The 144179-nt window shown below is 42.9% G+C and overlaps 1 long non-coding RNA gene across 1 annotated transcript; it reads right to left on the bottom strand.

Annotated features, from left to right (window-relative positions):
- Positions 1-71719: 71719 nt before the first annotated feature.
- On the bottom strand, positions 71720-138749 carry LOC133371130 (uncharacterized). Its single transcript, XR_009759262.1, has 4 exons — positions 138670-138749; positions 73298-73390; positions 72718-72762; positions 71720-71770 (listed from the first exon to the last, which is right to left on the bottom strand). It is a non-coding gene; the product is annotated as an uncharacterized LOC133371130 (long non-coding RNA).
- Positions 138750-144179: the final 5430 nt, after the last annotated feature.

Below are 144179 nucleotides of genomic sequence, written 5' to 3'. Positions count from 1 at the left end.
TTCCCAGTTCTCAGAAAGTTAAACTTTAGCTATACATATTTTTTTCTTTCTATTAAAATAACCAAAAGGTTGAAGATTGCTTTCAGATCCAACCTGCTCTTCAGAGTGTGGGCATGACTCTCAGGAAGTGAGGCAGACATAGATAATAGCATCAAGCCAAGTTCCATTTTTGATCATTCAGGCCAGAGAATATCCCTGATGAAAATGCTTTTAAAAGAGGATGGACCATATCCCAGCAATAGAACACATACCTACATTGCATAGACTGCACTCTCCAGTGCATCTAATTAAAAGGATCTCAGGCAGCAGAGCTACAAAAAAAACCCTGCTTGATGTCCTGGATTGTCACTGCCAGCCAGAACAGACTTTACTAGATAGTCCAATGGCTTGACTTAGTCTGGGACACTAGAACTCGAGCACATCTGATGAAGCTGAAAGTTGGAAGATTCAGGACAGACAAAAGAAAGTACTTCTTTACACAGTGCTTAGTTAAACTACCAACTTGGATGCTTTAAAAGAGGATTAGACAAATTCATGAAGGATAAGTCTATCAGTGGTTACTTGCCATGATGGCTATATTCTGCCTCCATAGTTGGAGACAATATGCTTCCAAATACCAGTTGCTGAAAACTGGAGAGTGCTCTTTGCACTCAGGTCCTGCTTGTGGTCTTCCCATGGACAACTGGTTGGCCACTGTGAGAACATGATGCTGGACTAGATGGGCCATTGGGCTGATCCATAAGGCTCTTCTTATGTTCTTATGTTATGTTATACATATGCCTATGCCTTGTCACATGACCTGCCTGGCCAATTGATGCCCAATAAGTTTTCTGTAGAGAGACCAACATGGATAACTTGCAGTTCCCTTTTTGGCCACAGCTTGGTGCTGGGAAGTATTCTGGATCCCTACTTGTCATCCTCCCAAGATCAGGACCTGCAGGGGCTTGATCCCTGTCCTGAAAGAAGATTGCTTGCACTGAAAGCATTTCTGGATCGGTCTGCTCAAACCTTTAACCTCCCCCCACTACCTCCTGAAGGAGTTATTGCATCTTTTAGAAGGAGATAAATTAGACATAGCCCTTTAAAGCCTACAACTGGCAGCAGAATTTTTCTGTCCACTCCTAACGTCTAAAATCTTCTGCCTTCAGATTTCCAGTCTTTTGGCAATGAGCTCTAGTAGATTAATATGCTGAGTCAACAAGCCGTCTTCCAAATCTGGTTCTTCTGTACTGGGAAGAATGGTGATGTGCGCGTGTGTACATATTGCTGCTTTGTGACAGATCTGGCCAGCTTTCTCCACTAATGAAAGTCATTGTTTTGGATCCAATGGTTTAAAAATTCTTTCACCAAGGACAATCTGTCCCCATTAGATAGACATAACTTGTTTAGCTTGCCTGCCTGCCTGCCAGGCTATTACTTTTCTATTGTTATCTGACTACAGCCATCAACTCTATAGACATTGGAGTGATAAAAATGTGTCCAGCTGACACGCAAGCTGATATCCAGCTGCCTGCAAGCTCCATAAATCTCTCTCTACTCTCTTTTTTATAAGCAAAGCAAGCACTGTTAGCACTCGGATTCTGGGGGTGGTTAGACAATTATTCTCTTTCTGCCAATCCTGAGTGGCATGGCTCAAGGCCCTCTTTGTAGCAGTGAGGCTGGGGTGCTGTCCAGCAGTGCATGGAGAATAGCCACAGGAAGCTTTCCTCTAGCAGGGAGAGAGCTGCCCAGACAAGGAGCCAGGCCATGAGCAGAAAGCAGCATCGCACCAGCTGAGCAGGGAACTGAATTGAACCTGAGCTTCTCCAGTCTAGGACCAGATTCACACCATACATTTATTCCACTATTATTCCTCTTTAAATTATTATTATTATTATTATTATTATTATTATTATTATTATTATTGGGATTCCCCCAAAGAATTCTGGGAAGTATAGTTTGTGAAGGGTGCTGAGAGTTCTTAGGAGACCCCTATATTCCTCTCATAAAGCTACAGTTCTCAGAGTTCTCTGGGTAAAGGTACTGATGTTAAACCACTCTGGAAATAGTGTAATAGTTAAATAAATGCATGGTGTGAATGTGGCCTACATCCAACATTCTGCCCACCACATGACACTGGCACTTCCTATAGACTTGAGGGAGTGTACATGTAAATGAAACGTCTCCCTAGCCTATCACAAACACCCTTATGTTCCAACAGCCATATTCTGCAATGAGACATGATGTTACTACACAAAGAGTTGCACAAGGATAGAGCTGGCAAGTATCTAGAAGGCCATCTGCTTGATGCCAGTAATCCACAGCTAGAACATTCCCCAACAGATGGCTGTCCAGGCTCTACTTGGAAACTTCCAATGTGAGAGAGCACAAGCATTCAGTAATTTGTTCCATTGCTGAATGGATTGAACCATTAGCAGTCAGTGTAACATAAATGCTAGCTTCAGAAAGTGTTTCCTTGCTCGGCCATGTAGCTCACTGGATGACCTTGGACACGTCACCACATCTCAGCCTAACCTGCTTCATAGAATTGCTGTAAAGTTAAAATGGTAGAGGGCTTATACCTCACTCTGTGCTTCTTGGACAAAGGGCAGGATTATATATATATATATATATTCACTAATAGGCAAAAAAACCTTGCAGTTGAAGAACGTACCTATAGCCAACAGATATTTCTATCAAACTTCAAAAAGCAGGGAAATTGGCCAGCTATAGTGAATGCACCAGGGGAGCAGGAGACCTGACCTCCTCTCTGAGATAGTGTATTGCCCTAAAAATTTGTAAAAATACAAACACAATTTTGGTTGGTCTTTCACAGCCCAATCCACTTCCTGTGTAGCTGGGAAGAATTCCTAGCACCAAGACCAAAAGCTGGAGCCAGGATCTACATGTGCCTTGCACACTAGCTCACCAGTCCAATGGTGCAGGGAGCACACTAGGTGAGAGACCATGGAGCACAGGAGCAATACAATCTTCAGATCAGAGGATTCTAGTTTTTCAGCTAGCGGGTGGAGCACAAGAGGGGCAGCTTGGAGGCAGAGACTCAAAAGGCATAAACAGTTCCAACCCTGATTAGAGCAAGGTGCTCACTAGGAGCTATCCTTGGTGCTGGATAGCCCCATGGTCTCCTCTACAAAACCAGGGCAGGGCAAGGCAGAGCAGGGCAGGACACAGCATTCAGATTTTCTTCTCATATGACTTAAATTGCCTGATTACAAATATTTCAAGTTTTTCTACAACACACTTGCCTAAAAGAACAAAGATGGACAATCTTATGCTTGACTGTCCCTAGGAGTGTGATACATTCTTTGTCCCTTTTCCCATCCTTCCCTTTCTTAGTGTTTCATTACATCTTTGCTGAAAGCATGCATCTTCTTTCCAGTGCTGCAAGCTTCACTACATAACTGATTTTTTTCTAAAAAAAAACAAAATATAGATGATTTCTTCCCCAACACTGCTTGGCAATATTTTTATTTTCCGTACATCTGGCTTATCATTTGCTTGGCTTGTTATCATAAACAGCTCTAATTCCCATCTAAATCTTTCCCAGTCCTCAGCTGCATAATTTGCTAAATTCCACAAGCAAGGAGCTTTTAAAATACTCAAGCTGATTAGATTGCTTTTTATTGTTCTTTGATCTCTTCAGTATCCTTTTCATTCCTGATACCATGTCTCCAGCTCCATTCTGCTATATCAGCATAGGGGTGGGGGACCTGTCGCCCTCCAGATGTTGTTGGACTATAGCTTCCATCATCTCTGGATATTGGTTATGCTGTCTAGTATTCACAGGAGTTGAGATCTAATCTAGAACTCCTAAAGATTTATCAGAATAACTACTACTAGAAGCAAAAAGTTCTCAAGTGTGCCCAGATGCAAGTGGGAAATAATGCATGGGAAATTATGGCAAAAAAAGAGCAAAGGAAAGGAGGAGAAGTTAAGAACATAAGAACATAAGAAGAGCCTGCTGGATCAGGCCAGTGGCCCATCTAGTCCAGCATCCTGTTCTCACAGTGGCCAACCAGGTGCCTGGGGGAAGCCCGCAAGCAGGACCCGAGTGCAAGAACACTCTCCCCTCCTGAGGCTTCCGGCAACTGGTTTTCAGAAGCATGCTGCCTCTGACTAGGGTGACAGAGCACAGCCACCATGGCTAGTAGCCATTGATAGCCCTGTCCTCCATGAATTTGTCTAATCTTCTTTTAAAGCCGTCCAAGCTGGTGGCCATTACTGCATCTTGTGGGAGCAAATTCCATAGTTTAACTATGCACTGAACAAAGAAGTACTTCCTTTTTTCTGTCCTGAATCTTCCAACATTCAGCTTCTTTGAATGTCCACGAGTTCTAGTATTATGAGAGAGGGAGAAGAACTTTTCTCTATCCACTTTCTCAATGCCATGCATAATTTTATACACTTCTATCATGTCTCCTCTGACCCGCCTTTTCTCTAAACTAAAAAGCCCCAAATGCTGCAACCTTTCCTCGTAAAGGAGTCGCTCCATCCCCTTGATCATTCTGGTCGCCCTCTTCTGAACCTTTTCCAACTCTATAATATCCTTTTTGAGATGAGGCAACCAGAACTGTACACAGTATTCCAAATGCGGCCGCACCATAGATTTATACAATGGCATTATGATATCGGCTATTTTATTTTCAATACCTTTCCTAATTATCGCTAGCATGGAATTTGCCTTTTTCACAGCTGCCCCTGCTCTATAAGTTGTTATAGAATTCACTTGGATTTAGGGACAAATAAAGCTGCTGTTGTCCATCACTCCGGCAACTGGTCCATTAGGCTCAGGATATCCTGTATTGACTGACTACAACTCTCCAATGCTCAAGCAGGGGCTGTTCCCAGCCCTGCCTGGTGATACCAGGGATTGAATCTGGGACCTTTTGCATGCAAACCACATGCTCTACCCCTAAGCTATGGATTTTCCTTTTTCCTAGATACTGGGGTTCTGCTTTGTGGCAAATGTTTCCTGGAGCAGACTCAATCAATATTAGAATCCATGGGATTTGAGCATGGCCTGCAGAGGTGGGAGAGATAAGGATCCAGTCCACCAGCTGGATCCAGTTCACCAACCCTGCCATAACCAAACCTGAGAAAACCTACAATAACAAGGGGAGTATATTATCAGCAATATTACCATGTGGATAGGCACCTACTCAGTTCAACTTTCCTCCCTGGACAAATTTATGCACTGGGATTCTTAGGCTGCAATACAATGTACACTTGTCTGGAAGAAACCCAACAAGAAACATGAATAGGCTTGCACAGTTAATCTTCAGTTACAGCACTTATCAACGGTTCCCAAACTGGCAAGCTTGCTTTACTTCAGGAATGGAGAACCTTTGGCCCTCCAGATGTTGCTGGGTTACGACTCCCATCAATTTTGGCCATGCTGGGTGGGGCTGATGGAAGCTGGAGTCCAACAACATCTAGAGGGCTGCAGGCTCACCCTCCCTGCTTAACTCCATTACAAATCTAAGAACCTGTGCAAACACTTAAAATAGATGAGTTTAGCTGTCCCTTTATACACCACCTGTTGTACTCACAAAAGGGTAATGAAAGAGCAGAGTACAAAACAGAACCAGGGGATGTTAAATTATTCTGAATTAATATTCATCATGGATCTTGCATATCTGACCAAAAATAGGTTCATAGGGCTTTGCCTTCCAATTACCTAGTGACTTCTTCTTTCAGGGTGGAAAAATAATTAGGGTAGGAAAAAAATAGATGGTAGACATGATCTTTTTTTTTTAAGTTATTTTTAAAAAGAAACTAAATTGCACAGGAGGAGAATGAAAAATTGAGCAAGATTAAAAATATACAAAAGAAAACATGTTAACAGAACCAATTACATCCAATTATTTCATACAGGTAAAAAGGCACCCAGTTGTCCCTAATCAGTTTTTAGAGAGGGTTTTTTCTGATTTTTATTTATTATTTTAAACCCTAAAATGAACATGTTTTCAGCTAAATTATATATTTATTTTAAGTGCATTTTATTATTAGGAAAATGGCTTAGCATTTCAAGCCTGATTCATGCATTACCGACAACACCACAGGAGTTAAGGCAATGTGGACTGGCTCCTTCAACACTCTTGTTACTATGTAAAGGAAGTAGATTGTGGGGTGGATCCACTGATGGAGCTATTTTCCAGACCAATGTCAGTTGCCTCCAGGTGCTCATGCAATTCTGTTGTGTCCTGCCATCTTTCTGGCAATGCCAGCCCAGAACTAGACAGGATCTCAGAGGAAGAGGAGGACTATGCTGCTGGCCTTAATACCTATGGGAGTCAAAAGGAGTCAGAGGACATAGATCACTCTCCCAAGACCACCACACTGTGCGTTAAGCTGCTGAAGGATCCCACAAGTTCAGAGGAACAAGTTGGGGCTTAGCCACTGCTAAAGCAACACATTCTCCTTCAGTGTTCCTGCTGGGCAGCTATCTGATCCTGATCTCTAACTCACTGAACAGCTCTGTGGCCGTTCTAGAAAAGTTTACTTGTGACCTACATAGCAGGAGATGAGAGCCAGTGTGGCGTAGTGGTTAAGGTGTTTGACTACGACCTGGGAGACCAGGGTTCAAATCCCCACATAGCCATGAAGCTCATTGGGTGACCTTGAGCCAGTCACTGCCTCTCAGCCTCATGAAAACCCTATTCATAGGGTTGCCATAAGTCGGAATCGACTTGATGGCAGTACATTTACATAGCAGGAATGGTAGGAAAGGGACAAATGCAGACAACTGCATTAAACAGAGGTATGCATATAGAAATAAAGTTCCTAGGTTCAGACGATAGGAGAGCACCTGTATTAGGAGTTAAAGCCTAATAACAATGGAAGGATTACAAAAGATTATTGGGGTGTGTAGTGATGTGCCCAAAATTTGCAGCTCCTGATCATGAAGAAGAAAACTTGGTGACTCATAATGCTTACTTCCAATTGAAGATAAACATTATGATTCTTGGAATTTTTATCCGGCTCAGATTGTAATCTGAGCCAGAGAAGAACTACTCTGTTTTAGGCAGGAGGCAGGAGCAACAATATAATGAAGTAATTACCGCTGCCAGGGAGAATCAAGTGCAAGACATCCTCACATGAACATACCGGGGCAATACTAATATGCTCAGTGGCCTGCAAAAAATCATGTCAAAGCCTTTGCATCACATTTCCTTCCAGTATCTCAGAGCCGCCAAACTTTTTCAAGGTGAAGCAAAACTCAACAACCCACAACTCCCCAAATATTTTCTGTGATGTGGCATCAACAGATGTTATCATCAGATCCAGGAACTGCTCTGCTAAGCCCATTCCCAACTAAAAACCCATAGGAGTCCTCAAAGAATCCAGTTGCAACTCTACAGCACCCAGGCAACAAAATATGTTCCTGTTACCATTGATAATTTTCTTTTCTTTCAAGCATTTTTAGTTAAACACATACAATTCTGTACTTTAGAAGGAAAAAATATGCACGTAACCAGTGAGGGAGAGTATAGTGTTCTCCTTGTCTTGCTTCTTCACAAATCATTCCTCTAAATTGATAGCCCTCTTGCAATCAAAAATAAAGCATGCTTCCTGATTGAAGATCAAGGTTACAATTCAATCTTACATTCCCATTATACACCCAAGTTCTCTATGATTTATGAGTGGAACAGATAAACCTGATTGGAGTATATCTTGTTATTTTATACCCTGCTGACAACAAGAGACTGCAATGTATATAGCTAATGCTGAGGAATGAATTAAAGTAAATCATAACATGGTGTGTTAAGTCTATATGAATTCATGCTACTGTCCTAAACACTTTTACTAGGGACAAAGGCCCATAGTGGGATTTACCTCTGAATAAATGTGCATAGAATTGCACTGTTCATTCTTAGCATTAGCCTTAGAGTGCCCTCCCCCATTTATCCAAAGCTATGGATAACTTTCTATGGATGAAATCAATAATATATATCCAAAAATGTTTTGATCAATTTATCCAAATGACAAAAAATCATACATTTAATGTCACGTGTAGTTTGGCCCTGACATAACAGGTTACCTAAGGGGCTGCCTTGCCCCATATCCAGCAACTGTGCTGCTCAGATAAGGCACTACTAAGAGCACTGCATGCCTCAGAGGTGTGCTTAGTGCATACTAGAAACTGGGCTTTCAATGCTGTAACTCAGCCTTTCCCAACCAGGTGTGCCTCCAGATGTTGTTGGACCACAACTCCCATCAGCAGGCTGCTGTAACTCCAGTCCTCTGGAATCAGTTCACAGCCAGCGCTGATTCATGAGCATCTAGCCACACACAGGCCAGATAGACAAAATCAGACACAATGGTCAGAAAGTCCCTGCCCGCGACAGCAGAGGGACCATCAGGGCATTCCTGCATGAGTAGGCAAGAGACCTAATTGACGGGAAATGGGAAAGAGGGCTCCAGGAACTTGAGAGAATTAATGCTGATGTTGAAATGAGTACTTTCCTTTCCTGTGGAATAAAATAGGGGAAGGTGCTCGAAACACCCAGAACCTGCTGTCAGAGTAAGGCTGGCCACATTGGAGCAGAGGTGGGGAACCAGATGTTGTTGGACTACAACTCCCATCAGCCCCAGCTAGCATGGCCAATGACTGAGGATGATGGGAGCTGGAAACCAACATCTGAAGGGCCACAGATATCCCACCAGTTTTCAGGCATCTAAATGATGCACAGCAGAGTAACCCCCGTGCAAACATATAAGCTGTGGGTGAGGCTCTAGCCCTAAGAAACCACATTATATCTCTTGCAATATGGGGCAGGGAGTGTTAAACTGCTATGAAGCTACTTCTGCCAATAAATTTTGCTGAATGTCAGTTTGTCCCTTTTCCACACAGAGTGATCAAAGACTGCCATTTCCCTAGTGAGCTTGTGATGAATCTCCTTGCTAGCCATGCACACCCAATAGTTCTCTCCAACTGCCATAAAAAGTCGAAAGGAAATGGAGGCAGAGTCGAAGTAAGGCAGCAAACAAGAACATCTGATTCGTTAATATTCCTTCAAACAATATGAAGTCTGTTTTGTAGCCTATGATTACAGGTAATGATGCTGTATTAGGCAGCAGTGTATGAAATTCAGTATAGAACTACTGGGGACAGGTAATGGAAGCAGAATTCTAAGGCCAGGTAACATGACTGTCCCTTTGAAGGCCAGGTAACATGACTTTTCCTTTGATGCACAGAATTGTACATTCCCATTCCATTTACCACGACATCAGAGCATTTTAATAGCTAGCATTTTCTCTGATGTGGTAACATGCAGTGCTCACATATTAGCTAACTGCCATAGCCACTATATCCTTTGTTTGTCATGTATTTATTAAGAATATTTTTATCCCACCTTTCCAACAGTATATTGCTCAAGGTGGTTTTTTAGGCAAATTGACTGATGAGAGCTGAAGGTTAGGAGATAGTGCTTGATACCTGGAAAGCTCTCAGGTGTTTTGAATGAGAGTTATATCCACTCCAACACTAGACCTAACCAAAGATCTGTGGTTTTCTTTTAAGGTGGGTGTTGCCATCCTGGCACCCATGAGTGCCAGTGTGCCTACCAGTGCCTTGTATGGTGCCTGCAAAAGGTCTCAGTAAATATCCCCTCAAAAATCCACAATGCATGAGATGGGAGAACACACCCACACTAATTTTGTGTTCATGACTCCTTCTCTGTGGCAGCCATTTTGTGTTATGTCACACACCCAACAGCAGCCATTTTGTGACTGGCACCCATGGAACTTTTTCAAAGTTCCAAATGTATCCACTGGTTCAAAAGGTTTGGTGACCTCTGTCTTAAGGAATGTGATAGCTCTGGATAATAGGTGGCCCTTGTGTTTTCAAAAACAAAGAGCCACCATTTATTTTAAGTCACAGAATTCAAGGTGTGTAACCTGATACTTACAGCCCCTACTAGTGACTTACTCCATCTGCTGTCTCCATCTTGAAACTAAGACAAAAAACTGACTGACCATCAAGCTATAACATCTAGGCTATTTTTTCTACGGTTGATTGATTGTTTTCCTTTGCTTCTTACCTCCTATCTTGTTATAATGTCTTGCCTGATGAAAAGTTCTGTACAACTCAAAGGCTTACCACCATTTTGTGACATTTTGGTTGATTCTAATGAAAGCATTGCCCACGTACCATCTTGTCCCCCATGCTATTTAGTATCTATATGAAGCCCTTGGAAGCAGTCATCAGGAGATTTGGGGCGAGGTGTCAGCAGTATGCTGACAATACCCAGCTCTATTTCTCTGTAACATCTGAATCGGGAGAGGCCATGCATGCCCTGGACCAGTGCCTGGACTCAGAGGTGGGCTGAATGAGGGCCAAAAAACTGACACTGAATCCTAGCAAGACAGAGACGCTGTGGGTTGGTGGTTCCCGAATGCAAATAACTGGTCAGTTTTCTGCTTTGGATGGGGTCATATTCCCTCTGAAAGAGTAGCAATGATATATTTATAACTACTCAGGTCAGGTGGCAAAATTTGCTCTAGCTGTGGGAAAAGTAGGAGTTAGACACCAAAAACAGCTTGTGGGGTGAGTGGAACATGCCCCAGTGCTATTATGACTGTAGTATTTATACACTAAGACATGGGGTGGGTCAGGGTATCTTTCACTCGGGAGAGGAAATTTTATTTGAAATGTATTGTTCTTTTCCTGTATGTTGTTGAACTGTGTTTTATTGAAATATGACTTGTATTTTAATATGTATTTTGTATTTTCCTTTTACATGTGTTTAATTGTGGTAGCCTATGGCTCTGAGCAATAAAGCTTCATTTCATTTCATTAATATGTTTTTAAAACTTTTCTTTAAAAAAAAGTTTGTAAAGCTTTTTTTTAAAAAAATGTTTTTAAAGATGTTTTGTTTTAATATACTTTGAAGTCTGTTTTTATATTTTAAAGTGTTTTAGTGATATTGTTTGCTGCCGATGGCTCCTACTGGGAGGAAGGGTGGGATATAAATTAAATAATAAATAAAATAAATAAGTATGGATTTTGAAGTGTATTTTTTTCTTATGGACAAACATGACCACCTTTGCTTTTTTAAAAAAAATGGAATAGTCATCAGAACTAGAGGACAGGGAAGCTTTATGTGTGCTCACACGCGTGCACATAAAAAACAGAATTTTGGAGCAGAAGTCATTTGAAACAAATATAACCAAATCATGTGTCTGGATAGGTCTGTTGGCCACTAGTATGAATGAAATTTGGCACAACATGGCAGTATATCGATCAAAAAGCCACAGTTTCATACTGCAACAAGTACTGCAGTATGAAAGGAACATTAGAAATCATGACAGAAGCGCTACCATTATAATTGGTAAAACTAATGCAGTAAGCCCCATGTCTGAATGCAGCCTAAGTTGAATACAACCCAATGTGTTCAGAGCAAACCCATTGACATTAGGTGACCTACAATAGTCATGTCCATTAATTTAATTTCAGTGGGTCTATTCTGTTTTCTCACCTAACCTCCTCTCCCCGCAAAAGGTGCCATTTCAGCAAATGGCACTCTCAGGATGGGAGGCAAATAGAAACTTTAAAAAATAAAAAAGGAACAGGCTGCCAGATTCAAAGAAGAAACAGTTTTTTTTATCTTGTTCGTGATTTTGATACCAGGGTGATTATCAGGCCAAGCAAAAAGGTAGATAAGAATATCCATGTTCAGCTTTTTAAAATCCAGTCATATCCCATAAATAAATAACAAAACAATGGAAAGTAGGCCCTGTTCCATGTGTAATCCGTGCACATCCTTCTGCGACAAGGGTTCAGGATGCTCAATTTTACCAACTCAAAATGTATATCCTTTTCTTCACCTTTTAATGGAAACAGACACCTCAGTACTCTTCCGAGTGCAATGCAAATGCACATTCTAGTAGTTGTTTCTGCACTGCTCTTGATCCATCAAGGCTCTCCCTTGCTGTATTACGGCACTGATGTTTAAGATGGTTAAAACTGATTTTGCCAGATACTGGAAGCTAAATAAAGTTCACAATGAAATCAGATGGCTTCATCATCATTGAAATACAGTTATATTGTCACAAGTGGGAAGAAAAAAATGTAATGTTCTAATTCAAGCAGAAATCGATTTGTTGTTGTGGCGGGGAAATGACGTAAATAATATAGAAATAAGAAACAGGGCAAGGTCTCAAAATAGTATGAAATGAGTTCTATGAGCCCTATGGGGCTTTCACTTCTATCCCTGCTTACTTGGGAGTACACTAACTGAATTCAATACGACTTACTTCTGAGTAGACATGCAGTGGACTGGGCTGTTAGACAACATACTTCCTAGTTAACCCATGCCATTTGGAAGCCTGCTTTTAAAATAGAACTATATCAATTTCAAAGATAGTATTTGATATGGCATCCGTTTCAGGAGGAGGGGGGAAAGAGAGGTGGAGAAGTCTACTGGTTCCTTGAGTCATCCTAAGCAGCTCTTTGGATGCAAGTGCAAGTACACAATTATTTTTACAGTCAGGGACCAGCATATAAATACACAACATTAAAAACAATAGAACATAATTAAAATTCAAACATCCACCAAAAATAGTTTGGAATCTAATATATAATATTTTGTGCAATGGAATTATTCATTGTTTTGTACCATCTCTATATTCCATAAAGATTTTTGAAAATTCAGGATTCATCTCTGCCGAGAGTTCCTGCTCGTGTTGTGCTGAAAGGAAGGGAAAGGAAGTTATCTTATTATTTTCCTCATGGCTTTTTGAAGGAATGCATTAAGAAAACGGCCCAGTAATGGGTATCTCTCTCTCTCCCCTATGCCTTCATAAACTAGCACATCAAGACTGGTACATTAAATCAATTGTTAGAAATATTTCTAGAGACATTCTCCCCATCACCCCCTTCCCTCCCCCAGTGGTTGCTAGTGCCCTCATTTAATATCACAGGAGCCCTTCTGAGGATAGTTTTACATTTATCCAGAATACAGATTACTCTTGACAATGTGCATTTCCACTGAGACTAATTCCTCCAGTGCAGTTTTCACATAAACAGTTTGGCTCTGACATAGATGTATACTTAGCAACACATCATGCTCCATTTTGCCATAAATACTCTGTCACTCATGCTAAAATTCCACTACTACCACTCTACACACACACATTAAGCAGACCTGCAAAAAGTGGGCTGATATCATTTCCCCCCTCCAGTTAAAGATGGCATGTTTTGAAAGATGACCCATGAACCAGGATTCTAAGCATGATGTTTCTGTTACCACTAAATGGGCATTTATCAAATGCTTATTAAGATGACTGCAGAACAAGGTAGGAAATGATAAATCCCTCATGAAGGATTGTGTTTTGGCTACCACTAACGAAGTTGCATTCATCATTCCTCTCTACTTCTGCCACCTCCCCACTTTCTGTGGAAAAGATGCCTCTGAATGTAGTTTTCTGCTTAGTCATCCTATCTATCAGATGAGATGTTAAAAAAAAAATCAATACACCTGGAGGAAAAATGAGCTCCTTAACATTTACATTTGTTTCCTCTCCTGCCCTTTCTGGCTGCTTCCATCCACATGAGCACCTCTCTCAATAATAGATCCAAAGAATCACTGGTCATTAATTTGCATTAAGGTTGCCTGAAAATTCAGCTGGAAAGCAAAGAAAATAGGTGTGGGGGAGGATGCTTCAAGTTGCCTTGGTTCTGAAGAGATTTGGGGCATTGGCCTGTGCCATTTATATTCAATGAGCAATAGCTTAATTAACTTTTTTTAAAAAAAGCATAACTGACCATAGCAACCTGCTTGGTTGTTTAGTGTAGTAATGGGCAACTGGAAGCTCATGGGGTAGCCTGAGCTCCTCTCTTCCAAGGAACTTTAGCAAGTACAGCCATCCCGAGACATTCTGCTGCCTGAGAAGGACAATCTGGTATCTGCCATTCCATACACACCTGTATACCTGACTGGCACACTGGCAATGGGACACCATCCATCACCACAATGGAGGGAAGCAAGCTAGTTTAGTGGACATTTATTATTTATTTATTGATGTATTTATTATTTGATTTCTATCCCGCCCTTCCTCCCAGCAGGAGTAGATGATGATCGACATGATCTCCATGGAGTAGATCATGTGGTTTCCATCCTCCCACAGAGGAGTATAGCCCAGAGGACGTTCGGGAGGAACACCTGGAGAAACTGCTGCCACTGTCCCCTTAAACTTTAGCTCAGTAGGAGAGCTCCTGCTTTGCATGCAGAAGGTCCCAGGTACAATCTTCAGCATCTCCAGGTAAAGCTAGGAAAGACCACTAGCCTGAAATCCCAGAGAGCTGCTACCAATCAGTATAGACAATACTGAACTAGATGCACTAATGGTCTGACTCGGTATAAGGCAGCCTCCGATGTTTGCTTGTTTTATTTATTTATTTATTACATTTATATCCTGCCCTTTCTCCCAGAAGGAGCCCAGGGAAGCAAACAAAAACATGAAGGACACTCTAAAACATCTCTAAAACATACTTTAAAATATATTAAAACAAAACATCTTTTAAAACATAGTTAAAACAAAACATCTTTACATTTAAAAAAAAAAAGCTTTAAAAACATATTTAAAAGCAATTACAACACAATGCAGACTGGAATAAGGTCTTCAGTAGGCACCAAAAAGATAACAGAGCTGGCACCTGTCTAATATTTCAGGGGAGGAAATTACAAAGAGCAGATGCCAAAACACAAAAGATCCACTTCCTATGTGGTACGGAGTGGACCTCCTGATAAGATGGTGTCTGCAGAAACCCTGATCTGCAGAGTCTAATGATCAACAGGGTATATAAGGGGTAAGATGATCTACAGACCATGCGGGCGTGGGGCACCCACCTGCTCCACCTACCTCTCATTTCTTTCTGTGAATGCCCTGTGTGTTGCGCGTGTAGCTGCCATCAACCAAGATGGCAGCAGAAGCTTCTCTAAGGGGCTGATGCCCCTACTGCCATCTTGATTGATGGCAGGCATGTGTGTGAACACAGTGTAGCACATATGCATGCCATCAACAAAGATGGTGGCAGGGGTATCAGCTCCTTAGAGAAGCCGCCACTGCCATCTTGGTTGATGGCAACTGTGCACACAGCGTGCAGGGCATTCACAGAAAGAAATGAGAGGTAGGTGGAGTGGGCAGGCACTGTGGGCTCACATGGTCTGTAGGGGGGGCAGGGAGCAGGGGGCCTGGGGCAAGCTGGCACCCAAAGGCCCAGTCACGCCTGGCTCTGGCCCTGCATGTTATACATCCTAAATTTTTGATTGACTGTTTACTGGTCAGATGGAAGGTTTGCAAAGTGAAATAAATGACTAACACTCTGTCTCAAACTGCAAAAAAGGAGGAGAGTTCCAGACTGGCACCCAACAAAATATGTTTGCGTTGAAATGAGAACTTCTGGCCAAATTAGTTGCAACTGCAAAGGGATGAAACAAGTCTGGAACTCCTTTTATCCTCTTTATCATTTATTCACCATCATTATTTATTATTATTTATTGTAGTGTTTCAAAGTGTCAGCCACCAATACTGCCCACAATTATCCGAGATAAATAGGTATGGGGGGGCCTTCCAAGTTGATTTTATTTATTGTGGGTTGTACCCTAACCGTGTGAGTGGAGTTCTGCTTGCACAAGGGGACACCTGTTTCTTCTCCTCCTCACCCCACCACAAGTCCCCAAAATCTGATCCAAAGGGCCCCCCAACCCTCCAGAGTGGGTTTTGAGGTTATGCGGGAGGCTGGAGGGGACAGGAGATGGAGAGGAAGTTCTGTCGCATGCATGGAAGTCTGTTGCACCAACAGAGCTGCAGTATTGAATACAGCCCTGAGATTTGCTGTATTCTATTTTTATCTGGTAAGCCACCTTGATAGAGTGTTTGCCTTTAAAGGCAGCCAATTGTTTTTTTTTTTTAAAAATCAGTGACTACTAGCCATGATGACTATGTTCTACTTCCTCTGCTGGCAGCAGTGTGCCTCTGAATGCTAATTGCTGGGAATCACAAATGTGGAGAATACTGTTGCATAGGTCCTGCTTGCAGGCTTCCCATAGGCATCTGAATGGCCACTGTGAGAACAAGAAGCTGGTCTAGATATCCTTTGGCCTGTTCTAGCAGTACTCTTCTTCTGTTTTCTTTTTTAAAAATGATAAACAAAATAAAATTTTGCAGCTTCCAAGGAGACCCAAGATTTAAGCCTGTCTTATATTGGAAACCAAGCACATTTTGGAGCTCCATTTTGCTCAATTTTTTATTTTTAATTAGCTATCACTTTTTAATATCTCAGACATTTTTATGTCATGGATTTTTATGGCACTATTAGATTTATTTTTATATCTATGGCTGCAGATAAAAACATTAAAGGGTTTTACAAAGCGCAGAACAATATTAAGAGCAGATCCAAAATCTTTCTGGCAGAATGCTTTGTAATAAATTCATTTGAAGGTTTTAGAGAGATTAACATGATGAAGGCAAATAATCCCTTTGCCCCAATTACCCATTTAATATAGAAATAAAAGCTACGTACACTGAAACTGCTTGAACCACCAATGGCATCCTGCAAACTGCAATAACTGTCCCACTTGTGATTATTGTTCCATCGAAATGCCTTCCTAAGAAGGAGACACTGACATACATTGTTTTTCAAAAATCTTTCCACTCCTTCCTGTCAGGGCCAGCACAAAAGGGCAGCCAGGTTAGGCCCTGGCCGAGGGCCCCTGTGGCCCAGAGGGGCCCCTGAAGGGCCCTTCCTTAGGGTGTTGGGGGTAGCGCTCCCCTTCTGTGATCCTCAACAGGGTCGACTCCTGACCCTGCTGTATATGACAGTGACAGAGCTCCCAGTCCTCCCTACAGACTGTGTAGGCCCACAGCACTCATTTGCCCCACCTACCTCTCCTCCCTTTCTGTGAATGCCCTGCATGCTGCGTGCGCAGCTGCCATCAACCCAGATGGCAGCAGAGTCTTCTCTAAGGGACTGATGCCCCTACCACCATCTTGATTGATGGCAGGCATGTGCACACACAAACCATAGTGTACATGCATGCCATCAACAAAGATAGCAGCGGGGGTATCAGCCCTTTAGAGAAGCCTCTGCCACCATCTTTGTTGATGGCAGCAACCTGAGCACCCAGCGTGCAGCGCATTCACAGAAAGAGAGACGAAGTAGGTGGAGTAGTCCCGCATGGTCTGTAGGGGATGCTGGGAGCAGGGGGCCTGGGGCAGGCTGGCGCCCAAGGGCTGAGTCACGCCTGGCGCTGACCCTGCTTCCTATAGGATGGTCTTCTAGATGTCCCATTGTCAATATGCATGACCCTTCTTACAGAATATTTGCCTCTGTGAGAATGCAAGTTGGACAAACCTTAGTTGAACAGGAAAAGTTGGCATCATCTGAAAAGAAGAAAAGAGAAAAAAGATAATCTAGCCAAGTTTCCAGGATAGTCATGAATGTGTTGCTAATTCAAACGAACCAGTTAATTCTTTATCTACGAGTTTCTAGTCCCCAAGGGATGCACATTTAATCTTCTCTGTCCTATTTTCTGTGCATGCATGATGATTGGCACTCATGATGGTCTCAGGGAGGTTATACACAACCCCACTTTCAATACTGTTTGCACCTGCAAAAAGTTTGGGGTGGGCATACTGCTTCATCATGTCCCAGAGCTTCCTGATGAAATCTGATAACTTTTTATTCCACAGATGTTCTGAGTGGACCTCCAGATGGCAATAGTGCAGTAATATTGGGGAAATATCACAGAACTAAAACAGAATGATGTGTGGATGGTCCAGTATAAATTCACCATTTGTGCACTATTAATGTGTTAATAACATGGTGCACAATACACACACCCACACAAAACCAAACCAGTCTGTAGGGGCCCATACCCTGAAGAAGAATCAAGAAGACTGGGCCTTCTTAGCTAAGCTAGTCTCATACTATGAGAACATTCACACTCACTGTATTCACAGCCTATGTAGGCCAGTTTGTTCAACTAGCAACAGCAGTTGCAGTAAAATTATCAACAGTACTGGAATAGTTTGCAATCAGAAATAACATTTTTGCCCAGAGGGAAAATGCTGTTATAATAATATAGGTGTTACTTTTAGAAAATGTTTTGGCTAGCCAGCCTGGATTTCAGCTCCTGTCAATCAGTTGTTTAAACAGTCTGGATGGCAAAACTTAACTGAAATTCTCTTATGTTTCATACCAAGTGTCTGGGTTTGAGACTTGCCAAGGTCTTTAAAAAAGTTAGACAGATGGTACTCCTGCTTTGATGGACAACGGCAGAAAGCCAAACTTTTCAGCTGCCAATATAGCAAGGTATTTCTTGAAAAGTTGAAAAGCTGGTGTAGCTGATTTCTTCATATATCTTACTGCTAGGCTCTGTGTGAGGTTTCTAGATATCTTTCCATATGAGTCCATCAACATGAGCTGGAGTTACATTGCACTTCTCTCATCCCTCATGAATAGCTTAATTTTGAGTTGGGGGCTTCTGGCTGTTGGGCTCCAAAAACTAGATTATAATCAATGCCAGGACCCAGATCCCAATTTTCCCACAACAATGTTATAATCCTTTTGGTCCAATCCATGATGATTGGCACTCATGATGGTCTCAGGGAGGTTATACACAACCCCACTTTCAATACTGTTTGCACCTGCAAAAAGTTTGGGGTGGGCATACTGCTTCATCATGTCCCAGAGCTTCCTGATGAAATCTGATAACTTTTTATTCCACAGATGTTCTGAGTGGACCTCCAGATGGCAATAGTGCAGTAATATTGGGGAAATATCACAGAACTAAAACAGAATGATGTGTGGATGGTCCAGTATAAATTCACCATTTGTGCACTATTAATGTGTTAATAACATGGTGCACAATACACACACCCACACAAAACCAAACCAGTCTGTAGGGGCCCATACCCTGAAGAAGAATCAAGAAGACTGGGCCTTCTTAGCTAAGCTAGTCTCATACTATGAGAACATTCACACTCACTGTATTCACAGCCTATGTAGGCCAGTTTGTTCAACTAGCAACAGCAGTTGCAGTAAAATTATCAACAGTACTGGAATAGTTTGCAATCAGAAATAACATTTTTGCCCAGAGGGAAAATGCTGTTATAATAATATAGGTGTTACTTTTAGAAAATGTTTTGGCTAGCCAGCCTGGATTTCAGCTCCTGTCAATCAGTTGTTTAAACAGTCTGGATGGCAAAACTTAACTGAAATTCTCTTATGTTTCATACCAAGTGTCTGGGTTTGAGACTTGCCAAGGTCTTTAAAAAAGTTAGACAGATGGTACTCCTGCTTTGATGGACAACGGCAGAAAGCCAAACTTTTCAGCTGCCAATATAGCAAGGTATTTCTTGAAAAGTTGAAAAGCTGGTGTAGCTGATTTCTTCATATATCTTACTGCTAGGCTCTGTGTGAGGTTTCTAGATATCTTTCCATATGAGTCCATCAACATGAGCTGGAGTTACATTGCACTTCTCTCATCCCTCATGAATAGCTTAATTTTGAGTTGGGGGCTTCTGGCTGTTGGGCTCCAAAAACTAGATTATAATCAATGCCAGGACCCAGATCCCAATTTTCCCACAACAATGTTATAATCCTTTTGGTCCAATCCAGAAAGAGAGATCCATATATGCAAGCACAGTCTGCCATACTCATTTCCAAAGTACGAGTCTAGCATATCGCAATACTCATATGAGCACCGTAATTGAACTGGGTGGATGTGACATTTGATCAGCATAGGGACATCACTGTTACATTGTTTCTTGGTTGGAAGGCCAGTCGTTAGACATCTAAATAAATATATTAAGTTGCTCAGTTAAATCAAAGCTCACTTGTGATCCATCAAACCAAATGTAGCTTGACACAAGTGGTAATTCCAGGCAATGGGGGGGGATGGCAATCAAAGAAGGCAACGTACAGAACATGAGAACCTGACAGGTCACAATAAATGCCTATCGGGCTGCATTTGGGTAGGAGATGGGGTGGGAAAATCCCTGCTTTGTCAGTTGAACTGCAACTCAGGTTGTGGCCTTGAGTTGTCTTCATCATCACCACCACCAGCTAGGACAAGGATGAAGAACCTATGGCCTTCAGGGTTCTATTTACATACAACCTAAATAAGCTACAGCTTGGGGCCTCAGATTATAAGGGACCTGCTGCTCCCTCCAATTTCAAGTTTTACATAATTAGGTAAAAATAAATAGGCTTATATATGTTTTAGTGAGACTGTTAGTTTTTAATTGCATCCTTGCCTATGAACTGGTATGTATGCAAATATAACAGTTTGTTTTTCTATTTTCATTGTCCTTCCTGATAGAATAATGCACATCTTTTGGTAATGCTATGGGGCCACTTAAACTTGCCATAGTTTAGGACTTTTGTCTGTCTTAATCTCACACTGGTGGCCCATCAGAAATTGCTGGACTACAATTCCCATCAGCACCAGTCAACTTGGCCCCAATGATTATGGCAGTGAAAGGTTAATAAATATACAGTATTATGCCATAATCCTGGAACTGGTTAGCTGTGACCCTCCAGAAGCTGTTGGATAACAGTTCCCATCATCCCTGTCCAATGGCCATGGTAGCTGGGGTTGATGGGAGTTGGAGTCCAACGACATCTGGATGGCCACAGGTTCCTGTTTCCAACCTAGGAGCTCACAGCGGCATACAGAAGGGAGGGGGTTAACCCATTTCATTCTCATGCCAACCCTATGAGGTACCTTAGATTGAGATAATTTATCTGGCCCGAGTCCACCTAGTGAGCATTGTGGCTGAGTAGGCAACTTGAACCCAGTCTCTCCAGTCCAGGTCTGGCTGGTCTATATATACACTGCACCACACCTACTCTTGAGACTGGCTGTCAAGCTGGTCTCACACACTGAGTGTCTTCTTGAAAGATAACTTTTGGATAAAGAGAAGAAGCATTTGCCATCTGTATGACTGTGTGATCATCAAAAATACTCACTCGCCTACCATTTCATGGAACTTTATGCTGTACAGGGAGCAACACATCCCAGAAAGACACACGCTTCCTGGGCCACAGCAGGTGGGGAGAAATAAAATTTCACAACTTCTGCAGAGTTTAAAATTGACAAATCATCGTTAAAGTGGAATTTACGGCATAGCTCTGTCTTCCTTCCCCCTCCTTCAAACACTGACTCCCAAATGATTGCTTATTATACACTTAAAACACACACACAAACCAACCAACTACTGGGGCTTAGGTATTTGTGTTGGTAGCAAATAAATAGCACAAAAATCTTGGCAGAATTACCCTTTGACAACAGAGAAATTTTCCATCCCAGCTGGTCATTAGGGCCTTTCCAACTGTCAGCGTCTCCTGCAATCTGCTTTAATAGCTGCATATAATTAGCTTTGTACAAATCACAGGCTTTGGGGGGGGGATATCCAAGCCCAAATATCAAAATCCAGAGAAAGATAACTCAAAGGGACATATGTTTGAGGCATCTTCCTCAGCGCTGTCTTTACTCCTAAAGACTGTAGCTGTGTTGATTTATGTATATTAGCTTTGAATCCTGATACGGAAATCTATTGATTACTTTCCTTACAGGAGTTCCAGAAAGAAACACAGGAGGCTGATACAAAGAAAGCAATATGTCACCCGGGTATACATATCTTTGGGGGATTTAATGCAATAACATTTTTAGAGGCAAATCTGACTCCACTAATCTCAAGGTAGAGCTTTTTTTGGAATGGGGAGCATGACACACTTGTAAAGGGGAATAGATTTGTTTGGGATTCCCAAATTGGGATTTAAAAGTTTCAGTGTTTCATTTGAACTTGATGGGTATCTAGACCAATGTCTGATTTTAATTGCTTCACAACAATGCATTTGTGTATCCATTGCATTAGCTAGAAGAGGGGCAGCCAACAGGGTGTCCTCTAGACATGGTTAGCCTAAAAACATTCACCATCCATGACTATTGGCCAGGCTGGCTGGGATGGTGAGGGCCCAACAACATCTGAAAGGCACATCATTGGCTTCCTGTGAGCTACTTTGTAAATACTTTATTGCCTTTGAAATAAATACTTTTTCTGATGGGATCAGGCCTTTTGAGAAACTTTGCATACTCCTCCTGAATTTCAAAGATTAACAGCACACCTAAACACCAGTTCTGCCAGGATGAGAGTTTGGATTCAGTGGATCTTGGGCTTTCCTGGCTGAGACTGGGCCTATTCAGCTGTAAGTCCCTCACCCTAGCTGAGCCAGCGATATATCAGCATAAGTCCCTCACCCTGGCTTAGCCAGTGGAATTTAAGCTGGAAAGCCACATCTACTCCAGACCTTTATTTCACTTTAAACTGTCATGGCTTGCCCCAAAGAATCCTGGGAAATGTAGTTTGTGAAGGTTGCCAAGAGCTGTTAGGGGACCCTCACAGAGCTCCAATTCCCAGAATTCTCTGGGAAGAGGGGCTGACTGTTAAACCCCTCTGGCCACTGGAGCTCTGTCAGGAGAACAGGAGCCTCCTATAACATTCAGCAACCTTCACAGACTACACTTCCCAGGATTTTTGGGGGGAAGCCATGAGTGTTTAAAGTGGAATAAAAGTCTGGTGTTGATGAAAGTCCTCAAAAAGAAGCATTCTGGGGGCGTGGCAGCATAGAGCAAGGACAGATGTACATTTGCTTCAAACCCTGTTCAGCTTGGTCATGCGACCTAGATTCCAATCCTTAAAACTCACACTCACCAGCCAGTTCAGCCAGCAGTAGCTTCTCCCAGAAGGTCCTGAATGGAGTTTATAATAGGGGTTGCTTAGGCCAGCCTATGTTACACCGGCTTCCTCTAGTTGCTCTGTTAGCACCAGAATTCGATGGGGCTTACTCTGAGATATACAAGGTTAGGACTGTAGGCTTAATTAGGATCTATTAATAAAAAAATTTTTACAAGTGTATAAAGGTTAAAATAAATTCTGGGCTGGGGGGCAACCTATCAAGACCATCACATGGCCCACTTTCTTTTCCAGTGGATTTGGACTAATCCCAGGGAAACAAAATAAACCCTCTTCACATGCATTCCACTAACCCATCCATGTATAGTAGCTACAAAATAGCTCTTCATGCCTTATGTTCCTACAAGAAAGGAGAAGGAGGCTACTAAAGAAGCAAGTTTTAAAATATATAGTTACAATGCATTTAATGAAGTCATCCTGTAAAGCCAAAAGGCCATCATTTCAACATAAAATCTATGCCTACTTAAATCAAGTGAGTTTCAGCAGTCATTGTTAAAGGCTCTCTTTGCAATCCTAGAGTAATGTGAATTCATTTAAAAAGGAGAGAGAACAAATTGACGTTTAATGAAACAGCTCCAATTTGAATGTATTAAAGGAAATAAGAGCAGCTCTGCATTAGTCGTACCAAGGTGAGATTTTTAGCAATTAGCAAAGGTCAATGAGCAACGCAGAGGCTTTTCTAAAGAAACACAAAAATTGATATATTTGTTACTCTTTGATACTTGCTGTTTTACTCATATTAAATATGGGTGGATTCATTCTATATTGCTTCAAGTAGGGATGGGGGTGAAATCTGATTCACTTTGCATTTAAAGCAAATCTATCAAATTCACACTTTCCAAAACAATACAAGAACTGAAATACAACCATCCTTCAAAATTCACACTTTGATGAATTCAGCAATGCAGTTCACCAACCAATGTTTTCAAAAATGCATATATTAGGGGGACACATACATACAAATGAATATATTAGTGAACATAACATATAAGATGCGTAAGAATTTCCATGAGGGTTTTTTTAAAAAATCACAAAAACTCACAGAAATAAGAACTACATTTAAGATTGTAAAAATTAGAAAATGATACATCCAAAATTGACAGAACCTTCCATCCCTATGTACAATAAAGGGGTATCTACCACCACCCCACTTCTCTAAGTAGCAAAAAGTCCAAATGTTCACTTTTTTCATAGTCTTGCCTTGTATTAGTTCCCTGAAGCAACAGCAGGCCTTTGGAAGCTGCCAATACCAGCAATCCTACTTTCAAGCCAGATGCAAAATGCAGAGTAGTACCTCCCCTTCCACTTTCCAACTGCATCTCAAACTTCTCTTTTCCTGGCCCCCTCTGGCACACACTATATAACACTGACCTGAGACCCCCATATGCAGGCAGATTTAGGAAACGTTTCCCAGTATTCACTCTCGTTGGAAAATATATATATAATCCTTGGCCATTAGGAAAGTCGTCTTCTTGATACAAGATGAACAGTTGAACAGCTGCTACAGTATGATGATGGGACAAGCCATTCAGTCCTGTAGAGCAAAACAGATTAGCCTCGACAGATTACTATTCAGTCTGCTAGTTGATGGCAGGCACTAATGGCCAGTAATGTACTCCCTAGTTTCATCGTTCAATAAGCATGAGGAGGCAGATCTGCATGTAGAGCAGAGAGGAATGAACCCTCCTCCTCATCTTGATCTGGAGCTGATTTGGTCATTCTTGAGTTCTCTGAAAGCCTGAAGATACTGAAGCTGGAAGGGCTTCCTATCAGCCAGTCAGCTGGCCAGCCAACCACTCACCCCCTCCCAGCCTTTCCTGTCACTAGTTTATCTCCCCCAATTCTTTTCCCAGGGACAAAAAATCAGGGGAAGAAGAGGAAAGTGATTGAGAAGGCTTGGGATGGTGAAGGACCTATCTTTAAGTTTGCAGTGTTCCTAGCAACATAATATAGGTTTCTGTGCATGCTCAGAAACCTCCATCAGTTCTGGGAAGCCTGAGATCTGTAGTTTTCCATCCCCCCAGGCCAAATGGATGAAGCCAGGAGGAATTAAAACCTAAAGTTGCCAGTGTTCCTGACAAGCATGTACTGAAGTTTTTTTGGTAGCACTGTGACCATGGTACATATTGTATGACAGGTTTAGAGGAGAGCAACAGGGATGATCAGGAGACTAGAAACAAAGCTCTATGAGGAGAGACTGAAAGAACTGGCCTTGTATGGCTTGAGAAGAGAAGACTGAGGGAAGATGTGATAGCACTCTTCAAGTACTTGAAAGGTTGTCACACAAAGGAGGGCCAGGATCTCTTCTTGATTGTCCCAGAGTTCAGGACATGGAATGATGGGCTCAAGTTACAGGAAGTCAGATTTCAAATGAACATCAGGAAAAACTTCCTGACTGTTAAAGTGGTACGACAATGGAACCAATGACCTAGGGAATTGGTGGGCTCTCCAACACTGGAGGCATTCAAGAGGCAGCTGGACAGCCACCTGTTGAGTATGCTTAAATTTGGATTCCTGCATTGATCAGGGAGTTGGACTCGATGGCCATATAGCCCCTTCCAATGCTATGATTCTGTTATTCTAACATCTTGGCAGCAACAACAGAGGTGCTAGGATCTGTGTTATCAAGGAAGAAAAAAGCGAGGTGAGCTTCGAACATCTTGCTCCCTGTCCTTTTCAGCTCCAGCTACTGTGTAAGAGTTTCTCTCTCTGCATGAACTTACCAGCAATTTAGCGCATGGGGCAATGTTAACTGGCTGCCACTGTGCAGAAGTGGGATGTTTGAACCCCACCCAACCTAAGGGTGTGTTTCCAGGACAGGGAGAGATAAAGCTGGGCACACTGCAGGCAGTGATGAGGAAACAACTTGGCAGCAGCAACAACAAAGGTGCTGGCAGCCGGGTTATCAAGGAAAGAAAAAAAGGAGGTAAACTTCAGTCATCTTACTCCCCACCTTGATGGCTGAAGCTATTTATTTATTTATTTATTTATTTATTTATTTATTTAAATTGTATCTCGCTCTTCCTTCCAGCAGGAGCCCAGGGTGGCAAACAAAGCACTAAAACACTTTAAAACATCATAAAAACAGATCTTAAAATACATTAAAACAAAACAGCATTAAAAACATTTTAAAAAACTTTTAAAAAGGGTTAAACACATTATTAAAAACATATTAAACCATTCCGACACAGATGCAGACTGGGATAGGTCTCAAGTTAAAAGGCTTGTTGAAATAGGAAAGTCTTCAAAAGGCGCCGAAAAGATAGCAGAGATGGCGTCTGCCTAATATTCAGAGCTACCCTCTAATACTTTTAACTTTTTTTTCTTTAATACTAAATTGCTGTTGATTTGGTGCATAGTATTAGCTGCTGCACAGAGGCAGGCAAAATGGACTCTATCCACCCTGAGGATGTGTTTCAGGATGGGGAGCATGGAGCTGGTCACGCTACAGACAACGAGCTGCCCAGTGATGTGCCAGCAAAAGTGGGGGCCACCACAAGGGGAGATGTACCAGAGGGAATTAGCCCTTTGGTGTCTTCCCTTCTGGGATTCCCCTGGAGGGCAAGGACTTCCCCCACGGAAAAATGGCAGAAGGGGAAGAAGGCCCCTGTGTGGGAAGCAGGGAAGTCTCCCAGGGTGGGGGAATTGGGAAAAGAAAGCTCCCAGGTGAGAGGGTCTGTCATTTTCTGTAAAGGTGGGACGGGGGAATTAAGCACTAATTTTTGTTTTACAGATAATAGATTATGGGCTCATCCACACTGCAATTTAGTGTGTGTCTGGTGCTATTTGCATCTCCTTGCAATTTGCATGGTTCACACAATGTTACAGGCAAGCAGAAGCTATCACACAGTTTTCCCCTTTAAATCCATATTAATCCAAACCAATTATAATACAAAAAGGAAAGGAAAAACTGTCTCAGCTTTGCTGCACTCCTCCATGTAGGCACTTTGCTTTGATGTTTTTTCATTGGGCAGGCTCTCTTTTAATGCCCCATCGCCTGCTCCCCCTCTCTCTGCCACCTGAAAAAGCTGTCACAGCCGCTGCCTACTTTGCCTTTTCACTCACTCCCCCCCCCATTGGTCTTTCACTCAGGCTGGGACAATGGAGAAGGGGAGGGGGGTTTAGTCAGTTTCATTTTTTCTTGTCGATTTCACCAAGGCATTCTCCTGGCTTCAGCCTTGAACCAGAGGAAGTAAACCTAAATTAGAGGGCGGGGCCACAAGGAAACAGTGGCAAGAGGAATGCCTACTAGTGTGAATGGAAAACAGTAGATTTGAAGCTACCAAGTGTGGACCTTGGAAATCTATCACAATGGTAAAAGCAGCATCTTTAGTACAAAGGTATGCTCCTGTGGGGATAAGCCCTATGTCCTTGTCCATTTTTTCTATTTATACACCCTGCTCCTGATTTTTCCCTCCGTTATTTCTTGTTATGTATTACATAATATTATGTATGTTATATTATGTATGTGTTGTGTATCTAATATGTTTTACAGTTGCATTTGAGATAAGTAGATAATAACTTACATTATGAGATTTTGTATTTTGTTATGTATTTCTTCTTATTATAACTGCTTTATTTTTTGTATGGTATAGATTATCTTTTCTATGCCTACTGAAGACCTTCCTCATTCAACAAGCCTTTTAAGTAGAGACCTTATCCCAGTTTGCATCTGTGTTGGAACTGCTTTTAAAGATGTTTTTAAAGCTTTTTTTTTAAAAAAAACATGATTTTTAAAGATGTTTTGTTTTAATATGTTTTTAAGGATGCTTTGTTGTAATATATTTTAAAGTCTGTTTTTATAATGTTTAGAGTGTTTTTAGTGCTTTTGTTTGCTACCCTGGGCTCTTAGCGGGAGGAAGGGCAGGATATAAATCTAATAAATAAAATAAAATACTAAATAAAATTATGTTAAGTATTGACTCATATTGTTTGCTATGTTCTGTGTTGTAAACCACCATGAAGTCTCTTGACAAAGGGTGGCATGTAACTTTAATAAATTATATACATATAATATTTTTGTACATATAAACATAAATGTATAACAGAAAGGGTTACTTACAATATTTGACCTTGTGTCTACCTGCACCATTATTTCTGATCTTTATCAAATATTTCTTATGTAAGTCAATTTATATGCTTTTGTTTCCACCCAGGAAGTATGTGAAATTAGTGGCTGATGTCTAGTTGGCCCATCATTCACATATGCAACGAACAGGAACCACACATTCATGAAATTGTCTCTCTCAGTTAAGCATCTGATCAAACAACTACATGACGCTAATTTTTCAGCTAATACAATCTGTCAAACCCTGCTGATCAAGCCATTTTACTGTGCAGCCAGATACTGACTTTCAGTTTTTTTCTATCTCCATCCTTGCCGCTATAAACATCATTTGTAAATTTATTACACTTTTATCCTGCCCTTCCTCCCAAAAAAGAACCCAGGACAGCAAACAGCAAAGTAGTAAAACAATCCAAAAATGAAATAAAAACATATTAAAAACCATTAAGAAATTGTTTTAAAAGTTTTTAAAACATTAAGAAGATATAGAGAGAGAGACATGCCCTCACAGCTAATCATTTAAAGGTTGGCAGGAACAGTACCTTTCAGCCATCACATGCCTGGATAAACAGGAATGTTCTTAAATTCCTCTTGAATGTTAATAGTGAGGGAGGGAGGCGCACCTCAACAAGAACATTCCACCAATGGGGAACCACCACCATGAAGGGCCTATCACAGGTCAGCATCAACTGGGCAATATCCAGTTGGCATTAGTTGGCTGTGAATTTGAGAGCTAGTGTGGTAGCATGGTTAGAGTGTTGGGTTAGGACTTGGAAGATCAGGGTTCAAATCCCCACACAGCCGTGAAGCTCACTGGGTGACTTTGGGCCAGTCACTATCTCTCAGCCTAAGCTACCTTACAGGGTTGTGAGAATAAAATGGAGAAGGAGAGCAATGTATGTCACCTTGAGCTTCATAGAGGAAAGGTGGCATATCAATGTAGTTAAATAAAAAATGAAGCATGAAAATGATTATTTCTTTTTGCGAGGTTTATTTTGATTATCTGGAAATATTGAGGTTCCAGAGCAGCCTTTCCCAACCAGTGTGCCTCCAGATGTTGTTGGACCATAACTCCCATCTTTCCTGACCATTGGCAATGCTGGCTGAGGCTGATGGGAGTTGTGGTCCAACAACAACTGGAGGCACACTGGTTGAAAAAGGCTGTTCCAGAGTGAGAACATGGTGAATTGTAAAAGATGGACATTTCACCATGCCCAAATTTTTGTACGACTTTTTTTCCTCCTTCCACTTGCCTACAACATTTGGAAAAGGAAAGGAGCAAAGAAATCTGTGGCAGGAAAGGCTGATAATAGCTGACACTGTTGAACTAATTCAGATCCAAGCTGGAGGGCATTTGGACTTGGCTCAGGATTTGGGCAGCATTTCTGAAGTGGGTGAGATCCATTTCCATTTCTGAAAATTGGGCCCCATCTGCACTCAACATTTAAAACAGTACCACAGTCATTACTTCCCCCAAAGAATCCTGGGAACTGTAGCTTAATGGTGCCAAGAGTTGTTAGGAGACCCTTATTCCCCTGGTGGAGCTATAATTCCCAGAGTTCCTTGGGAAGAGAGAATGATTGTTAAACCATTCTGGGAATTATAGCTCTGTGATGGGAATAGGCAGGTCTCCTAACAACTCTAAGCACACTTAATGAACTACACTTCGTAGGATTCTTCTCGGGGAAGCCATGACTGTGTGAAGTGGTATGATACTACATGAAATGGATAGTGCAGATGGGGCCTAGGTGCTGTCGATCATCTAGAGCCAACAGCTGTGTGCGAAATGTGTGACTTGAAATCCTTCTAATTACTGATGAAAAGATCAGTGGGCAAGGTTCCCTGAAAAACCGGCATATTTTATATGCAAAAGAGATGGAAAGTGCAACCACTGAAAGGGCAAATAAAACAAAAATTAAACATGATTTATTCACATACTTACAAGGTATGAAAGTAACTTTTTAATGCCTTTCTACATATTTGAAAAACAAACTGCATTTTAAGAAACCAGTCCATATCACATAATATTAATCCTTTCAAAGCTTTAAAGCCCATCATATGTGCTTTGAGCCATTAAGTTCTGGTCCTTCCAAACATTAATCAAATAGTGATGGCCATCATTTCCAATGAAGGATTTCTTATCCTCCTTGTTACACTTTGCAGATATTATGTACATTACTATAATGTCTTGTGGGCCAGATTGCTGACAAGGACCAAGCGGTCCGAGCATATAACACCTGTTCTGGCCAGCTTGCACTGGTTGCCAATATGTTTCCGGGCTAGATTCAAAGTGTTGGTATTAACCTATAAAGCCTTATACGGTGCGGGACCACGATACCTTGCGGAACGCCTCTTCCGATATGAACCGGCCCGTGCACTACGTTCTGCTACGAAGGCCCTCCTCCGGGTTCCAACTCACAGGGAGGCCCGGAGGGTGATGACAAGATCTAGGGCCTTCTCAGTGGTGGCCCCCGAACTATGGAACAGTCTCCCTGAGGAAGTACACCTGGCGCCGACTCTGCTCTCCTTCTGGCGCCAGGTCAAAACCTTCCTATTCTCTGAAGCATTTTAAATTACACTGATTTAATTTTAAAAATGTTTATTGTGTTGGATTGTTGCTTGTATTTTAGTATTGTTTTGTTATTTATTGTATTTTTATGCTGTTTTATGTTCACCGCCCAGAGAGCTATTGCTAGTCGGGCGGTATATAAATTTAATAAATAATAAATAAATAATAAAGCATCTGGGCTCCTAGTGGGAGCACCCTGGGCTCCTACTGGGGAAAAGGGCAGGATATAAATCTAATAAATAAATAATCTCCGCAATCTTACTGCAGGTATAGCCCAATGTCTAAAATCTATATTACTTTGTAGTAAACCCACAAGAAGCAAGTTTAGTGATTGATCAAATGTCTCAGCTTTGCAGTGATTGCTACTCAATAGCAGAAACTGTTTATTATACACTGCAAATAGATAGCATCTTTTAATTACTGATTAATCTTTAAACAGTCCTACGAGCCAGTGCTGACCTTACTGAAGGAGAATCATATTATCTCTGCAATTTCTATACTTCTCCCAGTAAGATTACCTTAATGGACCCCTAAAGAGATTGACCAACTTTTCATGCCTATTGACCAGGGCTCCTCTTTTTTTTTTTCAGTTGCATACTGTCTTATGTTTAGCCAACATAAAGGAGTGTTGTGTGATTAAGCCAGGTAATCAGCAGATCTGTAGGAGCCTCACATGATTCCATCAGCCTGGCTTACAGAAGTATTGTGTGGTAAAGCATTGGATGTGTTCTGGGGCAGCAAAGGAAATCAGCATCACACCTGCATTCCAAATTCCATGTGGTATCTGGCATGTGATTTACAATGAGACCATCAGGAATCTAAAATATGCTTTAAGTTTATAACCCTCAGGGTTGTCAAGAGCTGTAGAGTTTCAGAGGCATACTCCATGGCACTCACTCAGATGAGGGCTCACCATTGCCTTATGTGAACAATGAATTAATCCTAAAAAATAAATCCAGGATAACCCTTATCACATTATCATCTGATGCCAGGTCCCACAGCAATCCTGTGTCAGAAGTTGCTAGCTTGGAGCTATCCATGGTCCTGAAACTTGCTCCAACTAAGATTATAGACTAAGGACTTTAAAGCCTCTTTCTTCAGATTCCTCATTTATGCTCCATCCCCTTGTGAAGAACGTCAAATCCTATTTTACAGGGAATAGTCATCTATTTGAAGGGCTGTCAGTGGATATTCCTCTATGTGAAGAAATCCTCAATGTGAAGGGCCATCCTGGTCTAAAGATAAAGACTGTAATACGACTTGGAAGTTGCCCATCAACACCTAATTCCTGGACAGCAAACTGAGCAGGTGCCTGGGTCACCTGGTCACAGGCTTCTCCATTATGGTGAGATGTACTGCAATTTCATTTGAACCATAGCAATTGTTTCTAAATTTGCATTTATAGAAATTTGCATATGCCCTGCTTTGGGCTGCGTATTTGTGCCCACTTTAGCTGGATCCACCATGTGGGGTTCTTGTATTCAATCTTGTACCAGAGGTGCAGGAAGGAACAACCCTGTTGTGGCCACAACAACACCTGAATAACATGGGTACCAAGCCTTAGTCCCCCTCTTGGGAGGTGAGCCAGGACTGAGGAGCCAGAACTGGAGTCTCAAAGCTGAAGGGCCCAGAGAAACACATCAAATCCAGGAAGAGCATTGTTGGTCAGGGAAGATCCCAGCCTGAGCAGGGAGACCTTTATAGCCCTTTCTCCCTAGGAAGGCCCAACAGCCTGGGTTGGGCTGGTTCAGAATCTGTGAATACTTTGCTACAAGGAAAAATGCTCTAAGCTGAAGCTCTGATAGCTGAGCACATGGGGCCACTGCCTACAGAACCAATGGCTCCTGTTTCCAGTTTTGGCACCTCCTACTACCTTTCAACTCTGTCATTTTTTCCCCATTGCTGTTTTTAGCCACTGTCACAGCCAGAGAAGAGGGTTAAGCTGCTGGTTGCTTCCTCCCCCCCCCATCACCATCTGATCCCCAAGCAGAAAGATAAGGATGACTGTCTGGCTTGCTCAGCTGATAGCCACGACTGTGTTGAGCAACATTTCCAAGTTCTTGTTGGAAGATTAGTAGCATCTAATGGCTCTCATTAGTTTATATGGCTACAGTCAGAGGCCATTAAGCTTCTGTTTCCAAATATAAAAGGAGCTCATAAAATGTAGGGGAAGTATTATTTAACATAGCTTTATTTTTCATTACAGAAACACTGCAAACAAATTAATGCATAAAACTTACAGAGGTCACCCAAAAGCTGTATAAAAAACAAAGGGGATGAGAGGCTGTCAAAAGTTAAGCAATTTGAAGTCCCTTTGGCATCAATGAAAGAGTTAAGCAGGTGTTTAAAACATTTCCTGTTAAAATCAGTGGGGTTTATAAAAAGCTTCACTTGGGCTAGATCATGTCCAGACCTATTCATTTGCCATCTTCAGTCTTTTATTTTCCTCCTTGAAAAATGGGGAAGAACTAGCTCAGTGATAGGGCAACAGATCTGCATGAAGAAGGTCTCAGGTTCATTCCTTGGCATTTCCTGGTAGGGCTGGGGAAAGGACTGCCTGTCTGGAACCTTGAAAAACTATTGTTAGTCAATGTAGACAACACTGAGCTAGATGGACCAATGGTCTGGCTCAGTCCAACTTCCATTGTTCATTTATTTATTATTTAATTTGTATCCCACCCTTCCTCCTAGCAGGAGCCCAGGGCGGCAAACAAAAACACTAAAAACATTTTAAAAACATCATAAAAATAGACCTTAAAATACGTTAAAACAAAACAACTTTAAAAACATTTTTTTAAAAGCTTTAAAAACATCTTCAATAAAAGGGTTTAAAAATGTATTGTTTAGGAAAAAGGTTTTTTAAAAAAAAAATATTAAAAAACAATTCCAACACAGATGAAGACTGGGATAGGTCTCAACTTAAAAGGCTGGTTGAAAGAGGAAAGTCTTCAATAGGCGCCGAAAAGATAACAGAGATGACGCCTGCCGAATATTTAAGGGGAGGGAATTCCACAGGGTAGGTGCCGCCACACTAAAGGTCCGTTTCCTATGTTGTGCAGAATGGACGTCCTGATAAGATGGTATCTACAGGAGGTCCTCACCTGAAGAGAGCAGTGATCGACTGGGTATATAAGGGATAAGACAGTCTTTCAGGTATCCTGGTCCAAGATGTATAAGGCTTTGTACACCAAAACTAGAACCTTGAACTTGGCCCGGTAGCAAATGGGAAGCCAGTGCAATTCTTTCAGCAGTGGGGTGACATGTTGGCAATACCCTGCCCCAGTGAGCAGTCTCGCTGCTGCATTTTGCACCAGCTGCAACTTCTGGACCAACCACAAGGGCAGCCCCACACAGAGGGCATTACAGTAATCCAGCCTGGAGGTTACCAGTACATGGACAACAGTGGTCAGGGTATCCTACTCCAGAAACGGCAGCAGCTGTCTTATCAGCTGAAGCTGGTAAAAGGCACTCCTAGCCACTGAGCTCAACTGGGCCTCTAGTGACAAAGATGGATCCAGGAGCACCCCCAGACTATGAATGTGCTCTTTCAGAGGATTACGACCCCATCCAAAGCAGGCAACTGACCAATTATTCAAACTCGGGAACCAGCAACCCACAGTGCCTCCGTCTTGCTAGGATTCAGACTCAGTTTATTGGCCCTCATCCAGGCCACCACTGAGTCCAGGCACCAGTCAAGGGCTTGCACGGCCTCTCCTGATCCAGATGTTATGGAGGAATAGAGCTGGGTATTGTCAACATACTGCTGACACCTCACCCCAAATCTCCTGATGAATGCTCCTAGGGGTTTCATATAGATGTTAAACAGCATGGGGCATAAGATGGTACCCTGCGGCACCCCACAGCACAACTGCCAGGGGGACGAAAGACAGTCACCCAATGCTATTCTCTGACAGCAACCTTGGAGATGTGGAAAGGAGGGTGTCATTTTGTCCTTTGTCTCAGGCAAAAAAATATCTTGGGCCAGCCCTGACCACACATTTCCCGTCCTTGGGCTAAGCAGCTTCTCCTCCTTGTCCTGCCCAAAATCACAATATCAAACATCAGGATTTGGTTCCATCCCTGGCCGAGTACTGTCCACACAAGCTGTTTCTTCACTGTCTCTCCTGCAAGCCAATTTTGCCCCTGTGTGATTTAGGTCACATCCATGCCATACTTTTCAAGCACATGGCTTCTGCCAAAGTATCCTGGGAAGATACGTGGGAAGTTGACCCTTCACAGAGAGGGCCTCCGTGTCTATGTTTTATCGCAGGTATATTCTGCAACAAGCTGCAAAAAGCTGTAACAACCTTTTGTTTGTCCTATGATGCTTCCCCAATGCTACCACATTATTGCTGCCAGAGGAGGATATAGCACAACAAAAGTGTTTTTTTAAGTTACACTGATTTACTTTTTAAAATGTTTATTGTATTGGATTGATGATTGCATTTTAGTATTATTTTGTTATTCATTGTATTTTTATGCTATTTTATGTTCACCGCCCAGAGAGCTATTGCTAGTCGGGCGGTATATAAATTTAATAAATAAAAAAAATAAAATAAAAAATAAGTGGGACAAAAATGAACCAGAACATTGGTAGTATAAGCAGCAGGAAGATACAGAATATGCACTGAGTGGAAAAGAAGTAGTGTGGCCGCTCCAAAACTTTTGCAGGCACAAGCAATATTGAAAGAAGAATAGTGTGTGACTGCCCTGGTAACATCATGAGCGTGAATCATTACAAACGTACAATTAAAATGACATCTGGAAGGGCCCAGAGTTGCAGTTCCCAGGGTTAAGTTATGGTATGGATGTGACATTAAAAAAAAAACACCTAGATCCAAAGAAGTCAGCCTTACATTTGTCATAAAGCAAAGTTGTACCCTTAAAACATCATAGGTGTGTGCTTAAAAAAACCCCATGAAGGTATGAACTTGGCCTTGGGGGGGGGGAAGGCTAAAGCAGCTTTGCAATGACTACGGTCTTCCAAAGGTGTGTGTGGCTAGGTACAAGAAATGTGTTTAAAAAGACAGCTGAAGGTGTTTCTTTTCAAACAAACAAAATCTTCCTTTTTATTTTTTAAATGCACAGGGTTTCAGCAATGTAACCTCTGCTGTGCAAGCTTCAAAGGGAGAAAAATAAAAGGTAACACATCCACCAACACTTTTGGTGCCAGAAAGATTAAAGCTCAGCACTTCAGAGAAATCTCTTACACACAGAAAGCGTAACCTTTAAGTTTAATGCATGCGGCTACCCTGGCAACTGACATCAGGGAAGGAAAACGTTACTTAGCTGCACAGTGTTACAGGCTTGACAATGGAACTAAATTGTGGCACAAATGGATATAATAATTACAACAGGACATGACAATTGATGGCATCAATAGGCAGTTGCCATTATTAGACACAAAGTGGGATGGGATGATGATGATGATGATGATTTTGTTCAGGGTTGGCCTCTGGTGCAGAAGGTGTTCCATACCACCGCTAACTCCACATTGCTTTTCTCCATGAAATAACATTTTTTTCATTTTTGACTCCCAATACATTTAGAGGTAGGGTGGGAAATGGGTTGCCAACCTGGCTCAACCTGTGCACAATATCATCTGAAGGAGGGGTGGCATGGAGATAAAGGTGACAAAAAGAATGGCCAAAATGGGTGTCTATTAGCAAGATTCTGGTGCTGTTGTAGCTATTTTTTTCCAGATACAGGGCCGGCCCTACCATTAGGTTTTTTTCCCCTGGCTCTGAAAAGATAACAGTATATATATCAAGTGAGCTTCCCCAAGGAGGGAGTTCCACAAACAGAGCACCACAGTTGACAAAGGGCAAAAGGTGCACTGCCACACTAAGTATTTTATTTATTTATTCATTTGATTTATATCCCACCCTTTCTCCCAGTAGGAGCCCAGGGAGGCAAACAAAAGCACTAAAACACTTTAAAACATCATAAAAACAGACTTCAAAATATATTAAAACACAGCTATTAAAAACATATTAAAACAAAACATCTTTAAAAACATTTTTTAAGCTTTAAAAACATTATAAAAGGTTTAAAAATATATTAAAGAACAATTCCAACACAGATGCAGACTGGGATAAGGACTCTACTTAAAAGGCTTGTTGAAAGAGGAAGGTCTCCAGTAGGTACCGAAAAGATAACAGAGACGGCGCCTGTCTGATATTTAAGGGGAGGGAATTCCAAAGGGTAGTCGCCACTACACTAAAGTTCTGTTTCCTATGTTGTGAGGAATGAAGCTCCTGATAAGATGGTATCTGCAGGAGACCCACACCTGCAGAGTGCAGTGACTGACGGGGTATATAAGGGATAAGACAGTTTTTCAGACATCCTGGTCCCAAGCTGTATAGGGCTTTATCTATCAAAACTAGAATCTTTAACTTAGCCCAGTAGCTAATAGGCAGCCAGTGCAATTCTTTCAGCAGCGGGGTGACATGTTAGCGATACCTGCCCCAGTGAGCAGTCTCACTGACAAATTTTGCACCAGCTGCAGCTTCCAGACCAACCTCAAAGGTAGCCCCACATAGAGCGCATTACAGTAATCCAGCCTGGAGGTTACCAGTGCATGGACAACAGTGGTCAGGGTATCCCAGTCCAGAAAGGGCCACAGCTGTCTTACCAGCCGAAGCTGGTGAAAGACACTCCTAGCCACAGAGGCCACCTGGGCCTCTGATGACAAAGATGGGGGACGGTACCCTGCGGCACCCCACAGCACAACTTCCAGGGAGCCAAAATACAATCACCCAATGCTATTCTCTGAAAATGACCCTGAAGATAGGATTGGAACCACTGTAAAACAGTGCCTCCAGTACCCATCTCACCAAGTCGGCTCAGAAGGATACCATGTTCAATGGTATCAAAAGCTGCTATGAGATCAAGTAAGAATAACAGCATCGCACTCCCCCTGTCCTTCTGCCGAAAAAGGCCATCCATCAGGGCAACAAAGGTTGATTCAGTCCCATAACCAAGCCTGAATCCAGACTGGAAGGTCAAGATAATCTGTTTCATCCAAGCATACTTGCAACTGCTGTGCCACAACCCTCTCATTCACTTTCCCTAAGAAGAGAGTATTTGCAACTGGGCGGTAATTGTCGCAAACCAGTGGATCGAGGGTGGGCTTCTTCAGGAGCAGCTGAATCATCGCTTCTTTCAGGGTGGCTGGTACCACTCCCTCCCGCAACAATGCACTGACCACATCCTGGATCCACTCAGTCAAACCCCCTCGGCAAGCTTTAATAAGCCAAGAAGGGCAAGGCTCGAGAGGACATGTTGCCAGCCAATCTTGGTCTGCTCTCAGCCAGCCCCCCATCTGCCTCCTTTCTTATTTACAACCAGTGTGTGTGGGGGGGTATGTCCTATCAGCTTCCTCCTCCTTCGTCCCAGTGTTTCCTTTGTAAAATGCAGCAGGGAGGGGAATAAAACTAGAATTGGTTGGTTCTGCCTGTCATTGGCGCTGGCTTCACCAACTGTTCGCCTCATTGCTCTTTGTAGAACTTGGTGGGTTGAGGCTGCATGGGGTTAAAAAAGGTAGCTAGGGAGGAGACCTCTTGGTTGCTAGGCTATACCTGTCCTTTGATCCTTGCCATCTCTCCCCTTCCTGCTAGACTGATATGCAAAGGATGTTGATCCCAGTTCCTTCCCACCTTCCCAGTTTTCTTCTTCTCTCTTGAGAGGGGAGCAGACATCTTTCCTTTGTCTCTCCCTCTCAACCAGCATGAGAGCTGCACTGGGACCAGTGCAGACTGCTCCAACATAGCTAGTTAGCTAGATATAGAACGCTTTCCTATCAAGCATGTACTTCCAGAATAAAGTAGTTCTTTCTTATTTTACAGCTTAAAGTCTCTGTCTGACTAATTTGCAGGGAAGGTAGAATCTTAGCAAAGACACACACACATAAGCTCGCTCAATACTCTCTGCTCTGCTATGCAACTCAATAGAATTCTGAAAGTAAGGCCAAACCTAAAACTGATAAGCATATTAAAATGCAGTTACAAAGGATAAGGTAGGCAGTAACCACGATGGCAGAGCCAGAGCCAATAACAGACCAGGCCAATTAATTCTAGCTTTGTCCCCATCCTCCCCCCTGCTGACTTCTACAAGGGGCAACATTGAGATTAAGGAAGAGGAAGGTGACAGGCAGGGCAAGTAAGGCAGGTGGGGGCTGGCTGAGGGCAGACAGATTGGAGGGGCAGGGCCACATTTAGCCTAAATCCCATTTACTGGTGGGATTCCTTGAAGGCAATGTTCCAAAACAGCCTGGGGGGGGGAGGGGAAGATAATCAGATCAGGACAGTGTATTTGAACTTTTTATCCCAATTTAATTTTCAAAGTCTCCCCATTTCCTGTGAGCTTCACAACTGAGGTCCTAGCCTACTACTCTAATCACTACACCAGGCTGGCTTTTTTTTTTATAATACCAGCCTCTCTTAATATAATAAGCAGTGTTAAATTACAAGTTGCCCAGCAGACTTCTCGAGCCAAGTGGACATTAGGATGTAAATCTGAAAAGAAAAAAATATTTTACCCAGCAACAATGATAGATTCAGTGCCTTCTAGATCCCTTATTGCTTTGAATTACCTCTGGTATGTCCATACCTTAAAAAAAAATGAAGCCCAGAAGTGAAGGCCCAATATCTTCAGAAGTGGCAGTTTTCTTAGTCCCATTTAAACAATGTAAACAATGAAGCAATGTTCAACCTAGGTAATCAAGGAAGGCACTGTAATGAAAAGGCTGCTTCCAAGTGAGGAGGTGTGTCATAACCCTATCCAACCATTTCAGAAAAGGCTGGAGCCGTGTTTGGCACACAATCTCCTTTCCAGAGATCCTCTTTGAGAGGGTGTAAACACATGCAGATCCAGGAGCAGGGAGATGGAACATTAGCATCCAAAATTATCAATATCCCTCAAGGTCACGTTGAATACTTCCCTTTAACTCATTCATTCCTAGAACTCCAGGAAAAGGAACTTGAAAAGCCGATATTTTCAGATACATTCTATGCCTTTCGACAGCAGCTTGTGGGAATGCTATTATTTCAGCAGTCAAGAAAATGAGCTCGCTTTGTCACAGAAAATGAGCTTGCTTTGTAGGGTCCAAAGGGAAATGCAATCTCTAGGGAAAATGTTAGGTGCACTGGGGCACCAGTTCCAATGCAAAAGGGCAGAACTGGAATATCACTCTAAATAACCGATGTTCATGCACCAAGAACTTCTGGATCATCCTCTGATCATGTGAAGCCACTCTCCCCTTTTCCATGGGCTATTTTTGGCATGCCAGAAACCAACCATTCATACCACTGAGTGCCTTTGGAATCAAATCAACAGCTTCGAGTTATTTCGTCTGTATATGTGCGAGTCTGCTTGCACATGCATATATGCACATTTATGTTTTTATTCCCATCCACCCCACTCCCTAAAACACAAAAAACAGAGAAAATTTATCATGCAGATTATATATTCATCATGACAGTACTCTCCACTGCCTCAGTTCCACAATGTCAATTGTCACTCTCAATGCATGAGCTGAAATGATGCCATCTGTGAGAGGAAACTAATGCAGGGAAATGAGTCATAGCCAGCTCTGGTGAAATAGCATATTCAGTCTGGGGCTGCAGAGAAAATTACTCAGGCAGGGCAATCAGAAAGGTGGCACGCTAGCAAATCGGTTCTTAATTTATACACATCCAATGTCTTTTTAACATCAACGAGCATGTCACCTGACAGGCATGCTATGCACATCTGCACTTTTTATGATAGTTTTATGATGCCCACTAAGCACACCTGTGCTTCAATGGGACAAGTTTTTTTGCCTGAGGGTCAAGAGAACAGGAGGGCCAAAAATGCCTTGGCAAAAAAAAAAAAAAGAGGCACAAGTTGTCAGACAGGTTCAGACTGAATGAAAACAATTAGCAGATCATTAATGAAGACTTAACGGTCTTTTGGAAATCTGATCCTTTCAACAAGATTTTGAGCCAGCCTAATCAAAGTGCAGCTTTTATCAACTTAAAGGATCAAGGATCACAGAGAGACAAGAGAATTCTTAAATGCCAATTCCCTTTGTAGAATTTTCCCTTTTGCATACAGCATTCAGTGATGCCATTAGGAAAATGTAGCAGGGGGGAGGGGCAGGGGCATAAAGTAGATTGGGATCTACTGGTAAATTTCTGCGTGATTTGCAGTCAATCACAAAAAATGCTGCCTCCCAGCTGTTTAACAATAGCAACCCAAAAGAGGCTTTGTCCTTTCTAGATTAGGCTGCATATGCACCATACATTTAAAGTACATGGCTTCCCCCAAAGAATACCAGGAACTGTCATTTGATAAGGGTGCTGATAAGGGAGTTGTAATTCTGTAATGGGTAAACTACAGTTCCCAGGATTCTTTGGGGAAAGCCATGTGCTTTAAATATATGGTGTGTAATGCAGCCTTAGATTTATTTCGACTTTAGCAATGGGGCAAAAGCCTCCACTGCATCCAAGGGCAGCAGGTTAGCTTAGGAGGTACAGGGCAGGGGATTTGGGGGTGGGCTGGGACTCTTGACATGCCTTGGCATCTCCTGCCCAAGGCACCCATCTCACTCTACCTAATGGTAGGGCCAGCCCTTCCAAAGATTAAAGCTTGGAAGGGAGCATGGGACTAGGAGTGGATTTGTGTGTGAGAGAGGACTGTGAGCTCAGGTATTAAAAGATAATTCCTAGCCTGCACTGAGAGGCACCCTGTTCCTTAATGCTATGTCCATTTTGCACTTGGCTGATCTTGATGTTCTAGTTGAAAGTTGACAAAAATAAGAAGAGCCCTGCTTGATCAGGCCAAGGGCCCATCTAGTCCAGCACTCTGTTCTCACAGTGGCCAATCAGATGCCCATAAGAAGTATGCAAAGCAGAATTGAGTACAACAGAGTGGAACTGGCACATTTACAAGTGCCAATTAATGTCTGTTGCACAATTGCAAGGAATCAATCCTGCAGTGTGGCAGCGCCTACTATTGGGAACTCCCTACCCATTGGTATTAGGCAGGCACCTTCACTGCGTTGTTTTCAGTACCTGGTTAAAAAAAAGAACGTTTAAGCAAGGCAAGCCTACCCAGCTACGTAATTTTAACATACTTTTTATTTATTTGTTTTAAAACTACTGATTGTATTTGTATTTAGATAAATTTTATATCAACTTGTTTTTAACATTTGATTTTATTGGAATGTTAAATTAATATTTATATCATTTTATGTAAACTGCTTAAAGTTTTTTCTTGATTAAATGACATATACATCTTATTACTTACATAAACAAATAAAACTTGAAAGCCTTGTTATCACCTCATTCACTTGCTAGAGCAAGGAAAACTCCAGAAAAAGGAGTCTCCCTTACATTTCACTACACCACTGCTCCTCAAAACTCTTTTTTCTTTTTTCTTTTACTTCATTTAAAATATATTAAGAGCAGCTTCAAGAACTTTGGTTAGTAGACAGGGTATAAATATTCCAAATACATAAATAAATAATATTGGGTTGGCCAAGGACAAAAGCAAGCTGCACTGCAGTCCCACTGAGTCAAGCCTCAACAGAAAATATAACTACTCACGTTCAAGTCTGAATGGTTCAGAGAATAGCCTCCCTGAGCCATTATAAGTAGCCAAGACGCTTTGTAGCCTGTGATTAGGGAAGAAACAACTGTCTACACTTTGAAAGTGCTTGCAAGCCAGATCATAAAGCAACTTGCCCGTATTGATTTTCAGTCTCAGGCCCTTGCTAAATCCTTTCCTGTAACTTTCCAATTGATTGGCTTTTGCTCACAATAGGATTGCTGAGTGTTTGTTTCTTAAAGGTACTTAAATTCTACTTAACGTCTCTTTCAAAAGTCCTCTTTTTAGTAGATTCTCTATGATCTTCCATAGAGTGCAAGCACCTTCAGACAAAAGCCCTTTATTTTATTTTATTTTAAAAAACATTAATCTTGGACCATATGAAAAGTCATTATGGAGAGCTTTGTGATTTGCGATTGTATTTATCCTATGGGCCATTTCACACACTACATTGTGAAAAACAGCACCTCCTTGTTACCACAAACCAATAATTAGCTTATGAAGGAATCAGGACTGGCTAAAGCTCTTGTGCACTGTACATTCATGGACAATGTTGGGTTCATCAGTATTAATACAACAGGGGTAGGGGAACCTGTAACTCTCCAGATATTGCTGGACTATAACTCCCATCATCCCTGCTGTCCTGCTGGTTGGAACTGATGGGAGTTATTATAACTGGAGGGCCATAGGTGCCCAACCCAGTATAAATTGGTGGTCAGTCTTGCCCGGAATTGTTTATTTCAACGAGGAGCAGCTCTCCAAAATTCTAGAGAAATCTTTTTTTTTCCCTTGCTACCCAAGATCCTTCTAACTGGAGATGCTAAAAATTGGATCTGGCACCTTCTATGTGCAAAACAAGGGCTCAACATGAAAGCTAATTAAGCATTTGATCCCACTATCTCCAGTGTATGAAAGCTGTGCATATATGACCTCTCAAAATTCTTCACACATCACAGAAAATTCTGGAAGGTTGCCTTCTTTTTCTAAGGGGGTGATTGAGAAAAAAGAAAACCTTAATTTCTCTGAGAATGATGCTTTCTGGGAAAGTTTGGCTCAGATCTAATTTGTAGTCACATAGCAAACACTGCATGACTAAATAATATAAGTAGTAGAACCCTGCTAGATCAGATGAGTTCACTATTCTGTTCACTGTTCTGGACAACCAGGTACATCTGAGAAGCTAACTAGCAGGACAGGAAAGCAATAGCAATTTCCTAGTGTTGCTTCAGAGCAATGGATATTCAGTTATATACTTACCCCTGAAACTGGAGGTCCCATACAGCCAACATGACTTGTACCACTTGGAAAACCTATTTGAATCTGTCTTGTCCCTTTTAAAGCCATCTAAACATGAAAAGTGTGGCCCATTTATTTTCTTTATTTTGCCTTTGTGAATTTAAAAGTTATTTTACTTACCTTATTGGTGCATCTCATATTTCAAACATGGAAAGAGTACTTCAGTCCCACCTGTGGGGCTGCCATAAGCTGTAGTTGTACACGGAGATGCATTGAAAGTCACAAGCTTAATCTGCTGATTGTCTGCCTGACAGGCAAGCACAGAACCTCTGTCAAGAAAAAAAAATGGCAACACTTGTCCGGCTTACTGCAGTGCTGTTTAAATTTTGGTTCAGTACGATGTGCCTTTTGAATGAAATATATTATGCAAGCTAATGTCATGCCAAGCTGCTGCTGGATTTCACCCACAGGTCCCAGTGGGTTTGTGGGGTCATAAATGGAATCTATGGCACTGTGCCTGGTTATGCCTTTATGATTGCCAAATGTTTTGCTTATTCTACACTGTGCATTTAAGTCCAGATAAAATCATTATCAACAGTTGTCTCGGGCAATGTAGTAGTCAACAAGAAAGTCCAGGAGGAAGCTTGTGGGAAGCTCAAAAGCAGGACCTGAGCATAAAACCACTCTCCCCACTTGGGAATCCCAGCAACTGGCACTCAGAGGCCTCCAACACTTCATTCTACAGATATACATTGTCCTTACCCTTCCTGCCTTCATGAGTCTTGGGTCACCTATAGCAGGGGATAGGGATTCTCTTTCAGCTCAAGGGCCATGTTCCCTTGTGAGCAACCTTCTGGAGGCTGAATTCCAGGTGGGTGGGGCCAAAGACAAAAGTGGGTGGAGCAATGGATGCAACTCTTCCCTTTGTACAGTAGACCACATTTCATCCATGTAAAAGTCAGAAGTCACACACACACACACACACACACCTCAAGCCACGGGGGAGAAATTTGATTCAGTTCACACTTATAGCTAAATCGATTAAATTTGCACTTTGTGAAACAACATGACAGCCGAAACACAGCCATCCTTTAAAATTTGCATTTATCTAGAGCTTGGAAAAGTTGCTTTTTAAAACTACAACTCCCATCAGCCCCAGCCAGCATGGCCACTGGAGTGGGCTGATGGGAGTTGTAGTTCAAAAAAGTAACTTTTCCAAGCTCTGCTTTTATCCCAATTTTGTGATGCAGTTCTCCACTGTTTAGAAAAATATATATATGTTAGGGGAAAGTGTGTATAAAAAGGAATATATTAGTGAAAATAACATGCAAAATGCATTACATCAGGAAAAATTGTCTGCAAAAGTGTGTACATTAGTCACAACTGCAGTAAAAATGTGTTTATTAGGAGAAATCTGCACTAAAATGCTGAAGACTTTTCAAGAGAATTTTTTTAAAAAATATATAACATCAATTGCCACAGAAATGTGGTGAGCTAGATTTAAGAATGGGAAAAAATTGTGAAATGGAGAGAAAGTGGACAGATCCTTCCATCCATCCATTCCACCCAGGCAAAAACGCTTAAAGAGGTTGCATAGTATTGGGCTTAAATGAGATAGAAACAGTTTAGTAGTTCTAACTCTCAGCAGAGTATAAGCAGAGCAGAATGAGAATTGATCAGCCCCCCCCCCCATACAGACGAGCTGAATAAAAGCAACAGAGACCATCTTCTTAGTAAAGGTATTAAAATGTTTATTCATGACCTTTCATAGGTTCAGGAAACATAGGATTTAGCTTGGAGAGACAAAAATAGTACATTTTAGTCCATGATTGGGATGTTCTGGCAAGGGAATCTCTAGTCTTTCCCAACCTTTGGGTCCCAAGATGTTGCTGGACTACAACTCCCATCAGCCCCAGCCAGCATGGCCAATGCTCAGGAATGATGGGAACTGTAGTCCAGCAACATCTGGGGACCCAAAGGTTGGGAAAGGCTGCGTCTAGAGGCTTCTCTCTCCTGTGGCTTAATGGTGATTATGCATAAAAGAGAACAACTCTTAACAAAGAAGACAAAGAGAAGGGGGAAATAACACCTGGTCAACAGGAAGTTACATAACAGTAAACAAGCATAGAGGTGTCCCCAAATCTGGCTAGAGGGGACATCTCCCTCCTAAAGCATGTAAGCTTGCTTATCCCAACACAGAGGAGGACGAGAGAGGGTTGATAAAGAGGCCTGGGGGAGGGGGCACACTTGGCCCCGGGTTCTGAGGTTTCCCGCCCCTAATGTAGAGCATTAATACTGTGCTTGTGAGATCCCCTTAGAAGTTTCTAAAAAAAATAAGCTAATTTGGAACTCTGCTGTAAGCTCAAACTTTGATGCATACTTCAGCTACCAACCTTTTTACAAATCATGCCTTGCTGTTATGCAGGTTTTGTTTTCCTTTTTTGACCCTATTTAAGCTTTGATTTCAGCCATTTCCTAGCAGATGGCCACTGCTGTTAAGCAGATAAATTATAGCCTTGAACAAAGAGTGAAGCAGTGGATTACTGTCAGGGGAAGGAACTGAATCCTTTCAACAAAGAGTTATGTCAAATCCACATTTGTATCTAAAATATGAAAGAGAGAACCCAAGGGCCAGCAAGTGCCAGGTCCAAAAGCCCCAATATTGCCATCCCATCCCATAGCTCCACCTTTGCCATCCTCATATTTGCAATCTATATTTGCTAAGTAATGGATTATTTCCAAACGGAATATTGTTTGGCAGCATTGGAAGCTAAGCATTTATTGCCTTCTTTCCGGATACAACAGCAGCCAGCTACCCAAACAGAGAGAGGCAAGAAAGGCTTTCCTTTTGTTAGGCTTTGCATAGACCCACCACAAACACACACACTTTGATCTGAATCACAGTGGTCCATACCAAATATTAAGAAAAGTACAATACAGGGAGAAAGTGGAAGGAGGTAACAGAGAAAACAAATTCTCCCTGTTGTGCATGTTGGGAAAATAAGCAATGAGACACAGCATGAATTTCATAGAAATGTGCATTCAAAATATTGGTAATAGGAACCCATTCTTTAGGATTCATAAGGCAGCTCAACAATAATGAAAGAAAGCAGTAAAACATTATCAAGCAGCAACACCATAAAAACAGCTGCAGTCAAGCAACTGAACACTACTAGATAGGGCATATTGTCAGTAAGTTATCTTTTATCCCAAATGCCCTCTGAAAAAGCAAGAGTTGTGGTCTGAACCCCAATAACAAAGGAGTAGGGTCTCATCCACACCATACTTTTAAAGCACTCACATACCACTTTAAGAGTCATGGTTTCCCCCCAAACCATCAGGGGAACTGTAGCTTGTTAAGGATACTGATGGTTGTTAGGAAACCCCTCACAGAGCTACAATTCCCAGCATCCTTAACAAATTACAGTTCCCATTATTCTTTGGGGAGAAACCATGACTCTTAAAGTGGCATATGAGTGCTTTAAACATGTGGTGCGGATGTGACCCAGGTCTCCCTTGGAAATCACTTCCACAGTTTAAATGCCACCACTTAAAAGTCCCTGCCTTACAGAGCCAACCAGCAGGGATGTGCACCAGATTCAGCTGAGTCCCAAGCCTCGAGTCCCAAGCTATATTGGGCCCACTTGGACATTTTTGGGCCTCAGCCGAGGTGGGTTCTGACAGCCATGGATCGCTACAAGTTGAATCTTGACACCTGCAGCTCTCCTTGCAGCTTGATAAGCAGAGGCAGTGAACCTTCAGGAGCGCAGGAAAACCCTTTGCAAAACAGCAACAGGAAGGATCGCTTCCCTCTGCTCAGGAGCTGAGCGAGCAATCCTGGAAGATGCTGGTTTACAAGACACTTTCCTCCAGGAAAGCTCTTTGCAAAACAGCATTGTGCAGGATGAACTGCCCTCACTCTCAGTTGGGAAGGGGCAAGGAGACACAACGTCTCCTTCTCCCGCCTCCTCCCCTCCTTATGTTTAATTAGGGTTTTTTAAAAACCCTAATTAAACATGAGCCCTGTCTCCCAGATTTGGGAGTGGCTCTGAGCCAGGGTGGGTGGTCCCTAGGTTGACCCAGGGTGGGTCGGCCTGATGCCTCCCCTCCAGATTGGAACCACAGGGCAGATAAGGGGGAGCATTCACAGCCCTACTTACCCAGCTCACTTCATGCAGCCAGTGGAGCAGAGCAGAGCCATAGAAAACGAATTGATCAGGTAGGTTCATATATAGCAAGAGTGGGAAACTGGATTTGTCTGGGGAGAATATAGTTAATTCCCCTACCCCCCCCTGCAGACCAGTTTTGTCAGGTGGGTGTGGTACCACCTGCCTGTCACAATAATGTCATGTGACATAGCACTTTCAAGTCCCAAGGATCAACTGATTGTTGGGGCTTCAAAGCACAGCTCAGGGCTTATAAAGATCCCTATGCTGTGCTTTGAAGTCCCCTTTGGTTCAGCCCAGCCGTCTTTTTACCTGCCCACATATAATGACTTATAACAACATCCAAAGAGGGAGGCCTGGCTGACCTAATTAGGCCCAAATATGGCATCCCTGACATATAGGTAGGTATTTGGGTAGGTATTTAAGGTAATTTGACCCCCCCAAAACCATTTGGAGCTTTAAAGCTAAAAACCAACACTTTAAATTGGGCCCATAAACAAACCACAAGTAAGGTAAGGCAGCATAAAACTAGCATAGAGAAATGTCATTGTATTTCTTGATCCTATGCATTCAGGGAAGGTAGAACACTTTAGTCAGTTTGCCTCTTGCAGAGGAAGATGGTCCATTAGGGCAAATGGGGCACTATCCCACCCATCGCAGTCTGCCCTCAGTCTGCCCCCACCTGTCCACCTTCATTCTTACAAACAGTCCAAACGTAGCAGCTTTCTCCTCCTTAGACTCAGTGTTGCCAATGTAGAACTCAGAAGTCATGAGGATCAGGACAAAACTAAATTTAGTTGGATCCACCTGTTATTGGATTCCACATCACTGGGTTCCATAGTTCCACCGTTGTCAGAAGTTGGAGGGGACAGGAGACAGTATTCTCTATGACAGCCCCTAAATTACAAAATTCCCTCCCCGCAGAGGTGCATCTGGCACCTTCATTAAACACCTGCCACCAAAGGCTGAAAATGCACCTCTACACCCTGTCCTTTGATTATGTATATGGACCCTCTCTAATTGTGAATGTAACCTGTTTTAAATTGTTTTTAATATTATATTTTATATTGTTGTGACCCATCCCAGGACATTCTTGTGAAGGGAGGGTAATCATCATCATCCTCTCTAGCCCAACCTACTATTTTTTGCTCGAACAGTCCCAATGGGCACCAGCCAACACTGGCCTCTGGTGGGAGATCTTTCAAGAATCACACTCGTTCATTTGCAAGCCCAACTCCTCATGATGGCCTTATACCATCTGAGAACTTGTGCTCCAAGAAGACAAAGCCAGAGAAAACAACTAAATAGCAAGGTGCTTTGCACCAAGACAGATCATTGGGCCACTGAGTTCAGTATTATCCACACTGATTGGCAGCAGCTCGCCAGGATTTCAAACTGGGTTCTTTGCCAGCCCTACTTGGAGATGCCATGGATTGAACCTGAAACCTTCTGCATGCAAAGCAGATGCTCTACCATTAAGCTACAGCCCTTCCCATATCCTGAACACATACCCCTACACATATCCTGGACCATCGACTTTTAGCCACAATTTTCTGCTCCACATCATTGCTGAAAAGTTGGATGAAAAATAGGTTAGAGCTGTAGGCAATTGTAGAGATGTGAAGTTTTTTGTTTGCTTCTTTTTGTAGGAACACTCATATAGCTTCCAACTTAATGCAACAAAAAGGCATGGGTGTAATTTCCACTACATGGACACAATTTAGTTTCTCACCCTGACCTTTAGATTCATTAAAAGTTAAAAAGCTACTAAACCAATACACCTTCAATAAATCAATCTCAAACTGATGCAGAAGACATCTCAAGTTTTATGCTCCCAGGGCTGATGTCACAGGGTTTTTCTTTTCTTTTCGCAATAACTATTTGGAAACTTGTGCTTATCTGCAATTTGGGAATCTCTCTCTCTTTTGTTAAGATATTGCCTCATGCCTAATTCAGGATTCACCTTCTCACTTTTTACATACAGTGTATTTTTAAAAAAATTACCATGCAACAATTCACCCAGCCCCCAAAATGTTAAAGCCTCTGATCTTAAATGTGACTTGCGACTAGAGATGGGTGAATCTGTATTTTTTGGTTTCTCATGTTTCCCAGTCTTAAGCTCAGCTCTCCACATTTCCACTTCAGCCTGTGATTTTTTTAAAAGCCCTCATGAAAATTCATCAGCATATTAGTGAATTGCTCCTAATATACACATTTGTATACAATTTTTGCAGTGCAGCTTCCTCTAAAATAATGAATCCGTGCATGCTGTTTTCTCTTATACATGCATTTGTATGGATGTTTTACTTCAGCATATACATTTTTATACCCATTATTTGGTTGGACAACTTTGTTGCAAAATTCAGAGACATGCGAGTTTTGGAGGATGCCTGTGTTTTGGCTCTCGTATTTTCAGAACATCCAAATCAGGCAGTTTAAACTTTAAGTGCAAACTGAATTGAGTTTCTCCACCATCTCTACTTGTGACTCCATAACCCTGAAGTAATTCCTTCTTGTTCCTCCTCAGTTTCACATTCCTATGCATTAGAAATTAGAATAAATTTATATTATGGGAAGCTTGCAGGCTTCCCATCGGTTTCTGGTTGTTCACTTTGTGGACAGTATGCTGGACTTCTTGGACCTTTGGCCTGACCCAGCAGGGTCCTTCTTAAGTTCTTATACCCTTGTAGTGGTGAGTGGGCTTGTGTGTTCCAATGAACCCTACGAGCGATGCCGTCAGGAGTCATGTACTCCCAGCAGGGTCACCCACAGCGGTAAGATCAAGGGAGAGGAACTAGACAAAAAATGATCCAAGAATGTCCTCAATGGCAGAACAGGCAGAGGACAACAATGTATAGGTTACAACGGCTGTGAAGGCGGATGTTAGGGTGACTTTTAGCACCTGCCAGAGCAGTGTGTTGCTCACCTCAATTCCCGAGTGGAAGTGCAAGCTGAGGAGAACCTGATTGAGCGCTGGAATTTCGGCCAGGTACCAAGTAACACACTCACACACACAACTTCTTGATCAAGAGTGGTCTCAGTCTTAATCAGGCACAACAGCCTGGCAAGAATGAAGACAACTTTTATTATTTATCGTGCCAATATATAGGTTTCAGGAGTAAAGCAGCAATAAACAAAATGTACCACAACATCAGTGACAACGTCAGAGATGAGTAGCAGGCCCCTGCTACATTTCAAAAAGACAGGACGTTCCTTCCTTGAATCTTTGGGGCCCTGAGTCATACATTGTGAGATAAGGGTAGGGATGAGGCGAGTAGCTGACGCCTCTGGGGGTCATAAACATGGGAACATATACCAAAGGAATACATGTGGTCCTGAGAGGCCCTCTTATCAATGAAACTACGAGATTCCGTTACTTAAGCCTCTGAGGGAGTGCCCAGAAGGAATTTAGAGAGAAATACAAAGCCTTAATTATACATGGAAGATACATGGGTGTAAATACACATCGCGTACTGCAAGAAATAAAACAAACAAGGGCAGCTCAGTTTATTACCTTCTCAAAACATTATTGTGGACTGGTGGGCACTTTCAGAGCTAAGTTCCTAGGAAATGAAATGAAACTTTAGAGCAGCTGTGCTTCCCCTCCCATTCCCTCAGAGTTCCATCGTGCTTTGCAACTTTGGTTCACAAAGCCTCATAAGCGCCTCCAAACTCAATGTGGGCCCAAAGAATTATTCCTAACACGGATGAAGGCTACAGCATATAAAGGACTTCCAATCATCGTGGTACCCATGCCATTGGATCAAAGCCTTTTTCTGTCAAGATTGTGTGTTGATCGTGGTGCGCTGATCTCCCCACATAAAACAAATTCACGCACAGGCATCTTCCATAACAAAAGTCCCATGGCGATCAGCGAATGACTATGAGGGCAGGACTGTGAAATCCAGAAGCCCCTAGTCATGAACTGGTACATTGGCAGTGGATATAGATTCAGATGGATCGTTTGTTAAAGACTTTATTTTGGAAGACAATCTTACTCGGTCATGAGTGATTGCCAAGAGAGAGAAGTGCAAATCCATTCTGCTGCACTTTCTTTTGTTAAAAAAAAATCCTGACTAAAACACATCAGAGTATAATTCTAACAATCATAGCTTATGACTGAATGGACATAAATAAATGCAGCATTATCACCCAGCCTACAACCTTTAGAACTTCATTAAATAGCTATCTTTTTCTTGTCCACCCATTTCCTGTTCCATAGTTTTACTGCATCATTAAAACTAACGTATGTATCACAGCATCAACAATGTGTGGTACAAAAATACAACTGATGGGGTCTTTACGCAATTGGGGGCAGGGTAAAAACTCTTTCAAAGCCCTCAGAAGCATTTCACCCCAATGCAAAAAGTTGCATCCTTCAATCACACCCTCCTCATGAAATCCCCATGATTGTATCAACTGCTGAAGATTAAAGAAACTCTGCACGCAGCAGACCTCAATTAAAAAGGAAGGTATGCTGTGCAACTCATAACAAAATGGCTACTCTGAGTGTTCTTTCAGGACTCTCCAGGGCAGTTTCCTTCTACACAACATCTCCTAAAGGTTCCTACTTCATTTATCAGTACTACAAATTCAAAGGAGCAACATTGTGTTAGCCTACTTTAGGGAAGGTGATCTGATCTTCACAGCCACATCAATTCTATGGGAAGCTCTATCCAAATTCAAAGTAGCCACATCAACTTAAAACCATAATGGCAAGCTGGCATAGACCAAGGGCTCCTCCAGAATGATTCTGTGTGCATATTCTACAACTTGTCATTGATAGAATGATAAAGGGGGCATTTTGCATTAAAATGGCTAAAACTGTTTTTAAAGAAAGTCTTAGGACCCCTTCAGGCTGGTGGGGTTATTTGGGGGGGGGTTGCAGGTGTATTCTGGAACATGTCATTGATGCAATATAGTGCATTAGTAATGGACTATCCACCCATCATTTTACTTTATTAGTTCTGCAATGCTTCCCCAGTGTCAATGCATCATTGCTGTCAGAAGGGGCACTCTTGTCCTGTAGCACAACAGAAGCACGATGAAAAGACCCTGGAGCATTTGTGGTATAAAAAGCTACAGGATTGCGGCAGGAAGTTACAAAACCTGGACTGATTGGAAACACAGCATTATGACCATTCCAAAACATTTGCAGATGCAGTCTTGAAAGTGGGATCACATATGACCACCCCGATACCATCGTAAGCAGAAATCTTCACAATAAAAAGCTTGTCTAAAATGGACCCACAGTAAACAAAAAGATCTTTCATGTTTCAGAACTGTAAAAACATTGACGCATCTTGTGTGTGAGTCTGTGTGTGTGTGTGGGGGGGGGTTATTCCAAAGTATGGGTGCCATCACAGAATATGCCATCTTCTTGATTGTTGCCAGATGAACATCTGTAAGTTGTGGCATGACTAGGAAAGCCTCTGAAGATTATTTCAATCTATATGTGAGATGGCATTCTCAAATACATTTTTCCTAAAGTTATGGAATGTTAGCATACAGCAGGCAAAAAACAAATATGCATTGTGAGGGTGCAAATCAGCCATTGATCCCTGTTGCATACTTGTAGTACCCCCATTCTCACAAGTGTCTCTTTCATCTGTGAAATGATGGACAGCATGTACTCCAGTGCTGATGATCCCAGAGATCAACAGTTGCTGAAGCTTGAAGCAGGCAAAAGCTACTACTCTGCTGAACATAGTCTGTCAAGTGCAAAGACTGCTGTACCCTCTCCATTCCCCCCTGTATCCAAAGAGGTTCTCAAACACATGCAGTTCACTGTCTAGACCCTAGACACAGGCCAAAAGATTCACAGTTCAAATCCTGGGGTCCCTGTCATAAATCAATATAAGATCCCGCTAGGGGTGTTTACTATTGTCAGCCTGCTGTCAGAAAGCCTGATCCACGTTTCAGCCATTTTGTGAAAAGGAGCCATTTTACGGTGTAGAAAATAAAAGGTCTAAATTCTCAGGAATAGAGCAGCACCAGCATATTATGACCTCAACTGCTGGGAAACAGCAAAGTAATGGGCACCCTGTTTCAAAATGGCACAGGATAGTACCAGTAATGGAAGGAGACTGAAGTCCTCATCAGAACACAAGGAACTGGTCGACGTAATATGACTGCTGTGTTCTCATTACATTGAAACAATAGGTATACAAATTAAAAGTGGAGTGGAGAGGATATGTACCATTTTTACACCAGGATTGCTCCTTTTGTGATACAAACATGAGTCTTTGTGGACATCACAATAAATAATCTCAGATATGGAGCCACCACCAACTTTGAACAGTAATAGTCATTTTTCCAGTATGGATCCAGAAGACATATGTCATGCATCATCCCATGCAATCAACATGAAAATGTTTTCATGATTTTTTATGCACCCAAACTGACAGGATTGCACATATGTAGTATACATCCTGAACCTTATCGAAGGGAATGGTTCATTCAGCATACAATGTGCACAACATTAAAGTCACTGCTAGGCCTAAACTTGCTTTACAGTATCAGCTACTAACTAGAACTATATTATATCAAGATAGCCACAACAAATTGAGCTAAACTCTAATTATCTACAGACTTTTCCAAGACATGTCAAAATATTTTGTGATGTAATTATGCAATTTAAATTTTAGAAGCTCTCTGCCATTTTAGGTTTGTATCAGTACCATCATCATCATAATCTCTTACCCACTTTTTACTGTAAGGTTCCATGTCAGGTTGCAACAATATAAAACTATAATATTGGAAACGATTGACAATCTTAATAATAAGATGGGTCCTAAAATATACATCAGGTGTCAAAGGCTGGGGTAAAGAGTCACATAAAAAGTGTGTCACTTAAAAAGGAACCATTCTTTCCATATCCTATGAACTATAAAAGATAGGTTATGATAACTCTTCCAAATAAGATTGGTTCATTGCTGTTGCTGGGGCAGGAGGAAACAACACAAAGAATAATTCGCTAATAGGCAAAAAAAAACACCTTTGCGGTTTAAGAATGTACCTATAGCCAACAGAAATTTATATCAAACTTTAAACAGCAGGGAAATTGGGCTGCTATAGTGAATGCATCAGGGGAGCAGGAGACCTGACCTCCTCTCTGAGATATTGCACTGCCCTACAATTTTGTAAAAATGCAAACACAATTTGGGTTGGTCTTTCACAGTCCAATCCACTTCCTGTGTAGCTTGGAACAATTTGGTAACATGGGCACCTGAACATATGGTGAGTGGTGCCCTTGGTTCAAAAGGGTTGGCAACCCCTGGCCTAGTATATGAACAGATCGTGTCTGTAGTCAATGTTTTGTGATCACTCTTCTTCTACCCACCCCATGCTTCATTGTCTGCATGGGAAGGTTCTGGATGCAAAATACTTTCATTTTGTTCCAAAGGAGATATCATTCTGAAAGCCTACAAGTTCAGCTGGGAAGCTCTAGGTGACAGCACTGCCAGCCATTGCTGATCATTCGTTTAGCTTTAGAATGATCAACAGTTATTTTAACATGCCTAGAATGACCATATTTTACACTGTACCACTCTTAAAATGAAAATGTACAGTTTGCATATTACTTTCAGTTAATGCTGGGACAATCTATTCTTTCTGAAAGGCACAAAAGCTAAGCTTCATCGTGAAAAATATGCAAAGAGATTGTGGTGGAAAGTCAAGAGATAAGCTAATAATTTTCTCCCTCTCATCAGTGCAGCAAATAATTTGCACTGCACAGCAACTTAAGGAACAAACAGGAACAGTAAAAAATAAACATGAATGTTAAGTCAACAGAGGCATTATTATGCAGGAATTTATGAATCTTTAAGGGCACCCACATGAAAATAAATGGCTCACTGTTCACGAGAGATAACTACTTTAGGCTCCATAGTTGATACTTCTAGCACTAGGAGAACTGCAAGAAATGTGTTAGATGACACATGGAATGAACTGAGGTTCTCTCTCCATATAATGTGAATTGCCAAAGGATTAGAAGTATCCATGGCTGATGGATCTTGCCATTCATCAGAAGCGCTTACGAGTCAAGTCATAAGCTTTTTGCAGCAGAACATAGATGGACAGCACATTTTTGCACCTCTGCAATCCCTTACCTTTTCACACGCCCTCTCCCGTGAATGCACACTTCAAGAAAGCACCAAAATTCCATCAGGAATCCTGGGATTTGTAGTGCAAATTCCCATTGACTGTTCAGGAATATTCTGCTGTTTTGCAAGCAACTCTCCAATTAGAAACTTTTTGCTTCTTTACTGGCTGTGTGTTTTAAGTGGAGGAAAGCAGCAGCTCAGGAAATGGCCTGACACCAGGAAAAGATTCAAGAAGCTTTACTGAAGAATGAAAATGAAATAAACCAAGGACACAATCCACAGGGAGGCACTCCATGGCAAACTACTTGAAACTAGCAGAAGTTGTTCCCTGCTCTTGTACACAGCTCCCATTTAGGGCTTGCACATCAGAACATCTCAATGGAAGATTCTCCAACTCTACAATAGGGATGACAGCTCATTGATGCAGTTTTGTTGGCATGTTTATCCTAGAGTTGAGCCCAAAATGTAGCAGGGATCATGTTTTATTAAGAAAGACTAACTCCTGCAAAATACTGTATACTCCACATTTTAACAATAATTTTGAAGGGCTGGGAAATGGGGTAAAAAAGTTTGTTCTATTCAAAGTAGATGGAGGCAGGAAGTTTACCCTCAGTCTCATATGGTTTCATGCTGTCACCACATAGACAAATCTGACTGATTACACAGTGCTGTGATGTAATCATGTTGGCTGCATGATCCCTCATTGGCTGGAACACACAATCAGCAAGAAATACAAATGTGTCAGAAATGTGTGTTCATACTTTGGTTCAGCCATATTTTACACATATCATCGTAGAGTACCCTTCCCCGATCCTCGAACACTCAACGCTTCATTCGGGAGAATACGGCACTCGCAGAGATCTGACGATGCTGAATTTCAGCATCGATGTCAGCTTTTACAGAGAGATGGCTGCCAAGATAAGAAAAGTGATCGACATTCTCCAGCGTCGCACCATTCAGCTGCCAACCTGGTGCCCTCCAGATGTTTTGGACTACAGCTCTCATCAATGAGCTGGGGCTAATGAACGCTGTAATCCAAAGTATCTGGTGGGCACCAAGTTGGGGAAGTCTGTTTCAGAAGTTATGCAAACTATTAGATCTGATGGCTGCAGGAATTATAAGTAGTCATTACGACTTATACAGAATTGCCAGCTTTCATTGAAGTTGCCTTCATCCTCTGCCAACATGAGGGAATCCATCAAGGGAAGCTTTCCCTGGCCAAAAGAGATGGGCCACATCCACACCAAGAACTATTTTACTGCTTTTACAGCCATGGCTTCCCCCAAAGAATCCTGGACACTGTAGTTTGTGCTGAGGGTTCTTAGGGGACGCCTCGCAGAGCTACAATTCCTAAAGTGGTTTAACAATAAATCCCTCTTCACAGGAAACTCTGGAAATTATAGCTCTGTGAGGGGGAATAGGGGTCTCCTAACAACTCTCAGAGCAATTTCTCAGTGGAAGAGGGCATGGCTGGGGTCTTGCCTATCAGCAAGAAATGAAAAGGGACCAAGTTGATGCTGCTCATGCCAGCGTTGCCCTTTCTGCAGCACAGAGGAATAATTTCACCCGAAATGAGTTTTTACAGGAAGATGGAATTAGATGTGATAGCTTGATTAAGCTCAATAACAAATTAGTTAGGATTGCATTTGTGCCAGGAATGCTAATTAGGCTCACCTGGGACTTTGGAGAATGATTCCAGGCATCCCTGGTGTCCTACCTGACATTTGAAAAATGAATAAAAAATGAGGCATAAATAACTACAGCAGAAGGCAATTAAATTTGAAATTTATGGCAAAAGAAAGTGCCATATTTCTTCACAGGTATATACCATAGAGAGAGTGAGAAAGACTTAAAATAGAATCCCCTTTTAAAATTATTATCAGGAAGTCTATGGGCTTCTTCATGCATTTGTCGCTTGATCTGTCAATGCATGATGACTGTACACTTGATGACCATCGACTGAATGAGGGACACGACTCTGAAGAGCATGACTTTTGAAATGCTATGAAGCAATGTGGAAATTCTCTCTGTGGTGTTAATGCCTCTGCTGCTGACAAAATTCACACATTGCAGTCATCCCCTGATACGCAAGCCATCCCTTGATGATGATGCCTTTCAGTAAGGGATGTGCATGTATTAATCAGATGAATGTGAAGGAAGGAAACGGATACTACCACCGAAGCCTCAGTGAATAGAGAACAGGAAAGGATCCAAGGGTGACCCTTTTTTTTCCCTATGTCCTGGCAGGGACCAGCTAAAAGAGTTGCTCTTCAGTAAACTGAGGAGGACACCAAGAACGTAACCTGCTGCCATTTATGACCAAAATGACAATGACAGTATTAAAATCAGTTAAGACAAATTACAGTCAAGAAAATAGAGTGGGTCCTAAAATATATATTTCAGGTGTCAAAGGTAAAGAGGCCTTCAGCAAATGACAAAAACTATATACATACATACACATATATACATACGAGCACTGCACACCTCTGTGGGGAGGGAATTCCACAGATTAGGGGCTGCCACAGAGAATGTCTCATCTTGTGCCGCCACCCCCAAACTTCTGAGAGCAGAAGAAGCACCAAGAGAGCCCTCTCTACCAATCTACACACTGCATCCCTCTCTGGGTCCGCTTTGCATCCCAAGTGTTTTTGCCTAGTGGAAACATGTCCTTGAACTCTGAAAACTCCTCTTGCATGTCTGGTTGCAGGACAGGGAGGAGTGTGTAAGGAAGGAGCCTACTGTAGAAAGGTTACATGTACATTTGTGGCTCTGGCCAGTTTTGCCTCTGCCCACTACTGACATGTGATCCTCTGAAAGTTGCCCAGAAGGAAATGCAGCCCCTATCCTTGAATGAGGGAGAATACTTGGTTATTAAGTTGCAAGGGAAGCCAACTCAGGGGAAGCCAACGGGAAGGTCCGTGGCATCCAAGTGCTGTTCAGAAGCCTACGGGGCAGCTGTATGCTTTTTCCCCTGGGAGCCGTGTAGGGACCAGAAAGTAAAAGTCCCAGGTTATGGTCTGAAGGCACATGAGGCCAGCACCCTGGTGAAGCTAAGCAGGGTCAGGTCTGGTCAGTGCCTGGATGCGAGACTGCCTGGGAACCATATGTAAGCCATCTTGGGTTTCTATCAAGAAAAGAAAGGTGGGGTATAAATGTAATAAATAAATAAATAAATAAAAGTCAGCTCTCACAAATACCCCTACTGGGGAGCAAGCCCCCTCCAGTGACTTCCATTGCCATTATTTTCTTTGACCAATCTTTTTCCCGGTTTAACTTTGGCCTGGATTGGCACCTGCAGGAGCGCTCTGAGCATGAGTTGGATGTGTTGTCCCCCCTCAGCCCCTCCTAACACGCCCCGGAACACCCCTTTTTCAGGCCTTCCACCAGGCTGGGCTTCTGTGGCTAAGCCAGGATGAGGAGCTTCTGCCAGCATAGCCCAGCTGAGCCAGGACCCAGCCAGCTCAGCTTGGGGGCCACCATATCCAACTCCCTTCAGCCCAGCATGAATAGCAGTTGGATTGTGCCCTCAGATGACTTTAAAAGGAGATTAGACACATTCGTGGGGGATAAGTCCATCAATGTGCACTAGTCGTGATGGTATTTGTAATCTCCAGATTCAAAGGCAGTATGCCTCTTGAGTTGCTGGACAGCAACAGTAGGAGCTAGTGACTTTATATTATCCTTATGGACTTCCTAGATGCATCTGGTGGATACCAGGATGCTGTGCTAGATGGCTCTCTGGGCTTTCACAGATGAGAAGGCAGGACAAGACCTCCCAGGTTCAAATCTTTAAGTGCTGCTGATAACTATTTTAAAAGTGCAAATATTTGAAGATGACCTTTAATAATAATAATAATAATAATAATAATAATTATAGAAGTTATAAAGTCAGATAAACTTAGATTCAGACACTTTCAGAGACTTTTCCCCAGGTCGTTTAGCATAGGTTTCATGAAGCACCTCATTATTCATATCTGTTGCTGCCAATTTAGTCATGGAGAGATTGTTCAAAGTGCTGACACCAAAAAGGTTAAAACCAATTTGTCAGCAAGGCTCCTGCTTTTGTCTTTTACATAATTGCAACATAACTAAAAAGATCAAATGGCACACGTTGCAGAGGGCCTAGAAATGCCACATTGCTAAAAATAACATTCAAAAAATGTTATTATGAATCTATACCTTGTACAGGCAGTGCATGATTCATTAATATATATTGGAAAGTTAAACTAGAGTTACAAAAGAGTGCCAATGCTAAGGAGGTTAAATATATGGCATACACACATTGTGCAAATTGCTATACTATTGAACATCTACCATTTTCTGGCTGCTGAATGTGCATCAAAATTCTACCTGTAGAGCTCAGAAATGTGATTCAGACATCTTACATGGTTGTTCTGGCTGGGGTTGATAAGAGTTGAACTTCAAAACATCTGGAGGGCACTGGCCTAATCCATAGAGATTCCCACCACCAAGAATAAGGGATGGTCAGAAGTCCCAGGGGTCCAGACAAGAAAGTGAGGAAATGTGTGCCTGTGTGCCAACAGGCCTATGTGTGTTGTCACCCGGATCAGCATCTCAGAGAAGAACCAACATATGGATTTCCTACAGCTGAGGCAGAACATACACGCTGCCCTGGGGCAAGTAGGAGATCTCTATAGCCTGGGCTAGGAATTCAGTGACAAAACGCCCCACTACTTTAATTCCACATCTGGCCAGTTGAAGGACCAGTGCCATTCTCTGCAGCCATTGGCTTCTTCCTGGGATTTCAAGCTGTAAGGATAACTCATTAAGGCTCTCCCAATCATCTGCAATGTCTGTAGACCAATCACTGGAGTCTGGTGACAGAGAGGTGTGCTTGGAGTTCAGGAGAGGAGATGCAGGTTCAAGAGCTGGAACTTCCACATGGGAAAGATCAGGGAGCTAATTTATCTAATCCTATGAAGGCAGCCCAATGAGAACTCTGCCTCCAAGGATTCCTGATTTGGGGTCATGTTTATTTATTACTACATTTATATCCCACCTTTCCTCCAAAGGGCTCAAGGTGGTGTGCATGGTTGTCTTCCCTCTCCATTTTTTCCTTACAACAACCCCATGAGTTACGTTTGGCTGAGACTGTGACTGGCCCAAGCTCACCCAGCAAGCTTCATGACTGAGTGGGAATTTGAACTCTGCTCTCCAGGTTCTACTGCAACACTCTAACTGCTGTATCACACTGGCACCTTTCAGATACCAGGCTGAGAAGTCTGGTCCACAGGTTGGAGGCTCTGTGCTTCATTCCAACATGAATCAGCTTCCAGTGGGGAGGTCAAACATATTGAATGGGAAATGTCCACATTACCACCAGATGGTGTAGCATTATTGTGGGTTTTTAATCTAGCCAACCCACTCAGGAAGCCAACTGAAGGCATTACACTCTGCTCTTAACAGCATTTGAAATCAGGCCTAATAAAGGAACAAAAAATAGAACAGGAGTAAATATTTTTCTTTTAGAGTATCATGGCCCCTGAATCCAACAGCTAAGGAGCCAGATTGGGCCAGTTGTGGGAGATCAGGAGCCCAGTGCACCAGATGCTGTCAGACAGGTCCCCCCATAGAAATCCAGGACCACCAAGACCTGTAGAGTCAAAACCTGGTCCCTCATGGGCCCCTTCCCCTGAACCTGAAGAACCAGATGCCTCCACACTTCACTTGTCCAATGTTTCAGGGAGCATACCAAGAGAGAGGGGATGGTACAGGAGGAGTGCCAGTCATCATCTCAGTAGATTGGCCTTTAAGGCTCTGAGGTTCTCCGCAGGGGAATGGAGCCTTGAAGAAGTAGTCTGGAGAAAGAGTCTTAAAAGGCCTCTGTCTGCTATCCCAACCTTTGTTGGAGCAAGTTGCTCACTCAGAGCTATCCATGGTCCTGCAACTTCTGACCAGCCCTGAGCCTCCATGGGATCCAGCATCAGACCAGAACACGACATCAAAGATCATACCCCTATGCCTTGTCCACTCACACAAGTATTATCAGAATTGAGCGTGCTCTACTTTTTACAAGCACACTTCTGTCCACTAGAGAGAATGACTACTTCCTTTCTAGAAAACAAAATAGGGAGAAATCCTTGGATATTCTGCAACTAGGGCCTACTTAGGGCCTACCCTACCCCTGACAGGATTTGAATCACATGAGGGTGAATGTAGGGACATGCACACTGGTCATGCACCCTGCATTGTCTCCCTGTTACCCAGTCCCACCATCTTTCATGCATTGGAAGGAAAGGTCTGAAGCAGGGAGCCTGGACTATGCATGGAGTCTCCATGTGCTATTTAGAACATATGTAGGCAACTTTCCCTGCATTAATACTGTGCATTATCATCAGTCCTGCATGCATAGGAAGAGGCTCTGACAATATCAATAGTTAAAGGTCTTTTTAAATGTATTTGTGATTTCATGCTGCCTTTACAACTCAGTGATTTACCCAACGACCCAAAATTAAATAGAGCTTGTACGTTCAGCTGTTAACATTCTCACTGGGTTAAAAAAGGTTTTTAAAGTTGTTGGGTTTTTTTAAAAAAGTGTAACAAACATCTCCAAGTGGAAGCAACAAAAGCTCATAAAACCCTCTTATAAACAAAACCATCCTAATGCCATACTCAGATGCTCTGAACACAGAAGCCCATTACTTGTTTGCATTACACAGGCTGCTAAATCCTTCACAAAATATTGCCACACTTAAGGAAACAGTTCATTGTGTATCCTGCCCCAATTATGTGTATTAAAAGGAGCAGTTCGGCAGTTTAGTGAAAAGAATGAAATTAATGAGGTGTAATCATTGCACTACAAAATGAGTTTATTTTCCATTTATTTTAAGGTGGTTTTATCCCACTCATTAAGAAACAAATGTTTCCAGTGATTCCGGTGTTGTTTAAGGGCCTAAAAGCTGTCATCAGGTTAAAAGAAACATTTCAGAGAATGGAACCCTCTTGCCTAAGCTCAGCAAAGGCTTGTTTTTTTTTTTTTTTTACAATAATTTTTATTCAAATTTTCATAAAACATACAAAACAAAATCATAAAACATTCAAAGAGAAAAACCAAACCAAAACAAAAATGATTAAACAAAAAAATAAAATGTTGACTTCCCATTTGTCGCAGATCAAATCAGTTATAGGTCTACAATATATAACAATCCTGTCTCTTAAATTATATTATAAAATCACTTTCCTCCAGTAGTTATCTTAATTAATCATCAAATCTCATAAACATTACTTTATTCTTTCCACAAAAAGTCAAAGAGAGGTTTCAATTCTTTAAGAAATATATCTATCAATTTTTCTCCAAATAAACATGTCGATTAATCCATCTCGTTAATAATAATAATAATCTTATTGTCATAACCATAGTCCAAATAAACATATCGATTAATCCATCTCATCAAAATCTGTTAGGTCCAATAATTTCAATAGCCATTATTCCATTATCCATATTAATTCCATCTTGCATCTTCAATAGCCCTGTTAAGTCCAGTAATTTCAGTGTCCAATCTTCCATTATCAGTATTCCATAATAATCTTGCTGTCATAGCCATAGTCATATAATAAGAGTCTGATGGGAATTTCTTCTATCCCAAATATTTTCTTGCCATCAATTCTGAATAAGTTGCTGAAATATTGTTGTAAAGTCATATCTCTGTTCTTCTTTTTTACAAAATGCACTGGCTCATCTCTTGAGAGTTTTTCCATTGTCACATGGCTGCAGTTAATTCCATAGATTTTCTCTATATCAAGCTCCATCACGTCATTCCAGTCCAGAAGATTATCCAAGCCATTGATAACTTTATCTCTAATATCTTCATTAATTTCTTCAGAGATAACGTTAAGTTCCAAACAGTAGATTTTATTTCTAATATCCATAAACTCCAGATCTTTTTCCAATTCCACATTTGTTCCAATCTCCAGGGCTTGTATCTTCCCTTTATTTTTTCTTTTCTCATCTCTGATCTCATTCTCCTCTCTCACAGGATCCCCTATTTCTTTAAGCTCCTGCGTCATTTTGCTCAGTTCAATTTTCAGCTCCTTACTGCCCTGTCACAGGGTTTGTTTCGTTATCTCAATCTCATCCATTATTTTCTGAAACATAATTACTTCCAGATTCTCAGCCACTTTCTTGATTGCCATTTTTAAAACCACGAAAACAAAACAAAACAAAAATAAAGAAGAACCACTTCTTATTTCAGCAACAATTGGGTTAATATTCCAGGCTTGATGACATCACATTATAAACAGAGCAGCCTGCCTTATCTCTCTATGTTCAAGAATACAAAACAAATTTAGTTCCCAGCATCAAAACAGTTAGTGGCGTCGTGAAGAAGCAGATTCGTCAAAATAAAATAGACCAAAAAGCGAATAGTCCCAGACAATATAATGTTCCTCGGAATAGAAATCCCTCTACTGTTTATATCTTTAGAATGCACTTCCAGGACAGCTTTTTGCAATAGAAACAGAGATAAGCTGTTAATTTCGTGAATAACAGAGAAGAGTTATAGCTCACCCAGAAGTTCTTTAAAGCTGATTCATTTGACAAATCTCTTTTTGCTGCAACAATTTAAACCAAATAAAAAAAAATTATAGAAAGAAGGGTGCTTGCCTGTTAGTCCATTTTCTCTTTGAAGAAAAGATAAACGTATCGCATTAATCAGATAGAGCTTGTTCGGAAGTCCGTCCGGCATTGCTGGCTGGACCTTTTCTCATAAATTAATGAAATCCAGTCCTCCCAACAAAAACAGGCTTTTGAGGTTGATCTCTACGTTTCTCCCTGCCCGGGAGAAATTTCATCAGTCAAAAAAAAATGTTCTGACTGATTTATATCTGAATAAGCTTCTTTTGAGGCGGGAGCCCGTCTCAAAAGCAGGCACAAGCGAAGTCACCCTTCCCGGAAGTCAGCAAAGGCTTGTGTTTTAACAGTGACTCTTTAGCTGGGAAGTATGGATCAATTTAATCTGCACGGTGGATTAAACTGGGAAGATAAAGCTGTGGTTTTGCATTTTTGGTGTACCACAAATTTAGCATTCCACAGGAAAGTTTGCAAAACAGCTGGGTGTACACAGAATATCTGTTTTAAGAAGTGAAATGCTCAATATGAACATTTCCAGGGCAGCTTACAGATCAAATGGTTAACCTCTGCAATACACCACAATGTTGTTATTTCTGTGCAGGGGAGAAAGAGGGGAAAGGGCACAGTTTGGCAGTAGAGTACCTGCCTTGCAAGAAGATCTCAGGTTCAATCGCCAGCATCCCCCAAGTGGTGTCATGGGCCCCATGTAAAATGCTTGGCAGGATTGGGAGGATGGAGAGGGGTTTGCCATTGCTGATGGCAGAGCTTGGAAAAGTTACTTTTTTGAACTACAACTCCCATCAGCCCCAGCCAGCATGGCCACTGGATTGGGCTGATGGGCATTGTAGTTCAAAAAAGTAACTTTTCCAAGCTCTGGCTGATGAAGAGAATGAAGAAAGAATGGAGGAAATGCTTCCAGACGCCTCTGGGCCTGCTAATGGAGTTGCTGAGAAAGGTCCTGACCCCCCTCACCTGTACCTGTCAGTGAAATGTCTTCATTAGCACCCAGCCCAGACTTAGTCATTGAGCAAGCAGACTGTAATGAACCAGGCCAGAGTGATAAGATGGATTCTCTCTCAGAAGGGGAACTGACAATCTCCCCAAAGTCACATAGAAAACCAAAAGGCATTTACAGTTAGAGAAATTCTCCTCTGCTCTAGAAGGAGCCCCGGCCTTTCCACAAAGGTTGGAAAGTGCTAGAGTTAGCTCAGGCAAGTAAAGTGCTCTCCCACTTCTCTTTTATTTACAGTGTCTGGGTGTGATAAGATCATTGTGAGAACTCTTTGTTGCTGCTTCCATGCCTAGCTTCCACCTGTTCTCCACCCTGATATGTCTTACATGTTTTGATGCTGCATTCCTGTACTGACTGCTGGAATAGAGCTTCATGCCAAAAGCAGTCTTCAAGTCCTGCTTCTCTGGCTGAGAGCCAGGACAGATAGGGCTGGGATACTCTCTTCCTGGAAACTCTTGGAGAGCCATTGCCCATCTGAGCTAGATGGGCCAATGGACTGATTCTATATAAGGCAGCTTCCTATGTTCATGTGAATCCCTGCTGGTTTAAAGAACAGTCAAAAGGCTCTCAGGTTGCAGGTCTGGAAAAGTCACTTCTTGAAAGCAGGTGTGGATGGGAAATGCCACTACAGAGAAAAGAGTAGAAATAAATTTGGGAAAGAAAATATTTAAGGAAATTCCTTAACTGGGTGGGAGAAAGCTTGCAAAAAATCAAATGTATTCTTCTAGGTTGGTTTTTTTAAAAAAAAAAATGAATCCAAATTCTGAATGATATTGGGATCTAGAAGTTAAGAAAATCAGCCCATTAAAAATGTACCAACAAGACATAAGGAGAAGCATTTTAGCTCAGTGGAAGATCACATGCTTTGCACACAGCAGGACCTAGGCTCAGCCACCAACATCTCCAACACTGGGATAGGGAAATATTCTCTCTGCCCAGAACATTGGAGAACCACTGACAAGTCAGAGTAGATGATAATGGGTGACATTGGCTTGATTCTGTTGGGACTGGGTCTGTCTGAGACTCCAGGAGCCATGGACCAAGACAGCATGGGCATCCATGGGGGGTAGAGAGAATGGGGCAGTTGCTGTCCCTCCTGGTGACTATAATCCCCAGGTTCCCAGCTTTCACTTTTTTTAAAAAAAATGAGTAGTTTTCCAGCATCTGTTGAACCTGAGAAACTAGCCTGTTCCCTTCCTGAAAAAAATCCTACAGATGCCCATAGACCAGGGACCTATCCTATTATTATGGCTATTTCATAGCACTATGATGGCAAAGGCTATTCTATTACATCCAGGAGTATCCAATGGTCATCCTGGGTAGACAAAGTCAGTCCAGGGACTTCATCAAGAAGCTGGCCCTCTGCAGTTCAGTGATTCACTACAACGGACAGCTGTTTACAGATCCCAGCAGCTCTCCAGGCAGATTCAGCATGTTGCAGCTTCATATGGTTAGGGTGCACAACAACCTCTGTAAAGGTAATTGATCCTATCTAGTGCCCAGCTGACAGCCAATGGACCTCGCTTACAGGTTCAACTAACTGGTACATCATACTGCCCCTGTCAGCATTTTTTTCTATCCAAAACCTCCCCCCCCTTTATTTCCCATACACAGTGACACCCGGTGGCTTCATGTCAGTGGGGCAGTGGAATCTGCTCTGGGTTTTAGTCTGAACATTCAAGAAGCTGTCCAAGGTGATTCAGACACCAGACACCACTGCACACACGCAAGAGCACACACTCACATACATACAAAGACACTCCACTCCTTCATTCCCACAGCCTCTGATCTTTGCTAACCTATTCACATACAGCAAATGTAGATCCCTGGATAGCTGACTTAACTCAACAGAATGACAGAGACAAGAGGCTGATGCCTCCCATTTTCTATTCTAACCACCATTCCTCTCTTGATAAAATGACAGCCAGAGGAGATATCCATCAGCACCTAGTCAACCTTAACACATCACTGATGCATGTTTTGCAGCTGCAGCAGCGGTAAACACACAAACACCCGGCCTGGCCTGTGCACTAATCACCACCATTCTTTTGCTTGAATGTTTCACACTGCAGTAGACAGTAAACAAGGGAAAAGAAAAATCAATAGATTTGACCTCCAGTGGGCAAGGGGCACTGACACTTTCCACATCCTTGTCAATAGGCAACTTGAGAGATTTCATCAGAATTGGGTTGCAGGGATAATAGCCTTAAAATGATTCGGGGGAGGGGGGGAGGAAGAAAAACCAAAAATGCTGATTGAGAGAGAAAGTAGCATTTCAATGTCTTTGACTAGACCCAAATTCCTGAAACAATTTAAGGGCGTTTGACGCCGAAATTACATGTAATGGGGCATACCTTGAACCCCATCACACTGAATCCAGAGTCATATTTGATCCAGGTGACTGTCTAGGGTGTTGGCTTCAGAGGGCCTGTCAACATCTGAAACAAATATAGGACAAACAGTTCATTTGGCATGAATAAATACAGGTTTACAAATCCAAGCATGCAAAGTTATCTTCTATGACAGGGATAAATCATGCATACTAATTCTGTATCAACGTTGTGAAATGCTATTACTATACTCGGCCTTCCTGTGGTATATGGAAGGGATAGGAATCATTTGCACTGGTCTCTGCAACATCTACAAGTATTAAAGTAAACATAAAATAAATTGCTTTCCCTTTCTATGCCTTTACTCCATCATGGATATGGGGAACGTTTGGCCCTCCAGATGTTTATTTATTTATTTATTGCATTTGTATACCGCCCCATAGCTGAAGCTCTCTGGGCAGTTTACAACAATCAAAAACATTAAAAACAAATATACAAATTTAAAAACACTTTTTTAAAAAAAACACATGCTAAAATGCCTGGGAGAAGAGGAAAGTCTTGACCTGGCACTGAAAACATAACAGTGTTGGTGCCAGGCGCACCTCGTCGCAGAGATCATTCCATAATGAACTACAATTGTTCATTGCTGATGTTGCTGAATTACAGTTCCCATCATCCCTGGCCATTGGCAATGCTTGCTGGAGCTGATGGGAGTTGTAGTTCAGCAACATCTGGAGGGCCAAAAGTTCCTCACACCTGGTATATAACCTCCCTAAGGTCAGGGCCAGCATTAGGCAGAGGGAGTCAGCCACTTCAAGCAGCAGAAGCAGGGGAAGGTGCAGGACAGCACTACGTGTGCAATGCAGCCTGCTCTGTGCCCTCCTAATTTAGCATGCAGTGCTCAGTATGATGGAGGATGTTGTCACATTGCCATTGTTGAAGTACTCAGCTGCCACTGTTTCGGTTGCTGTATGTGGAATGACAGGGATGGCATTTTGCTCTTCACTTCAAGCAACAAAATATTGTGGGCAGGTCCTGCTCCAAGGGACCAGTTTTGCACGAAGGGCAGAACTGAAGTTAATTTTCAAGGGTACCAGATGCAGCCTAGTGCCAGACTTTGTGAGAGGGAGCTACCTCAAGAGTGCATTTAGCATAGCATCCTCGGAGGGGTGGTGGAATTGTTTACTCGGGCTTTGCAGAAATAGTCATTAAACTCCATAGCAACATATCTAGAAAGAGCAAGGGAAATGCTCCCTTTCTTTATTTGTTAAGTATGTTTTGCATGAGTACATTAGCTGCAGCATTTGCTTAATAAAAAAAAGCTTAACCAAAGGATGAAGTTTCCATAGACCAATTATGAGTCTTATTCATTCCCACTGTAACAAGTAGCAGGCAACACAGATTTTCTGTGATTTCAGACCTAAATGCAGCTTATGTAAACACCTAGATCCATGCAAACAGGGATGAGAAACGAGAGTCTGCAAGAACAAAGAACTGGTGTCATGCTGTTTAACATTAAGGACTGTTTCCCCCATTACTTGTGATAAACCTGGGGTTGCTACTACTGGTCAGAATACTGTAGCTAATCCCATGAACATGCATGACACACATCTTTGAAACACACATTTCTTAACATTTATATTTCTAGGCGCGTATGCTTTTTAAAAAAAATCTTGAGTGCTCCTAAAAATGTAGTGTTTAAAAGGTCCTGCTACAGCCCTATATAAAACAGAAAGAGCACATGGTTCCTCACCTAGGGGCTTACAATCCATACTACTTGCAAAAAATCAAGGAAGGCAAATGAGATTAGGTTACATGGATGGTTTACAAGGAATTACTTGGCAATGGAGAAGCAGTTAAGGATAGGTCAGGGTGGATCAGAAAGCAAAGACAAGATCAGACTCTGGTTTTGCAGGCCAACTCCTACTCATTTAAGACTCTGTTTGCAACTACAAACAGGAGGATTTTAATTTTTAAAAGTCACAAATTGCTGCAGAAATGTGAAGAGCTAAATTTAAGAATGAAAAAAATGACAAATGGAGAGAACCGAAACTGACCACTAGTATGGCCTGTTGTCATGGATGCTTTTTTCTTCACAGGATTAGGTTGTCAACAGAGAGGCCAGGCAGTAGGGTGAGGTTTGGCCCATGGGACTCTGGTTGATGACTTCTAGTGTAGGAATATTCAAGCGTTTAAGTTTCACAGCACTTCTTCCTGAGTGACACAAAAGCCTACATACCCCTATAGCTTCAGGCTTATGTTTTGTTTTTAACCCAAGCAATGTTGTTATAACTTCCTCTAATAAGCAAACTCAGGTGGGTGAGTGCTGAAAGCTTTGTAACTAAACAGACCCACTTGCAAACAAAAATGAGGCAACTGAATGTTTGGGGGAAATCCAAGGTATGCAAAAGTACAAAATAGCTGGCAAATACCCTCCAAAGTGCCTCCCACAAAAAAATGCTGTGGATTAGGGATGTGTCAATTTCACTTCTGTCAATTTCTCATTTTTCCAATCTGAAAATTGGTTCTCCACATTTCTTCAGCAATTTGCAGATTTTTGTTTAACAAATCCTCATGATAATTCTTCAGCATTCTAATGTGAATTTCTTCTAATAAACACATTTTTGTAGGCAGTCTTGACTAATTTACACATTTTGCAAGCAAACCTTCCAAATATAACACATTTTTGTATGACATTTTCACTAGTACGTTCATTTTTATGCACACTTTCCCCTAACATATGCATTTTTGTAAACATCGTCTGACTGGAAAGCTGCATCGCAAAATTCGGATAAATACAGATTTTAAAGGATGGTTGTGTTTCAGTTCAGATTGTTTAGGAAGATATGAAGTTAATACATTCGGCTTTACATGTGAACAGTTTTCCTCCATCCCTACTGCATATGCATGCTCTCAAACAGAGGATAAGGAGGGAGAAGGAAGATAGGGAAGGGCATTCCAGTATGCCCACTCTCGCTGTGAATGGTTAGAACTTAAAGGACCAGCATTTCATTTTAATTCAAGCCATCTTTTGTTGTAGGTTCCCACCTGTGGTGGTAGAGCATCAGCTTTGCCTACAGAAGGTCTCAGGTTCAATTCCTGGCACCTCCAGGTAGGAAGAAAGAGTCCCTGTCTGAAGCCCTGGAGAGCCACTGCCAGTCATTGTATGACCTATTTTGTATTTCTGTACACAGTATAAGCCTTATATTCTAATTATCAGCCTGGTTCCCTGTTCCTTCCCTCCCTCTCTGCCCCCCACCCTTCTTTTGCCCCTGGTGAGTGAGACAAACCCCCTCTTGATGGTTCTCTAATTATTCCTTTTACATATTAAACAGGAAGAAACCTTCCATTCCTGTGGCATGAAGGGCCCTTTGCTCATAATGCTCTTTAAAAATGCAAAGACCTTCTAAGTATATTTGATTTAGAGTAAATGCAAATTCCAAACATTTATGCATACTCTATTTCCATTTAGATAACATATCAACATATCCTTAGAGCCTTTGTTCAGCGCTACCAAAGCCATTAAAAAACAAACAAACCAAACAAGCCAAACAAACCACAAACACTAGACCCAAACACATAGCCCCACTAAAGCACAGACAAAAAAAAGGATGTGGCTCAGTGGTAGAGCATCAGCTTTGCCTACAGAAGGTCTCAGGTTCAATTCCTGGCATCTCCAGGTAGGAAGAAAGAGTCCCTGTCTGAAGCCCTGGAGAGCCACTGCCAGTCATTGCAGACAATACTGAGCTAAATGGACCAATAGTCTGACTCAGTAGAAGGCAGCTTTCTAAACAGATGCTGGCCGTAATCACATATCATCATCATCATCATCATCATCATCATCATCATCATCATTGTTATTGTTATTGTTATTGTTATTATCCCACCCTTCCTCCCAGTAGGAGCCCTGGGTGGCAAACAAAACACTCTAAAACATCACAAAAACAGACATTAAAATATATTAAAACAAAATATCTTTAAAAACATATTAAAACAAAACATCCATAAAACATCTTTAAAAAAAAAAGCTTTAAAAACATCTTAAAAAATAATTCCAGCATTTAGATCTCACAGAAGTGAAGGAAAGTGGTACAGAATATTTATGAGTATTTCATTATGTTCTGAGTGTTTGAGGCAATGTAAAGCAGACTGAGAACGTAGTGCATACAGTTTAAGTACAATGAGAGAGGACAGGTGGTGAAGGACTGAACAATGCAGACCTGGGTTTTTTGCTCAGGATTCCTTTATTTTGTGGTCCAACAGAATGTTTTCATCAGTGCATCTCCACACCAAGAAAAGCTGCATCAGTTGAACTTCTGTTTATATGTTCCTGTAGTCTTGCTAGGGGGAAAAAAATCCTGCCATCAGGGTAATGAAATAATAAGGGGGTTAGCACACTATCCCAGTAGTGGTGGAAACTGCCCTTGATGCAGCTAGAAACTTGCATTTAACACTGTTTGGACACTTCCATGGAAAACAGCCCTGTCTGAGTATCTGTATCCTACTTTAGACCTATCCTGATGTTGTTGTCTATGTGTGCCAAGGTGGTCACTTCATGATCGCGTACTGGCTTACATGGGAGACCCAAAATGCATAGAATCCATTTGAACAACCTGTTCAAAATTGGGGTGTACAGATTGCACCATTGGACTCTGTCAGGAGTTGCCACAGCTAGAACCAAGAACCCACAACTATTTGCACAGCTGCATCATGTGGCAAGCTACCAGGTCAAAGCATCTCCCTCAGCAGGGAAGAATTCCTCCAGGTATGGGGGAGGGGATTTCATCCACCCAGACTGGCCACTGGCTTCCTACTCCAGGAAGGCACCTTCCTGTTCCTGTTAGGACTTTACCTGGCCAACAATAGTGTTTATTAGAGTTTCCTCCTTGCTTGACCTCCCAGCTCCTGCCTGTTGGCTGCATATAACTCATTCTGACACCTATGCACATTGGGGGTCTATATACACAGTTCATTATGTCTACAACCCAACACATGAATGTCTTAAATTTTAAGTATATAAATATATATATGTAATAAAGGTTGAGAACATGCAGGTGTCAGGGGCAAGCAGCACAATTTCAGTCTCACCAGTACCAGACATGGAAAATAAGGTCTGCTTGACTCAGGAGTGGGAAACCTCAAGCTCAGGGGACCAAGTGCGGCCCTCTAAGCCTCTTGATCAGGCCCTTGGGACTGTCCCCTTGTCACACCCCCAATTTAGCCACATGTTTTCTCCTAAGCCACATCCCTCACTAGCCCTATTTTGCACCCTCCTTGAGTGGTTTTACCTGGCTGAAATGTGCCCTTGAACATTGATCATGACTCTTGGTTGCCTAGATGGAATGTAGAGAGAGAGAGAGAGTAGAAACTAGCTTATTGTACAAAAGTAAATTTTACATTTTTTGCTCTGCCCGCTTTTGATTCTGGCCTCACCTAACACTGTCATGTGCCCCCTAAGAGGTTGCTCATAAGAGAATGTGGCCCTTGGTCTGAAAAAGGTTTCCCATCCCTGGCATAGTGCTTTTGTTTTGTACAATGTATGGCCACCAGATTTATATTAGGAATTAACATAGACTTTTTTTTTAAGTGTGCTTGCTTATCTTAGGCTCACAGTCCACCAGCTGCCTCATATAGTGATGGAGGAAGACAGTTTGGACCACAAGAATCTACAAAACTTCTTCAAATGTAATATTTTTGGATGGGAGAAAAATACTGTTGGATCCGTTCACCTTAAAGGGACCCTGATGCCAGCTGGTTCAGGACGAGAGACTGCAAATAAAGATATGGAAGCTTTGCCTGAAGAAGTTCAAACCCTTACCAGGTTGGAAGAGACAGGATTTCATTACCGAGGATGGACATTTCACTGACCTGTTTGAAACCCAGTTGAAGCTGGGCTGAGTCCTGCTGTCACATTTGACATTAATTGGCACTCTTCGTGACATGTTCAAGTAGGTCAATAATCTGGGGGAGGAGAGGGTTAAGCTCAGAAAGTAAATGCACTCCACAAATTCACTAAGATAGTTTTCAGCACCGTCAGCCAGAAAACGTTGACAAGACTGGCAGCAATTTGACAAGACCTTGGCATTTGAGGTGGAGGATGGAATTTGACAATTCCAACACAATCAAATGTTGCTCACATCAGACCATCTGTATTGAATGTCCACATATATCCAAACTGCTCATGCATTATTAGGGTTTGTTTTTTTTTAAAAAAAAGGCCCGACTAATATATGCAAAGTCAAGTCTATTGATACATAAGTATTTTGATGCAGTTATATGCATTGTTGCATGTATCTCTCTGTGTGCTGGTTACTTTAGGAAACCTGGAATGTCTCGGTGTATAATATGCATATAATATTTGATAAATAATGATGATTCTGATCACACATATTGCAATGCAGTAATTGTTTGTATTTTTAGTGGAACCGGGGGACATGCTTCTCATCAAGATTAAGGAGCAAGACAGTAATTAGAAAAAAACCCTGTGTGGGTAAGTTCAACATTGAGATATTTAGAAAATTCTAACCATGCTTGGGATTAATACCAGGTCTGGAGTTGCAGGATCACAGACAGGACCAAACAGGCAAGGTGCTCCAACAGAGGTTGGGAGCAGAGTGAGGCCTTTGAAGTCCCTGCCTCCAGACTACCTCTTCTAGGCTCTACCCCCTTGTGGAGAATTTCAGAATCTTGAAGGGGTAATCCTCTGGCCTGAAGATGGACAGTTTTCTGTTCCATAGCCTTCTGCCTGATGCTGCTGGACCAGTAAAGTGTAGTGGAAAGCATCTGGCTGCTCAGCTCAGAGGAAGATGTCTGTAAGGGACTTGGCCCTGGCCCTGGTCCTTCCCTAAAGGCTTTGGTGGTCCAGGAGTTTCTTCTGGAGCTCCTATCTGACAATCTCAGGTGCAGTGGGCTCCTGATCTCCAACAGCCAGATGACAGTCCTGAACTTGGTCCAGCTCCTCAGCTGGTGCCTCTGCAGCCTATCACTCTGGGCCAGGATTGCTGCTGGATTCAGGGATCATGACACTGGCACTCTCCACCCTGAAAGGTCCAGCTGCCCTCTTTCCTAATGCCAGGTAAAATCTTTTTTATTTCAACAATCTTAAGGGTTTGTTTAATCTCTGTTTCTTAGTGACCCAAACTGGTGTTTTATTGCTAGCTTTCCATGATGTTTTCTTGCAATCTTATTATTAATTAATTATCCCACCCCTCCTCCTAAAATATATTAAAAACAATTCCAAAACTGATGCAGACTTGGATAAAAGTCTCTACTTAAAAGGCTTGTTGAATGAGGAAGGTCTTCAGCAGGTGCCAAAAAGACAATGGAGAAAGTGCCTGTCTAATATTTAAGGGGAGGGGATTCCAAAGGATAAGTGACACAGTACTAAAAGCCCAATTCCAATATTGTGCAGAATGGACTTCCTGATAAGGTGGTATCTTCAGGAGGCCCTCACCTGCAAAGCGCAGTGATCAACTGGGTACATAAGGTGTGAGACAATTGTCAATTATCCTGGTCCCAAGCTGTATAAGATTTTACAGACCAAAACCAGCACCTTGACCTTAGCCCGGTAGATAATTGGCAACCAGTAGCAATTCTTTCAGCAGTGGGGTAACATGTTGGTGATATCATGCCCCAGCAAGCAGTCAAGCCACCTCATTTTGTACCAACTGCAGCTTCCAGACTAACCTCAAGGGCAGCCACACATAAAGCTCACTGCAGTAATCCATCCTGGAGTTTACTGCCGCATGGACAACAGTAGGCAGTGGCTTTAAGATATATCAACTATGTGAGCCATCTTGGGCATTGCTATATGGCACCCCCCAAAAAAGTTGCAAATCATTTAAATCAATATTTTTTTCTTACAGTATTTCTGCTTTCTTTTATTGTGGCTTTCAAAATTATAAGGAAATAAAAATATCAAAACACTTAATAAGTACAATTTAAAAGGCAGTCAGTAATGTGTAAATTAAAAGTGGGAAAGATCAAAGAAATGCAAAACAAATAGGAGAAGCAGGGATAAAACACTCTCAGGATGGAGAACAGTGTTTATACTTCTTGAAACACCAAAGCTGGGGGGGGAACTCTCCCAATCCTATGTGGAGTATCTTTGGACATGGCACCTGCAGTGGCCCCTTCAATCTGGCCTAATCCAAAAGCAGATTATGGCTCTGGATTTGAGAATTATGTGAAGGAATACCCTCTCCTTTCCCTGTTAAATTGCAACATATGATTGACCTGGAGACTACTGTCACTGTTACAGGCTCCACATAATATCTGTTCCTTTTAATGCAAACCTTTTAATGGGACAGCACCTACACTTTGAAACTCCCTACCTATTGACATAAGGCAGGCACCTTTGCTGTACTCTTTTCAGTGCCTGCTTAACAGTTTTATTTGATTCAGAAAGTGCAAATGTGATAGATCTGGCTTTGAATGAGAACTGAATCGAATTCCTGCCCCATCCCTGCCTCCAAGATTCTAAAATGCTAACTGGTGCTATTCAAATGTAGGCTGCTTTCACATTTCACTTTGTTCCATTATTGTGATGATTTCTTACCTGGTAATTTGTGCATTATATTTGATATTTCATGCGATGTACAAGCTAGCTCTGGAATTCTAGTGGAATATAGTGCAAGTTTAGCACTAATTTCCGTGATAAATGATACCAGAAATAATCTGTTAGCAAGGGTGGGAACCCAGAAGTTTTTCGCTAGCTGCAGCCACTCAAGTGACAGGCATCCCAGTATGCAGAGTGTTCCCGCCCTTTAGTCACATGGTTGTTGTGGTTTTTTGCCTGACGAAAATTCGGCACTGATAGCAGCAGCATTTCCCCCACAAACCTCTGTGTCGATACAACTAAAATAATTTTAAAAGTCAGATCCTAAAGGAAGAGGGCTTGCATGGCAATGAGATGAGATCTTATGCCTCCTACACAGTGGGAAACAGTGTGTATATGTATAATGGGTGAGGGACATAAACAAGCCGTGTGAAAGACAGTTGCATGAAATGACTGTTTATCTGCTAAAAAAGCTGCTGTTCCTTAACACAAAAGGTACTGCAGTGTGAAAGAGATTTTAGAAATCAGGACAGAAGCACTACCTTTTTAATCTGTTAAACTAACGTAATCAGTCCCATGTGTGAAAGCAGCCTTACATATTTAAATTGTTTTCCTGCTTCTTGATCCATGTTTCTACAGTATTCAGAAAATGGAACCATTCCTCACCATTGAAAAATTAAATTCGTGAGAAACTAAGGTGCCATCATCATTATTATTCATTATTTATGTATTGATACCAAAATAGGCTTCTAAGCGGTTTACATGTATAAAAGATAATCACAGAACCATTATAAATATGCATAATTAAAATACACAATAAAACATGCATACAACACAGTAATTAAATCAGGAGACTCAGGTTGAAAGAGCATCAGACTTGATAACAAAAAGGTGTCTGTTTCAGTAAATGCCAGGGTTAAGGTGCTCCTTCCCCTTTATTACTTTTTAAATTCTCACACCAGGTGCAGGGAGGAGAAGGACGGCAGAAGAAATCTTTCTGAGCAGCAATCCCCATCTTACTTGATTCTCTTTAGAAACCACCACTGGTGCGCTAACTTGCTACTTGTAACCACTGCTCTTTATAGGCTGCACTTTGGGAGACTTTCTCCCTTAATCTCTTATTTTGCATCTCCAAGGCTGACAAAAAACTCCTTCACATTTTCCCCCTCTTGAAATGGCATTCTCCAGCTTTGCGTATCTTTCTTCCAAGTGCCCTGTTTTGTACCTTCACTATTTCTGTCATTGCTTTTTATAGAGTGCGTTGACCTGAAATGAAAGCTCGTTATTGAACACAGTCTCCGTGTTCCTTTAGTCAAAGCCATGGGGGTGTGGAGGCAGAAAGCAAATATCTTTTACCAGATGTTCAGTTCTTCTATTCATACATCTGAAGATGGCTCAGTCTTCTTCAAAATGCTGCTTGAAACTACCTGCAAATGTTTGAGTCAGCCACCATGAGCCAGCCTGTTCCTGAAGTTCTTTGCTGAAAAAGTCCTCCGAGGTAACACTACACGCCTACCTAATGTCAATAGGTAGGATGTTCCAAAGCGTAGGTGTTGGCACACTAAAGGATCAATTTCTTACAAGAGCAGAACAAGTACTATCTGGCACCAGTAACATGAAAAGCACACCTTGAACTTGGCCTGGTAGCAAATCAGCAACAGCGCAGATTTCAGAGCAGAGGCATTATGTGCTGATATGGTCTCACTCATGTCAGCAATTCTGCACTAACTGCAGCCCCAAGGTCAGGTTGTGCTGCATGGGGATTTCTGTGACCTTAACTAACTGGCTGCCAGCATTTTTTTAGTTTTGGTTAGGAACCCTGACTAGTTGTGGGATGCTGAGTTTTCTGCCTTACTTGTAGGAATCTTTGGTTGGTATGGTATTGCATTTAGGAAATCATCAGTGTCTTTCATTTTTCTTTTTCTATTTGCATTTCATTTATCTCTTGACCTTACTCCCTTACATCCATAGAAGCAACAGTGGTTCCATGTGGTCAGCTCAACCCCCTTAAACCCACTGATGAACCTTGTTATTTGCATGAAGGTTTGTTTCTTGCCCAATAGTGGTAAAAGAGAAATCACATAATGGGAAATGTGGCTGCAATTGCTGTTGTTCCCAAGGTGCTGCCTGTGAAGGTATTACTCACTGGAAGGGTTGGCTGTGTAACAGAGTTTATAGCAGCCAACAGGGTAGGCAGGAAAGGGTAGAGATGAGAATCTTCTTAACTCTTACTCATTTCTCAAACCCCTCTCTGCCGTGAAGGGTTGGGAGCAGTCATGTTCCAGGCAGGGGGTTGCCAATCCTGCCTTGATAGGGATATCTTTGCAGAGGATCCCTAGTTAAGTCTTATCAACACCGCAATCCCAACCGTATATACTCAGAAGTAAGTCCTGTTGAGTTCTATGGGGCTTAGACCCTTAGTAAGTGTGCTTAGAATTGCAGCCTTCAGGGGCATCTATCTTAACTACTGAGGGCTCCCATCAAACAACTCCACATCATCGCTCCCTTCTTCCTACAATGGCCTTCTGATGACTGGCCTGGCCTGAGGGCACTTAAATCCTTCTTACCAGAAGCAAGTAGACTAGATTAAATGTTCCCTATCCACGCTTCATAAGCAGGTGAGAAGGAATGATCCCATCACTTCAGCTGGACTTGGGAGCACTCTCATTTAGATTTCAATATTGTCTGCTTTCACACATGGGGCTAATAGTGCTAGTTTACAGGATTAAAAAAGTAGCACTTTGTTCCATATTTCAAAAATCCCTTTCACACTACAGTACCTGTTATACTGGCATTTTGTGCAACAGTCTTTCACGTACAGAGCACAGTTTTTCTTTCCCCCCCCTTCATTCGGCCTCACGCAACACCGGATGAGCTGGTTTGAGGCCTGTTCTTTCGGTGCGTGGGGGGATTGAAAGAGGTGCGATTGCGATCAGCTGTGAGGCACCACAGCGCAGCAGCAGAGGCTCAGGAGCAGCTGGGATCGGCTGGGAGGAGCGGCGGTGGCAGCGCAGCAGTGCGCGAAGGCTCATGCTGGAAGGGCTGTTGGTAAGGGCAGGAACGCACTGCATGCTGGGATGGCTGTCATGTGAGCAGCAGCAGCTGGCGCAAAACTCCCGCAATCTTCTGGTTTCCCAGACTGCTATTGGAATTTTTGAAGTATCATTTATTGCGGAATTTAGTGCTAAACTTCCACTACATTCCACCAGAATTCCGGAGCTACCCGTTATGTCGTGTGAAAGCTCAAATTTTATTCGCAAATTAACTGGAAATAAATTGTCAGAATAACGGAATAAAGTGCAGTGTGAAAGGGGCCATTCCAACCAGAGAGTGGTATGCTCCAAGCAGTTGTGATTGATGCTTGATGTATTGTGCTTAATGACATCACTAGGGCCCGCCCCTGAAATCTCAGGGTTTGGGATGCTTCTGACCTGGCAAGTGTATCCTAGAACCTTCTTCACTGGAGTTTTCAGACAGACAGGTTGGTATTGAAAGAGTTTCTTAAAGGAAGATTGAAAAACACTGTCTTCCACTATCAAAATAACCAGTAACTATTCCGTGTAGGGCTGTAATCATTAATATGTTGGAGTTTTTTATTTTATATTTTATAAGTCATGGTATTCATGTATGTTATTGGTTTTCATTTTTCTTTTTGATGTATCATTCTTGTGTGCATACAAGTATATTATTCTTGTATTAGAAAATACCCCCAAAAATAGTAGTACAGGAGAGATGTGGAACTTCAGGTATGAGCACTGAATGCAGCCCTCCAGGTCTCTCTGTCTGCTTCTGAACTGTCCCCAGGCCACACCCATCACTGTCCCTGTTTTGTACCTAGAGTGTTTTTTCCTGGTTGGAATGTTTCTTTAAACTCTGATCATGCTTCTTTATTCCCTTGATGGAAGACAGAGAAGGGTGTGTGAATGTATGCAGAAAGTAGCTTCCTGCACAAATGTAAAATTTACAACCATTGCTCCACCCACTTTTGCCTCTGGTTCTACTTACCACTGGCATGTGGCCCTCAGGAGGGTGCCCATAAGGGAATGTGGCCCGTAGGCTGAAAAAGGTTCTCTACCCCTGCTGTATAATGTAGGCTCCCCACCCATGCTTAGGAGGATAGGCTGTGATTGAATTCACCTCAGTGATTCTATTTAAAATGCACGAGTGATGGTTTCAACCTCTAAAACTCATATATCTGGGATGAGATATGTGAAGATCCACCTCTTATATTTTATGTATTTGTTTATTTAATGTAAGGATGGGGAACCTGTGGCCCTTCAGCCATTGCTGGAAAACAACTCCATCAACCCTGATCATTAGCCATAAATGGCTGGGGCTGATGGGAGTTGGAGTCCAGCAACATCTGGAAGGCCCCAAGTTTCCCATTCCTGATCTGACACATTTCTACCCCATCCTTCAATCTATATAAAATTGTGTTTACCAGAAGAAATTTGCACCAAAATGCTGATAAATTTTCATGAGGATTTTCTTTAAAGCCACATATTTCTGCAGAAATATGGAGAACTGAATTTAAGATTGGAAAAATGAGAAACTGGGGGAATTGAAAATGACAGATCCTTCCATCCTAACTTTTGATAATACCATCTCTGTTGCTATGTTAACATAAGAACCTTAGAAGACCATGCTGTATCAGGCCAATAGCCCATATAATCCAGCATCCTGTTCTCACAGGGGCCAACCAATTGCCCATGGGAAGCCTGTAAGCAGGACCTGAGCACAAGAGCACTCCCCTCCTGTGGTTTCCAGCATCTAGTACTCAGAAGCATGGTATGTAAGGATGTTTTGTTTTAATATAAGGATGTATTGTTTTAGTATATTCTAAAGTCTGTTTTTACGATGTTTTAAAGTGTTTTTAGTTCTTTTGTTTGCCACCCTGGGCTCCTACTGGGAGGAAGGGCAGGATGTAAATCTAATAAATAAATAAATATGTTGTTGCTGCTGCTGCTGCTGCTGCTGCTGCTGCTGCTGCTGCTACTGCTACTACTACTACTACTACTACTAGGGTCATAGAATCACTGAATCATAGAAACATAGAGTTGGAAGGGGCCTATAAGGCCATTCAGTCCAATCCCCTGCTAAGTGCAGGAATCCAAATTAAAGCATATCATACAGGTGGCTGTCCAGCTGCCTCTTGAATGTCTCCAGTGTAGGAGAGCCCACCACCTCCCTAGGGCATTGGTGTCATTGTTGTACCACTCTAACAGTTAGGAGGTTTTTTCTAATGTTCAGCCGAAATGTGGCTTCCTGTAACTTGAGCCCATTATTCCGCATCCTGCATTCTGAGATGATCGAGAAGAGATCCTGGCCCTCCTCTGTGTGGCAACCTTTCAAGTACTTGAAGAGTACTATCATATCTCCCCTCAGTCTTCTTTTCTCAAGACTAAACATGTCCAGTTCTTTCAGTCTCTCCTCATAGGTCTTTGTTTCTAGTCCCCTGATCATCCTCGTTCCCCTCCTCTGAACTCATTCCAGTTTGTCTGCATCTGTCAAGAACTGCTGCCAGTTCCTACCAGGACTCAATTCCCAAACCCAGGGCAATTGATCCTGGCCAGGCACAACCCGTGCCTCCCTTACCAGGGCTGAGTAAACCAACAACAACCCTGCAAGGTAGGTAGACTGCCACCACCCCTTAAACCTCGTCACTGATTCTGGCCAAGAGGAAACCCAAAGTGCCAGAAATAGACCTGCCAATGATTCCAGAAGACAAGAGCCAAAGATACACTCCTTGTCTTGGAGCCTTCAGGCAAAATACCCAAATATACGGTAGTCTGTGGCTAATTGGCCAAGGTGCTGAATTCTGAGTCAGGTTCTCCCTGTAATGAACACACACTGGTAAATAAGAGGTAGCTTTATTAGAATAAAAATATAAGTGCAAAAAGTATAGCAGCAATATAGCTGCTTACACCAAGCATCCCCAAGGGCTAGGTAAAATACGAGAGTTTAAATCACAAATAAAAATAACAAAGCTGTCTCGCCTACTCTATACTCACACAAGATTGGTAAACCAGCAGAGTAACATCATGGTTTGATGCCAATTGCAGTCATGGTCACCTCTTACGTGGTGATGAACCCTGCCAAATTTCAGAAAGATAGATGGAACAGGTTTCCTTCAGTGATAGACTTTACCATTTTGAGTTGGAATAGAAATCAGAGTCTCTCCCCTAGTTTTTTTTGGGGGGAGGTGATGCACCTGTAAATGTAATTACTGTAAATATGGTAAGTGCAGGTTTATTAGAGTATATGTGGTAAGTAGACTCAGTGAGAGGGGGGAGTACATGGGTTGGAATGTTGAAGAATGTTGTGTGATGATTGGCTGAGTGTCTGGGTGTCTGAAAGTATAAATGAGAGAATGACTGTTGTTCTGAGTTGGAGTTCTGAGAGGGGTTTTGGAGAGGGTTGTTGGGTGGATTGGATTTAGACGGGTAGTGAGGCAGGTTATTTATGACAAAGAAATATAAATAGTAACACATCTTATGAAACCACACGCACATTGACTAAACCTTTAAGTAATCTTGTTATTCCCTGTGTAAATAAATAAACAGTTCTTGGTTTACCAAAATGCCTGATCCTTGGCTGGGTTTCACAGACCAGAAGGGTGGGTAGGGCATATATCAAGGTTGGGAAACAGTACCAATGGTGGCAGCGGTGAAGAGATAGTGTAGCATCAGCAGGTATCCAAAACAACCCAGGGCTGTAATCTTTATAGGCACAAAGATACAGGGAGGTTGTGGCCTGTAAGTGCACCCAGACACAATGTAGCAATAAGCCAGGAGGAGACTAAGGCATAGTCTCAAGGCAATATTGTGTACAGGGAGTGCCAGGTGGTGCTGCCTAGCAGTGGGATCTTGAGAGATTTGTGCTAGGGCCGGTGAGAGAACCATTAAGAGACCAGGACTCTGAGGTGGGACCGTGACAGGGTGGTGGACACAGGAGGGGTTCTGACAGGGGGCAATCACTTTGAAAACTGGGGACATGAGAGAGGTGTCCCTGATAAAGTTCAGTTAAATAGGTTAAGAGACCCATCATGCTAGGGGATTTTATCATTGTTATAAAAAACTGGAAAAGTCATCATTATTTACACGTACTCACACCTGTTTCCCAGAAATACACTCGGTGAAGAAAAAAGAGAGAGAGAGCAGATATTTTAAATGGTTTGTTAGGAAAAGTATCAATTGGGAAAGAAGCAGGCCACCCCAATAGACTACCTCTGTCACTTATACCCTGAACCCACAGTCAAAACTCGTATGAGAATAACAACCCATCGTCATGAGCCCCGTGGAAGATTCCTGGTGGGGTGAGGAGGAGGAGGAATGGGACCCTAGGGAGGGGCCTAGTGGACTGCAGGGGGAGGGAGGTGAAACACGAGAAGGCTTAAGCAGTTTAGACAGTGACAGCTCCACCTCTATAGTTCCAGTTACAACTGAAGAAGTGTGTCTGATATTGATCCTGTCCCACATCTCAGCCCTTGTCGCCTGAGTTGCCACTCATGCCTCCTCCTGAGGAAGAGGAGGCTCAACCAGAGGGAGTGTTAGAGGAGAAGTGCTGCCGCTACTGTCGCCAAGGACATGCCGGCTGATGCGCAGGGACCAGCAGATAACTCTAGCTTTTCAACTTGTTAGTAGGAGTGCTCGGTTGCTCGTGGAGTCCTGTTCGGAGAAACCTTCCCCATACAAATAGAAAACCACGACGAGCCTATTTAAAGAGTCTCAAGGGGCATGTCTAATTGCTGCGGCAACATCTCTGCTTGAGTAGACATGCCTAGTTATGCTGTGTAGAGATGCAGAGTACTGTATAATCTGTCAACTGATCTAAGCTGAGATTTCACATTAAGCATAACTGGGGGAAATACACCAGTGAGTCTGAGTCTGAATCCAATATGGCTGGTCAGGATACCCATGTGAAGAACATCCTTCCCCCAAATCACTGTGATTGGAGTGCTCTCAGAAAACAATTCACTGTGATTAAAAGCTGGACTAGTCTGTCTAAATGAAAGATTCCCCACCTGTCCCACCCCCACATTTCTTCACACCTTTCTCTCCTCCACCCTCCGCCTCTCAAGTTCTGGGTATTTCCACAGTCAGTTTGATTTGGTTTCTCAGAAAAGAAAATGGGGTGGGGGTGGGGGTGGCTGTGTGTTTAACTTTATGGAAAAAACAAGGCAACAGAGAAACTTGAAAGGTTGGACACTCTCTGATCCACATCAACTCCTCTTGCTAACATTATGATCTGACTCATCTTGAATCACCTCAGTCTCCCTCATTATTTGGGATGTAGACATTCAGGGTCATGGAGGGATCAAAGACCGCTTGCTTTTTGGGGAGCAGGGTCACTATGTACGAGCCAATCAGCATGAAAGGGGAGCATGTTAGCCACTGAGAAGAGTATTCTTACTTGGCTATCAATCTGCTTCCTGGTCCGTCCATGCTGACTGGAGCCAATCAGAGTGAAAGGAGGTGAGTCAGTCACTGAGAAGACTCTTCCCAGTAGCTAATGCATGCCTTCCCTTTCATGCTGATTGGCTCCTAGGGTAAGTGAGAACTGAGCTTCATGGCAAGGTACCTTTGCCTCCCAAATACTAGTCCCACACTTTGCTTCATTGCAGAATGCTCATGTTTAGCCCCCAGAGAGAAATGGGGGGTAGCCTCATTCTGGTTCTATAATTCTGTAATTGCACAAGAGATGATGAGTCCTGGGGGTGTGGCTGTGAGGGGGCATAGTGTGAGTCAAATGAAGTGACCCTGCACTTCTGAATTTGCCACTACACTACTTGGTACACATACACACAGCTGAAGCACACCCCTACCAGATAGGGCTGTATGTAGTCTAGAATGACTTACATAAAACTCCCAGGGTCATGCACACACTGAGCAAGGATTTGAACCTAAAACCCCATGTTTGCCTGTGGAGAGTTCCAAGGGCCAGATAAAGTCCCCCCCCACACCTCCAGTCAAAAAAGCTCCCAGGGAGACTTGCATACAATCATGTAAAACAAGACAGCCCCTGCTTGCAGGCAAGCCATCTGACAGACACAACGCAAAAGGGAAAAGAGACAGGAAGGGAAGAGGAAAAAAGCAAATCAGGCACAAAAGTGAACTAGTAGTTCTTAATCACCAGCTGGAATGCAAACAGTTCAGGGGCAGAAGGTGCCAGTTACAGCTGGTATTTCAGCAGAGCTGATGGAATGAGCTCAGCTTCTCCCCTCTCCCATGGAAGCATCTTTCTCTCTCTCTTATATGTGTGTGTGTGTGTGTGTGTGTTTCGGATAAGAAGCTATATTTTCAATAATCCTCCCCTACACTATGAATATTCTTCATGTTTCTTCCCATCTCTCTCTGGTCCCAATAATCTATTTGCTAATGCTTCTCATTTGTCCATTTGAAATGCATTCCCATATTATCCCCAACTTAATTCGCAATATGCAAGTTAACAATACGGAGATTTGGATCTTATATCGGTTTATTCCTTTCTCTTGCACATGGGAGGGTGAATTATCCTAAGTGATTTCAGTTTAGTTTAATCAAATGCAAACACAGATTAATGAGGTTCTTCAAATCAAAATCTATGTAATATATTTTCTTTAATTTAAGCTTCTGTGGCCTTATAATATCAAGTGGCAGTGATTAAATGCTGTGCAGAAGCACTTCATCATAGCACAGTCTCTAAACCCCTAAGCTTAAAAAAAAACTTTAAAAGAAACCAGTCTAAAGCCCACACCGGCGAGGGGAAGACCAAGTTCTGCTACCTAACTCTTTTCTTGACTTGCAGGAAGACAAGAGGTTGACAGAGCTCGAGGTTGAAAGAGCTCTCAAAACCTAGCACAAACATGCACCCAGTAGCAACAACAAATTTCTTTTTATCCACCATTTGACTTTCTGTAGAAAATAGATTGTGTCATCCGAGAGATGGGGAAAAGCCAGAGCAGCATAGTACATAAAATTAAAAATGGAGAACAGCGTTGCTAACCTGTCCTCTCAATCAAAACATATGTTCTATCATTTTCCCCTCTAACTAGAATAGCAAATGAACCACTGGAGCAAAAAGCAGATTAGTTACTTTGTGACTGCTGATTACTGACTCACCTGTGGTCTCTCTGTACCTGGGATGGGGAAACTGCAGTCAGGGCTACAGTCATCTGGGGTCCTGGTGTGTGTGAGTCTTAGGTCTTTTACTCTTTGGGGCCAAGTCCCAGTAGGGTCTCTATGTCTTCAACATCCTACAAGCTAATCAGCCACTGAGAAGAGTCCTAATGTGTGTCAACTGCAAGCAAGCCTTTATTAGTTCCTGCTTTAGAAAGCCAGGACAAGTTGCGGAGAATGAGAATTCTGTAACTGCAGAAGAAGTGAATCCTGATGACAGCACCCATCTATATCATCAAGAAGTTTGGTAGCAGGAGGAGACAGTGGCCAGGAATGGTGGAGTTTAGGAACATCTGGAAGGCCAAACGTTCCTCTACACTTGTATTATGGGATGAAGAGGAGAAAATGGACACTAGGTTGCCATTGTCAGCAACAGGCCTGTTTTTGTTATCAAATCTGCCAGTGGAGGCTGCTCCATTAGGATATATGGGGCACTGACCTACTAACCTCAGTTTGCCCTAGGCCAGCCCCCACCTGCTGGCCTTCTTACTTACAACCAATCCAGGGGACAGCAATCCCATTTACTTTTCTCCTTCTTAGTCTCAGTGTCAACCATGTAGAACTCAGCAGGGAAGAGGATGAGGACAAAACTAGAATTAGTTGGCTCTGCCTATATTAGCTCTGGCTCCATCTACTGTTGACCTCCCTGCCTTCTGGCCTACCAGTCCCAATGGGCAGCAGGAACATGGTATCTGCTTCCACACTTCAATATCCCAGGACCAAAGGCTAAACAGTATACAACCAGGGCTGCCACCATTTAACTTGACTAACTGTTATCATGTCAGTGGGCCAAAAACATGGTTGGCATTAAACGTCTTTTTGCCACTGCAGTATCTACATAGGAACACCCCTGCTGGATCTAGTTCATCTAGTCTAAACACCCACCTAATCCAGTATGCGTTTTCTATTTTCTATAATGGCTAGCCGCATGCCTCGTGGAAACCCATAAGCATAGGCTGAAAGCAACTCCTCTACCCTGCTGATGTTCCCAGCAACTGGTATATAGTGGCATACTGCCTCTGGTTCCCAATACTGGTCATGATTAACAGCCATTGATACAGCTATGCTCTCTGAATGTGTCAAATCTCCCTTTAGTGTCGTTTGGGCTGGTGGCTCTCACCATGTCCTGTGTCAGCAAATTCCATAAATTATGTGCTGTGTGAAGAAGTGATTTGCTTGTCTTGAACTGACCCCCAAGAAATTCTATTGGACAATACTGAGTTCTAAAGCGGGGGTGGGGAACCTCAGGCCTGGGGGCCAAATGTGGCCCTCCAGTCTTCTCTATCTGGCTCTTGATACTCATCCCCAGGCCACAATTCTCACTAGCCTGACTGTGCACCCTCATCTTTTGCCTGGCTGGAATGTGGTCTTGAACTGTAACCATCTCTTTCACTTTCAGGCCCAGTGCCAGTGGGCAGCCAGGTCGGGCACTAGTCCAAGGGCCCAGGAGCTTACAAGAGTCCCTCACCACTGGGCCTAGTCACTTCCTCCCATCCTTGTTGCTGTGGTGGTCCACCGGTGCTGCTACCTCCTCCTCCTCAGTACTTGCGTATTCCTTCAGTGGCTGAAGGCTGTGGGTGCTCCGCTGCAAGCCCTTCCACAGTTACCACCGCCAGAAGCACGTCGGGCCCTGCTGTCATGGCCCCGTCAGAGGACTCCTCAGATGAGGAGAACTCGGGAGTAACAGCAGCAGACCCAGGAGCAGCAGACTCAGAAGGAGACATGGAGGAGCCTCCTGAGAATCCAGCTCCTTCTCCCCCTCAGCTGCAGAGCACCCCAGATACAGCAGAGGCCCTGCAGCCAGACACAGACAGTGCACAGGATACTCCCCCCTCACCTGCAGAACGTAGACAGCAGAAGGTCAGGCAGAAGAGAGGCAGGCCTGTCTCCTTAAGGCCCAAACGCTGAGGACTCACACCTGCTTTCCATCCTGCTCTTTATAAGGCACACCTTGGCTGCAGCTTGTTGCTGACTGCAACGTCAGGCGTGGCTTTGTGTAGACCTAGTTTCCCTGCAGCATCTCTTTGACTGACCTCCTTGGCAATTGATCCCGGACCTCCACTGACCTCGCTTCGGGACTTCTGACTCGGCAAGTATGCTTCGGATAGGCCTGGCAGATTTACAACCCGACTGCTGGCTAAGGACTTTCCTTCCCTGCCAAAGACCCAGGAATTTCCAGCCCCCCCTGACACTGCTAATGCAGTGTAGAGCTGACACCTGCCTCCTTAGAAGCATCCTCCATGACAGGAGAAACTTCTCCTCATGGACACCACTGTGGCTATGGTGTCTGTGAGGCTAAGCTTCCCATGCTATGGAGGCCTAACTCGCTTCTGGTGATGGTGGCTGCAGTGGCTGTGGAAGGGCTTGTGGCAGAGCATCCAGCCACTGAGGGGATGGGTGAGCACTGAGGAGAAACAGCAGGTGGTGGTGGTGGCAGCAGCGCTAGTGGGCCACAGCAGCAACTAAAACAGGAGGAGGTGACAGGCCTGGTGGTGATGGGCCCCTGTGAGCTCTTGGGCCCTCGGGCTACTACCTGACCTGGCCGCCTGCTGGCACTGAGCCTGCAAGTGAAAGAGCCTGTTATAGTTCAAGACCACATTCCAGCCAGGCATAAGAGGAGGGTGAGCAGGCCCAGCGCTGGTAGTCGTGAGAGGCCCACTGTGCCCGAGGGCCCCCAGAAACTTGGAACCATTCCTGTTCACTTGCCTGGCTGGAGAGATGTGGAGGGGTAGGGATACTGAAACCTCTGACTCACACAGATACTTCATGACTGACTGTCACACAGTGAGCTTCATGGCAGACTGTGGATTTGAACCTGGATAAAACTGCGTGGAGAGAACTATGTACGCCACCTTGAGCTTCTGGGAGGAGATGCAAGATATAAATGTAATAATAAACATTTCTGCGTCTATACTTCAGATGGCAGGGACAGTCACAGAAGATCCTCTGCTGAAGATTTTAACATACATACAGAGGCAGGTAGTCCTTCAGGTATCCTGGTTCTTAGCTACAAAGGTCTTTAAAGTTCAAAACTAGAACTTTTCTCACCAACTTGGCTGGGGATTAGACCAATTCATGGGAGAGAATGTTATCTTTGCATGCAGGTTCAATCTCCAGTATTTCCAGATAAGCTAGAGACAAAACCTCCTTCTAAAACTCTGGGGAGCTTCTGCCAGTCCGTGCAGAGCAGGGATGGGAACCTGCAGCCTTTCAGATGTTGCTGGTCTACAGCTGTCATAATCCCTGACTGCTGGGGCTGATGTCCTTCTGTTATGTTCTTTCAACGGTTATAAGCCATAGTGGTGATGTTCTACCTTCACTATTACAGGCAGAGCTTGGAAAAGCTACTTTTTTAAAACTACAAGTCCCATCAGCCCAATCCAGTGGCCATGCTGGCTGGGGCTGATGGGAGTTGTACTTCAAAAAAGTAACTTTTCCAAGCTCTGATTATAGGCAGTATGCCTCTGAATACCAGTTGCTGGGAATCACAAATGAGGAGATGTTCTGCTTGAGGGCTTCCCATAGGTGTCTGAACATAAGAAGAACCTGCTGGATCAGGCCAGTGGCCCATCTAGTCCAGCATCCTGCTCTCACAATGGCCAACCAGAAGCCCATGGGAAGCCCACAGTCAGGACCTGAGCACAAGAGAGCACTCTCCCCTCCTGCAGTTTCCAGCCACTGGTCTGGTTAGCCACTGTGAGAACAGGATACTGGGCTAGTAGATAGGCTTTTGGTCTGATCCAACAGGGCTTTTCTTCTGTTTTTAACTTTGAATCTTATGAGAAATCAGGGGTTCGTGGGTCAGCTGATTTCCCCTTCATGTCTCTTTTGCATATGTTCACTTCTGCATTAATCTGCAAGGCAATAATAGCCTGCATGAAAATTTGCATTCAAATATATATTTTAAACATATTTTAGCTCAAATATGGAGTTCTGAATGTATTTCCTCTCCAGATCGGCAGTTCTGCATGTATTTCATCTCAAAAATACAAACCTTTAAATGCATTTTGATATATTTAATCTGCCATTTAATCTGCCCTCCGTGGCGCAGAGTGATAAGCAGCGGTAACGCAGCCGTAGCTCTGCTCACGGCTGGAGTTCGATTCCAACGGAAGGAGGAAGTCGAATGGTAAAAGGGGTCGAGGTCCACTCAGCCCTCCATCCATCTGTGGTCGGTAAAATGAGTACCTGGCATATGCTGGGGGGTAAAGAAAGGCCGGGGAAGGAACTGGCAATCCCACCCCATATATACGGTCTGCCTAGTAAACGTCGCAAGACATCACCCTAAGAGTCAGAAACAACTTGCACTATAAGTGCGGGGACACCTTTACCTTTAATCTGCCATGAACGATGTCTCTGCATTCAGAGAAATGTGAAATCCAGTGGATAACTAAATTCTGATTAGCACATTAGTCAGGATTGAATTCCTGAAGCATCCTGATGAGGAATAACTCATCAAGACCAAAAAAAAAAAAAAGCTCTCTTCATAAAAGGGTTCCTACCTGTTGTCAGCACAGCTCCCCCAAAATGGAGAACCTCTAGAAATTATGAAAAGGATGTTGTGTAATAGCAGAGGAGTCTTTCAGAAGTATGAAGTAGTGGTTAGAGTGTCAGACTAGGAATAGGGTTCAAATCTCTACTCAGGCATAAGAACATAAGAACATAAGAAGAGCCTGCTGGATCAGGCCAGTGGCCCATCTAGTCCAGCATCCTGTTCTCACAGTGGCCAACCAGGTGCCTGGGGGAAGCCCGCAAGCAGGACCCGAGTGCAAGAACACTCTCCCCTCCTGAGGCTTCCGGCAACTGGTTTTCAGAAGCATGCTACCTCTGACTAGGGTGGCACAGCACAGCCATCACGGCTAGTAGCCATTGATAGCCCTGTCCTCCATGAATTTGTCTAATCTTCTTTTAAAGCCGTCCAAGCTGGTGGCCATTACTGCATCTTGTGGGAGCAAATTCCATAGTTTAACTATGCGCTGAGTAAAGAAGTACTTCCTTTTGTCTGTCCTGAATCTTCCAACATTCAGCTTCTTTGAATGTCCACGAGTATTACGAGAGAGGGAGAAGAACTTTTCTCTATCCACTTTCTCAATGCCATGCATAATTTTATACACTTCTATCATGTCTCCTCTGACCCGCCTTTTCTTTAAACTAAAAAGCCCCAAATGCTGCAACCTTTCCTCGTAAGGGAGTCGCTCCATCCCCTTGATCATTCTGGTTGCCCTCTTCTGAACCTTTTCCAACTCGATAATATCCTTTTTGAGATGAGGCGACCAGAACTGTACACAGTATTCCAAATGTGGCCGCACCATAGATTTATACAACGGCATTATGATATCGGCTGTTTTATTTTCAATACCTTTCCTAATTATCGCTAGCATGGAATTTGCCTTTTTCACAGCTGCCGCACACTGGGTCGACATATTCATCGTGCTGTCCACTACAACTCCGAGGTCTCTCTCCTGGTCGGTCACCGCCAGTTCAGACCCCATGAGCGTATATGTGAAATTAAGATTTTTTGCTCCAATATGCATAATTTTACACTTGTTTATATTGAATTGCATTTGCCATTTTTCCGCCCATTCACTTAGTTTGGAGAGATCTTTTTGGAGCTCTTCACAATCCCTTTTTGTTTTAACAAACCTGAACAATTTAGTGTCGTCAGCAAACTTGGCCACTTCACTGCTCACTCCTAATTCTAGGTCATTAATGAACAAGTTGAAAAGTACAGGTCCCAATACCGATCCTTGAGGGACTCCACTTTCTACAGCCCTCCATTGGGAGAACTGTCCGTTTATTCCTACTCTCTGCTTTCTGCTTCTTAACCAATTCCTTATCCACAAGAGGACCTCTCCTCTTATTCCATGACTGCTAAGCTTCCTCAGAAGTCTTTGGTGAGGTACCTTGTCAAACGCTTTTTGAAAGTCTAAGTACACTATGTCCACTGGATCACCTCTATCTATATGCTTGTTGACACTCTCAAAGAATTCTAATAGGTTACTGAGACAGGACTTTCCCTTGCAGAAGCCATGCTGGCTCTGCTTCAGCAAGGCTTGTTCTTCTATGTGCTTAGTTAATCTAGCTTTAATAATACTTTCTACCAGTTTTCCAGGGACAGAAGTTAAGCTAACTGGCCTGTAATTTCCGGGATCCCCTCTGGATCCCTTTTTGAAGATTGGCGTTACATTTGCCACTTTCCAGTCCTCAGACACGGAGGAGGACCCGAGGGACAAGTTACATATTTTAGTTAGCAGATCAGCAATTTCACATTTGAGTTCTTTGAGAACTCTCGGGTGGATGCCATCCGGGCCCGGTGATTTGTCAGTTTTTATATTGTCCATTAAGCCTAGAACTTCCTCTCTCGTTACCACTATTTGTCTCAGTTCCTCAGAATCCCTTCCTGCAAATGTTAGTTCAGGTTCAGGGATCTGCCCTATATCTTCCACTGTGAAGACAGATGCAAAGAATTCATTTAGCTTCTCTGCAATTTCCTTATCGTTCTTTAGTACACCTTTGACTCCCTTATCATCCAAGGGTCCAATCGCCTCCCTAGATGGTCTCCTGCTTTGAATGTATTTATAGAATTTTTTGTTGTTGGTTTTTATGTTCTTAGCAATGTGCTCCTCAAATTCTTTTTTAGCATCCCTTATTGTCTTCTTGCATTTCTTTTGCCAGAGTTTGTGTTCTTTTTTATTTTCTTCATTCGGACAAGACTTCCATTTTCTGAAGGAAAGGCTTGACACCTACTAGGTGATCTTGGGTCAGCCACAGTCTCTGAGTTTAACCTACCTCACAGGGTTGTTGTGAAGATAAAATAGGGAGAGGGAGAAGTATGGATGCCAACCTGAGCTCCTTGGAGGAAAGGTAGGATTTGTATGTGATAAATAAGTGTAGATGAGAAAAAGAAGCAAAAGCCCTGTGTGGGTGTTAAGAGCATAAGAACATAAAAACAGCCCTGCTGAATCAGGCCAATGGCCCATCTAGTCCATCATCTTGTCCTCAGAGGGCCCAACTAAGGGATGCCTGAGGGAAGCTGAAAGCAGGACCTGACCACAACAGCACTCTTCCTGTTTATTCAGTGAACATGTGTAGGGAAGAATCATGATCATTTCCACTGATTCTACTCCTGACTTCAATCCTTTTTCAGAGTTCCTAGCCATGCCGACAGAGTCCATGCACATATGACATTCATTTCAGACCTTTCAGTAAAGTATAAAGGTAGTAAGTGTGATCCCAGTTCACTGATTACATTCATCTATTCTCTAAATGATTACATAGGGCTAAGGGTTGTTGGTTGGTGATAAAACATGTGTTGCATGCAGAAGATCCCAGGTTCAATCACCAGGTAGGACTGGAGAAAAAAACTCCTGTCTAAAACTTTCAGAGCTACTACTAGCCAGTGTAGACCAGGGATGGAGAAGCTGTGGCCCTCAAGATGTTGCTGGACTACAACTCCCATCATCCCTAACCACTGGCCATGGTGGCTGGTGGCTAATGGGAATTGCAGTCCAATAAGATCTGGAGGGCCACAGGTTCCTCATCCCTGGTGTAGACAGTTCTGAGCTAGATGGACTAGTGATTTGATTCCATACAGGGCAGCTTCCTAAATTCTGCATTCCACCTCCTTCAGGTTATTTCCATATGCCTGAGATCTAAAAGCTGCTGCGTGTATCTAATGTTGGATTAAAGCACTCTGTTCACTATTCCACTCTGCACTGGGTTATGGATCAGTGTGCTTCCAAGTCATTAGACACAAGCATTAAACTCTACTACACGTTTCTAGGGGTGAGTGGGGGGAAACTTCTTTCCTGAAGTGCTGAACCCAAATTGGATTATCTTTATTGAAGGAGATTAATGCATCGGAGGAAAGGAGATTAACTCATGCAAACAAAGAATATCCTCTGCTCTGTCAATAAATCCCCACAGCTTTTTTGCAACTGCATCTCTAAAGAGACACAAAGTAAGGGGAAGACATGGGCTGTCAGGCTGCTTTGATCTATACAGATGATCCAGCCCCAGGCAGGCAGGCAGGGAGTTGAAAGAAAACAGCGCTCTACGATTTTTGTTTTTTATTTTTTAATGAAGGGCAGTACATAAATGAAACAATAAATACATTTAAATAATCAAGTTTTTTTTAAAGGCCATTGAATCTTAATGGGGAGCAGAGACTTCTGCATGCATCTGAGTGCATAAAAACTTACCTAGGAAGAAACAGCATGATTCTGTAAAACCTAGCCTGAAATATTGTGTTCAGTTCTGACTACCACAGCCAAGACCGGGTGCTCTCTGGTGGCTAGGCTGAAAGCAATACTTTTAGGATAGGGCCAAACTAGATGTGGCATTAATTGCATCAATGCAATTAACATGTATGATTTTTGTTATGTAAATAGCAGCCACAGTAACCATGCATATTTGCATGCAGAGGGAAGGTTAACAGTCTGTCTGTTTCTGCTAAAAGTTGCCTCTCTGGAGCTGCTCTTTGCATTTCAAGGGAAGCCTGCATTGCACCAATAGAAACTTCCCTTGAAATGCAAATACTAGCAGCTCCCATTTTTCTTGGGACCAAGGTGGGGGAGAAAGAGTTCACTTCCAACTCCCCCTGCACCCCATAATGCTTAGGCTTCCTTGTCGGATATGCAAGGAAGAGGAAGTTTCAAATGTGGTCCGTCAGGTACCCTTTGCAAGTTCCTCAGATGCAGCCAGAGCAGATTTGAAAGCTTTACAGCAGAAGGAGAAATGCAGCGGTGCAAAGTTGGGGGTTGAGGCCTTTTGTCCTGGATCCATGGGGCATTAAATGGAGTCATTGCCTTTGCATCCAGCCTTTTCTTCTTAGGAATGACTCCTACAAATAGCAGCATACAGTTAGCTCTAGTGCTTTCTGCTCCACGGAGGTGATCATTGTGTGAATCTCTAGTAACTTCTGTGGGGCTGGAGAGAGGGGAGAACCCTGGATGCAGGAGGGGGCGTGTTCCTTGGGATGGCAGCCAAGGAGGCATTTGGGCATTTATACACTGCCCGTCAATCAAATTCCCAGAATTGTTTATCAAAACAAAGAGAGAAAGAAAAGCCAAACAGTTAAAATGGCAATTAATGTATTCCACCTCCAGCTGACACCCCCTTTAAGAGGCTACAGTAATCCAATAGAACCAGATGTTGAAGGAGAGACAACATCAGGGACAGAGCTTAAGCATGGCCCTGATCCATATCAGGGTGACATCCACACCATACATTTACATTCTCCATGACTCTGCAAGTGGTATAAAAGTGTTTTAAATGCATGGTGTGGGTAAGACTAAACATGGCAATGCTCTACATGCACAAAAGTCAGCTGAAATAGGAAGTTCTTCTACAGTCCTTCCTGCCCAGGAGACTTCAATAGCCAGCCTGCGCAGGTAGAGTCAATCCAGGGTCTGAAGGCAGTGGTGGCTGGTGCCCATTGAGACTGGTGGACCGGAATTCAGAGAGCCCAAACAGGAAGTGGAGCCAGAACCAATGACAGGCAGAGCCAGCGCATTCTAATTTTGTCCCCCATCCTGCTCCCTGCTGACTGCTGCAAGGACAGCACTGAGAGAAAGGAAGGTGACAGGTAGTTTTTTAAAGTAACTTTTTGAAGATGTTTTATTTTAATGTGTTTGTTTTTATGATGTTTTAATGTTTTTAGTGCTTTTGTTTGCCACCCTAGGCTTCTGCTGGGAGGAAGGGCGGGATATAAATCAAACAACAACAACAACAACAACAATAATAATAGTGCTACTGCCCTGCCCCCCAGACAGGCAAGTAGAGACTGGATGAGGGCAAACTGAGGTTGGTGGGGCACTTGCCCTAATGAACCAGCCTCCACTGTAAGAATGTGCCACCTGCAGTTCACCAGATGGGGCAGCTGTACATGGATCCATCGGTTCAGGATGGGGACCCTGTAGACTTCCACAGCAAAGGTCAGTGATAATTTGAACTGTAGTCCAACAATATCTGGAGGGCCACAGGGTCCCCATGCCTGCATCAGTACCTCACACCAGCAAAATAAACCTTACCATTTCTAATGTCCCTGGACTTCTGGTAATTATGGTCAGTTCTCTGTCTGTGACGAGGCCAATATACCTTGCTACAATCCACATGCTTCACAGGATGTGCTCTAAAATTAACTAGCTTACGTAAAGTGCTCTGTGAAGATGGTGATGAGAATAATAGATTTGCCCTTTAGGAAGTTAATTGTTTGGTATTCACCATTAGGCTTGGAAGGTGTGCAGTAATAAGAGATGGGACCACTCACGGAATCATGAGAATGAGAAAAAATTATTGAATAATTACCCCCTCAGTGAGCACAATCCAATCGCTGCTCTTAATGAGGCGGGCATCCCAAGAATAAGAAAACTATTGTCTTTAATTATATGATCAAATGCTTTCACAATACTCATGCATTAGGGGGCCAATTAAGTTTATATGGGCAACTTTAGCTATGGTATTCTGTAACACTTGAGAGCCTGACTTTGCAACCTTGGTGTTTCATAATGGCTTTCAGCATCTTATTAAGAAGACATAACTTTAAAAGATAAATAAGTTACTGCCCAATAACTATCTGTGGCATTGACTATGACTGCATACACACAACATTTTATTCTAGAATCAGTGGGGAAGGAGTTTGGTCTACGCATCCACACACATAATCTAGGTCCACTGCATAATTTTTGCCCCTGAAAAGCGCTTTTTTGAGAAACTGGTTTCATTCCAAAAATAAAATCTCACTGCAAACTGATTCCACATTACCCCACAGTGTGTCCATTTCAAAACAGATAAAAACAGATGTAGGTGGCCCAGGAAACAGGGTGTGTAGCCCAATGATGCTGTTGGTGGGCATATACCAAGATCACAATCGCTGCTTTTTCATTTTCCTGGGGCATATTCAGGGAGGAAATGATGTGCGTAGCCTAATCAAGGGGAGGGTGTTCCAACGTGTTTCAAGTAACCACATCCATCCTTGTGGATGGAAGGATCTAGCATCAGTCTAGATTGAAAGCAGCATACCGAGGAGGAGCATGAATGATTCCACATTGAGAAAAACTACCTTTTCGTGTTACAAATGGGTTAGCGTGTATGCAACCTCAGTTCAAAACCTGGGAAAACTCGCTTAGGCATGCCATCTAGTTAAGTCACTATAAGAAAGAAGACGTGTCTAATGCACTCCAGTCACATTTTCTCTGCTTCACTGGGGAAGTGGCTCACAGTAGCTTTGTGCAGTAATGACATGCAAAACTAGAGGAAGTGCAACACTTTCTGCATTCATGCACATCATTAACATCTAAACCCAAAACTCACATAGTGCAGGGACAAAACAATCTCTTTTTGTGGCAGATGCAGAGGAAAGTTCCATTTTGGCCATTATTCACATATGCACAAATATAGCAAGTACAACTAACGCTTCTGATATGTGCATAACCAAAATATTATGGGTTTTCTTTTCTTGCTCTCAGGGTCTCACACCTTCTTTAGTGCAGCTAGGTGATCATCATGTCTCTTCCATTGCAATCATTATACAGATCTAGTCAGAAGTAAGTCCCATTGAGTACAATGAGGGTTACTCTCAGCCAAGTAAGTGGTTATGGGCTTGCAGCTTTAACTTTGTTTTACTTACAGGAAGACACTGAGAACCAAATCCTGGGCTGTTCTGAGGCTATTACTATTACAGGAATCAGCTTGATTTGAGCAGTTGATTAAAAAGTTATAAACACCAGGGAATCTAAGGGTAGATTCCTACAACTATTTCCCCCCATTGCAGTGTGAACTCTTGGGGACACACTATTGAGGAGAATGACCTTAATGCCTTCATTCTGAATAGTTTGACACATTTTCCAGTCATAGGTCAGTGAAAACTGGACAGGTCTCAAAGCCACCCATTGTGTGAATCCACCCATGAGTAGGCAAAGTGAGACTGACAAAGTAACTGCCTGAAATATATAGATAGGATCAGCTTACACAATGCAGTGAGTCTTATCTATAATGAACAAAAAGCATAGAAAGCCATTTTAGCTCATTAGAAGCACAGTCAAGTAATATGTTCATCAGGATCAACCAAGATGTCAGAAAACAGCAAGCAAGCTGTGAGTTTTGTTAAGCAAAAAGAGAAAGAGAGGATGATCCTAGATGATGACGCCACAAAGTCTGACCCTTGGCATAGCTAGAAGGCCAAAGGAACAAAGGTATTGCCCAGCTGTTGATCTATGACAACCATCGCCAATCTGGTACCCTCCATATGGTTTGGACTACAACTCCCATCAGCCCTAGCCAGGAGGGTACCAGGTTGGCAAAAACTGGTCTATGATGTTGAGAAACTGCTGAAACAGGGACAAAATGTGTGATTGTCCAGCTGGGATGTTGCTGACAGTACAGCCATATTTCTTTTTCTTAAATACAGAATCTACCATTCTTGAGAAGCAACCAAACCACATTGGTGCAATCAGCCACTAGATGTCACCAGAACTAACAGAGTACTTTGCATCCCTGCAAGGCACATATTATTTCAATGAATTTTTACTTCTTCGAGAAGTATGACCACAAAACACAACCATTGTAGTTGGTGGCATCTCTGAAATTAGAAAAGCAAAATTCTTATCTTGATCAGAGCAGTGCTCTCTAAAAAAGCTATGATAACAAAAGCAACTTGCCACGCTAAGTAATATAGCTAAATGTATCTATACTTTTAATAAATCAAAGGTGAAGGACAAAATCCTTTTGACTGATTGATATCACATTTCACAACTGGGGGCACCAGAGATTGACAGCTGAATAAACGCCAGTGTTGATGTGTGGATCTGAGTTTAAAAATGTAAACCACTGATAATATAACTGATGTTCAGAGTATTTTTATGCAAAATAATAGGACATGGAAAGGTAACTGTTGGTTGTAAAACCTAAAATATAAAGGTAGTAAAAGGTTTAATGTTTAAAGGCATACCACACACAGTTACTGAGAAAACAAAGTGAACATCTTGATCACTAATTTCTCTCCATGCTGAAATATAATCATTTTAGAACTGAATGACATTGCATGTTATTTTTTCGGTCTGAAGATGTCATTGCATCCTATACAACTTCCACCATTAATGCATAATCACTGACCATAATCCAACTGATTCTGGGAACATCCTTCTTATGAGTTAAGAATTTCTCACTGAAAGGTGCAAAGACTGCCTAAACATTAGGAACTTAGGAAACTGCCTTATAACAAACCAAATACAGCCCCCATCTGCACTATATATTTAAAGCAGTATCTTACCACTTTAAAAAGGCATGGCTCCCCCAAAGAATCCTGGAAACTGCCATTTGTTAAGAGTTCTGAGTGTTGTTCAGAGACCCTGATACCCCTCACCGAGCTATAATTTCCAGAGTTCCCAGGAAAGAGGGACTGATTGCTAAACCACTCTGAGAACTGTAGCTCTGTGAGTCCTAACAACTCTCAGCATCCTTAACAAACTACAGTTCCCAGGATTTTTTGTTTTAAATAGTGCAGATGGTGCCACGGTCAGCAAAAAGACCCACAAATATGTCACCACGTCTTCAGATCTCACAACACTAATGTGAAACTGAGGATAAATCATTGAATGTGGCATTGTATATTGGTAAACCAAACAATCCATTTCATTTACAATCTTTAGTCTGTGGTCTTTATCTCTGCTCATGCTTTACTCTCTGACCAACTGGCTTGCTAAAGTGCAAATCTGAGTCCAGGTTAGTTCAGTACATGAACACGAAGCAAATGGAAGAAATGTTAACAAAATGACTTCTTTCAGTATGCAAAGCTCAGTTTTTCCCAGGATGCTTTGCCCTCCCTGTGAACCACAGGAGTCGACAGACTGTCTTGTGTTGCTCACTAAAACAGGAGCCAAACTTTCTAATTTCTCTCTTGGAGTCCTCAAAGAGCTAGACAGCTGCTTCATGTTTCTCTTATTTGTTCTAGCATTAGACTTATTAATATTTGCTGTGCATCAGACAACACGCAGTCAAGAAATAAAGTTTGGGCCTGGGGAATCTAAATTACTTTTGTACACTGATGACATTTTGTTCATTGAACAAATTTCTTCCCCCAATTTATCCACTCAGTCTTTTAGCAGATCATTTTGGCAGCATCTTTGGATATAAAATTAAGTGGCCCACGACAACATTCTTCCCCATTTCACAGGGTGACTGGCATTTCTATCTTGTTTTGTCTCAGTGATTGCCTCAGATAAGATTAAATATCCAGCAATACAGTTAACCCCCGGGTTGAACTATTCAGTTCCAAAAAAAACTTTTGAACTCCTAATTATTCCCATCATATTGAACATAGACGAGATTGCATTTATCATTTCTCAAAGAAACTAATCTGGTAAAAATAAAACCTGATAACACAGTTTGATTATCTTATACATATTACCATCCCCACTTGATTTCCCAAATATCCACTATGAAAAAGAGGAAGTTGCTCAAGTAACATCTAGAACATCAGTTTTTCACACAGTTAACTATAGAAGATCATGTGAACCGCTAGCACACTTCTCTCACATCTTTTGATGCAATCATATGGGTTTGAATGCCCCTCCTCTCCTCCTATGGTATGGTTGTAAGACGTTCAGAAACTTTTGCTTCCAATTTCCATTATCCACAGTTTAGTACTGCCTCAGAACCCTAAACTGTGCTTAATCTTAACAATGGTTTATTGAAACAAGTTGGCTTCATAATCCATGGCTCGAAATTCAACTAACCCACACACTTAATCAAATATGGAAGTGAAAACTTCCACATTCCTCCTCGTACCTGTGTTGGAGGAAGACAGAAGAGGTTCATCAAGGCTCATTCTTGTCACAATAAACCATAGTTTACCATGACATCTGGGGTATAGCTGATCCTTTATGAAAGCAGAGCTCAAAGAGACTGCCAATCAGCTGATCAGCAGTGATTTCAGATCTCTGTTGAATCAACTGGGATCTTCCTTTGCATTGCAGATTGAATTCAAGCTGTGCTGCAAAGAAAAAATGGGTCACCCCGCCTGATGCCATGGTGACAATAACAGACAAAAATGCATTATATTAGGAAAAATTGCTTGCAAAAATGCGTTTACTAGGAGAAACCTACACTAAAATGCAGGAGAATTTTCATGAGATTTTTAAAATCACCATCATCATCATCAATGCATTGCTGCAAACGTGTGCAGAGCTTTGTTTAAGATGGGGAAAATGAGAAACTGGGAGAACTGAAACTGACAGATCCTTCCTTCCCTATCTGCAAGTTTCACTTAGTGGTCTGGAATTTCTGTGAAGAACAACTGTGAATGCTGGGAGCGATGCTTCATCAGACCTGGAGGTCCTGCTGGAAGGTGAACAGGATAGACTGGAAGTGATAGGGTAGAGTCTTGAAAGAAGTGGAGAGGATTAGAAGCCAGAAAGTCAGAGCAAAAGGAAGTCAATAAATAAATAAAAATAAATAAAAGAAGCAATAAAATTACAATTAAAAATCATACATCCAGCACAGCACATTGCATTTACTACAATAGGCAGAAAAAATAATCAAGAGGTCCACCAAGACCCTCAGCAACTTTCAAGTGGTTCATGAGAAAACAATGCTTGGGAACCTCTGGTCTAACCCTTTGCTCTTGATCCAAGTCGCACCCCCCCCAAAAAAACACTGCTTCTTGGTATGAAGAAGGAAACATATGGGCTCAAGAGCTTATGTTTTCCCTTCAGAAGTTTTTCCTTCTGTGGCAATTTGCAGCTTCAGGTGACAAGGCTTTCAGAAGGAAAATGGGATGTGGGGAGGAGTGAGAGTTAACACCCAGTCTGACTCAGGCCTCTCTTTGTCCGAATTTTGTAATATGGATAGTGGGAGCGCTACTCACACAATGGCAGGTTAGATCTAGGTTGTCTGACAAAGTTACAGAAACCTTCTTAAAACAAACCCCCTCTAGTCAAAAAATAAAATAAAATGGAGCAATCCAGAGAAGCCAAATTCCTGCCCTAATTGATCTATAAATCTAAGACTGATTAACCTGATCGCTTAATTAAACTCTACAATGAAAACACAAACAAACCATCTAGTTGGGATAAATTCTCAGGCGTGATTTAGTGAAAACAAATCCTGCAAAAATCTGCAGGTCTGCACTGCAGCTATTAATCCATTTCTAATTAACTGTTTCAGTACCTTGGGTTAGTATTACAAAAGCCACATTCACGTGGATTTTTTATTGTTTCAGAGTACAAGGAGATCATATATAGTAGGCCCAAATCAGTTCTCCTAGATTCATTCCAGTAGCCTGTAATTGTTGATTTGAGATCTGTAACTTGAAACATTTGAGAAACTTTTTGGAAAACCTGGATTCCTGCCAACAACCTTAGGAGGATTATTATTCTTTGAAGTATATTTATAATCCACTCTTCAATCCACTTTGTCCCACTTATGGAGATTCCTTGTAGAGATCCAGGGCATGGAACAAGACCTGATCATCTGATGTTAGAACACAGCCTACTTAATTCTACAGTAGGGGTGCCTTCCAGACAACCCCCATCATCGCTGCCCATTGGCCATGCTGGCTGGGGCTGATGGGTTGTTGTTGTTGTTATGTGCCTTCAAGTCAATTTTGACTTACAGCTACCCTATGAATCAGTGACCTCCAATAGCATCTGTCATGAACCACCCTGTTCAGATCTTGTAAGTTCAGGTCTGTGGCTTCCTTTATGGAATCAATCCATACTTGTTTGACCTTCCTCTTTTTCTACTCCCTGCTGTTTTCCCCAGCATGATTGTCTTTTCTAGTGACTCATGTATTCTCATGATGTGTCCAAAGCATGATAACCTCATTTTCATCATTTTGGCTTCTAGTGACAGTTCTGGTTTAATTTGTTCTAACACCCAATTATTTGTTTTTTTCGCAGTCCATGCTATCCGCAAAGCTCTCCTCCAACACATTTCAAATGAGTGGATGTTTCTCTTATCTGCTTTGTTCACTGTCCAACTTTCACATCCATACATACAGATTCGGAACACCATGTTCGGGATGATCTTGAGTTTGGTGTTCAGTGATACATCTTTGCATTTGAGGACCTTTTCTAGTTCTCTCATAGCAGCCCTCCCCAGTCCTAGCCTTCTTCTGATTTCTTGACTATTGTCTCCATTTTGGTTATTGACTGTGCCGAGGTATTGATAATCCTTGACAAGTTCAATGTCCTCATTGTCAACTTTAAAGTTCCATAAATCTTCTGTTGTTATTACTTTAGTCTTTTTGACATTCAGCTGTAGTCCTGCCTTTGTGCTTTCCTCTTTAACTTTCACCAATATTCGTTTCAAATCATTACTGTTTTCTGCTAGTAGTATGTTATTGTCTGCATATCTTAAATTATTGATATTTCTCCCTCTGATTTTCACACCTCCTTCATCTTGGTCCAATCCTGCTTTCCGTATGATATGTTCTGTGTATAGATTAAACAAATAGGGTGATAAAATACACCCATCTCACACCCTTTCCGTTTGGGTACCAATCGGTTTCTCCATATTCTGTCCTTACAGTAGCCTCTTGTCCAGAGTATAGGTTGTGCATCAGCGCAATCAGATGCTGTGGCACCCCCATTTCTTTTAAAGTTGATGAGTGCTGGAGTCCAATAACATCTGGAGCACTCTGTAGGCAGGGCTGGCAACTAAATTGGTATCATCAGGTATTTGTTGAAGCCCACATCCTAGCAAGGGGACCACTGCTCCAAGTCCTCTGTTATGCTGCTTCTCAACCTCAATCTCCTCACTATTGTTGCCTGGCCCCAAATTTGCAGGAAGTGATATGAACAAGGAGAAGGAACAGCAATGCCGGCAGCATCTACTTACTTTACCCTTTCGCACTGGGAGAGTGGTGCAGGCTGGGCCCAGAGGGAGAGGGCAACAAATGGATAGCAATGATGGGGTGAGGTAGGGTAGTCCCACTGAGGGGATCTCTCCCAAGGACAGGGGCTTCACATGCTAAGTTACAATCTATGCAGCTAACATTTTGATTAGGAAATGTAAAGGGAGAGCAAGAAGTTGCATATTATTGAAACCAGGCTAAGCCAATTCTGAACCGAACAACATGGGTTCCAGTCAGTCAATAGTGTTATGGAATTGGCTAGAGAGACCCCTGTTCCTTTTACTGTCTCATGTCCCAGAGAACAGGTAAAGCTTTCCTGGTGGCCAGCATTACTGCTTCTGTGCTAGCTGTTGATGGAAGAAACTACTCATGGTTTTGCATTACATTGGGGAGTTCAGATTGCCCCAGCACTATAACTACTCTACAAATAATGGATAGTTTGCCACCAACCTCACCCTATCTTTCCCACTATCACAATCAATTTTTAAATGGGCTTCAGAAGCTTTTACGTCAATAAAAGCTTCCTGTAAGTATTAAATACGGATTTAGACACTTGAAACAAATGGCTTTATCTATACTGAAGATAGTGTCTTGTCACGAGGACTCAAAGGACCATTTTATATAAGTTAGAAATGTGGCTTCAGCCTCTTCTAGAAAAAGACTCATAAGAACTGAACAATTTCAGTCCTGTTCCGAACTAATAAAAGTGCAGCAGGAAGCCCTTGGGAGGTTTAGTCCATCCCCAGTTCAGAAGCACATTTGTGAGATCTGGCTGAAAACACCACCAGATTTATGGAGATGTCAGTTCCACATACATATTGTCAAAAAGTGTAGTAATATCTGGCAAGTAATGTGCAAGGTATTTGGAATTATATCTACCAAAGTGCAAGATATTTGGAATTTTATTTCTGCAATAATTGGATTTCAGCATCCACAGTATCTACTGTTGTTTTTGTAATCAAGACTCCTATTAAGTTACAGTATATATGGGGTGGGATTGCCAGTTCCTTCCCCGGCCTTTCTTTACCGTATATATGGGGTGGGATTGCCAGTTCCTTCCCTGCCCTTTCTTTACCCCCCTGCATATGCCGGGTACTCATTTTACCGACCACGGATGGATGGAAGGCTGAGTGGACCTCGACCCCTTTTACCAGAGATTCGACTTCCTCCTTCCGTTGGAATCAAACTCCGGCTGTGAGCAGAGCTTCGGCTGCATTACCGCCGCTTACCACTCTGCGCCACGGAGTCAGTGTAGATACTGTAATTCTGACCTAGACAAACCGATGGTCTGACTCAGTATAAGGCACCTTCCCATGCTTCAATGTTCATCTCTGCCTTTGATGGAAGTGGGCTTTAGTCCACAAAAGCTCAGGCTGCTATGAATTTGTTCATCTGTAAAGTTACCACAAGATTCTTTGTTGTTATTGTTTTTAAAGACAACTTAGGCTTTTTGAGAGGTGTGGGCAAACATCTAAGCCTTTCTTGATTAATCTGGATCCATAACCTAGGTGCTCAAATAATATTCCATACTATTAGTTTATTAATTTCATTGTGTTAACTTTTGGTGGCGCAGAACTCTTCAGAAGTGAGCTCAGAGAAAGTTCTGAAGGTGGAGACCCGATGGAGGTCACATAGGGAGTGAGTCAGAGGACCACCAGAAGCAGTCCTGGCCAAAGGGTGAAACAACAGGAAGACTGGCTGCATCAGCCAAGGAAATGCTAATACACCAATAGATCATAGCAAATTGGCTGATGCTTTCTGATCCCTATAAAGAAGAGGGATGTTGTTGAACTCCAGCCCCAGACAATGCAGTCAGTGGTCAGGAAATTCTCCCTTGTTTTAAAGCAGGTGTGGGGAAGCTTTGGCCCTCTAGATGCTGCTGAACTACAACTCCCATCACCCCTAGCACTGGCCATGCAAACTGGGGCTGATGTGAGTTATAGTTTAGCAACATCTAAAGGGCCAAAGTTTCCCCACACACTTGTTTTAAAGCCTTCTAGATCAGACTTGATGGGTACAAGACACATGATGTGGCTGTAAAAAGCTATTATTATTATTATTTATTAAATTTATTAGTCGCCCATCTGGCTGGTTGTCCAGCCACTCTGGGTGACGTACAAGATAAAAACAATACATTAAAATGTTAAAATTTAAAACCATAACAGTAAAAACCTAACCCACCCCAAAAGCCTGCCTGAAGAGCCAGGTCTTCAAGGCCCGGCAGAAGCTCATTATAGAAGGGGCATGGCAGAGATCATTTGGGAGAGAGTTCCACAGGGTGGGGGCCACTATTGAAAAAGCCCTCTCTCTAGTCCTCACCAGTCTAGCTGTTTTAACTGGTGGGATCAAGAGAAGGTCTTTTGAGGCTGATCTTGTTGAGCGGCATCCCTGACGATGCTGGAGGCGCTCCTTCAGATAGACTGGGCTAAAACCGTGTAGGGTTTTAAAGGTCAAAACCAACACCTTGAATTGGGCCCGGTAAACAACCGGTAGCCAGTGCAACTCCTTCAGCACTGGAGTGATGTGATCTTGCCGGCGGCTGCCTTTAATCAGACGAGCCGCCGCATTCTGTACCAGTTGCAGCTTCCGGACCATTTTCAAGGGTAACCCCACGTAGAGCGCATTACAGTAGTCTAGGCGAGAGGTGACCAGGGCATGTACCACCAGTGGGAGCAGATGGTTGGGAAGGTAGGGGCGCAGCCTCCGTATCAGATGGAGTTGATACAGCGCCGCCCGGCTCACAGCCGAGACTTGAGCCTCCATGGACAGCTGGGAGTCAAGAATGACCCCCAGGCTGCGGACCTGGTCTTTCAGGGGCAATCGTACCCCATTGAGCACCAGGTCCACATCCCCCAGCCTTCCCTTGTCTCCCACAAACAGTACCTCGGTTTTGTCAGGGTTCAGCTTCAGCTTATTCCTTCCCATCCAGCCACTCACCGACTCCAGGCACTTGGACAGGGTTTCTACAGCCAACCTCGGTGAAGATTTAAATGAGAGATAGAGCTGCGTGTCATCCGCATACTGATGACATTGCAGCCCAAATCTCCTGATGATTGCCCCCAGTGGCTTTATATAGATGTTGAACAGCATCAGGGAGAGGATGGAACCCTGTGGCACCCCACAAGTGAGAGGCCAAGGATCCGAGACCTCATCCTCCAATGCCACTCTTTGGTACCTACCAGAGAGGAAGGAATGGAACCACTGCAATACAGTGCCCCCCATGCCTAACCTCTTCAGGTGGTCCAAGAGGATAACGTGGTCAACGGTATCGAAAGCCGCTGAGAGATCAAGGAGGACAAGGAAGGTGCATTTGCCCCTATCCCACGCCCTCCTCATATCATCTACCAAGGCGACCAAGGCTGTTTCAGTCCCATGTCCAGGCCTGAAGCCCGATTGAAATGGATCCAGATAATCCGCTTCCTCCAAGTGCGCTTGCAACTGCTTTGCCACCACCCGCTCAACCGCCTTGCCTAAGAATGGCAAATCTGAGACTGGGCAAAAGTTGTTCAGATCTTGGGGATCCAAGGAGGGCTTCTTTAAGATTGGTTTTATTACTGCCTCCTTGAGCGCTGATGGCATTACTCCCTCTTCGAGAGATGTATTTACCACCATCTTGATCCCCTCACCCAGTCTATCTTTGCAGCTCATAATGAGCCACGATGAGCAAGGATCGAGTAAGCAAGTGGTTGGCTTTAAGGTTGAAAGCACCTTGTCCACTTCATCAGATGGAAGAAGCTGGAACCGATCCCACACCACCAGAGCACCACTGGTCACCTCTGGCTCGCTCACTGTGTCCACAGCGCAAGGAATAGCACTTTTAATACGATCGATTTTCTCCGCAAAGTGTTTAGCAAACTCGTCACAGGAGGCCTTAGCATGTTCCATTGGTTCCAGAGCAACTGGACCGACCAGGCTCCAGACCACTTGGAACAGTCTCCTGGGACAGCACTCTGCAGATGCAATAGAGGCAGCATAAAAATATATTTTTTGCTGCCCTTATTGCCACATGATAGGCTGCTGCAGCCACTCTAACATGTGTCTGATCATCGTCAGAGCAAGATTTCCGCCACCGGCGCTCTAGCCGTCTCACCTCCCGCCTCAGAATTCACAACCGTGGGGTGAACCACGGTGCCATCTGAGCTCTATTCAGGGGGAGAGGGCATTTCGGAGCCACCCGGTCTAATGTCCCGGCGATTGTGGCATTCCACCCCTCCACCAGGGTCTCAGCCGAGTGGCTGTGTGCATGCTCCAGAGAGTCCCCAAGCGCATTCAGGAATCCATCAGGATCCATCAGACGCCTGGGGCGGACCATCTTAATAGGTCCTCCACCCCCACGGAGGGTTTGTGGCACCGAAAAGTCCATCCTCACCAAGTAGTGATCTGACCATGACAAGGGGGTGATGGATGTACCCCCAATTTTCAGATCACTCCCCTCCTCTCCCGAGACAAACACAAGGTCGAGTGCATGACCGGCTACATGGGTGGGCCCCATTATAATAAGGTGCATCTCCCAGGAAGCCATGGTTTCCATGAAGTCCCGAGGTGCCCCAGTAAGGATGGCCTCTGAATGTACATTGAAGTCCCCCAATACCAGCAGGTTTGGGGACTGTACACGCACAGCCAAGACCACCTCCAGCACCTCGGCCAGGGAGTCCGTCGTGCAGCGGGGTGGACAGTACACAAGCAGAATCCCTAGACTGCCCTTTGGGCCCAACTTCCAGTACATGCAGTCTGCCACCTTGGTCTCACAGAAAGGAGGTCTGGTGAGAACCAGGGACCTTCGGTAAATAACCGCCACTCCCGCTCCCCGACTACCGACCCTCGGCTGCTGTGCATACGAGAACCCAGCTGGACACATGGCCGCAAGGATAGGAGCAGCAGCCTCATCCAGCCAGGTTTCCGTAATACATGCCAGGTCCGCGCCCTCATCCAATATCATATCATGGATGAGGGACATTTTTTGGGCAACAGACCTGGCATTGCACAGCAGCAGTCGAAGGCCAGAGTATGGAGTCAAGCATCCCCCAGCTGTCTGTTGGCTCTGGACAGGCCCGGAACAGGGGACAGATATTATGCATCTCTCCCTAGTTCCTCTTACCTGACGTGACCTGCCCCTAGCTTTCCACCAGCATCTGCCGCCCAGCCTCGGTATACATTGGCCTCCCACCCTTCCCCCATCACTCCCCTGTGATTGACACATGCCCCGATGTAGGCTTCCACCACTCAGGCAGGCACCCAACCTTAAAACAACCCCCCCAAAAGAAAAAAAGGGGGGGAAAAGGATGACCCACAACCAGCACACAAAAAAAACCCAGGCCACCTCAGCCAGCCGGCTTATGTATCCCTCCAAAGAGGGACAGGTGGTGGAAATCAGTCACAGCTGGCTGGGTACCTGGGGCCTGGTCCCACAAGATACACATTTGCCAGGCAGAAGTCCCACAGGGAAGGGTGGTGGAGGTGGTGATCCAACAGCAGTAGCAGCAGCAGGCTCTCCTTCCCTGGGCGGCGATGTTCTCCTCTTCCTGCAGGCACTGGGTCTCCCAGGCCACCTCAGCCAGCCGGCCTATGTATCCCTCCAGAGAGGGACAGGTGGTGGAAATCAGTCACAGCTGGCTGGGTACCTGGGGCCTGGTCCTGCAAGATACTATCAACTCAACAACTGAAATAGTAATTTTTCATTTATAAAACTGGCACCATTGAACAGCATGGAAATAGCACTTGTCCTGTCATAGATTTTGCCCATTTTATCATTCCAATTAACTTTTGTTCCCACTGATTTCATTGAGAGACCAGGTGGTCTTCTGTTGCTTTTAACTTTGGTGTACTCTATCCTATTGACATGAAGCATTCAGCATTCTACTGATCTTGAAAAGGCCAGACTTGCCAAATTTAAAATGTGACCCATTTGTTTCATTGTACCATTATTATGAAATAAATATAACTCCCTACTGAAGATGCTCTTTACTGAGGACATCAATTGTCTAGGGCAGGTGCTGGAGAGGGATGGATGGATCTGTCAGTTTAGGTTCTCTCAGGTTTCTCATTTTTTCAATCTTAAATTTGGTTCTTGAAATTTCTGCAGCAATTTATTTTTTAAAAAGAAAATCCTCATGAAAACCCTTCAGCATTTTAGTGTAAATTTCTCCTTCTAAACACATTTTTGTTTGCAGGTTTGACTAATGTACACATTTTTGTAAGCAAAGTCTAATATAACACATTTCTGTATGCTATTTTCACTAATATATTCATTTTTATGCACACTGTTCCCTAATATATGCATTTTTGTAAACAAAAATTGGTTGGAGAACTGCATCACAAAATTTGGATAACTGCAAGTTTCGAAGGATGGCTGTGTTTCAGTACTCAAGTTGCTTCAGAGAGTATGGTTTTAATAGATTGGGCTTCAAATGCAAACCAAATCAAATTTCTCCCCCATCCCTACAGGGGATAACGTTTTTAGGAGCAAGGGCCCCATTCAGCCTTGGCCAGTCCTCCAGGGGCTGCATACCAGCAGTGAGAAGGCCTCAGACTGCTATAGAAAACAGAACTCTGATGTTGCTGAAGCAACAAACTGATATTGAGGTCTATATAGCAACAGCAGCTTCATCCCAGCTGTTGGCCTTGCCTGCACTGTGGAAGGTGCTTCTTCCGTTAAAGGGGCCCAGCCTGCTCTAGTAATCTCTTATTAAGACAGAGCAGAGGAGACACTGGTCTCGAGCTTCTGCAGTAGAGGCCTCTGAGGACAGCAATGCCACAACCTCAGGCCAGAGGCCCCACAGGATCATCTGGTGGAAGCACATCTGGGGTGGTCCTGTGTTCCTTTCCCCTTCCGGTTCAGAGTCCCCAACATCATGCCCTGAAGAAGGGAAATCCGACTCTGGGTCCTTGATGTACCCACACTTGCTATGCAAGGAGAACACATACTTCATGCAGGACACACACAAAAGCTACTTTGCGCACCTGAACACTACTTTAATTATTATTTTATTATTTGCCATTAACACTAGAATCAGCGAGCCTTGGAAGAACAGGGGGGGAAATGGCTTAGAGTTGGATCAGCCCTATTATGTTCACTGTCTGTGCAACAGGAACCTGCTTTTGCTGTCTCAAACTAGCTCTGCGGAGTCTTTTGCTGTCTCAGGCTGCCTCCATCCTGTCCCACCTCACATAGAAGCAAGCATGGATGATTTCTTTGTTCTGATAAGGTCAGGGAACTTGTCTTTCACCCTCCAAACTCTGTTATAGCTTCCTGAATAATTAAATGTTTGCTAGTATTGGCATTTCAGACACTCTAAATCATATAGATTTCTTCTGGATTCTTTCGTCCAAATAATGTGCATTGCAATTCATATTTAATGTAAGGCTATTTCAGCAGCTTTGTTTCTCCATTCTCCAAGACTGATACCCCAGCTTCTGAATTTCTTGCATTTTGCAGTTAAATGAAAAACAAATTGGAAGTGCACTCGGTTTGAAACTGAAAGGCACCCCATGAAATGGCAAGCAGCCATTCCGTTTTACAAGAAATAATGACAGTAGTGTGATATTTTAATTAGCTGATATAGTGTGCACAAGCAACTTCTGAAGTTTGTCCAATTTTTTTTGGAGGGGGAGGAAATTCCTAAAGGAAATTTTAAAATATAGTTCAGCTTTCCCCCCACCCTTTTAAAAAGTATACGTTTAGACTACAATCCTGTACATACATAACTGAAGATAAGTCCCATTGGGTTGCATCCAAGAGTCATACTCAATGGATATAATTAACTCAAGTCTATTGATTTCATTTGGTCTATTCTGAGTATGACTTTGTTGTATACAGCCCATTGAACTTAGTAAGACTCGCTTCTTCCAGCAGGGATGGATGGATCTGTCTGTTTTGGTTCTTTCAGTTTCTCATTTTTCCAATCTTAAATTCGGTTCTCCACATTTCTGCAGCAATTTGCAAATATCTATGTGTAACAGGGGAGGGAATGGAAAGGCCCAAAATGCCTTTCTTACCCCTCAACTCTAAACCGCCTTGGTTTTTGGGAATGAGGGTAGCTTAAAAGGCCTGAAAGAACTATCAGCCAACACGCCCCCTACCCCTCAGCTGCTGCCAGTGACAAGAGGCCTAATCCCAGGCTTGCCCTCAAACCTTAACCATCCTCAGCTGAAGGCCGAATCTCCAGGCCTGCCCTGAGCCCGCCCCTCTCCGCAGGCCCAGAAGGCCTAATCCAGCAGCCTGCCCCCAACCCCCACCCTTTGAAGGCCTATAAGGCCTGATCCCAGGCCTGCACCGTGCCCTCACACTCCCCGCAAGGCCTTAAAAAGCCACCACTGCTGGCACAATCTCCCTCAGTACTACACGAAATGGCAGCAGCCATGTGTGGCCCACAAAATGGCCGCTGCTCCTGCCGTTCGTCGGCTCCATCCTCTGTCCAGCCATCATGTGGCAAAAGGAGGCTTGGGGGGTGGGGCAGGCTTAAATAAGACCTAATGCCCTGCCTCCCTTTCTGCAGCACTTCACGCGAGCCCTCCATGTGTGTTGTGCAATGCTGCCCTTCCTCAACATGGCGACTGGGGCCTCAACCCCCCAGCCGCAAATACGCCCCACCCACCCAGGCTGCGCTTGGGCAAGCAGAGTGGGACTTCTCCTAATAAACTAATTTTTGTAGGCAGTTTTTACTAATGTACACATTTTTGCCATTTTTTCTCATAATATAATTCATTTTTGTATATTATTTTCATTAATATATTCATTTTCATGCACACTTTCCCCTAATATATGCATATTTGTAAACATTCTTTGGTTAAAGAACTGTATCGCCAGATTCAGCTAAGTGTGAATTTTGAAGGATGGCTGTGTTTCACTTTACATATTTTTTAGAAAATGAGAATTTGATAGATTCAGCTTTAAATGCAAACTGAATCATATATCTCTCCATCCCTGCTTCCCAGGAAATATGCACAAGATTGCTGTATAAACCCCATCACATCTTTTTCATTTGGCTTTGGTAAATCCTTGCTTTAGATTATGGTGATGATGATTATTACAAAGTCATAATTATTAGAATTATTATAAACTGTCTTTATACAAAAAAAAACAGCTTAAAGAAAGGCAGAACTAGGAAGCACAACAACTGGGAATATCCATTTTTGCTTCATCTCAAACTCATGAATTCCGTAGAAGAATCATAAAATTGTCCCAAGAACTTGTTGGTTAGTGCTTACTAGCTTCTTGTGTAGAAAAAAAATCCTAGAAGGCAGGTCTTTTTAACTAATTGGTTCATATTTTCTGGATCGTTACTAAAGCCACGTTAAAACATGAAATGTTTTCTTTTCAGTATTAAATAATTGTTTTCAAGATGCTAGATAAAAAGACATACATACACACACACACACACACAGAGAGAGAGAGAGAGAGAGAGAGAGAGAGAGAGAGAAGCCTCTGTTGCAACAACTCATTCAGCCCAACACTGTCAGCCTAACATATTAACATAAGTACATGTTCATAAATTAAGACCATCATAAGAGCCTGTTGGATCAGGCCAATGGCCCATCTAGTCCAACATCCAGTTCTCACAGTGGCCAACCCAGATGCCTATGGGAAGTCTACAAGCAGGACCTGAGCACAAAAGCATTCTCCCCTCCTACAGTTTCCAGAAACTGGTATACAGAAGCCTACTGCCTCTGACCATTCAGTCCCTGCTAGTCAGAGAAGAGAAAATTGGAGATATCATACACTCCAGCTTTCCCTATTTACCAGGGACAGGCCATATCATGAGCACTGTGCCCAATTCAGAAGGCCATTGAAAACTTGACATTGCAAACTGGGCCATAGCCAGAGGTGGGTGATCATAATGGTGAAGGTTCTGGAAATCAAGTCCTATGAGGAATGATTGAAAGATCTGGGTTAGTATGTTTAGTCCAGAGAAAACCAGATGAAATGGAAACATGATAGCTGGTTTCAAATAACTAAAGGACTGTTACATCAAAGAAGGAGGAAGCTTGTTCTCTGTTGGCTCCAGAGGACAGGATTTCAGCTGTGCATTAGGAGAAACTTCCTAATAGAAAAACTATACAACAATGGAACAGAGTGCCATATGGGGTGGTGGGCTCTCCTTTGGTGGAAGTGTAAGCAGAGGTTGGATGGCCATCTGTCAGCAGTACTGTAGCTGCATCCTGCATTGTAGAGCCTGGACTAAACAGAGGGTTGGTCTAGAACATGACCTCCAAGGTCCCCACAATTATGATTCCATAATTCTTCCCATTTACAGCCCCTTGCGGTATCCAAATCACTGACCCTATTTTTGCCTCTTGGCAATTTATTCTTAAAATTGTTTTAACAAGAGAGTTGCTAGAATTACCTCCCTTCATAGTTCAGCTCCCTCCCCAGAGCTTCTTAAATCTCAGAGAAAGGAATGGATATCACTCGTCTCTTGCATACATACATCCTTTTTATGGTTTATAGCTGTTTTTATAATTGTATATTCTACTGTTGCAATCCACACACCTGGGAGTCTGGGACATTATGGTGAAGGGCAGGTAAGGCACATTATAAATAAATAAGCAAACAAACCTCTTCTGAAAAAAGAGATAGTGCTGGGGCTCTGAAGACTTTCCAACCTCTCTTTAACCCCACCCCACTCTGGTACTTCTAAGTACTTCTAAGGGATTGGGCCTATAGTCATGGTGCTGACAGGACATGGGATAATGGTTCTCGGAGTGAAAAATGGGGTATTGCAAGTTGGTGATCTTTCCTGTGGTTGCAGTGCCTCTACTGCAGATGGATGGAGGGTGGTACTACAGCTTTCAGGTCAGTAAGGATCCAGTATCAAAGGCAATACTATCTGGCATTAGGAAGTTGTTGACACTGGGGAGCCTCATATTTCTGAGCAACTCGTTGCTCAGGTTCAGGCTGAGCTTCTCATAGATTGCCTAGCCTTGCTTGTTCTCCTGCTGAACTGTCTGCTTGCCTGCAGACTGACAGTCCTGACAGCAGCTGTGTAAAACTCATGAGAGAAGTCTCCACACTTACTTCTCTGCATATATGTACTTATATTTAAACAGTTCTGCTTATATTTTACCAGACAGTTACAGGGAATACATGGCTTTACGGTGCTCAGACTTGTTCCTCAGACGTGCACTTTAACTGATGACTACGCCGTTAACTATTTTTCAAAGCAGACTTCCAAGCGGTCCTATAATTGCGTTGTTAGTGCTTAAGTGCATTCCATCAATACTTAATGACAATGCTGGATTTTTATCATATGCTACATCACGCCTTATGCTGATTGAGTCAAACACTCCATCCAAACAAACATGTTCACATTGCTGGAAAACAAAGAGCTCCTGCTAATGACAAGCATTTTTCATCGTTAGCTGAAATTTGCCAAGTAAATGAAAATACTTCAAGTACCACTTTGCGTTCCAAACAGGTTTTTAATCAATAAATGCAAATCCCAGCAAACTACCCACCAGGGCACCGGGGCTCTCTAAAAATTCTCAGTGGTGCCCTGATCAACTGTTGGAGGAAGTGGCAGCAAGGTCCTTGAAACAGTGCAGATGCTTGGGCAAAACAAAACAGGACTTTCATAGGACACCTTTCTAATATAAAGGCAACACTGTAACGATGCATCAGCACCCTACTGTTTCAAACACATTCAGGCTCACATGAAGCTATCCACCTTCAAATGGCACGTTTAATGAAACCAAAATTCATAATATCCAATTTTCTTTTTTCCAAAAGCAGTCAGGCACATACCTCTGAACGCTCACAGACGAGGCTTGAAGGTCATATCAGTCTGCTAGTTTTTATCCCTGACAACTGGGACCCAAAAGTTCACTTGAGCTATTTGTTATGTTTTAGTAAGGCTCAGGACTCTATCTAACACTCTCTGTCCGCTAGCTCAAGGGCTGTTGCGCTAGCACACAGGGAAGTTCTAATGTTGTGCAACAGAGAAACCCAACACAACAGTTGTGCTAGTGGGAACACATTGCGCCACAGATTGTGCAATCTCTTGCACAACAAAGTTACTCGCAACCTGCTCATGCATTCTCTTGCACAACAACATTCTGTTGGTGCAAAGCATTTCACCAGCAGAATAAGTATACTCTCAAGTGACTATAACTTACATTGAATACAACCATCATGCTCCAGGCCACTAGGTTCTGGGACTTAGGTGTAGGTTAGTTCAAAGTGGACCAGAAGCAGTTGTTGTGGTGAAAAGGGGGTTGGGTTCCAAAGCAGCCAACAAGGATCAGAAAAGCAAAGGCTGGCAGGTTAGCCATGTGTTCTATTTTACAAAGGCAGTCCTCCATTTGAAGAGCTATTGGAGGATAGTCCTTGTAACTGAGAAGCTTGATTCCACTAGAACTCTGCTCACCCTCTGTGACTACGTGACTATTTTTCCTTTGCTGTGGACCATAAGAACTGTGATGATGTCAGAGAATCATAAGAAGCCATAGTGGTTTAAGGCAAACTTTCTCCCAGAGCAGCAGCCATGAGCCTTCCCATGGACTACAAAATTTAGAAAACCTAATTAAGTCCCCAGAGCCCTTACCATGCCTAACACAAATTGCCCCCCTTATCCAGTTATTAATAAACTCCAGGAACATAACAAAACATATCCTCCAGCAAATGTCTTCTACCAGTAAATGGGTTAAGCCTAAATTTACATTTCCTGGAAAACATCTCCCCTACAAGGGACATCTTTGAGGTATATTTTACCAGGCACTAGTTCAGTTCTAATCCTCAACTGCATTAAGTGCAATAGGCTGGACTGTGGATACAAAACCAGATCTTGAGTTATGCCTTGTCTGCTGGTGAAGTTCTCCAGATTTCCCATCTAGAAGACAAAGGGCAGTTTTGCATCCTACAGAGGAGCAGCAAAAGCATGCATGCATGTAACTTGTGCACATCCTTTTTGCAGGCTCTGAGGAAGGTGAAGTAGGACCTTCAGCCACGGTACCCATCAGTGAGTCCAGTCTCACACTTGAAATAGATTAAATATCCTCCTTCATTGAGGATAAGGCTAGCAATCCCTACTAGCCATGATGGCTATGTACTACTTCCACTCTCAAAGGCAGTATGCCTCTGGATACCAAGTTGCTGGAATCACAAGTAGGGACAGCACTGTTGTACTCAGATCCTGCTTGTGAGCTTTCCAAAGCATCTGGCTGGCCACTGTAAGACCAGGATGCTGGACTAGATGGGCCTTTGGTCAGATCCAGCAGTGCTCTTGTGTTCATATGTACAGCAGTATGGGTCCAGATCCTCATGAGAACAGGGGTGAAAGAGTACCTCAGATATGACCAGCGTCCAAGAGACTACACCCAGAATCTTCTAACTTCTGATGTAAAAGAGGTTCCCTTTCAAGGTCTCATTTCCTCAAGTTCTGTGCTGTTTAGTGAGAACCTGACTGGGCTGAAGGCACAGAATAGCATCTTTTCCCAAGGGTTTGGACCTTCCTATTTGAACCCTGATCCAGACCAGTGGATACAAGACCCCTGCAGCAATTAATATCATGTGCTTAGTCTTTTTCTCTCATTGATTAAAGTTTTTTCTCCTAACAAAGTTCTGGGGCTGGAAACATAATGAGTCTCTGATCCAGATGTGGTCAAATAATGGAAGAGCATGGGGGTGGGGGGGAAATCAGCACTTTGTTTTTCCAGGGGTTTATAAGCACTCCTGTGGTCCTCTTGGTGAGCAGTGGAGAAAGAAGTACGTACTCTTTGAAGAAGTAAAAGAAAAAATATTTCTGACAAAATAGGTTAAAAAGGTGGGGGGGGGGGAATAGAAGCGCTAGAGACACATTCCATGACTGCTGATTTAGCTTTATTTCATATTTACCCCAGAGAGAACCTGACTGGAGCCCACCCACAACCAGAGACAAACAATTTTTTCAATTTCACTAGTGCAAAATTCTCCTAATATACACACTGTTGCACTCAGTTTTTCCTTATACACGTTTCTGCACAGCAATTCTGCTTAATATAACAAATTTGTGTATGTTATTTCTGCTAATATATGCATTTATATGAACACTTTACCCTAGTAGATGCATTACTTGCCTGGAGAGCTGCATTGCAAAATTTAGAAAATTTCAAAGAACAGCTGTGTTCAGATTTGCATATTGTTTCAGACAGTACAGATTCCATAAATTCACCTTTAAATCCAAACTGAATAGAATGCCTCCACAATCCCTACCCTCAACACATGGAACATTATGCAGGGATCTCCTGCGGTAAATTGTATACCGTACATTTATTATCTTATAAACCTATGCCTAACTTATTTATATCACAATTAGCACTTTATTTTTATTCTTGTACATGTTTGGACCAACGAAAAAAGCAACTGATATTGGTATGAACGATACGACTGCTCTGTACTGTATTGCTGTATTTTGTACTGTTATTTAATGTTATTATACAAACTGAAATAATAATTATTAGTAAAAAGAAAAAGGTCACCACTGATAGTACAAGCAAGCTAAGGGATAATTTAAAGTTACCCAGTAGGACCTAAGCCAGGGGTGTGGAACCTTCAGCCCCCTGTATGTTGCTGAACTCCATTTCCCATTAACCCCAGCCAGCATGACCAATAGGATATTGCTGATAGGAGTTGTCATCCAACATCTGAAAGGCAAAATTTTCCCCACCCCTGCCCTGAGCAACACAGGATGAAATAGTCCTATGAAGTAGCCTGTATGGCTGGGATGTTGCTAGATCCCTAAAAGGGATACAGGCCCAGGAGACACACATGCAGATGCTAAATTATATGTGGTAATGCAAATTTAAGATGACTTAAATTTGAAGGGAAAACCACTTAGCAGGCAAAGAAAAAAATGGTTTAAAAAAAAAGGAGGGGAGAAGGGGACGGAGAGCCAGGCTCTGATGTCAGCAGTTTGGGGTTTGGATCTCATAGGGGATCCCCTAATAACACCCTGGTCCTGTGCATGGGAGGGCTGAAAAGCCTGTTCCCCCAACTTCTCTGACAGCTCATATGGCTTGAAAGCATATGCTTTTTTCCCCTTCTCATTTTTTTTAAATAAATAAAAATACATTAAAATGGAGTAACTAACTCTCCAGAGACAAGAGTTTCTTGCAGGTTTGGTTAGCAATTATTATTTATGATGCAAAAGCAGACATTGTTAAAATATAATCCCAGCCATCCGTCTGCCAAAATTAGTTAAGGAATGCACAGGCCTTATTTTCAAGTGTGTGTTTGCTTTCTTAGATTTTTTTAAAAATGTACTCAGATGGATGAAGCCCTTTGGGAATGGGAAACTAGAAGAGGCAGAAATGTAAGGTATACTTGAAACGCAGCAAGTTTCTTGTTACTTAGGGTGCTCAGCACCTTGGGCAGCTCTTCCAAAGTTCAGACTAAAGCCCGGAGTGGATTCACTGCCCCCCTGACATTAGAGTCACCAACCTCCACTGGGGAATAGGCCTGGTCATTGAGCCCCAGTAGTCAGGGTGTATGTACATTCTAAAGCTTTGGACCTGTCTTGACCTTTTCTTGTGATCAGAATTGAAACAAGTCACAGGCCCCAGCAGCATATGCAAGTCTCTCTGCACTTTGGCTTGCTAAGCGTTTCATTAAGATTGAGATCTCTTTCACAGTAGGAGATGATCCTTGACCTTGGCACCCTCCTGCACCTGCCTTTTTTTTTTTTTGCTGGGAAAACCATTTATCACTTTCATCAGGGGAGACTCGTAGGATGGATGAGGCAAAGCGGTAATGTCTCTCTATGCCAGTAATTCCAAACTGCAATGCTGTGGCACAGCAATTTAATGCTACCATGTTAGTGTATTTTTCCCCGCGTAATGATTGTCTCAATAGAAAAGCAGCACATGAATAAGAAACTATTATTCCTGTGGCTGTAATTGAATTGTTTTTAATACTGAATTTTAAATTGTCGTGACCCACCCTGGGACCTGGTGGTGAAGGGTGGATAATAAATTTAACAACAACAACCACCTGAATTAAACACCCATGAGAGTGCCACAAAAAACAAACAAATTAAACATGTAAAGCGGGGAACCTATGGAGATGTTGTTGGTCTCTAATGCCCATCAGTTTTAGCCAGCATGGCCAATGTTCAGGGATGATGGGTGTTGTAATTGAACAATACGAGGCAGGCCTCAGGTTCCCCGTCCCTAATGCAAGGGCGCCTGAACAGTGCTGACCCAAAATATGTTGCTATTTTAAGGCAAAACAGCCAGGTTTTGGTGCATAATAATATCCAACCTAGCCAAATTATTTTGGCATCTGAAGCAGAAATTTCAAATCTCTTTTGCTCTTCCTGGGAGCAAAAATGCTGTTATTGGTTTGGGAGTTAGGTAGATGATTTCTCTGAGTCCCCTTCCAGACTCTGATTTGGGACCCTGCACCTGGAGGTGGGCTCTGCAGCTGAGAAACCTGCTCCTGTCAGATGAGTCTCCTTTGTTAGTCTAATAGAGTGGCCAGGTGGGCTAATTGGTCTGTCAAGTGTCCATCAACTGGCAAATAGACCAGGGAAATCCTGTTGTTATTGAAAATCTTTAGGAGAGCACACACCCCATCCTGGGGCCAAAGAGAGGCTTCTGTTTTTAGCTAGTCTGAGAAAAGGCTGGGAACTAGAGACACACAGAAAGGCCTGCTTGGTGCATGATGGCTTCAGGATGCCTCCTATGCTGTAAGCCTCATGGAAAAGCAAGATCTATTGGACTGCTAATGCTTTGAATCCCTCCATCCAGGCTGTGAATGTGTGTAAATAAACCATATTTCATAAAGACACCATAGACTCTGCTGACCTTCTTTCCAAGGATACCAAACCCTGGGCAAGCGCAGGGACCCCTGGAAGTCTTGCACCACTCAGAGATTGGGGTGGCACACAACATTGGTGTTAGAAGCGGGATTGAGTTTCCTGAAAGAAGAATTGCGAGCAAGGTGTGCCTGAGTCAAAATGGAGTGAGAATTAGCAGTACTCCTAGAGCAGATGAAATTGTGGCATCTTCAGCAGCAAAGGCAGTGGGAGTGCCAGGAAGACCAGTAACAATTTGAAGAGAGAATGGAAAGCCTCTTTGGAGAGAAAAAGGAGATCTCATGTGAGGAGGTGAGAGCCATGCCTGATCAGTCACAGCAAGGGGCTGAGAATGACCTGGGAGCCCAGCTACAGAGCACCAAGACAGAGGCAGCTAAAAAGATCCAGGAAATGGATGAGCAGCTGAAAGGTGTGGAGCTGCAGTCAGTGGTGGACGAAGAGGCCTTGATTGTCCAGGAGCCTGCCAGAGGGGAAGATGCCAGAAAGATGGAGGTGAAGCCCCAAGAATTGAAGGAGGACAGGCTTGAAAATGAAGAGGAAGATGCCTTGGAAGAAAGTGGAGTACAGGCTTGAGAAGAGATGCTGCTCATAGATTTCTCTGTTCCACATGTGCTACATGTTGACGAAGTAGTGCAGGAGGAAGAAAGGGCCTTGGAGAAAGGTAAACTACAGGCTGGGAAAAAGCAGCTGTTGATAGATTTCTTCACCCCGTGTGAGCCAGCTGTGGAAGAAAGTGCAGGAGGAACCGTGTGTGTGAGAGGAGATGCCAGCACTTGGAGAAATGGCAGTGCAAGAGAAAGTACGGGAGGAAAAGCTGGAGGCTTGTAAGTCCAAGAGGAGCTGTCAGCACCTGCAGAAATGGGTGAGATCAAATCCTTGAGTGACTCTGCAATTTGGATGCCCACTGATGGCCTAACAGAGTGGGATCTGGCTCCTGCCGTAGGTGAAGCCCTTAAGCAAGCTCCAGCAGCAAGGGTCTTCTAGGGTCCTGTGAGTTTTGGGGGCAAGAGACACTGGGAGGGTTACCTGTGTCTGTTTGGACCCACAATTTACTCTGGAGATGGCAAGGGTGAACAGAAAGGAAGATTTCTTTCCACCAGCCTGGGTGGGCTAGGCCAGCTAGTCCTGAAGAAGATGCCCCCAGACAAAGACTTGTGGCAGGACTTTGATTTGGAGTTTGGGGCAGGAGATGAAGTGGACTGGCTTAAAGACTTTTCGCAGGGCAGCAAGTGGGAGGAAGATGGCTACAGTCAGCCGTATGCTGGTGTGAAAACAAATGTGTTCCTTGAGATGCGTCCCAAGATTTTTCAGGCAGCAGAAGGGATCAGCTTGGACTGGGAACTCCATGACAAAGGGCCATGTGGTCAACTGCATGCTTTGTGGGTGAGGGTTGTGCTTATGGGACTGTGTACTGATTTGCTGTAGGAATTCTTCCTGATGGTTTTAGCATTGCTTTTTGGATTTTGATTTGTACATTTTGCACACTTGTATGGATATGAACTATTTAATTATTTTTTAGGAATTACGCTGATAGGTTTTTACATTGCTATACTATGCCTGTTAGATTTGTGTGTGTGTGTGGAACTGTTTAGGAGAGCAAAGGGGAAATGTTTGTGTCTTTGAGGGCTGCTGTGCTGCAGTGGCACAGGGCAGGACAAAGGAGCTCCAGTACCGGGCTGTAATCTGGCTTAAACATGTCGGGAACTCACCATCTTGGGCACCGCCAGGTATGAGGACTGGGTAAGCAGTTTGGATGCAGAACTGTGACTGGGAGCTCCAAGAAAGAAGAGGAAGCCTAAAGAGAGAATTTAATTGAAAACTTGCTGTAAAAGAATGGATTGCTTTTGTACTTGGGTTGTGTGGAAATGCGACTGTACTATGGCTGTGCGTTTGATTGTGTGTATTTCAATGTCTTATTAACCTCTATCTGTTATTTCTTTATAGGAAAAGCTGTTATTCTGTTGTCTGTTTGCAGGTGTGCAACAGACCTTTGTCAGGGAAGGGGGTTGAAATAAATGATTTCTATGAATCTCCTTCCAGCCTCCAATTTGGAAACCTGCACCTGGAGGTGGGCTCTGCAGCTGAGAAACCTGCTTTGCTGGTCAAATGAGTCTCTTTTGTTACCCTAATAGAGTGGCCAGGTGGGCTAATGGGTCTGTCAAGTGCCCATTAACTGGCAAATGGGCCAGGGAGATCCTATTGTTATTGAAAATCTTCAGGAGAGCACCCCCACCCTCCTGGGGCCAAAGAGAGGCTTGTGTTTTTAGTTAGTCTGAGGAAAGACTGGGAACTGGAGACATGCAGAGGGGTCTGCTCCCTGCACAATGGTTGCAGGATGCCTCCTATAAGCCTGATGGAAAAGCAAGATCTATTGGACTGCTAATGCTTTGAACCCCTCCATCCAGGCTGTGAATGTGTGTTAATAAACCATATTTCATAAAGACACCATAGACTCCGCTGGCCTTCTTTCCCAGGAAACCAAACCCCAGGCAAGCAAAAGAACTCCTGGAAATCTTGCACCACTCAAGATATTGGGGCGGCACACAACAATACATTGAATGAGTAACCATTTGCTGCCCTTTTCCAACACCCAAAATCAGCTGCCTGATGGTAGGGCCAGTTGTCAGAGTCCGAAGGATACACCCATGAAAAGGCAGCCTACTGTCTCTCTACATTTATTTATTTATTTAGTATTGGGGGGGGGACTATCTACTTTCCAGCATCTTCCAACCCACCCCAAAATACTTAAAATTATAACAAATCAACCTTAAACTATAAAAGTTCGGCTGTAAAAGCATCAATAAAACTCAGGAAACACAACATAGAAGCATCATGATGGATGTGCACAGCAGTGTGAATAACAGTCACTTGGGAATAACAATAGAAAAGGGCTATTGTGCTCATGCCCTGCTTTCACACTTTCCAAGGGCATTTGGTTGGCCACTGTGGGAACAAGATGTGAGACTAGATTGGCCTTTGGTCTGATCCAGCAGGACATTTCTTTATGGTCTTGCCAAGTTATACATTAAAACTGGGGCAAATGAAAAACTCTTAGCCTTGTGCCTAAAACTCCTGAAGCCAAGTACCACGCAAGTTTCTGTGAGGGAGACTTCCAGTCCCACTACAGAAAAGGCCCTTCGCCCATCTATGGCAAGAGTAACTGGAGAACTCCTTGCCTATGCATATCTTCATAAATGTACAGATTCTCACTGGAGCAGTGCAGTTCTGTATGTCGTTTAGGGCTTAGAATCTGAAAACCAGTTATTCAAAATATGTTTGGAATACACAGCCAAGATGTCTTAAAATTGGTGAGAAGTGTTATAACTTACTAGACCAAGTCTGTAATCTGCCATGTTTTGATCCCACTGAAGTTTCCAAATAATCTTCAAAGGCAGCCCCATGCACAATGCATAACAGTAGTCTAGCAGTTTTGCATCCTTCAAATAAGCCTTCTGATTGAGTGTGTAATTTTATTGCATTTAGCCTGAGTAGCTCATTCCTGGTGGAAGCCACAGAATTGCCCACCATCAGAGGAGGCATACCCATTGAATTTCTGCACACATCATTGCTCAGGATTGACATCCTTCCAGTAAACTGAATCATAAAGTTATAGGGAACCTTTCAGGTCATCTAATCCAAATCCTGTTCAATGAAGGGAAGCCATGAACTAGAACAACTGGACCACAGTGGGCCATGCATTGGTAACCTCAAGATTCGATTACTGTAACACACTTTATATTATGTGGAAGCTGCAGCTGGTGCAGTGGATTCCATGCTATTTGTAGAGTACTCCTGTGTTCCTCCTTCTGCAGCCTATACACACCCAGTTCCTTTAAACTTGCCCCACAGGGTTTGTTTTCCATGTCAACTGTCTTCATCACCCACCTTTGAACTTAAGAACATAAGAACATAAGAAGAGCCTGCTGGATCAGGCCAGTGGCCCATCTAGTCCAGCATCCTGTTCTCACAGTGGCCAACCAGGTGCCTGGGGGAAGCCCACAAGCAGGACCCGAGTGCAAGAACACTCTCCCCTCCTGAGGCTTCCGGCAACTGGTTTTCAGAAGCATGCTGCCTCTGACTAGGGTGGCAGAGCACAGCCATCATGGCTAGTAGCCATTGATAGCCCTGTCCTCCATGAATTTGTCTAATCTTTTAAAGCCGTCCAAGCTGGTGGCCATTACTGCATCTTGTGGGAGCAAATTCCATAGTTTAACTATGCGCTGAGTAAAGAAGTACTTCCTTTTGTCTGTCCTGAATCTTCCAACATTCAGCTTCTTTGAATGTCCACGAGTTCTAGTATTATGAGAGAGGGAGAAGAACTTTTCTCTATCCACTTTCTCAATGCCATGCATAATTTTATACACTTCTATCATGTCTCCTCTGACCCGCCTTTTCTCTAAACTAAAAAGCCCCAAATGCTGCAACCTTTCCTCGTAAGGGAGTTGCTCCATCCCCTTCATCATTCTGGTTGCCCTCTTCTGAACCTTTTCCAACTCTATAATATCCTCTTTGAGATGAGGCGACCAGAACTGTACACAGTATTCCAAATGTGGCCGCACCATAGATTTATACAATGGCATTATGATATTGGCTGTTTTATTTTCAATACCTTTCCTAATTATCGCTAGCATGGAATTTGCCTTTTTCACAGCTGCCGCACACTGGGTCGACATTTTCATCGTGCTGTCCACTACAACCCCGAGGTCTCTCTCCTGGTCGGTCACCGCCAGTTCAGACCCCATGAGCGTATATGTGAAATTAAGATTTTTTGCTCCAATATGCATAATTTTACACTTGTTTATATTGAATTGCATTTGCCATTTTTCTGCCCATTCACTCAGTTTGGAGAGGTCTTTTTGGAGCTCTTCGCAATCCCTTTTTGTTTTAACAACACTGAACAATTTAGTGTCATCAGCAAACTTGGCCACTTCACTGCTCACTCCTAATTCTAGGTCATTAATGAACAAGTTGAAAAGTACAGGTCCCAATACCGATCCTTGAGGGACTCCACTTTCTACAGCCCTCCATTGGGAGAACTGTCCGTTTATTCCTACTCTCTGTTTTCTGCTTCTTAACCAATTCCTTATCCACAAGAGGACCTCTCCTCTTATTCCATGACTGCTAAGCTTCCTCAGAAGCCTTTGGTGAGGTACCTTGTCAAACGCTTTTTGAAAGTCTAAGTACACTATGTCCACTGGATCACCTCTATCTATATGCTTGTTGACACTCTCAAACAATTCTAATAGGTTACTGAGACAGGACTTTCCCTTGCAGAAGCCATGCTGGCTCTGCTTCAGCAAGGCTTGTTCTTGTATGTGCTTAGTTAATCTAGCTTTAATAATACTTTCTACCAGTTTTCCAGGGACAGAAGTTAAGCTAACTGGCCTGTAATTTCCGGGATCCCCTCTGGATCCCTTTTTGAATATTGGCGTTACATTTGCCACTTTCCAGTCCTCAGGCACGGAGGAGGACCCAAGGGACAAGTTACATATTTTAGTTAGCAGATGAGCAATTTCACATTTGAGTTCTTTGAGAACTCTCGGGTGGATGCCATCCGGGCCTGGTGATTTGTCAGTTTTTATATTGTCCATTAAGCTTAGAACTTCCTCTCTTGTTACCACTATTTGTCTCAGTTCCTCAGAATCCCTTCCTGCAAATGTTAGTTCAGGTTCAGGGATCTGCCCTATATCTTCCACTGTGAAGACAGATGCAAAGAATTCATTTAGCTTCTCTGCAATCTCCTTATCGTTCTTTAGTACACCTTTGACTCCCTTATCATCCAAGGGTCCAATCGTCTCCCTAGATGGTCTCCTGCTTTGAATGTATTTATAGAATTTTTTGTTGTTGGTTTTTATGTTCTTAGCAATGTGCTCCTCAAATTCTTTTTTAGCATCCCTTATTGTCTTCTTGCATTTCTTTTGCTAGAGTTTGTGTTCTTTTTTATTTTCTTCATTTGGACAAGACTTCCATTTTTTGAAGGAAGACTTTTTGCCTCTAAGAGCTTCCTTGACTTTGCTCGTTAACCATGCTGGCATCTTCTTGGCCCTGGCCAAAAATATAGATATATTGTTCCAATATATCTATAGCTATCTATATTCTTCTTAAAGTGTGGCACCAGAACTGGACACAGTGTCCCAAATGACAAGAGCAAACTAAAGTGGAACTCTTGCTGCTGTTTGGAAACAATGGTTCTGTTCATGCAGCCTAAAATCACATTAGCCTTTTCTGCAGCCGCAAAAACATGTTCCTACATTGGAGAAATTGAATCTGGCTATTCTTTGCTGTACAGGATCTGCCCTTTTGTTTTCTTCTTAGAGAGACAGGCTGCTTAAGCCTTGCAAGACACAAGCTGCCTCCTATGTGCCAGTAATGAACCCCTGAGATTCTGCCATCTCCATGTTCCCATCATCCCTCTAACAGACAGACATGTTACAACAGCCTTGCCTTTTAGGGCAGTGGTGACTAAACGCATTCCGAATTACTAGACTCATTGACTTCAGATAAGTGGAAAGAAAGAAAGCGATTTCCCTACATGTGAAAAAAAAATTACACAAACACTGAAATCTAAGTAGACTTAATGGTTTATTTCAGAAAAAAAATGCTGCAATTTCCCTGCTGCCTAGAGGGAAGCTTCTTTGTTCTCCAAATTGTTTGATTTTGTTCTCTAAATGGTACAACTAAGCTGCAAACTAAATACTAAACCAAACTGGAAAGCAGCTGGGCCAGGAAATGAACAACAAAGATGGGGTTTAATCCCTGGGCCAAAAGAGGGGGGGGAAGTCTTATAGCTTCAATGAACAGCTGGCAGCTTTATTACTAAATCGGGATGGCTGACAACTTGATCTTATGGTTTGTTGTGCAAAACAAATTCAGAATGAAGATGGGTCCAACATTCCCTATTTTTACCTGTGCACAAATCACAGCGTTTAATGTTGCACTAGTGCAGCCGGTCCATATAGCACCACCACACAAGTACAGCCGCCAGAGATGGGCAGTAGAGCATCTGCTCTGTGGTGCAGAAGGTCCCAGGTTCAAACCCTAGTATTTCCAGGTAAGGATGGGAATGTTCCCTGTTTGAAAACCTGGACAGCCACTGCCAATCAGGGTAGAAAATGCAGTTAGGGCAGAATGCTGCAGCCAGATTGCTGACAGGAGTAAGACCCTGTCAGCATATAACCCCTTGGCTCAGGGTTCTGCACTGGCTGCCGATTTGTTACAGGTCAATCAAGTTCAAGGTGTTACTGTTAATATATAAAGCCCAACAGCTTGGGACTCATTTATTTGAGGGAATGCTTTACCCCATATGTGCCCACTCAAGCACTTCTATCTGTGAAACAGGCACTGTTACAGGTGCCACATAATACTCGTTCCTCTTCTTTAGTGTGGCAGCACCTACTCTGGAACTCCCTATTGACATCAGGCAGGTGCCTTCACTGTATTCTTGTAGGTGCCCGCTTAAAACATTTTTGTTTAGGCAAGCCTATCCAGAAGCATAGATGTCGATGTGTTTTAATCTTTTTAGCCTGTTGCTATTTGAATTGTTTTCAAAATGTTTTCAATTACTTGTTTTTAACTGTCTTATCGATAATGTTAATGTGTTTTGTAAATGGCTTAGAGGATTTGGGTTGTGTTTTTTTGCAGTCAAGTGGCATATAAATTTCATTAAATAAATAAATCAGGCAAATTGCTATGTTTGCAAAGTCATGTACATTAGATGGGAGTAGAGAGGGAGTGAGTTGAGAGTAAGGATAGAGGAGGTCCCCATCCATGTCAACAGGGACTAGCCCACTCTTCTGCTTTGTACCCACATAATAGTGACTCAAGGCGTTGGTGACTAAGAACGTAAGAGCCCTGTTGGGTCAGGCCAAGAGCCCATCTACTCCAGCATCCTGTTCTCATAGTGATCAGTCGGATGCCCCAATGCAAGGCAAGCAGAACCTGAGTGCAACAGTGCTTTCCCCACTTGTAACTCCCAGCAACTGGTATGCAGAGACAGATTGCTTTCAATAGTGGAAGCAGCACAGTTATGGCTAGTAGCCATTGATATCTGTGTATGTGTGTAATGTGCCTTCAAGTCGATTACGACTTATGGCGACCCTATGAATAAGCAACTTCCAGTAACTTTTGTCGTGAACCACCCTGTTCAGATCTTGTAAGTTCAGGACTGTGGCTTTCTTTATGGACTCAATCCATCTCTTGTTTGGCCTTCTTCTTTTTCTACTCCCTTCTGTTTTTCCCAGCATTATTGTCTTTTCTAGTGAATCATGTCTTCTCATTCTGTGTCCAAAATGTGATAACCTCAGTTTCATCATTTTAGCTAGTGATAGTTCTGGTTTAATTTCTTCTAACACCCAATTATTTGTCTTATCATCCATTAATTTGTCTCGTCTTCCTCTTAAGCCATCCAATGGTGGCCATCATTACCTGTCATGGGGATCAGAGTCAAATCTTTATTGTTACTAACAATGACCAGCATAAAATAGAAATACAATCTTATAATATGTTTTAACAATTTCATCCTGTATTTTCTTATCCCAATTTATTGCATTTTATTCCTCTGTATATTAGGATAATCTCCTCTTACATGAGTTTTATGTCTCTATTTTATGCTGGTCATTGACAATAACAATAAAGCTTTGATTTGTCATGGGGATGAATTTCAGAGTTTAACTAGGAACAGGGATGGCTGGAGCACATTGGGTCTGGTGGGGCAGAAATCAGGGAGCCGAACAGTAGGTGGAGCCAGAGGAGAGCCAACTACTGTTCATTGGCACCTGGTTATCCACTGTGAGAACAGGATGCTGGACTAGATGGGCCACTGGCCTGATTGAGTCTTGTCCCTATTCTTCTCCTCCCCAACCCCGGCTGAGTTCTACAAGGGCAATACTGAGACTAAGGAGGAAAAATCAGACAGGCAGTGGCACCCTCATGTGGATAGCGGCAGCTGTGAAAAAGGCAATTTCCATGCTAGGGATCATTAGGAAAGATATTGAAAATAAAACTGCCGATATCATAATGCTGTTATATAAAGCTATGGTGCGGCCACATTTGGAATACTGTGTATAGTTCTGGTTGCTTCACCTCAAAAAGGATATCACAGAGCTGGGAAAGCTTCAGAAAAGGACAACCAGAATAATCAGTGGGATGGAGTGACTCCCCTGTGAGGACGGGTTGCCGCATTGGGGACATTTTAGTTTAGAGAAGGCCAGTCAGAGGTGACATGATAGAAGTGTATAAAAGGATGCATGATATGAAGAAAGGGGATAGTGAGAAGCTTTTCTCCTTCTGTCATAACACTAGAACTCATGGACATCCAATGAAGCTGAATATTGAAAGATTCAGGACAGACAAAAGAAAATACTTCTTCACACAGAGCATAGTTTAACTATGGAATTTGCTCCCACAAGAGCCAGTGATGGCCACCAATTTGGATGGATTTAAAGGAGGATTTGACAAATTCATGGAGGAAAAAGCTATCAATGGCTATTGACCATGATGACCATGCTCTGCCTCCATAGGTGGAGACAGTATGCTTTCAAATACCAGTTGCTGGAAACTGCAGGAGGGGAGAGTGTTCTTTGCACTCAGGTTCTGCTTGCAGGTTTCCCATTGGGGGGTCTGGTTGGCCACTGTGAGAACAGGATGCTGGACTAGATGGGCCACTGGCCTGATCCAGCAGGCTCTTCTTATATGCCCCTGGACTGGTTGTAAGTAAGGCAGGCAGGTGGGGGCTGGTTGAGGGCAGACTGAGGTTGGTGGGACAGTGCCACATTTCCCCTAATGGACTAGCCTCCACCAACCAGGAACAAATATCAGCTAACAAGCATTAGTGCATATCCTCCAACTTCTCAAAGACAAATATAGGGGCATGCTTATATTATCTGTCTCAAACCAAAGCTCTCAACCATCTCCTACTTCTCCTCCTCCAACTGTTACCCATTACAGAAGGGTCTGCTGCACCTTCTATCTGATATATTCATTTACTGTGCTATCGGCTTCTATTCCATTGGAATGTCAGGAGAGTGTTTGCTCTTTTGGTTAAAGATATTATTAGAGAGCATAGTTGTCTTACAAAGGTCAACAGTCTAAAATATACTCCAATAGCTGCACTCTGTGAAATGGCAGCCTGTGCATGACATGTTCTCTTGGCTTCCATGCACATCCACCGTTGATGGTTAAACTAAATGAGACAGCATTTGTGCAATTAGTAAAAGTAAGTGGCAGGCTTGGGGCCCTGAACTATAGTGCAGAGGGTTTTAATCTTTTGCACTCCACTGTGATCTCCATCTGGATTGGTCTCTCCATGCCTGATATTTGGGAAAGGTCTCATTGGGATATTTGTTTTTCCTAGACAGATGCAGACAATCCAGAATGGGATCACAGCAAAGGTTAAATCCCTCTAACCTCACTAGAGCTTGGAAAAGTTACTTTTTTTGAACTACAACTCCCATCAGCCCCAGCCAGCCACTGGATTGGGCTGATGGGAGTTGTAGTTCAAAAAAGCTCTGAACCTCACACTATGGTCCCATTTGAAACTGGGCTCCCTACTCCAGCGATTTACTTTAAAAACCTCATTCCCACATTTTATAATAATGGAAATTATGTCTCATTTACTATGACCAGAGCTTGATCTTCGAGTAACTCACTAAAAAACCCCAAACTATTATGGAATTTCCAATGGCAAAAAGGGGGGAGGGGGGAATAGGGATGATTGATTGCATCCTGAAGTAATGAAAGGCAAGAGGCCTGCTAGGCACGAGAAAAGGCCTGCAACCAGCCTGGCATCCAAAGACAGAGTTGTGATTGAGTAGTATACTTTACAACAGGACTCTGTGGGTACCCCTTTGAAAATAGAAATTTACCAGGGACATGGACTGGAGATCTAGTAAGCCAACAGTTGGAACATATGGAAGTATAAGTACTAACAAGCATCAGGGGAAGGGCCATAGCTCAGTGGTAGAGCATCTGCTTTGCATGCAGAAGGTCACAGATTCCATCCCCAGCATCTCCAGGTGGGACTGCAAATAACCCCTGCCTGAATCTCTGGAGAGCCATTGCCAGTCCATTATAGACAATACAGAGCTAGATGGACCAATGGTTTAAAGCAGTGTAAGGCAGCTTCTTATGTTCCTGGTTCAGTGGCCCCCTGGAACAGGTGCTCCAACAAAGAAAACCAAACTTTCATAAAGATGCAAAACTTTATAGGCTTCAACAAATAGCGTCAGCTGAACAGTAGGTCTAATTGCCGTTCAGAAATTAATGAGTTATTGTTTGGGAAACTCAGAAACTGCACCAATTAGTGGCATTAAGTAGTGCAATTGCTCTCAAGTAATTATTGATGAAGTCCTAATGGGACAGATTGATTCCTGAAGCAATGAAAGGCAAGAGGCCTATTAGGCACAAGAAAAGGTCTGTGACCAGCCCTGCATCCAAAGGCAGAGTTGTGCAGCACCAAATGGTGACACCTCCCCATTTAGAAGCAACTATCCAAAAGACCTACAGTAAAGACCAGGATGTAGCAGCTCGATGTACGCCTCCATGGCTTTTGTAAGTCTTTTTCTTCCCCAGACTCTGTTATCACAATGTCTTTTAAACCCCATATGGGTAATTCCCACTAATTACAACATCGCCTACTGCTGAGAGCAAAGTTGATCAGCGGCAGGCTCCCGTGTTTTTAATCTTTGCATGTCTCTCAAGGCTTTTTGCATTTTCAGGTGAAAGGGAAATGAGACTTTCAAGAAGGGCTTCAACCAAGTACAGTTTGAAAATAGAGAGATTATTGTCCCTTGAAGATTATTAATAAATGATTTGGAAAAGGGGGGAGCATAGTTCCCTTTTGTTGCTTGTTTCTCTTGTGATGTTGTTATTCTATGCCTCTAATTGGAATACCTGAAAAGGGCCTCCATAGAAATGGTCTCCAATTTAAAAAAGACTCACACAAGGGTATCACTCTTTTATAATGAGATGTATAACAATAGATAAGAAATTTTACGGGAAAAGCCAATCCTCCAAACCTTTGGATAAATCCAAACATTCGGGTATGTTGGGAGTAAAGTTGAAATGCAACTTTCACAATATTTACTGGAGAGAGAGAGATGGGGGTGAAAAAGTTACCCCAGCCTTTTTAACCTTAAAACAAGTGCAATCAAAGAAAAGAAAATTAACCCTTTTTAAATGTTCCAAATTACTAGGGCATATTCACTGTTTATTAACAAGAATCATATCGCCCCTCTTTATGGGATGCTGAAGGCAACTCATGAGAATACACACTGTACAGAATATACACATACACTATACAAGGGCAAAGACTAAAAGTGATGTCACTCATAATCAGCAGTATCACAGGCATTATCCAAGAGGTGCTCATGACAGTTGCACAGCCACGTTAATGCACAATAGCTCAATAGGAGAGCATACACTTTGAATGCAAAATTGGAGAGCACATACTTTGCATGCCCATCAGGGTATGTAGACAACAGCGTGCTAGACTGGACTGACCAATGGTGTGACTTGTAAAAGATAGCCTTAGCCTCCTACATGCCCAAGGCAATGTTGGTGCTAGTGTTGGGGAAGTAACTACATCACCATCAACCTCTAGTTCTAAGGTGAATGTCAGATTCCCACCAGTGACTGAATACTGGAGGGAAGACGATCTCTTAGAAAATGAAATACTTCCAAAATATGAGTACATGACATTGGTTTATAAAAGCATCTGTTAATGTTCAGTGTTGATAATAGCATCCATTTAACCCAAGTTGTTTTTAACTTACTATTCACTGAGATTTTGCATTTCTTAAATATATGCCTTTCTCCACCTACTTGATGCACATTTCCCAGTGGAAACACAGGTGGTTCCACCATAAACACATCACAAGTCCTTGGGGAACCCTTTAACTTATCCCTTGTAAGCTATTGTCCTATCTAAAAGGCAGATGAGTCACAAACCTCATTAAAAATTGCTCCAGGCAGTTTTTAGAATTAACTTTTTGAAGCTACGAAAGACATGCCTTTCATTAGTCAACAAATCTAGTTCTTCTTAGCCTTCTGTTAGCTTCTTCTCTTTTAACAGTTCAATCATTTAAAAGATGCATTTATTCCCTTCTCTACAGCAGTGTTCCTTTCAAGTTGGCTGCTGACACTTTTGTTGTTTAATGTATGATGTTATGCTACATCAATCATCTCTGCTTTTACTACAGTTCTCGGGTTGAGCAATCTTATCACGGCCACTGGGCATAAAAGGACATTCTTTAGATTTACATAACTAGACTCACTCATATTTAAACAAAGATGGTACTATACACACTTAAGAGTTGGTGCATTAGCTGCATGGCAAATGCAATTATCACTTGATAGCCTGCCATCATTAGAATACTCTAGGCTGAAACTAGCCTCATGTTTGCCCAAGGGTTTAGGATATCTTTTTTATGGCATGAGTTCAGCACTGAAGTATATTTCTAACTAGCTCCACCCCAAACCCTGGGTTTAGCAGCTTCCCATTCTACTGAGAAATATTTATATGGAAAATTTATAAACCACTAGATCAAAAAGCTCTCCAAGCAGTGCCAGTGTATAAATAAAATTATAGATAAAAACCCAGCTAAAGTCCACAAACCAATTAAAAAACAATTCTACATCATCATTAAAAACAAAGACAAAATCAATAAAACTTTTAAACAAATCAAGTGCTAGGCTTCCCGAAACAAAAATATTTTCAGTGTCTAAAACAATATAAAGTGAAGGTGCTTGTGTAATGTCAGTGGCCAGATGCTGTCCTCATCTCACCAAGGAGAAGAGGAGAGGGACACCTTACTTTCTGGTCCCTGTGCATAGCTCCTGGCTGAGCCAGCGTTCAGCCAACCCAAAGGCTCCTGAACGGCAACTGGATGCAGCGGAAGTTTACGCCAGCTTCTTTTGCTCCAGCACAATTTATGCAAGCTTCCCCTGAGTTAGATTGCACTGTAAGCCAGGATTGCTGGTGTGCAATAACGATATTCCTGAACCAGCCCTGGAAATTCCAACTAACCTGACCACAGAGAGGAGTGAATTTCATATATTTGTTGGCATTGGGGAATTTGGCAATGTTTCCTCGCTGTGTAGTTTAGTCATATTGACATGGCCCCTTAGGGGTAAATTAGTTTGGTTTCATTTTCCTTTCCATTGTTTGTAACTGGTAGTGAGATGTAGGCAGGCACCAGAAGAAGTCTGGGGTAAAATCCCAACCCCGCATATCAGGGAGTAGGAATTCAATGGGACTTACTTCTGAGTAAACATGGTTGGGATTGCAATCCTAGCATTCACTCAGATCAGGAATAAGGGACCTTTGGCGCTCCAGATGTTGCTGAACTACAACTCCCATCATCCCTTGGTACATTGACTTGGTACAGTTGTAATACAGCAACATCTGGGGGGCCAGAGGTTCCCCATACCAAAAGGTTCCCCTTCTGTTTGCATTCCTTTCCTTGCCTTCATTTCTTCTAAAAGGTGTAAGCACCACTTTATAGCTTACCTGGAAAAAAAAACCACCTCAGAATATGTGCTGCATAATTTAGCCCTTTCATGGCAATGAAAGCTCAGACTTGTTTCTGGCTCTACCGACTGAGTCACAGGTGCCCTTTTTCCACAGCTTTGATTCTCCAGAAACAGATATTTGTTGATTTAAGCTTTTATTGTGAAAGAATAAGGTCATTTACAGACACGTCTGCAATTCTGACAAAAGGCAAAACACCTCTTGTCTGTGGGATCTGTGCTGGCTGCCAAATTGCTACTGGGCCAATTTCAAGGTTTTGGAATTAACATATACGACCCTATACAGCTCAGGACCTGATTGCTTGAAAGACTACCATATTGCATATACACCCAGTAGGTCATTGCATTCTTCAGGAGTTTCTCATTGAAGTCCCTAAAATATCACAAGTCTGCTTCACAGTAACTCAGAAGAGAGCTTTCAGCATGGCTGCCCCTGATTGCATTCACACCATACATTCACTATTATTAAATGGCTTCCCTCCCAAGAATCCTGGGAAGTTTAGTCTATCAAGGGTGCTGAGAGATGTTAGGAACAGGGGTGAGGGCATCTGGGGTCTCAGGGGGTCTTAGACCCCTTACATTTTTGGGAGCCAGGTCCCAGCAAGGTTCCCATGTCTCCAGCATCCTACAAGCCAATCAGCATCAAACGGGAGTGTGTTGGGCACTGATAAGAGTGCTTCCTTGTCCTGCTGCTTGGAGCCAATGAGAGTGAAAGGAGGTGAGTCAGCCACTGAGAAGATTCTTGTCAATAGCTAGCACACTCCCCTTTCACACTGATTGGCTCCTAGGAATATCTGTTGTTGTTGGAGAAGGCATTCACAAGGATCTCATTCTCAATCCAGCAGCAAAAGAAAAAAAGGGGAGGGTGTGTGGCTGTGACTATCATGAAGGGACCCTGCTCTTCTGAATTTGCCACTACACTACTGGTTAGGAGACCTCTATTCTGCTCATAGAGCTACAACACCCGGAGTTCACTGGGAAGAGAGACTGACTGTTAAACCACTCTGGAAATTGTAGCTCTGTGAGGAGAATTGTTGTTGTTATGTGCCTCCAAGTCGACTATGACTTATGGCAACCCTATGAATCAGTGACCTCCAAGAGAATCTGTTATGAACCACCCTGTTCAGATCTTGTAAGTTCAGGTCTGTGGCTTCCTTTATGGAATCAACCCATCTCTTGTTTGGCCTTCCTCTTTTTCTACTTCCTTCTGTTTTTCCAAGCTTCTAGTGATAGTTCTGGTTTAATTTGTTCTAATAACCAATTATTTGTCTTTTTTGCAGTCCATGGTATCCGCAAAGCTCTTCTGAAAGGTAGCCTCTGTATTGGGAATGATACAATTCCATCCACCCAAGATTGGGCTTAAAAAGGTATCTATTCTGCTTTACGCAGACGATGCAGTTTTAATTTCTCAAACTCGGCTGGATCTCAAGAGACTACTGAGTGGCTTTGTGGAGTACTGCAAAAAAAATCTTCTTACAATTAATTATGCTAAATCCAAAGTGCTGGTATTCTCTAAGAGAAAGGTTAGGTATCCCTGGTCCTTGGGAAATGACAGAGTTGAACAGGCTGATTCCTATAAATACCTGGGTCTTTGGTTCCATGAAGCAGGAAGCTGGAGAATTCAGGAAAAATTTGTCAAGGCTAAAGCTGAGCAAAACATGGGTGCAATGACCCACTTCTTCTTCACAAAGGGTGGAAAAATTTTGCCAGCGGTCATCCATGTTTATAAAACCAAATTTGATTCCTTTGATTCTTTTTGTGTCCCCAGATGTGTCTCTGGAGCCACTCTTAACTTAGAGGTTGGCCTCCCTTAATTCCCTAAAATGCTCAGCTTGGATTTATGCTATCCACTTCTGGCTTTGCTGCTTTGTGCTCACCCACAGCTCCTTTACATCTAAGATAATGAGAGATCCCTCTGGGTCATCCTGGACACAGGCGGTGGTGGAAAAGGTTATTTCAATAGGCCTCTCTCCTTCTGATCTGCTCTCTATGGACCTTGAAAGCGCTAAAGTGATTGTCAAACAGAGGCTAGTGGATATTGATAACCAAGAGCTGTCTGCAGCTGCACAAGGCCCCTGTTCCCCCCAGTCACTGGGTTTTCCAGGTCTTCCTTGCAAGGACGGGATGCCCTACCTAAGTTCCCAAGTATAGGAGGGCATTCTCTCTGGCTCTATTTAATGTTTTATCTTCCAAACTTCTGGATGGCAGATACAAAAAAAACTCCAAGCAACAACAGATGCTGCCCCTGTGATAATGATGGAGTCTATTTCACACGTCTTGTTCAATTGTAGTTATTATGAAGGGACCAGAAAAGATCTACTGTACCCTATTATGCAACTTTTTCCCAGGCCGTCTCTCTGAGTTGCTTCTGACTGTTACACTTGAGGGCTCAGATAAGGAAATTACTGAGTAAGTGGCAAAATTCTTGAACTTGGCCATTTTGACCAGCCCCTGTATGATTGTTAATGGTAATTAAACTAACTGAGTTGTTTTTACAGTCTAGTATGTTGTTGGTTGCAGTTTGTGTTACTATGTAGCCTTTTGTTTCATAACATCTAATATTATGTTCTGTATTTGTGCTCAGTTGACTGTAAATAAAGATTTGATTCATACTGGTAGCCTAGTGAACTAACTTGACTGCACATATTCAAGTCTCCAAGCTGTCTCCAGGCACATAAATATTGCAAGCAGAGAGGCAGCATCATGTAGTGGTTAAGAGTATTAAGACTGGAACCTGGTTGACCAGGATTCATACTTTGCTCAGCCATTCAGTTCATTGGATCAGTCACTGTATCTCAGCCTAACCTACCTCACAGGGTTGTTGTATGCCACCATCAGCTTCTCGAAGGAAAGATGGCATATAAATGTAGTAACAACAACAATCAACCTGGAGCTATATCTAGGAAACCTTGGCTCTATGTATAGCTGTCCCTTGTGGTGAACCCTTCTGTGTGGTTTTAAGATAATTTTATTGTTTTGTATTATGAATGGCTTGTTTTTATGAACACTACTTAGAAATGTGAATGATTAAGTGGTACATAAACGTCTTAAATACAATAATAAATAAACCACCAGAACTGTGGATTTGATCATTTTTCTGTGAAGAGCAGCATTCTCAGGCACAAAGTTGGCTATGCCTATCCAAGCTGCCAGTGGGCCCTCCTAGACAGAAAAGTATATAAAAGGCTTCCTGCTTGGGCTGAGCTGTTGCTTAGGCAATAGACACCTTCCTGGCTGTGGTGTATTTAGTATGCCCCACAGAGCTGACTCCCTAGCACAACTCCTGGCTGTCCCCAGACAGTTGCCTTGACAAGAGAGAATAACAGCAGGCAGGAAGATCGGCAGGCATCAGCACTCACCATTGGCAGAATGAAGCAACGGGATTGGCCAAGCCTGGCACACATCTTAGGAAAGTGGCCTTCTGCTCCTGCCTGCGCCACAGAACAGTATTTTCTGCACTTTGGCCTCACGCTTGAGTCCTCGTGCTGACTCTAGCTTGATCAATTGGCAGCACAGACCTTTGGCACACATTTCAAGTCTGGATTTGTGTATGGCCACCACTGATACAGCTCCTGAGAGTCCAGCTCCTGATAGTTTCTGGCCTAATTTGCACATAGCCAAATATCAGGACAGGCCCTGCCACCAGGCAAAGTGAGGTAGCCACTTCCAGATGCAGATTCTTATTAGCAAACATTTCTCTACCACCAACATTAAGGGAAAATATCTTCTGCTATCGTCCAGACAAATGCAATGTGTCATTAATTAATTCAAGAGAAAATATAATTGTGGTGAACAGCATAAGATGAACTATAATATTACATTCATAAACCAAGTACAAAATACATCACAAAACAGGTCAGATTAATATATTAACATAGTTAGATCACCCTCTCAGGGAAAGCCTGGGTGAAACGGATGAGTTTTAAGCAGGCACCTAAAAGCCAATACGGTAGGTGCTTGTGTGATATTTATTGGAAGAGCAGGTGCCATCACACTAAAGGCCATGCTCTTTGTGAATATAAGGATCGCAGTGTCCAGAAAGGCGTATATAAGATAAGGCATTCCTAGAGGTAATCTGGTCCCACATTGTTCAGGGTTTCATACGTCAATTGTAAGACCTTAAACTTGGCCAGTCAGCATATGGGCAGCTAGTGCAGCTCTTTCAGCACAGGCGTTATGTGCAGTTGATGAAGTATCCCCCTTCAACAGCCTGGCTGCAGCATTCTGCACTGATTGCAGTTTCTGGATCTTAAGTGCATGTGGGAGCAGCAGCCCTCCTGTCTAAACTTTGGAGGAGCTGTCCAAGGTGCTGAAACATGGAAAGTGTGGAGTAAATCCCAGGGTGGATTCCACTGCCCCACTGACATGGATCCACCAGCCTCTACTGCTGATGCTATTCCTCCTGAGCTCCCCTAACCATTCCCCTCTGTTGGGGGACATAGCTGTGTGTACCCCTTAAACTTGTCAGCTGCCCTCAGGTGTGGCAGCAGACACTGTCCCATTGCCAGTGCTGAAGCAAGAGTTAACTCCCAGTTCAGTCAGCCTCTGTTTCTGGAATAGAGGGAGTCACCATCTTGTCATTTGCTTCAGGCAGCTAAACATCCTGGACCAGCCTCTCAAGAGTGCCATTTTAAATCCCAATAAGGAGCAGGACAAAAATCTCAGCAAGGTTTCAAGGCAAGGTCTTGGACAGATTAAATATTAAACTAGCAATGTGTTTCCAGAACACTTGTGGTTACTTCTTTACAACTTGTCTGAACCATCTCAGTGTTATAAGCACAGGCTAGTCACTCTCTCCCTTTTTATTAAGTAAATAAATGTGTGTGTTTGACAAACATAATAAGTGCGTTGCTTTGCCTCATAACAAAAGCTAGTGTATAGAATCAGCAAGAAATCTAGGTTCAGCAGCTGCCCAAGAAAGACGTAAATGGTGTCCTCCACATCTCCATGCATCTGTGGCCTTCCGGAGGGTGATGGACTATAACTTCCACATGGCCATAGGCCATGTTGTATGGGGGTGATGGGAGTTGGAGCCCAAGAAAACCTGGAGGGCCATAGATTCCCCATCTTTCCTTGCTGCACCATAAGAATGTAAGAAAGCCCTGCTGGATCAGGCCAGTGGCCCATTTAGTCTAACATCCTGTTCTCACAGTGGCCAACCAGATACCTATAGGAAACCCACAAGCAGGGCTTAAGCACAAGAGCACTCTCCCCTCCTGCAGTTTCCAGCAACTGGTATTCAGAAGCATACTGCCTCCAAAAAGATACCACTCAGACACTGCCTTCCTAAATTTCACCAAAGAAAAGAGCCTGCTTCACTTTGTCACACTGCAGGGCCATTTACAGGTTCTATGCAGAAATGATCATGTGATCTGAAACACAGATCATGGAATCTGTGCAGCAGCTTGCCCTGAAAAGTTTCTTCTGATTCACAAACCATCACTTCCTCTTCCAGCCTTATTAGCCGGTCAGATATGTGAAGTCACTGACACCTCTTTCTGCATCACAATCTTCTCTGAATTCTTTGGAATAACAAATTAGATAAATGTGAGGCAACTAGGGGCTCTCCCCCTGTTTGCTTCACTCACCAACCCCACCTACTGTCACAAGAGCTCCTCCCTCCCTCTCTCCCCCATGGGTCACCATTGCTCCCCCTCCCTTTTCCTGCATATGGATTGCCAGCGTTCCTCACTTGGGTCACCAGCACTCCCCCTCCCTCCCCCTTGGTCACCAGCACTCCACTCCCCCCATGGGTTTCCAGTGCTCCCCCCAGGTCACCAGCCAGCCCTCCCTCCCCTCTTGGGTAACTATCCAGCCCTCCCCCTTCCTCCCTTCACGGGTCACCAGCCCCCCTCTCTCATGGGTCACCAGTCCCCCTCCCTTCCCCATGGGTCAGCAGCAATCTCCTCCCTCCATTAGTTACCAGCACTCCCCCTCCCTCCCCCCTCCCGAGTTACCAGCCAGCCCTCTCCCTCCTCCAACAGGTCACCAGCCACCTCTCCACCGCCACCCATGGTCCTCCCTCACTCACTCACTCACCCACTGACCAACTGAGTGTCCGTAGCCTCTGCAGCCACCTCTTTTGCCCCTCTCACTCTCATGCTGGTGCTGCCTGCATAACCAGATGCCTCACTTGCTACCGCAGCCTCCTTCGCCGCCCCTCTCATTTGCACATGGCTGCTGCTGTCTCGTGTGCCTCTGCAGCCTCCTCCTCTTCCTCTCTTGCTCACCGCTATCACCGCTGCCAGGCACCTCGTGCGCCACCATCACTGCCCCACCTCACCTAGCAGCATCACACTACTTGTGAACACTGTGTTCATGGGTAGCGTGACACTTAGAAAAATATTATATATGAGGCAAAACAAAAAGGCAAGTATAGGTTTGTGCCATCCAAGGAGTGTGAGGACATGATCTGGATGGCTACCCTATTTTTTTAAAAATCAACCCCGCCTACTTCAAATCATTCCTATATTATGCTCTCGCCTGTAGAACCAACGGTTTACAAAAGGGATGCAACCAAAACATACATAACATGAACATTTGGCCCTGGAAGATTTTAGCTTTGTGATTTTGTGCTTGGAGCTATTTTGCTGCAGCTTTCATTGCTGGCCTCTGTAATTGCTCTCAGGAGATTATCAAAGCTAGCAGTGTTGCAATTACACTGCTGTTGTCCTGCCCCTGCATCTTGTTATCGTACGTACTGTTAACTGTGTTTCTCATTATTGGGGTCATCAGCATGGCAGATGTCTGGGTCCTCAGTTTTCCAACAAAGAATTTGGAAGCAGGTTGTCAAAGCAATATTTAATGGTGTTTTTTCTCTCCTCCCGCACCCCCACTTGAAATGAAACTACCATTTTGGAGCTACAGCAAAAGAGGATGGTTTTAATTGGACCAGACTGAGTTTAAAATGCACATGCAAAATTTCAGACCACACAGGGATCTTCTTCAGATGTGCCAAGTTTAGCACATGCTGATCCCTTCAGGCTGGCCAACCACACCCAGGCCCATAGCTGTTCATTTAAGTTTCTATTTTATTTAGCTGTTTGGGTATTATCCCACTTTTCAAGGTAAAAAACGCCTCTATGAAGCAGCTTACAATGATATAGGTATAGTTTACGGGGAAAAGGGTCCATAAAAGAACAATACCATAAAAGCAGCAGTGGCATGAAACAGGAGTCCAGTAAAAACACTAAAAATCCTTCCAAAACAAGCATGTCTTTGAGCACATCTAAAAAAAATAGGATGGAAGAGGCTTGGTGAATGTCCCTGGGGAATGACTTCCATGATCCCCTTCTCCCATCAATTAGTTAATACTAGTCAAGAGCCAGGCCTCCAGTGCTCATGTAAGCTCATGTGTGCGCTGCTCACGTACGTTCATGCGGGCGTGGGCCAACCCTCACCAACGTGCTGCCTCCCAATGTTTTGGACTACAAGTACCATCAGCCCAAGTTAGCACAGCTGTGCTGACCAGGGCTGATGAGAATTGAAGTCCAAAACATCTGGAAGGAAGCAGGTTGCTGAAGGCTGGCAGTTCCTGAGCTAACCGGCTCCTAAACCATTCCTATTCGTCATGAATGAAAATTTGGTCCTTGGAATGAATGAGATATGTATCCCAAACCATACTTGTCAAATTCAGCAGCTATAGCTATATGCACATCTTTTAAAAAATGACACAGCATCCAACACAGGGAATAAGCTTTTTCTAAAAAAGAAAAGAAAAAAAAGACACATTTTCCATACAAACCAAACAATTTACAATTGTCTGGAAGAAAGCACTGCAAAATAGAAAGCAAGCTATCATTTTCGTACTGACATGTTGCAACCCAGGTGGTTTGAAAGGACTCTGTTTCTGAACTCTTGAACAAAAACAAAAACAAAAAAGGGGGGGGAGAAGCAGGAGATGAAGTGTCATTGCATTCATCACTCATTAGGATAATCCATCACCAATGCAGCAGCAAAAACAGACAACACTTGCTCTTAAGATTGCCCCGGCAGTTGAACGTGATTGATATCCCATCAGTCTGGGACAGGCTTTTGTCTCCTGCATTGTTCTAGTGAATGATGAGGAAAGATGGCAAAAAGTCACCAATGAGGATGCCATGAGAAGACAACCTACATTACGGATTGAGGCACAAGGGTGTATAAGGTGATGGAAGTCTAATATTCAAGTGTTCTTGGAGTGCATTGTCAGCAATATAGGAGAAAGCCCATTTCTACCCTGTGAATGAGAAACTTCAGATACCTGAAATATTGAGTGTTAGCACACTGTGGACTTTTGTTATTTATTGAAACTGCTTGCAAAACTGGAGCCATGCTTTCTACACTGAGAACACTGTGAAAGCATGGACTGCAGCAGCACATCAAGAACTCTAGAGGTTGGGACTCAACCAAGTAAGCTCAAGTAACAATAGGCAGATCTTTCAATTCCAGTTTCTCGTTTATCCAGTCTTACATTCAGTCTGCCATGTTTCCACATCAGTTTATGAAGTCATGAAAATTCATCAACTCATTTCTCCTAATACACACATTTTTGTATGCAACTTTGCCTAATATACACATTTTTGCAAGGGCGTCTCACTAATATAAATGCATTTTGTATGTTACTTTCAATAATACATTTGTATGCCCACTTTGCACTAATACATGCATTTTTGTGCACAGTACTTGGCTGGAGAACTGCATTGCAAAATTTGGTGAAGTGAAATTTTTTTTGAAGGATGGCCGTGTCTCAGTTCACGTATCATTTTGGGAAATGGGGATTTGGTTGGCTCTCACAAATCCTCAGGTATGGAAGGCTTTCAAGCACAGAAAGCAATAGGGATGCCATCGTCAGCATTCCCTGTGAGTATGAAGCCTCTTGAGCAGCCAG

The sequence above is a fragment of the Rhineura floridana genome, chromosome 16 (genome assembly GCF_030035675.1).
Source record: "Rhineura floridana isolate rRhiFlo1 chromosome 16, rRhiFlo1.hap2, whole genome shotgun sequence".
Lineage (NCBI taxonomy): Eukaryota > Metazoa > Chordata > Lepidosauria > Squamata > Rhineuridae > Rhineura > Rhineura floridana.
The sequence above is the reverse complement of the archived record's forward strand: the minus strand, read 5'-3'. Positions and strand labels throughout refer to the sequence as shown.